Consider the following 121,896-nt stretch of genomic DNA (forward strand, 5'->3'; position numbering starts at 1 on the left):
TTTGTGAAAGCTATGGCCAATAGCTCCAAAATCACTGTATGCAATTTAGTTTGTTTACATTGCACTTCATTCAAACTGCCCTGCATTTCATGCAAATGGCAACTCATTTGTAGAAAATGCTGTGTGGATTGCCAAAACAGGAATAGCTTAGGAAGGAATAACAACCCTTGCTTCCTTTATTCATTTAGGATGCTGAGAAAATGGAGATGCTTAGGACTGCCATTAAAGCCCAAACCAATTATACAATTCTAGTAAGTGAAACGGACAGCTGAATTTGAATTACGCAATCTGTCAGTTAGTCATGACTCATGTTTAACTGTGATTATCAAACTGTGATTGTCATACTGTCTGCTCTCCAATAAAATATTGCTTTTCCACTATTTGGAAACAGGCAATCACTGGGATGGCAATAGACAATCACTTGCTAGGGCTGCGAGAGATTGCCAAGGAGCTAAAACTGGAAAAGCCAGAGCTGTTTTCTGATGCAACCTATGCCACCAGTATCCAGTTCATTCTCTCGACAAGCCAGGTTCACTTTGAAATAATGAGAGATAACCTAAAAATGGATGTGTTATTCATAGTGCCCATGCAGCTTCATATTAGCACTAGATACCCAAACTCTTTTGTTAAAAAAATTGCTTGTCTTTGCATAGGTTCCTACCACTGAGGAGATGTTCTGCTGCTATGGTCCTGTTGTCCCTAACGGCTATGGAGCCTGCTACAATCCTCAGATGGACCACATCATCTTCTGCGTGTCAAGCTTCCGTGACAGTGCTGAGACCTGCTCAGATTTGTTTGAGAAGACTCTTGAGGGATGCCTGAAGGAAATGCAAGATCTGTGCCGAAAATGCAACACTGAAGCTAAAGCAGCTGATTCCACAGAAAGGAGGGAGGGAACTCCCAAGGTAATGAAGAATGGAAACAAATCATAGCCAGAAACTACTATGTTTAAATCGCATGGAAGATGCAGGAAGTAACCACTGTGACTGTGCAAAGAGTGAACATTTCGGGAGAAAATCATAGTCTTAAAAATACAGCAAGGCTCATAGACTGATTTAGTGTATACTTTTGATATGCAAAAGAGTCAAAGTAGGCATTCCCCTTCTGGAATTTCCTCTATATTGCCAAATATTATGACCAACAGAAGTGGCATAGAGATTCTATGGAGATGTAGTCGCTTGAAAATAGTAACAAGTAGATCTATTTAGGTGTTTTGCATTATTTGGCCTATGAGAGTATACAGATTCAAAAAGCAGATGAAGCTCAGATTTACAGTAGCCCCTGCCTTCTAAATATGAACTAGCCGAGGTCGGTCTCTAAGAATCCTGCCCCGTTTTATAGTCTGTCTAAGGGCAAGCTCACACTACAGGACTGAATTGCTGTGGTGCTCACTTACACTAAAAGGTTTCTTGTCATCTGTCGTCGTCCTGACATAGTAGTGCACATAGTACATTACACAACACAACGTTCAAACTACAAGGCATTTTGTCAGACCAACAGCAAAATAAATTAATGTGAGAAATTTGCGCAAGTGATTACGAGAATTTCCTGTTTATACCATCGGCACTGTGATTGGCTGGATTAGTTCCAATTTGTAATTGCATTTCACACACTACAAGATCACGTGACGATAACATCAAACTGGTTTGAAAATAGCGTCTCGATCGGTTCGAGCTTATCTAGCACTGATTTGGCCGAGATCCAGGGGTTTTGTCGCAGACCTTGGAAATCTGCTTGCGACAGCAAATTCCAGCCAAAAGCCGTGTAGTGTGAGCTTGCCTTAAGAGTATATTATAGTTGTCAATATCAAAGGCAGCATTAAAGGGATAGTCCACCCAAAAATGAAAGTTCAGTAATCATTTACCCATCCTCACATTGTTCCTAATCTGTATTACCTTCCTTCTTCTGTGAAACACAAAAGAAGATATTTTGAAGAATGCCGCTTTTGCCCAAAACAACATTGACTTGGTGCTTGCCGTCGGAAACAGACTGGAGTTTTTAAAGTAGTTGCTTGAAATTCTCAATGATGCTGCCTTTGAGATCATGGACAGTAGGTCTGCTTGTTTAGTATGCATATACAAATGTATAGCCTATAGCTGTTTACAATCTATACCAGTTTTTTAATAATCATGTCAGAGTCACCATACCTTATGGTTAGTGATGCCGTCAAGATACAGTACTCTGAATGGCGACTCTGTGGAAAAGGACCAGAAGCTGCTATTTACCTTTATCTTTGAGTCTCACATACACATTTCAAAGTTTGTTTAATTTATTTCAAATCAAAGATCTATCTGTTAAAAAAAAAAAGAAAACTTATATCGCAAAGTCTATTTTGGGTCTGCAGTATACAAACAAAATGTCAGGACCAGGCATTATAATATATATGGTATTATAGCTTTAAAGTGTGCTGTGTTTTAAGTGTTATAAATTGAATTCTCAATGGGCCATATTCTGAAATGCAGTCTGAGCTCTTAAAAACAAGTCAGTGTGCATACATTTTTAAAGAATATCATCCATTACGAACAATGAACATTGTTATATGATTCTATTATGTGGGGTTGTCTTGATTTCCAATGCAATAATAGTAACAGGGATTTTTGATTTCCAACGCAATAGCAGGGACGAATAGATTATTACAGTGAAAAAAGCTTCTTTTTTAAGTACAATCATTGTAATCATTGACATTGTGCTTATGTTAAGTCTGAAAATGACACTGACACATGTTGCACAGTAGGTCTATACAGTATATGTAAACAAAAAGGAACAATATTTGATGTTTGTCTAATGTACACAGATAAAGACTAAGTGAAAATATGTTTTATATTGTGAAATTCCGTTAAACACTGTGTTTTTTAAATGTACGTAATTTGTATATCCTACGTGTTGAACCAGTCATGATAGTAAATGTAAAGTAGATGTAAAAAAAAAATACTAAAACAGTAATGCCTTGAGAAATGTATTTTAGCACTTTATAACTAGATCAAATATGTACTGTAGTAAAATAGCTACGCTGAAATTGACTAATAAACCACTCAATCATGTTATACTAGATTATATAGAGAATACTTATACTGCATATATAGAGAAATTATAGCCTTAGTATCGGTAATAAAATATGTTAGTTGCACATCTTGACCTTATGTTAAGCATGAAGAATACATGAGGATGAGGAAACATGAGGAATACAGAACATTAGGGAAACAGCAAATATGTGAAAGTGAAGATGTAACAGAATGTATTTTGTTAAACTGGTGGTGGAGTGCTTAAACTGTGATATTCTTTAACTCTGGGATATTTATTTTTCTATGTTAGAGTTCTAAAAAGACAAATGGTATATTTATCAATATCACTGTATTCTAATGATGCTATAAAATATACTAATCAAAACCAATGATGTGTGCACTGAGTATTTCATACCACCAACTACTTTTTTTACCACACCACAGCATAAAAAGTGTTCTACATTTCACATTACATTAAGACATGCAAACTGCCAAGTACATTAAAATTCATCATAGAAAGTGGTTGTATTCATAGAAACCTACAACTGTTGTGTTAAGACTAAACATTTCAGAATGTCACATCGGACTCCAAAGACAAACCTAAAATAACTTGTAATCTAATTCTGAAGAGGAACTAGATTATTTTTTAATAGAAGAACAATGCAATAATAATTTTGAGATTACCAATGGAAACAATATTGGGCTTAGGCCTATATAAAATGTAACACTTCAAACAAAAAGGAATAGCATTTAAAATATTGCTAAATTAAATTAAATATTTCTATATAACCAGCTTGATACACTAAACGCGTTTCACCCAATGATATCATAGTACTAAACTCACTTTTAACCCAGAGTAATGGAACGTTTCACACTTGTAATTTTGAAGCGGGGTTAGCGCCGCTTTTTACCCGGGGCTTATAAAACCCGGCAAAACCAACCCGATCTCACGGCAATTTGTACTTATTTTACGAGGTGGCTAATTCAATATCTTGATTGAATATAGAGTTTTGCTAAATCATACATAGGCCTATTTTACGATTTGCCAAATTGGTATGAATTCGTAAGAATGACCTTCCCCTGACCCCACCCCTAAACCTACCCATCTCTAGGGTTTAGACAAATCATAAGAATTGAGGTCTTATGAATTTGTATGAATTAGCCACCTCATACTCACTCGTACTAGTTGGTCCAGAGATAGTGTTGAAAACTTGTACAGTGTGAAACGGTGAGGTGATAGAATACAACCGAACCGACAACCACCGATTCGCACGCTTCATATTTACAGACTGTCACGGAAACACACATAAACAGTAGTTTTAGCATTTGAGGGGTATGAGGTTAAAATTGCTGCATTATTCCATATAAATAGATTGAGATTCACTAATAAATGTAAAGAGATTCACAAAAATGAATAAAATGCACAAATAAATAAAATGAGATCAAAATGAGTTTTATGCCACAAACACTCCATACCTGCCATTCATTTGTGAATAGCTTGTGCATTTGTAGATCCCTGCACACATTTGTGGATTTTAAAACACTTCTAGTGTCAAGACGTGCAGACAAATCCACAAATAAGTGAACTCCATCCACCGTCTAATTTAGCCAATCAGATAACAGTCGCATTACACTGACCAATCGTAGCAAGTTCTCGCTACAAACAATCAGTTTGGCTTTACACTAGGACCGGGAACAGATTCATTTTGTACCCCTGAAATGAACTGTATTCTATGGACGCTTCGTTCAAACTGAGCTGAAAACACCCGTTTCCAAAATATTATTGGAGTTTAGGGCTTTTATATTTTTCCATCAGGATCAGTAAATCAGGATAAACTCAGGCTTATACACAAATTATGATCATTCACAGATCCTGAGCATCATGATCAGTAACACCCTCTCTACACCAGACGCAAGCAGCGTGACACGATGATTCATCAATAGTAAACGGATGTAATGTGCTGTTATCCAGCCCCTCCATAACCATGAGTTTTTCTTTAGTGTAAATATTGAGGATGCCGTCAATTACAAATGAATTTGAGCCCGATTCAGACTCTGACAATGTTATTTGTTTGTTTGTTTATTTGGATCCCCATTAGCCAAAACGAAAAATATAAAACTATATTAATCAACAACAATAAAAGTTGAACAAGTTGTTGAGGAACAATAGGACTGTGCAGAACGGATTTCATGATGATCAGACTTTGCAAGCACAGATTTCATTGGATGTTTCAGAGTGGTGTTTTTTGTAATTTTCATATACATTATAGATACGGTGTTATCCACCATTTAATCGTGATTTATCAGAAAACTAAGGTAATACAAACAGTAATCGATCACACAACCATGGTTAATTTTCCTTAAGGAGCGGTGAACCATCTTGAAAAAGCGAGAGCTTACAAAATCAACAGAAAACAAGCTGTTCTCCATAAAATGTACAGCACATGTTGGGGTTATAATGTTCAGGAACAGTGTTTCACAAGTTCACACTTACATATAATTAAATAGAGTAAAGGTTATGCGTATTTGTCGTGCTGTCCGGGGCAAGTGTACTCACTACATAGTCAAACAAGTATAGGTCTCTACAGGACAGTAATAGGAGACCAGATCAGTGGGCGAGGCCATAAACAGAGGGGCGTTTTCGACCGCGTTACCTGATTTGCCCACATCACAGTGAGGGTAGGGTTTAGGGGTGGGGTCGGGTCTAGGGCATTTTCATTGCATGATTTATAAACACCCACCAGTTTTAAAACAGCCACAAATTTAGAAACGCCCACTTTTGTTCCACAGAGACCCCATACTCTAGTCAAATGACATGACGACCAGCTCCTCCTCTCTGGAGCTCTAAGGGGGTGGAGGGATAGAGTTGTGTCAAAGCCCGTCTACGGAAAGCCTTGGCACTTCCTATTAGCCCCATTGTGTATCATCTTGGTTGCAGTTCCATTAGAATTCCACTGGAGGTGATCGCGGGCGAGTGCAGAATAAATGGGAGTCTATGGAGCTAGACGGCTAAATGTATCTCTTTCTCCTGCTTGTCGTTGAATCAAAATAGATTTTATTGTTGATTCCACAAGTTCAATATAGATTATAGACCAAAAGTCAAATAAATGAGTAGTTATGTCCTTTCGATTTCTTACAGGTTGGGCCGTTGTTGGCCGGAACACGCTAGCATTCTGCTATTATGTGACGTCATCACATTTTTGAACGGATTTTTAGAACAGATAAGTGAACTTAAAAATGCAGTTTTCAGCTGAGTGTATTATCTTAGTCCCCCCTTTTGAATGCAACTTTCAAATTACTTGACAAAAAATTACATCCTGAGAAAAGTGGATTTCTGGGGGTGAAACCAAGGGGGTAATCCATCAGCCGGAAGTTGAAGCTGCCTCCGGGGGCCGCCATTGTAGCTGGCTATCACCTGCTGTTAGCATCCCATTGACTCCCATTCATTTTGGCGTCACTTTGACAGCGAATAACTTTACATCTGAGGCGTCCAAAGACTCCATTTGTCCATTATTTATTTCTAAAGAAACACGACAATGTATAAAATGCTCCATTACCTTGTATCTTACAAGGTAATGACCCCGTAGAAGCCATTCTTGTAAAAATAGGCTAACGATTGCGTCATAACCACGGGACGCTCTGTCGCACAGTAGAGAAATTACCGTATAGACAGAAGTAGAAGCTCTTAGGCAATCGTTTACTGTCTATGAGGCAATCGGTGGACATGGAGGCATAAAGTCAAGGGAGAAGCCCATAGATAGAGAGTTCATAAAAGCAACGGGACAAAATATTTCAACAACAGATTTGTTTCAGATTTCAATTCAGATTTGGCCCGGTGCAGCTACTAGAAGGTCAGAACGGTTGCTCACGTGACAACTACGTCGTCAAGCTCAGTTTGAGCCTGCGCAGTGCGCTTGGCTATCAGGAAGTGAGTGCCCATGTTGGGCTTCAACTCTCTCCGTTGAAATCAACGGGGTCACTGTGTCCATTTCTTTTACTGTCTATGGGTGAAACCCCAGAGACTCCCATTCATTCTGCACTCGCCCGCGAGCGCCCCCGCATGGACAGAGACGTGTTACTGCAGCCAGTACAGAAACCGGAAGTAACCAGAGAGTGCCAGTTCTCTCCTATGGGCTATATGCACGCATAACTTCCGCGTTTGACGCAAGGATGCTCTTGCGTTTCCGGTTGGGGAGATTTAAAGCAGAGGAAAACGGGATTATGGCAGAGTCTTCAAAATTTACTGTCCTCTCGTCTTTGAAACGAAACTTTAATACGTTTAGATGTAATTTTATATATAGTTATGTTTATTTAATATAATAAACACAGAAGCATAAACAAAATGAGGGGTGTCTGTTTTTGTGACTAACGTTTCTTTAGTATAGCAATAGAGTATAAAAACCAATATAAATTCTCGGTATAGCATTGGACTCTACGATCGGCGGAAGTAATCCAGCATCCTTAGACCTTCACCGGAAATACCGCCGTGCATAGAGCCCATTAGACATTCTCTGGTTGTGTGTAGGGTTAGGGTGTGGTTGGATATGCTAGCTCCATCCAATAGGCCCAAATTACTTTGCTCCTCCTCACTGGAGCTCTAGCAAGGAGGAGCTACACGTATGCACCACCCATTTCCTCTGCAGTGAGCAGCTCCGAGCTCGGAATTTGGCCCGAACCCAGAGTAGCCTACTCATTACTTAAATGAGTACCTACCATTGTGACTTTGTAAGATCTGGAAAAATCATGTTGTAACGTTAGTCCAAATGAGCCGTTCACAGTAGCCTAGTTCTTGAAAAGGAGGTTCTGTTAAGTAAAATATGGAGTGGACTTTGAGCTTTGTAACTTTACAGGTCTTTTTTATGCTCAAACAGCAATTACACACTTAAGTTGAAAAAGCATAGGACCCCTTTAAGAGACCGTTTTAGGCTACTTACCATCCAGAAAGTCCATTCGGGAAAAACAGTCGGCAATATTTGAGGAGGATGTGAGATCAGCAGGACCAAACAGGTCACGTGCTGCGTTTGTCCAATCAAGGACACCGACACTGCAGTGCAAATATGCAAATACCAAAGTTAACCCGGGGTTTGGGTATATACGTCAGTTTATGAATATCCAGTATGATTGTTTACCTCTAGTAAATTTCGAGCAGTGTGAAACGTGAATCAAGATAACATTGCATTTGCCCGGTGTGTGTGTGTATCCTGCTGCTTCCAGAGATTTGTTTGCTTGTTGTTTCAGTGCTCCCACTGGTTACTATGGAGAGCAGTAACACAAACACAAACTCAGTCCTGACAACAGCCTTGCCTTGTGGTGGCTAACGAATAGATTTTAATAGTATAATTATGCCTAAATCAGTGGTAACAGTGCGGTACGGTCCATATGAGTCGTGTGGTATTGTAGAGCACAAAACATTTCGCCTGGACGGTTTACAAGGTAATCCTTGGGTGTGTCAAAAGCTTTAAATACGTTTTATTAATTTTGTTAGCATTTTTAAAAAACGGATACCGAGTTAACCGCTTGTAGTAACAATATACTATTGTAATCTGGCGGAATCTATGGTTACTTATTTGCTTTCCCCCTAGCTGTCCTAAAAGACGACGGCCACCAGTGTGTCCTCGAGAAAACAGATGACTGGAATATATTAGAGCTCATTGTCAATGGAGAGTGCGTCTACACTTGCAACATTACTGATCTTCAGTTTGGTAAATTGCGCCAGCATTTGGAAACCTCTGCTTTCTGGAAGATCACAGATGCGATGCTCAAAGTGTTTTTTAAAAACTCATCTTTGCTCATAGGGGGTGATGGACGACTTGATCCGCGGTGCCTGGAGGCCATTGATGCCGTGAGGAACGCGTATTGAATGACACGCCAAGTACTGCTGTGCTGTATGCAAAAAAAAAAAGGATATTAGCATATTGTGTACAAGTTGTATACTATTCAAAACATAGCCAGTCTTAAAATCTAGTGAGCCATGTAGACATTACCATTTTTTGGCATGCATGTTATGTATGGAAGTAAAATAATGTCAAATGTTTTTGAAATAAAAAGCCTGTTGAATTGCTTGACATTAAAAAAATTGGCTTGACATTGGACATTCGCACATTTAGGGACCGTCTCTAAAGTTGCATACAACGTTTATAACTTCAATAGCAAACTTAAATTTATTTGAATAAATATCAAAAATCCAAAGAGTGCGCATTATGCCTGACACTACATGAACACTTACAGTTGGTTTTATGACTGTAAGTCGTTCTATTCAAATGCTATTGAAGTTAGAAACGTGTATACCAAAGTCGTATACACTTTAGAGACGGTCCCTAAATGTGCGAATGTCCAACATCAAGCCAGTCTATATGCCAGTCTCACTGGAAACGCTTAGTTGTGCGCGTTGTTCTGAGTCCTTCTGCTTGCCTGTGAGTTTGGACTTTTACATCACTAGTCCATTAAGCTACGTTAAGCGTATATGTCCAGCAGGGGAATCCTGAAGTATTGAGGGAAACCCTAATAGCCTGCATGCAGCACATCGCCAATATAAAGTTAAGGCAACTAAACAACCAAGAGAATATATGTCAACCTCAAAAATGTAACATTGGATCTGTATATCCGCATCGGGGAATAAAATTATGATCTCGTTCACGGTAGAGAAATATGCATGTAGGCTACACAGGAAAAGTAACCGTGAAGGCACCGAATTTAACAAAAACAGCCGTCATAATAATCACAAATAAACTTACATTGCTGTAAATGAGTTTTATGAATGAATGACTTGCTCTAATTTTGCTGGTCTTCGTCAACAACACGCGCTTGCACCTCCTGCTGGTGAGATCGACTAACAGCAGATGGAGAGTATGCTCGGCAATCTTCTGCTTTTCCTGCAGTTCCTGGACGTCAATGTTGAATTTACTGTCGAATTTGAACCACTGAATTTGTGGAAGCGAATTTGCAAAGCGAAATAAAATCGCCCGAAAATTGCCTGTTGAATATTATTGGTTGTATTTTTAAACAGTTTGAATATTTTGGAAATGAAATATGAATGGTGAATATGGATTATTGAATTTTTTTAATAATGAAAATGTGTTTGAAATGTTTTTAATTGAAATATTCACAGCTTAAATATTCAACCATGTTGAATTTCAGCCCATAAAAATGCAAGCCCTAAAAATACAATGCATAAAAATGCAAGCATGGTTAATGCAATGCCTATTTTTTTTTCAAGTAGTGCAATTCAACAGGCTTTTTATTTCAAAAACATTTGACATTATTTTACTTCCATAGTTATGAGTCCACTAATGGTGTCCTGCTGTATAAAGGTAGCACACTGCCTGTGGAGAGACCTCGTATGTATGTGCACACAGGTATATGATAAATGATAAAAACCATCCAAAAGCATCAATCGTTTGTCAATGACACGCAGTTTATTGCATTATTGCTGTGAAACGTCTATCATTCATCACAATCTATCACAGTGAATTAAATGTATGATCTTTTTCCCCTATGAGCAATGTCCGGTATCTATAGTATACTAAAAACCAATTTTTGTACCCTTTAAACATTTGCATTAAATTCACTTTTGCAAGTGTCTATCACATGAATTACCCACAGCACAGATTCAAGTAAAATCCAGTTTACAGCTGTTTTGTCCAGCTTGAGTGACAAGGTTTAACTGTTTATGCAGCCATAGAATGAACATTAGTGTATGACCATGTACAAGTTTTAGTATAGCTAAATTACACTACAAAAGCAGTTTGCGGACAGTAAGATTACACAGAAAAACAATGCATCAGATACTTGTGCTTATTTGATTTAAGTAATTGTTTTATTTACCTCCTTATATTTGTTTCCCAGTGTGTATAGCATTTCAAAGTTGTCACAGACATGTTGACGTTATAAATGTCCTCATTCCCATAAGTCTTCAACACCACAAGAACCCTAAAGTCTAAAAAGGAAGCATATTTTGTGGAAGCTACAGAGAATATTGTTACTTGTCTACATGCCATCTGTTTGATGTCTCAGGATGAAGCCAAGTGTGACAGTTATGGAAGACAAAAAAATAAATAAGAATACAGATTACTTAAGACGGATAAATGATTTCTGCTCCAAATCTACAGCTAAATCTACAGAATGAGTACACTAATTTCTTTATATTTGTTGTCTTGTGCTCTATTTTTCAATATAATTCAACAATTTTACATAATTTGGCAACATGAAAATCACTTTATCTAATAAATTGTGCGTTGATACCAGTTATATTTAATTTTAAAGGCTAATTTCCACAACAGCATCAAAAACTCCTGCCCTTGAATGCCTCAAGGTTAAACGCAGTGTCCAAGAACCTCTTCAGCTCAGCCAGATGAGTGAATTTGTTTCCTGTGGCAGGGGCTGCAGCAGGGTCACGGCCAACATACCTAAAAGTGAGTGTGAATATTTTTAATTTGGTGCGTAAAAGTTTGTTTAGGCTACACCAAACATTTAGCTTAAAAAGAGACTCACCATATTGGATTCTTATGGTGCGCTGTGAGGAAACGTGGCCTTACGTAGTCATAGTAGCCCATGTTCTTGTGCTCCTCTTGACACCATATGAGTTCAGCGTTGCTGTACTTCTCAACCTCAGCCTTGATGAGGTCAAAAGGGAATGGTGATATCTAAGAGGAAAGAATGTATTTGATTGTGAATAAAGGAATTTTTGCAATGCCATTTTACTTATAATCAAGAGACTATAATGGCAACCTGCTCCAATCTGACAATTGCAACGTCCTCCTCCAACTGAAGCTGTTTTCTTTCTTTTGCCAGCTCATAGTACACTTTTCCAGTGCAGAAGATGACCCTTTTGACTTTTTCTGGGTTTTCCGATGCAGGACTGTTATCTGGAATTATCCTTAAGAAATTTGTCCCTATTATATGAATAAATTGAGATACAGCCACATGTTAAACACTAAAAGCTGGACAAAGCATAAAGAGCTTGATTCAATGTTTCTGTACCAGAATTTTGTACCTGTGATCATCTCATCAAAACTGGAACGGGCCTCTGGCAGCCTCAGTAAAGACTTTGGTGTGAAAATGATCAGCTGAATAAAAATATGAAAACGTGGTCAGTCAAATTAAGGCAAACTGTACTTGATTCATTGCATTTAGGAACTTTTGAAACTTCAATCTAGACTGGGGAATACAAAAATAGTAATGTAACACAGCTGTGAAATCAAGCAAAACAGTAAATTAAGAGCAGTTTCATACAAAACAAACAATATCATCCCCAGACGCTCTCAGTTTAATTTACTCAGGAAGAGATTTTCTCATGCTCCACAAACCTCTGCATTTCTCCACAACAGGGAATCACTTTAGACAATTGCAGTGGCACAGAAGCAAAAGAGGGTTGGGGGCGGGGCATACATTAAACTTTCACATTAAAGTTAAGGCTTAAGTCAATAAAGTCCATCTACCATCACATCAGCTGTGCCTGTGACATTAATATAATAGCTCAAGTCTATCTAAATCTATAATACCAAATGTGCATTCTAATAAATCATAAACATAGCCTATGTATTAGAGGTGAACGATTAATCGTTAAAAGATTGCTATCTCGATTCAAACACCCACGCGATCTAATTCCTAATTGACAACCATTCGCCTGTTTCTATTAAACCTTCGACAAAATCACACCGGAACATTCAAATCTGTGTTCGTGCAGACGCTGAGGCAGACAGAGCAGTTATCGTACAGTATAGGTATGAAACAGCTTCACAAACAGTCTTTTTAACCACAAAGTTTTGTTATTTCTATTAATTACAAATATTCATATTGTCTGGAATAAAAGTTTATAGTTCTGATATAAACACTGATGTCAACGGTAGCAAATAGAGCAAATCACCTTTTGAAAACATGGCACTTCAAATAACGATTGTATCGATTACATTGTTACACCAGTAGGTGGCGATGAAACAATTGCAGCATTATTAGTGAGTCATTGAATCATTTATTCAAACCGTTTTTTCAAGGTCCCGTTTTTCACGATTCCATTTTTCAAACTTTAGTTAGTGTGTAATGTTGCTATTAGAGCATAAATAATACCTGTAAAATTATAAATCTCAAAGTTCAATGCCTAGCGAGATATTTTATTTAACAGAAGTCCCCTTTTAAAGCATACAGCGAACGGCCGGTTTGGACTACATCCCTTTACTTCCTTTTTTAATGACGTAACTAGAACAGTTTTTTGACTAATCTCCGCCCACAGGAATACACAAAAAAGGGGGTGTGGTCTTGTTGCGCTCCCACGGAGAAGAAGCACTTCAGCAGCGCATGCATCTCCAATTTATGGTAAGAGGCATGACCTTTCCGGGCAACGTGCGATAAGCTGCTGTCGAATCACAACACAGGAACCGCTGGCACAATCAGAACTCGTTACGTATTTCTGAAGGAGGGACTTCATAGAACAAGGAAGTCATCAGGCCGTTTTTTGGACAGTGAAAACAGCGGTATACAGATAAGTAAATTGTGTGAAAAATACTGTGTTTTTTTACACGCGAAACATGAACACATGTTATATTGCACACTGTAAACACAATCAAAGCTTCAAAAAAACATGAAGAACGGCACCTTTAAACTAATTCATTCAGATTAATTAAACATTGTATATTGACAGAACAATGAATCCACAAAATACACTAAAAAATAATATTGTACATGCTATACTGACACATAGAAAGGAAAAAGGTTGGTCTTACTGGCTTCCTAAATGGTAATAAGATCTGCCTTCTAAGCACATGGAAGTAGCTAGCAGGTGTTGAACAATTGACCACGATCCAGTTACAGTCATAGAGCTGCTGGACCTCAAAGTCTCCAGTGAATTCCTTAAAAGAAGTAAATAAAACACAGCTCAATAAAATTATCATGTCAAAAAACAAACAAAACAAAACATAATGGGTCACTGCAAAAACATAATAATTCTGTGATATTTCAGTAGATGTCCATTCTTTTAAAATATTTAACATAATTCATATTATATAGATAGCACAAAGATAGTGTCACCCAAGAATTTTACTCATGAATTCGCAAATAACTTCCTCTGCAAGAAGAGGACAATCATGAATTGATTTTACTTTTGGCTGATTTAGTCAATAGCCCTGTTGATCACGTCTTGTAAATACTGATCAGGGTTGTAATTAGTACCATTCATGTCTCCTGAATGTCTTTACCTGCCACTGGGACTGACATACTGCTAGACTAAAAAGGAAAGCAGTATTAACATGAACTATATTAAGCATCAAATAAATTGGCAATCAGTAAAGTGTATCCGTTTCAAACTACCTGTGGCCATCAGTAGGAGGCATGAGCAGAAAAGCTACTTACGGGATAGCGATCAGGGTCATCCTTGCTCATCTGCAGGAAGCGCTCAGGCCGTGCTGACGAGTGCTCCGGGCCCTGCTCATTAGTGCAAACACACCAGTGCTAATGAGTGTAGGTCTATCAAACGCCACACTAAGCTAAAGAATTATAGCCTCATTTATTGGCTCAGACCAAGCTTGAGTCATCATTATTGATTCTAGTACAGCTATTCTGCTTTTGAGTAAAGGAAAGGATTGAAAAAGATTTTACCCTGTGTTTTATCCCTGCAGGAAATTAGATTCAGTGGTCAATAGGACTGCGATGATCTACATAAATGACTCTAAAAATAACACTTCATTTGATATGGTCTAATAGGGCAAAAGCAGAAATAAGAAATTAGTTAAATAATACATGATATTTATACTGTTGTCTTGTGTGTTTTCAATTACATTTGCAAGTGGAACAAATCTTTTATGTTTAGCAACATACAATGGTTACATTTTATTTCCATAGTCTACTTTATACATTCTACCAACTATAAGTAACTTTGCAACTAACTCTCATTAATTTGTAACTTCATGTAAACTAACTCTCATTTGAGAGTTAGTAGATGGTTAGATTAGGCTTAGCGTTAGTAGAATAAGTTGACCATGCCATCAGTAGACTCACCATTCCCTCCATCCCATGGGGCAACAGTAAAACGATGCCATTGTGACGGACCCACTTGGCCTGGCCTGCAGAGATGAACTGGTCAATGATGCACTGGGCTGTGTTGTGGAAGTCGCCAAACTGAGCCTCCCAGCACACCAAGGCATTAGGACTAGCCATTGCAAAACCAAGCTCAAAACCTAATCGAAATCAACATGTGTCAGAATCATTTATACAGTATTTTTTATGTCCAAAGTATTCCGAGTATGTCTTTTGCAAGGAGATGTGTCGGTAAATAGTGGGAGAAAACAGCTTGTTCTGTACAGGCTGATCATTTCTGAAGGTAATTTTACAGGTATCAGAAACAGGGAATACCTTGGATGATTAAAATGTCTGTGCACTCTGATTGATAACCAGATGCAAAATGAGCACAGGTGGTTCTTACCCAAAACCCCATATTCAGACAGGGAGCTGTTGCACACAGTGTAGAGAGCCTGGTTCTGCCACAGGTGGTTCATCGGAACGCAGAAGCGCTTATCAACTTCCTGATCATGCAAGACGTGGTGACGGTGACTGCAAAGATGAGATCACAAATTCAAGAAGCACTAAACAGGGCAAAAAAAAAAAAGATAACTATTGCTTGATTTCGTTTTTTTTTGTTTTTTTTTACATATATTTATAGAAAGTCATATAAAATATACAGACAATGACACACACATGATGCTTTTGTTTTGGTGATATATGAGGACACAAATGTGTATAATGACATGCATATTACACTGGTATTACAACTTACACGTGATATATGAGGACATTGCATGAGTCCTCATATTTCAAATAGCTTAAAAAACAATGTTTTTTTTTTTTTATGTAAAAATGCAGCATGTCTCCTGTGATGGGTAGGTTTAGGGATAGGGGCAGTGTAGGGGGATAGAATATACAGTTTGTCCAGTATAAAAGTCATTACGCCTATGGAATGTCCTCATATATCACAAAAACACAGCTGTGTGTGTGTGTGTGTGTGTGTGTGTGTGTGTGTGTGTGTGTGTGTGTGTGTGTGTGTGTGTGTGTGTGTGTGTACACCGTCACTTTTGATCAATTTAATGTAATATCAGTTTGGGTTTATTAAGATTTTTATTTATTTATTGTTTATTTTGTAAGACATTAATCCTTTTATTCCGCAAGGATGCATTCAATTAAGGTAAAGTATTTTACATTGTTAAAAATGTATATTTCAAAATGTTATTCTAAAATTTCTATTCATCAAAGAATCCTGAAAAAAACATACCACGGTTTAAACAAAAATATTAAGCAGCACAACTGTTTTTAACACTGAAAACAGTAAAAAATTGTTTCTTGATCGCCAATTCAGCATATTATAATGATTTCTGAAGGATCATGTGACTAATGTGAGTAATGGCTGTTGAAATTTCAGCTTTGCCATCGCAGGAATAAATCATATTTTAGAATAATAGAAGAGTGTTACAGTATTAAATTGTAAAAATGTTTTAACAAAACTATTTTTGATCAAATTCATTAAATACTTCTTTCAAAAACATTTAAAAAATCTTTTTGACCCCAAACTTATAAACTTAGTGTCTGACTCTGTATATAATTTATGTAAAATAAAATAAAACCTACCGACACCTAAATTCTGTGAATTCTGGAAACAGCTTAAGGAATGCCATTTTAAGGAATATTTTCTTAAGCTGTAATGTCAAACCTCAGAACAGAGGCACTCTAAATCTTTATATCCTATCAGTGTGAGAGATCATGGACAGCAGTGGATCTGAGACAGGAGATGTGATATGTTTTGCTGGCTCTCTCTGATGCGATGTTCAAACCAGCCATCAGACCCATTGCGATTAGACAATCTTTAAAGTCCTTTAAATATCACAGTAATGATGTCCTGCGCAATGCTGTCACGACTTACAATGAGTATATAGACGTTACATAACATTTAGTATGAACCACGTATTTCCCCAACAAACTGGGTGATTCACATTTGACAAATATGGGCTCCTTTCTTAGATAATGTTGTGAAATGAGATGAGAATGTAACCACAAGGAATGTGTTCAGTCTAATTGGGGTCTGTCTGCTCTGCTAATTTAATCACAAATGTAAATCAAAAGTGGCTCTTTAAGCTGAAGTGTCCTGTCCCTGAGGGTTAGCTCTGGAAAAACAGAGAATCTGGGGAGTAAACAGTGCATCAGCTGTGTGTTGGTTTCATCAATCAAGGGGACCAGAGCACAGTACTCAGTGCATTCCCAAACACAGTAGACTGAATCAATTACTCATAGCCATTAACTCCCTGAGTAAAAAGCAGAACCAGCAGACTGGAGCACACCAATATGTTCACTCCCAGAGCCTTTGCATGAGAAAAAAGAATATATGCACCAGCAGACAATCTACTTTGATAAAAAGGCTCATAACACACAGAAGCTCTTTTGCTGACGTCTTTTCACTCGCATTTTTCCTTCATTATGTTCTAAGCAAAGCATAAAACTGTCCATTGGAGCCCATTGAGATAAAATGTAGAGTCAAAAACTATAAAGTGAACCAGTGAGTAATGCCGTTTGTGGTGTGATAAATTCAGCTGCGAAGATGTCTCAAAGTTTCATTGATGTGTGTATACCATTTCAAACAAACCTGGCTGGCAAAATTTCTTGCACAAGATAGAAACGAACAGACGTGGGAGTATGTTACTACTGCTGTGGGGTGACATAAAACGGGTTTCATTCAGAAGCAGTGCCGTGACGGCACCATGTGGGTGTCTCTCTGCCACTCCCAGAGGACTCTATATGTGTGCGACAAGCTGACGTCATTTGTCAATGTGTTGACATTTTAGTTTTAATGGAGCCATAAGGCAGAAAATATATACTTGGTTATTTTTAGCGACAGAAATCTAGACAGTTAAATACTAGAAAGTGGCCTGATACATGAAATACATTAATATATGACAACAACTTATGGTTCCCCATAACTGCATGTGCAGAACTTTCTTTTTTTTGAGTCGTTCATAACTCATAAAAGAGAACAAAAGGGAGCGGCCACCGTAGTGTCAAATGGAAATGGACTGAATGTCTTACCTAAATGTTCCTCTTTCCACATCTTGTCCACTGAGTCTCACATGAATATCATCCCTCAGCAAAGAGCCAAAGGCCATGTACTCTGCCAGGGCCCAGTCCACTGTGCGTTTTGAAACCATATCCGCTCTGCCTCGAAGGATACGTGACAAGCCTGAATTAAGACAGATACAAAACGTATAGAAAGTCATAGACTTGTACATTTTGTTGTGTGACACTTTGAAAATAAATGCAAATTTCTAGAAAGGGAAGTTTGTCAAGACAGACTTTGTTGGCCCTGTTTGATAGATAGATAAGCTGGATAGTAAATGTTTTCATCTGAAGTCAAAAGGACCAACAGAAAAGTTTAGGAGAAAATACATAAACGGTGTCAGGAAAGACTGAACATATGTGTCAAGTTTGGTGAATGTAGCTTTAAGCTTATGAAAAGCAAACCCATAAGAGTAGCTTGGTTTTTCATACACAATATCCCATTGGAATAAAGCATTATTCTTTGTCAGAAATAAGTTTGCCGGTGGGATGGTTTGATGCTCTGAGGTAGTTGTGCTTAGAGGCAGGCAATAAGCAGAGTTTAGCAGGAGGGCTATGGTAGTTCGGGTGATTTAGCAGAATTTAAGGCTGCCAGATTGGAGTCGGCTCTTTAAGTGCAATGGTCCCATAGTGCAACTCCATCAATCCACTATAGCTCCCATGTGTCCGCTGCTCAGTGAAAGAAAATGATGACCCGTGAGGAGCAATGAGACATTCCTATATCAGAAGTGTAAGGATCATCTGTCAGGGCTTTGCTGATGTTCCACACCATTACCACCATCATCCTGCAATGCTTTGATGTCAGTTTCCAGTGTTTTGTCCCTAGTGGTTAAAGCTTAACAGTACATACAGTAAGATATAATCTAGTTGATTTACATACAATTTTTAGTTGATGAACTGACTGCTAGTAACAGGCTCTGGGACTCCACAGATAGTTCAAGCAAAAGTGAAAATTATGTCAACCCTGACGTCTTTTTAAAAACCTGTATGACTGACCTTCTTGTACTCTGTGGAATACAAAAGGCTATTTTCCAAATATTGATGTCAATAGTTACAAACTCTCAAGCAAAAGATTTTCAGTTTAGAAATTGTGAATTCAACACCGTCACAAACAGACTTCTGAATTAAATGCTTACCAATCAAAATACCTGAAACTCACCACTATGAATGGCAAAGTCCTTTAGAGGGACTGAACTGGCTACTGAACCAATGTGCATGAGCACATCTTCGCTTAGTCCGGTGGGAGGGCAGCTCATGCTCTTTGGCTCTCCATCTGGTTTGAAGAAGTCTTAAACACAAAACAGAGCACATATAAGGGTCTAAATCCGTGGCTCTCAATCAGGGAACTGGGGCCCACAAAACTAAGCATTAAAATCAGCTAAAACAACTAAAAAACGATATATTTCCTATTTTAATTCACCCCCTTAAGAACTGTTTGTTTTGCAGGATGTCTTGGAAAACCTATATGATGTGATTTCTAGACCTGGAAAAGTCATAAATTATCTTAAAATGCCATAGGCATTTATATAAAGAACAAACATTTTACTAGTTATGCCAAGCTCTAAAATATTTTGTTGAGTAGAAATTGTGAATAAAAAAAAAAATCCTTATCCTTAATGCTTATCCAATACATCACGAATGACTGGAAAATACATTGTTTAAAAAGATTTTGAACTCTAAAGAACATTCAGCTCCTAAAATTTCTGAAAGTTAATTAGTTTAGTTTTTAATTTCGATTATTTTAGTTACTACTTAAATTTACAAAAACTAGAGTGCCCATAGATTAAAACAAGTTTCAAACTAGGACTAAGGAGCTTTCGAATACTGTGTATACCACGAATACCAAAACGGTTGAGAAACTGACTGGTCTAAATCTTGTGTTTTCACTGATTTATCTTATATTAGTGAAATATAAGACCTTATATTTTCACTGAAACGCCTAGTATCTATAAAGTCCTCAAAATGTACCTGGCCACGGAGAGTCAAGCCAGTTGCGGATGTGTAGGATCTTCTCATCTTTAGAGCTGGTATACGCCTCCTCACAGATCTTGTCATATTTAGCAACCTCCTCCTGGAAACAATTCACAGTACAGCAGTAGCCCGCCATCCACTATATTCATCAAAAACCCAGACACATGACACATTTGTGACAAATTATTAATTAATGATTCATGGCACCTATGTGCTACGGCGTAGAGAAAACAGCAAGATTCCAGTCACAATTTATTCTCTAAGTGAAATCCCTAGAGCTATGTCAGCGAGTGAAGAGTGACAGGGATGCAGTTGTAAATAAAACGAGCTGTCGCCGGGCGAGACAAGGTGTCAGCTATCCGCACTGGAGGGATGGTTTGGTCCGACAATCGTGGTTTCTACGGCGACACAAATCTGAGGGTGGTTGGGAGGGGAGGCTATCTTTGAGCCCAGGGAATGAAAGCCTGGGTCATCGGGTGAAGTATGAAACGTGTCATAGCCAGAGCGAAAAGACATTGGCTGAGCATCTGAACACAGCCTCCATCAATTGTCAGGAAACAATATACAAACGACACAGGAAACCCATCACTCCCTAATAGGCCAGGACAACAACAGCTGTGGAAAAGATTCTTTAGATGAGTTAAAAAGGTCAATTAGGGTGACCTGTGGGAGGAACAACAGCAGGTGGACATTTTCACATTACATAACGACATCATAATGAGATTTCCATAGAGTGAGACACAAACCTCAAACTCTTGCAGTGTTACAACTCCCTCAGAGATGAGCTTGTCTGCATACTTCTTCAACACATGTTCCTGTTTGCGGATCTGTTTGTACATGAGGGGTTGAGTGAACATGGGCTCATCCATCTCATTATGTCCAAACCGCCGGTAACACACCTATAAAACACATCAGCCAATTTACATGTGATAAGATACAAATTCAGTATCATTAATTCAAACAATTTCTATCGCTGTATAAAAAAGACACACTATTACCAGTGTCTATCTCATTTTCCCATCTTTCCATTCTTTCTACATCTTTATCAGTTAGGATTGAAAGTTTCTTTAATGTATTTTAGATATAGTTTAAATTGGTTTAATTCCCAGGTAAGGTTTCAAATAAATTTCCTCAGTGTTCAAAATAATTCGCGAAGCTATGCCACACAGAATCCCATGTATTCTTCGCTAATGGCCTCATAGCACGGTATTCCTGAAGGCGATTCATCAAGTAGCTTTCCCTTTCCGAAGTGCCATTCAATGGCGCAAAAATGCTGTTTTGAATTTGCCGCTTCTCAATGTTTTTGAACTTTTCAGACAGGCTGTCAGTCTGAGCATTACGGGACATTCACACAAAGATAAATAATTTTAACCATGAAGTTTTAAAAATCGCTTTAACTATAAGAGAATATCGGACTCAATATCGTTGGATATTATAATCACTTTCAGAGCGTTTTTAATCCCAGCTGATGAACGATAAAGCCGATGATAGCCCGAAAAAATCCTTCCTATTTTACATTGCATACTTAGAATACTCCTAACATTATAGTTAACATTAAAAGTATTGTTATAGTTCATTCTTAATGTGAACTGGTCTTTAGTAGTGAGGACATTTCAGCAAGCTTTTCTGCAGGTCTGTCATGGAATCATTAATGCAACTGATTCATTCAAAAACCTTGATTCATTCAGTAATGTTATGAGCGAGTCATTGTTTTATTCACTCAACCGATTCGTTCAAAAACTCCAATTCATTCCTGACATATGGTTCACTCCTGACTGATCCCACCTGACATATTCTGATGTGTTTTTAAACTAGATTTTTTAAATATCGGTCCATGGCCCCCCTGCAGTATCTTCACACTCCCCTAGTTGAAACCCCTAAGTGTAACAGAAAAGATTGTGATTCTGAAACCAGAAAAATAGATCTTTTGTAATCAAGCATTATAGCAGTCCTAACAAGTGATTTATTTTAAGGTTCAGTGATATTTTAATTATATGTGTGATGTGTCTTCACAGTATTTACCAGGTCGATCACCACATCTTTGTTGAAAGTGTTTCTCCATTCTACAGCAACCTTGCACACATACATCACAGCCTCTGGGTCATCAGCGTTGACATGGAAGATGGGTGCGTTGACCACACGAGCCACATCCGTTGGGTAAGTAGAGGACCGTGCCATTCGGGGATCTGTGGTGAATCCAATCTGGCAACATCAGATAACACTCATCAATCATACAACATATTGAAAGGTCAGGGGTTAAGGTTTTGCAGAAAGCTACTCCTCAAATCCATTCTAATAGGAAAATCTGATGTTTGGTGTTAACCTGATTATTGACTACAACATGGATGGTGCCATGAGTTGTATATGAAGGCAGTTCACTGAGATGGAAGGTTTCATATACGACTCCCTGACCCGCAAATGCAGCGTCACCATGCATGAGAATGGACATCACCTGCAAAGGAAGGAATTGGCTTAAAATCGCAGTTATTGGTTTGTGTTCATCCAACATGGCAAATGATGAGCCATTGAACAGCAGAAAAAGCTGAATATGTGGTTATGTCTTGCAGTGGTTCATCTTTAATGATAATCTGAAGATAAAAGTACAACCCTCCTTCCTTCCGTGTCTCCTCTGTAGAACTGTTCTGCCTTAGTCTTGCCCTGAACGACAGGATCTACTGCCTCTAGGTGAGAGGGGTTAGCCATCAGAGACAAGGTGATATTCTTATCCGTTTCCCTGTTGATCCGTTCATGGTACATCCCTAAGTGATATTTCACGTCTCCTGAACCCTGGAATAGATTAAAGTGTGAAATGTACATCAGAAGCACAATAAGACAAGATCCGATCTGACAAAAGCATCTTTCATCAGATGAAATTAAATTATATTACCTCATCTGCAGCCTCAAGTTTGGAATCAAACTGACAGAATATCTGATCCAAATCTTTGCGAACTACATTGGCCAGGACATTCAGTCGCCCCCTGTTTGAGTCAAAGGTTGTGTTATTATTTCTGGGGGGAATTCATAAAAGCAGGTTGAGATTGGATGGAGCAGGTTTTCAAGGTACCTGTGAGGCATTCCCATAATTACACTCTCTATACCAGTTTCGCTGGACTTGTCAATGATCATCTTCAGGGCAGGGATGAGGACCTCACAGCCTTCCAAACCAAAACGTTTCTCTGAAGACCATTTGCGAGCAAGAAAGTCCTCAAACCTAGAACAATGAATCATTAACATAGAACATTCTTTCATTGTCAGCTTTACTTTGCTAAATTAAAAAGAAATACAATTCCAATTTAAATGTATATTAATTCTAATTTATTTCACACAGACACAACGATGACTTCCAAAAATGTGGTTTAGGCTAAGAAAAAATAAGTCTCTAATAAAGAAGCAAAAAACACATTATTTTAAGGATATGCACCGTGTTGAGCGAACCAGCCTGGCCAGCAAGGTCCTCTTCTCTCTGTCAGAAAATATCATGATTCCTGGAGATTCAAACTTCTGTCGGATCCATTGGCACTGCTCCATATTGTTGATAAACATGAATTCCACTCCAGTATGTCCACAGTATGATGTCTGGAACATTCCAAGCAAATTCAGTTTACCCTTTCATTTATTAATCCATTCATTTTTTTAAGTATAATTAAACATCATCATAATATAAGCGATGAGCTTGTCATATTTACCCAAATTACATCCTTTCAGAATAGCTAGTGAATGTATCTGAATCAATCCAGTCACAAAACCAGCTAATGAGAAATGAGGAAGGAGTGTGTCTTCTCAAATACTGGGTGATATCACAGTAATCCAGCATCTACCCACCTCAAGTCTGTGTATGATTTCTCTCAGTGGGAGTGTGTTTTCATTTCCCCCAATAAATGTGGTTAGTGGCAACTGAAATGATTTATCGAGATCAGATTCTCCCAAGCCGTACGACTCTAAAAATTAAAAGAGGAGAAGCATATTAAAGAAAAAACGGCAACAACAAAAAAATACTATAATGAAATGTAATGTGACCCCCACAATGTTCCTTTTTAAACCAAATATTATGATTTAAAGTGAAGTAAAGATCTGTTTATTATGGTTCCAACAAGTTACTCAACACAGTTTCCTTTACACTTAACATTTCTTTTAGAATACCATTATTCATCCACACACAACAAATCTTGTGAATATGTTTTTTAAATTACATGTTGTCATATTAACAACGAGTCAGAAAATAGACTGATGTAAGCCTCACAAATTTAAAGTATACATCACAATAACTGTTCCCGGTTTGTTTCGAATCGGACATAACTGAAGAATGACTCGCAACTCAGTAATCCACTCAGTTGTGAACTCAAAAATGACTCTGAACGATTTACTGAGTGAATCTGATTTAAATAGCTTTCTCAAAACACGACTGTTTCATGGATCTTTTCAAACACGACTCATTAAAAAGAACCGGTTCAAAAGAGTAATTTATTCACAATCCGGACATCACAGCTCATCATGCTGTGTTGATTGTTGCTTGCATTAAACACACTTAAACTGCCTTTTCTCTTTTTCCGACAAAGACAGGGTGGAAGTCGTTCATTTAGAATACAGAGTAGTACGGGAGCTGTGTGGATTTCCGTTCATGTGTGTATGCAGAATTTCCGGATGCAATTTTTTTTTTTGCTTTGGTTGCGTTTAAATGTGTAAACTTTTGTGGCGAGCACCAGAAAGGATGTGATGTATTCTAATCAAAACTCTGAGATTAGTATAGAAAAAAAGTGAGAATTACCATATTATTATTTACTAAAATGTGATTGCGGTTATTAATAATTGTCAAAAATATTTATTGTATAATTGTTAAATAATGATATACTTTAATTAGCCCTCTTGATAGTGCTAAATAAAAAAATTTAACTACAGACTCTGGTGACTCCGTGGTCCTTGTTCTTTTAGATTTAACTGCAGCATTTGATACTGTTGATCACTCCACACTAATTTCTAGGTTAGAGTCATGTGTGGGGATAAAAGGTACTGTCCTCAAGTGGTTTCAGTCTTATTTATCAAACAGAAAGTTTTTGGTCAAGATAGGTAATTTCTGCTCTTCTGTCACTTCTCCTGTGGCCTCCCACAAGGCTCGATCTTGGCGCCCTCCCTTTTCTTGCTGTACATGCTGCCCTTGGGTTCTATTTTAAGAAGGCATGGTGTTTCCTTCCATTTTTATGCCGACAACACCCAAATATAATTACCTATCAAGAGAAATTATCTGTCTGCATCTACTTCTCTTTTATTATGCTTAGATGCGGTTAAATATTGGCTTGCTCAAAACTTTTTATCTTTAAATGAAGATAAAACAGAGTTGATAGTTTTCACCCCCACTGATAATTTAAATACCACCAGCATCGATTTGAGGAGCTTATCTGCCTTTAGATCTAAGCATGTGCGGAATTTGGGTGTCCTTTTAGATGAGCCTTTGACAAACTTGACAAACAAATATCTTCCGTAATTGGATCTAGTTTTTATCAACTCCGTCTTTTGTCTAAAATTAAACACTTCCTAACTGACAAACCACTGTCTGTTCATGCTTTTATTCCTTCTCGTTTAGACAACTCCAACTCATTGCATTGCAGTATTTCCAAGTCACAAATCGCTCACCTTCAACTGGTCCAAAATGCTGCTGCAAAATTTATTCGCAAAAGTGGTAAATATGATCACATCTCTCCAATTCTAAGAGACCTTCACTGGCTGCCTATTCAGTATAGAATTTAAGATTATTTTATTTGTATATAAATGTCTGCATAACCATGCTCCTATCTACTTACTATACCCCTTCCAGAAGCTTAAGATCAAGTGACCAAAACCTCCTTCTAGTCCCACACTCACGACTCAAACGTAGAGGCGTTTTCTGTGGTTGGGCCACGGTTATGGAACAACCTGCCCTTAGAGATCAGAGTTGCACCTTCCCTGAACATTTTTAAGTCTCTTTTAAAAACGTATTTGTTTTCTCTGGAGGGGGGGGGGGGGGGGGGGGGGGGTTTGACACATTTTTCTTAAATATGTATATTATATTTGTGTGTATTATCTAAAGTGTGTATATTTAGGATTTGTATTTAGATGTCTTGAACAGCACTTTGGTCAGTCTTGTGGCTGTTTTTAAATGTGCTTTATAAATTAATTAAACTTGAAACTTGAATTAGCCCTAGAACACCTATGTTTTTCTCAGACATATTGGCAATCATTTATTTTGTGTTGATATATTCATACATTCATTATTCACTCATGTTAATATAGTAAATAAGCAGAGGAAACAGGTTGTTTCACAGGCTGTTCATGATATACAACAAAACCGTATAAAGACCCACACAAAGCTTTCTAGATTTGAAATTATTGTAGCAAATCTTTCTTTTTTTTTTTCACATTTTCAACCATTTCAGTCACAGGAGCCCTGATATGTCAATCCTAACTAACATGATTACCAATTTGATGGTTAGTTACACCCCTAAATGGTGAAAGAAAACCATGCAATGCAGGCAATCGTGGTAGTTTGCAAATGCATCCTGTAGATAACACTGGGGTCTATCAGTAAGACTGTGTCTCCTCAAGAGAGGAACACACACAAGAGGAGACAGGTGCAAATGTAATTAAAGCCACAGTACAGATAAAAAGGAAAGATGCATCATACTGAAATTAAGAGCCTTCTGGTCCAATACACACCCTCATTAGCTGCACGAAGGCTATAGGAAAAGCTATGACAAAACCTGACTGACACATTGAGAGAGTAGTGAGGTAAAAGAGGCATGTTTTGAGAGGTCTTCTCACTGGGTATTACTCTCTCTTTTTCGATCTGTTGTGAGAACATGTGCTACATCCTTCTACTCTGGCGACACTAAAGGCAATAAGACCTGACAGGAGCAAAGGGGAAGATTTATGGGCCTTTATCTCAGATAACATTAACCTGTGCTTGCGATTGAGTCTGGGGCATAGCTCTCCCTTCCAGTCCCTGTCGCTGTCTGAGACTGGGGAATCTGTAATGGCCAAATGAGGAATTGTTTGCAGACCACTTACGACTACAGAGCCTAAAAGCAGACACATCCATGCTCTCTCTCCCCCTTTCCATTAATCGAGCTCTATGAGTCACCAAATAACCAAAAACGCAAGCACTGGTACTGGCAGTGTTACTAAACTTCATTACAATAATCTTGATCCTTATATAACATGAAGTGCTATCAGCTCTGATTATGAGGTTGGGGAAGCAACTTCCAATGGTCTTCGGAAGCCCTGAGCTAAAATGAAAAGACTGATCTAAAAGATTGTATGCACATGCAGGAACATCTCAGAAACAGCACAGCGTCTGGTTTTATGTGCCGAGAATTCACATATTCTATACATTCAGCATGTTTAATGGTTAATATTTCACATTTTAATGATATGGGGCTCACAATTTGTCTTTTGATGAATGGTCTAATAACTGGAAGTCCTCACTTTGCAATGAAAGAGTTTTTTTCAGTAGGCTCCAACAATCTAATTTTCCTTTCGTAATTAAAATGAGATGTATGCAGCGGATGGGTGCAGCTTTGTTGCTACAGTGACGTATAAACACAGTGGCTGGGGTTGGCAAGGTCAGTCACCAATTACATTAGACACAGCTCTGTAGCTTGTGCTGGCTTGCAATGCAAGCAAGAACTGTAGCGCTGACGTTACACAAAATAAACAACAAAGATAAAGATTGAAAGTATGTGCAGATAAAATAAAAGACGAAAATATTTTTTTTATATTTTTTAAGTCTGAAGTTTGTGGGTCAATGACATACTGTAAGAGTGTCCATGATAAAGAATATAATTTTAATATTATTTAAATCTAGTTTAAAACACATGTTCAAGTTCTTAGAAATAAACTCTTTGTATTTATGTTGGTTTTATATGATTGAAAAAAAAACGTTATACCATTTTCAAGAGAAGTTTCAATTTCATAACTTGCCATTTAATGTCATTTAAAATATTTTATTACAAATATCATGAATCATCATATACACTCACCGGCCACTTTATTAGGTACCCCATGCTAGTAACGGGTTGGACCCCCTTTTGCCTTCAGAACTGCCTCAATTCTTCGTGGCATAGATTCAACAAGGTGCTGGAAGCATTCCTCAGGGAGTTTGGTCCATATTGACATGATGGCATCACACAGTTGCCGCAGATTTGTCGGCTGCACATCCATGATGCGAATCTCCCGTTCCACCACATCCCAGAGATGCTCTATTGGGTTGAGATCTGGTGACTGTGGAGGCCATTTTAGTACAGTGAACTCATTGTCATGTTCAAGAAACCATTTTGAAATGATTAGAGCTTTGTGACATGGTGGAAGTAGCCATCAGAGGATGGGTACATGGTGGCCATAAAGGGATGGACATGGTCAGAAACAATGCTCAGGTAGGCCGTGGCATTTAAACGATGCCCAATTGGCACTAAGGGGCCTAAAGTGTGCCAGGAAAACATCCCCCACACCATTACACCACCACCACCAGCCTGCACAGTGGTAACAAGGCATGATGGTTCCATGTTCTCATTCTGTTTACGCCAAATTCTGACTCTAACATCTGAATGTCTCAACAGAAATCGAGACTCATCAGACCAGGCAACATTTTTCCAGTCTTCAACTGTTCAATTTTGGTGAGCTCTTGCAAATTGTAGCCTCTTTTTCCTATTTGTAGTGGAGATGAGTGGTACCCGGTGGAGTCTTCTGCTGTTGTAGCCCATCCGCCTCAAGGTTGTGCGTGTTGTGGCTTCACAAATGCTTTGCTGCATACCTCGGTTGTAACGAGTGGTTATTTCAGTCACTGTTGCCCTTCTATCAGCTCGAACCAGTCTGGCCATTCTCCTCTGACCTCTGGCATCAACAAGGCATTTCCGCCCACAGAACTGCCGCTCACTGGATGTTTTTTCTTTTTCGGACCATTCTCTGTAAACCCTAGAGATGGTTGTGCGTGAAAATCCCAGTAGATTAGCAGTTTCTGAAATACTCAGACCAGCCCTTCTGGCACCAACAATCATGCCACGTTCAAAGTCACTCAAATCAACTTTCTTCCCCATACTGATGCTCGGTTTGAACTGCAGGAGATTGTCTTGACCATGTCTACATGCCTAAATGCACTGAGTTGCCGCCATGTGATTGGCTGCTTAGAAATTAAGTGTTAACGAGCAGTTGGACAGGTGTACCTAATAAAGTGGCCGGTGAGTGTACACTGTATCACATTTTTGAGGAGTCGCACCACATGACATTTTACAACCTGAGCTAACCTTGCCTTGTCATAAAAAGCTAAAGGTATGATTTTTTTATGCATGTTTAATATACACTCACCCAGGATTATTAGGAACACCATACTAATACTGTGTTTGACCCCCTTTCGCCTTCAGAACTGCCTTAATTCTACGTGGCATTGATTCAACAAGGTGCTGAAAGCATTCTTTAGAAATGTTGGCCCATATTGATAGGATAGCATCTTGCAGTTGATGGAGATTTGTGGGATGCACATCCAGGGCACGAAGCTCCCGTTCCACCACATCCCAAAGATGCTCTATTGGGTTGAGATCTGGTGACTGTGGGGGCCATTTTAGTACAGTGAACTCATTGTCATGTTCAAGAAACCAATTTGAAATGATTCAAGCTTTGTGACATGGTGCATTATCTTGCTGGAAGTAGCCATCAGAGGATGGGTACATGGTGGCCATAAAGGGATGGACATGGTCAGAAACAATGCTCAGGTAGGCCGTGGCATTTAAACGATGCCCAATTGGCACTAAGGGGCCTAAAGTGTGCCAAGAAAACATCCCCCACACCATTACACCACCACCACCAGCCTGCACAGTGGTAACAAGGCATGATGGATCCATGTTCTCATTCTGTTTACGCCAAATTCTGACCCTACCATCTGAATGTCTCAACAAAAATCGAGACTCATCAGACCAGGCAAAATTTTTCCAGTCTTCAACTGTCCAATTTTGGTGAGCTCTTGCAAATTGTAGCCTCTTTTTCCTATTTGTAGTGGAGATGAGTGGTACCCTGTGGGGTCTTCTGCTGTTGTAGCCCATCCGCCTCAAGGTTGTGCGTGTTGTGGCTTCACAAATGCTTTGCTGCATACCTCGGTTGTAACGAGTGGTTATTTCAGTCAAAGTTGCTCTTCAATCAGCTTGAATCAGTCGGCCCATTCTTCTCTGACCTCTAGCATCAACAAGGCATTTTCGCCCACAGGACTGCCGCATACTGGATGTTTTTCCCTTTTCACACCATTCTTTGTAAACCCTAGAAATGGTTGTGCGTGAAAATCCCAGTAACTGAGCAGATTGTGAAATACTCAGACCGGCCCGTCTGGCACCAACAACCATGTCACGCTCAAAATTGCTTAAATCACCTTTCTTTCCCATTCTGAGTTCAGGAGATTGTCTTGACCAGGACCACACCCCTAAACGCATTGAAGCAACTGCCATGTGATTGGTTGATTAGATAATTGCATTAATAAGAAATTGAACAGGTGTTCCTAATAATCCTTTAGGTGAGTGTACATGTTATACATGCAATAAGCAATGCAGCAATGTGTGTGTGTGTGTTTGTGTGTGAATTACATGTTTTATGACTGGACAAAAGAAAATGACATTGTCATGTCATCAAGTCTGTAAAATACAATGTATTTATTTAACAGTAATTAAATAAGTTTCTATTCAAAGAGAAATGTATTATTCAGCAGCTGCAGTATTGAATGGTGGTGAGGGAGAGGCTAAGGAAACAGAATAATAACAAAAAACACTCATAAGGATGAGCCCCAAGCAAGGAACTAAGTCAGCATTTATTAAACGGTTTAAGAACAAAGATCCTTTTTTTTTTTTTAAAGTTATGATTTTGGACTTTTTGGCTTTATTGGATAGGAAAGTAGAGCATGGGGTAGAGAGAGAGGGGAACAGGATTGGCAAAGGACCTCGAGCAGGGAATCGAACTCGGGTCGCCGGAGGCACAGTTGCGTTATGTCGGCACGCAGACCGCAAGGCTATCAGCGCCGACAAAGATCCTTCTTTTAGTAGGACAGTGAAAGGAAGTGAGTGTTTGTAAGAATTATGAAGTTAAATATTAGTGGGAAATATGCTAAATGGATATAATCTTACCAAGCTTGTCAATTGACGTAATCAAATCTGAGGGAACAAAGGAGTCCAGGTCAGCAGTAAGGATGCCAAGAGGGTCCAGCCTGGCCACATGGTGACCACGTACCTAAAGGGGGTAAAACGCAATGATTGAATGTGATTTGCTCTCTCCATATGCAAAGAAAAGCATGAAAGTACCAGAAGCAAGTCTGAGCCAGGAAGTAACTAGCGGATATCTGACCCACACAAACATGAACCAACGTGTCAGATGACTAACAAATCTCATAAGGATTCACAATAAGTTAAACATACAATCCCAACAGGCTGGCAAACAGGAGATGGAAAGAAAATGCTGGCTTTGCCAAAAGACAGAATTTAATAAATCCCTACGATACTTCATCTTATTAATTAGAGGAAGCAGGGAAAATGTTACCACCTGTTTTGATTCAAGCAATCTCTTTGATATTTTTATTTTCAAAAGGGAAAAAAGGCTAGTCTAATTAGGTTTGAATTAATCACGTGATTTGCATAACCACACAGGGACACTCTAAAATGTACGGATGTGCCAGGCGGCACGACCTGATTCTGCCGAGTTAAGCCTAGTTCACACTACATGATTTGCAAATCGTTGAGCTCGACGACAGGTCAGGGTGTTATCGCGTGCAAATCGCGGGGGATTAGCGGGCGATGAACGCTCGCCAATCTGTTAGTATGAAAGAGCCAACAACGCATCAAAGACGCTCGCAGACGCCTCGCCGAGCCCAGGAAAATATCTAGCATGCTAGATATCCAGAGCTGTCGCACGACTCAAGCTCACGTGATGTCATGAGCTACAGCCAATCAGAGCAAGGCATGTTCGCGTGTTGTGTTCTTCTTCGTCTTCTTCGCTGGGTATTGGCGCGCGTGCTGTTTCGCGTCATTTCCGGTTCGTTTTATCGCGTGATTTTTCGTGACAAAACGTGGTTTGTAGACAAGATAGAATCGTTGGGTGACAGAGTTTTTGTCAACTCGTGTAGTGCGTTACCTCCTGTTGCGGATCAATCACGTTGTGTCGTGTGGTGTGAACAGCTCAACAACTTGAACACTCCTGATTTTACAGAGAGCAAGTCATGTAGTGTGAACCGCACATTTCAGCCCGACGTTTTAAAATCATGTAGTGTGAACTAGGCTTTAGACGCGTTCCTGGGTCAACAAGGGATCTGTGCTTAAAGTGTAAATTGCAGGTTAACCACCACAACCAATTAATGTGTAAAGTGCTCAATGTGTTTATATTTAAAAATGTATGTCTTAAAATGCGTTAAAATAACATTTATTGGGGTTTCTTCAAAGGTAGCATGTTTTTTACCGTAACTGGGTAACGACGTCATAAGAGGGAGCACGGGCGGTAACTATGTGTGTTCGGGTTGAGGGAGAATAAAACGATTCGCGGTACTCCCGCAAACTAGAAATATCTATGAATAAACCATAAAAACTAATACATTTTTATTCATCTGTTGCAGAAAAGCAACAAGAAAAACTAAAACAAAATAGAAACGATTTACAGGCCAGAGTTTCTATTTATAACATATTTGCAGTGTTGAGCGATGTAGCCAATCACAGACATATGTGTTGATTTCTAGGAACGCAATGGCCAATCAGAAGCATTCACGATAGACTTGCCTCACCGCTCAAAACAGACTTTTTGTTCAGTGATGAATTCTGTATGCTGGCAAATAGCTGCTCCCGACGAGCTGGATGGCGCCTTGCATGGCTGCCGTCGCCCGTCGGGGTATGAATGAGTGTGTGAATGGGTGAATGTGAGGCAAATGTAAAGCGCTTTGGTGGCCATTGGGTCTGTGAAAGCGCTATATAAATGCAGTCCATTTACCATTTACCATAATAACAGAGATGTGTGAGATCGCGATGAACTGATGTCAGCTTTTTAGGAATTATTATGGGAGCGCACTTTGCGCGCAGTCATGCCAAACCATGCATGACTGTAAGTTAGCCTGCTTGTTTTTATGTTATAACAGTGTGGTTTGTGTGTTAATGCTTTAATAACAAATAATTTATCAGGAGCATTTATGCTGATGTGTATGGTGGCGACACGTAGGCTAACTTGAAAGTATTTGGAGGTACAGAAAAAAAGTATTTTTGCGGGCGGGAGCGGGACAAAACATAAATGTTGTGGGCGGGAGAAAGTAACATAGAAAGTAGTTGAGAACGTCAGTTATAATAATGACCCACGTATTAAAAAATGGTCGGGTTTAAATCGGGCTCGGGCTCATAATTACAGTTAATGTGTAGGGCCGGGCTAGTCTGGGTTTCCCCATACTGCCTTCCCGCAGCGCGATTTTATTCACGCTGAAAGGCGGTATGGATTCCATGGACCAAATTTTCGCCTCATTTAGGGAACCAATCACCGAACGGGGAGGGAGCAGCAAGACGATGACGACGTCTATGCGACACACCGAAGCAGTTTGTTTATACATATGGATCAAACATGGCAGTAGACGCGAAGTTACCTTTCGATGCAGCCTTACGGCCGTTTCACACATGGTTTCACACCGCAAGCGTGAGCGGCATTTGAGCAGCGCGTCAGCGTAACATCGTCACTGCAGCTGCAGACGCGCGAGAGTATTCACACTGGAAGCGTTTGTAGACAGTGTCACAGCAGCGGCTCCAAAGCTACATATCGTTAGCCTCATAGCATAATTGCTTAAGTCATTTTGTGTTTTTTTCTTGTTTTCCAAAGACATTGAAATATGACTTCGGCATTATATATAAGCGAGCAATTCTTTACAAAGACAACTATACATTTGTTTTTAGAAGTTGGTCATTTTATAACATTGATAGTCTTGAAAGTTTGTAATGGGGAGGTGTACAACATTCGCATATAAGTTAAATGTAATACAACAAAACAACCCAGAAAATGGCTCCAATCTATTAGTTTCAGTCATACTTTCGATGTTTACAAGACCGCAACTCAAAAACTAAACACACAAATAAACCACACACTCGGGTTTGATTTGGGTTGTGCTAGCCTGTAGCTGTCTGTGTGTTAACGTTACATAAACTAACGTTTATATATATTTTCTGGCTAGTTTACTTTAGTTTTTTATTTATTTATATAATACACAACTTTCACCCAAACTGAATAATTAAAAACAAGTTTTTACCGGGTAAATCTTCTATAAATATTTTAGAGTCTTTATTTTCTTTTATTTGCCTACTCAAGTTCTTGTTAAAACTTTTTGTGGCAATTTTTGTGTGAAATCACATTTATTTTTGTCCATCAAAAGTGTGCTTTCACTTTAATTTAGCGTGAGCAATGCAGCAAAAAACAGATTCGAAACCCCCGCTTCACTGCTGCTCACGCGCCGCTCACGCGCTGCTCCCGGTGTGAATGCACTCATTGCTTAATATGCACGCCGAAAAAAATACGTGCCGCTCACGCATGCGGTGTGAAACGGCCATTAGATACACGCCATCGTGTAGGCTACACATAAATCTCTGACCCATCGGCCATCGTCGTCTCCCTCGTCTAATTTCTGTCGCTCTACATACGTCATCTGGTATAATCGAAACGATTGGCTATGAGCTACGTACAGGCGCATTTGATAGACATTCTTAGCACCCAATAAACGGCTCTGGGCATTCGTAAACCACGCCTCAAATACGAGAAAATGAACATGTGGTTCCCAGACCCAAGTCTCAACGAGAATTGGGTCTTGCGTTAGCCAGGCTAGGGCCGGGCTGGGCTCGGACACAACATGCTCGGGTAGGGTCGGGCTTGCATACCCGAGATCTACCTCGTCCTCGGGTATGCTAACACTTACAGGCACGAATCAGTCGTTTGCCCTTGGGGAACTTCTGGAGCCTCTCCCCCGTTTTTTATGTATTCATACATCCCGCACAAACACAATAGTAGGTCTCCAATATAACTGCTAACCTACTTGCCGTTTAGACTAACGGTAACTCTAGGCTTGGAGCATAGACCAGGCATAGAGAGTAAAAGCTTGGAGTCCCTTTTATGACGTCACGCCCAGCCTAGTGGAAGGGAGGGGGCGTGCTTAAAACCACTGTAAAACGTACCAACTTTTCATTTTATGCAGCATTTCGGTATAAAAAAAACATAAAAAACAATTGTGGGCGGTTCTTACCTTTATGTTTAGTTAGCACATTGCATTATCTTCGTGAAAAATTTAACCTGCAATTTACACTTTAAGGTAAAATTGATCAACCAATCAGATTCATCACGTGGCGGCATCCAGATTGAGCGCCACTTTTTGAGTTTCTCAGCCATCAACGTCTCTACTTCATTTCACAGAGGTAAGTGCAATTTCTTTCAAATGTATAATTTCGAATGTGTGTCCGTACCCAGTGTAATGTATTAATTTTAATTTCACGATGAATTCAATAATAACGCTAACATAAACTGCTCATATAAGGTGCAAATCGCCCTTTCCTATCGGACAAGGGCGCCCGGCCGCGGTTGTTCCATCCGACCGACCCGATGTGTGTTTTCCCCGTGATTGTGTCGTCGGATCTTTTCTCCCTTTGATTTATTTCACTTTTACCCTGCACTCGTTTAGCAGACGTTCAAAATAATCCTTTTGCAAAAGAGAAGCAAAACACCTTCGCGGATGGGACCAAATACCAATAAATAATGTAAATTTAATTCAATTGCTGTATTTAAAAAATAGTTTTAATACAATATCTAATATAGGCTAACAGACAAACTGTAATCTATGTAATAATAATGAAATATCTTGTGTTGACCCAGGGATATCATATTTTTATGTTGACTCAGGGACATCATTTCTTGTAACTCATCTAATATAAGATAAACAGTAGGCCTAATAATCAATCAATGTATTTAATTAATCATCATCATATTATAATACAATATCTAATATAAGACAAACTGTAATCTATGTAATAATAATGAAATATCTTGTGTTGACCCAGGGACATCATATTTTTATGTTTACCCAGGGGACATCATTCCTTATAAATCATCTAATATAAGATAAACAGTAGGCCTAATCAATCACTGTATTTAAATAATCATAATAATAATAATTATTCAATATCTAATAAAAGACAAACAGTAATCTACCACTATGTAATAATAATGAAATATCTTGTGTTGACCCAGGGACATCATTCTTTATTAATCATCTTATATGAGACAAAAGTAATCTATAACTGTATTTAAATAATCATAATAATACAATATATTTTGTTGACCCAGGGGCATCATTCCTCTTAGCTCATTCAATAAATTCTCTCTCATTTGAAGATGATCACAGGATGAAACCAATTTAAATGTCTTAATGTTAAAGGAGCTGTATGTAAGAAATTTATTTCAATTAATCATAAAATGGCCCTGAAATATCACTAGACATTAAGAAATCATGTACATTTCAAATACTTATATCACTGACAACAGTAGTCTGGCCAGGATATTGTCATTTAAAAAGTGCAGTTGCAGCCCTCAACTGATGTTGATGTTGTCATGTTGTGTTTTGGTCTGATGCTCCACCCTCCACCTATCTACCAATCACAAAGTCAGTAGTGTTGCGGCATCCGGGTTGCCAGCTCTGCTCTAGTTACCACAGCTGCAGCTCGTCACGTTCCTGCTGGATCCTGCAGCCGATCTGGCAACCTCGAGTCAGGGAGGAGGGGGAGGGGATACACCACTCTACAGTAATTTGACAGTGATTGCAGTACTAGTTTTGGCCACAATCTTACATACAGCTCCTTTAACATTAATTTTCTTCTTTGGACAGATCCACTATGGAGAAAGATAAAGGGTAAATATTCATAAAAATGTTGTCTGTCTGTATATAAACCAGAAATTTGACTTATTGTAACATTTGTACAAAAATGTGTTTTTGTATTTCTTCCTTTGAGGTCCATCCGTGTGCCCTTATTGACGATAGAATCACTTGCAACACTAGACGATGGGATGTGGGTGAATGACATTGTCATGGACATTGCATTGAGGTAATTCTTTTGAAGCATCATAAAACTGCAAATCATAATATTCTTAGCAATAATTTTCTACTAAATCTTTCTAGGTCTGTTCATGAAGAATTAGGAACTCATATAAAGCGGAAATCTTTGATCTACCCAGTGCATTTTTACACTAAATTAAAAACCAGGTAGGAGTTACTGATATGTTAAGATATGTCATGTAGTGTCATAGTTATATATTGAATCCTATTATTGAACAATTATTGTAACCACATGATTTCTCATGTCATCTATGCAATTTTAGTGGATTTTCTGGTGTCATCAACTGGACAAAACATGAGGACATTTTTCGAAAGGACTATCTTTTGATAGTCGAGAATGTTCTTAGGTGAGCACTTTACTTTATTGGTTGTTATGACTTATTACACAGCTCTGTGGAAAGCTCAAATATGACTGGTGAGTCGCACCTTCTAACAGTCTGTTGATTCTGAGTTACAACACATATTGGGGTTTATTATGCAATAACCAGTCTAATGTACTTTTTATGTTACATATTAGATGTCCATTTAAACATTTATAATTAAGGAAGTGATTGTGCCCCTTAAAATAGTAGCACTGTGAATGGCACATATGCAATTATCAAAACTTATTTTACTTATATGGTCTATTAATGTTTTTCAGAAATCACTAGAGACTCATGATTGTGTCCTTCAAAAGGGGACGAAAATTGGTGCAAAAAGGAGGTAAATATGTATTTTGCATTTTAATAAATAAATTTGGGTAATTACATTTGGCGCTGTTGCCCCTACAATGAAATAACGCTGCTACTTTTGTCCATTACCAAACATTTATATTATTAGATTTCTCTGTGTTAAATCAGTTGTGTTGTACATTTACCTTGCATTTTAATGCTAGACTCCCAGTCTGAGCAAGTGAGTGACAGCATGGATGTGTTCCAAAACATTCGAAGGTTGGGTTTTTTTGTATATTGGCCCATATTTTTATGTAAATACAGCACATTTATTTACATTTATGCATTTGGCAGACGCTTTTATCCAAAGCGACTTACATTGCATTTCAAGGTACACATTCTTATCAGTTCTTGCTTTCCCTTGGAAACGAACCCATGACCTTGGCGTTGCAAGCGCCAATGCTCTACTGTTTAAGCTAAAGGAAAGCTCCAAAAAAAGCACAAAATAAAATTTTTTACTCATCCTCAATTTGTTTTAAACATGCATGACTTTTTTTATGGAACACAAAGGAGGACTTTGAAATGATTACCTGGGATTAGTCATTATCATACAGTGACGATTATAAGTACTGTATGTTAGCTTTTGAACTCATGTAGCATGAAAAAGGACCACAGGATTAGTTGCAAAGTAGTACTCACATTTATTATATTCCAAGGCTACTTAAACCATACACTAAGTTTGTAACAGTAAGACAGTAAAATTCAAATTCAATTTGATATCAGCAAACTTGAAAAGTGGATAATGGTTAGCGAACAATAATCGTAGTTTCCTAGCTGTCTTCTGTTTGGCTAAACAAGATGTAGCTAATTTCAGGACTGTTCATTCTCTATATATAAAGCTTGCAATAATTATGTTTTATAATGACAATTGTCATTGACTGTAAACTGACTGAGAAGGACAATCCTTAAAGATGACAATCTTCTCGTGTTTTGTTCGGTAGAAGAAAGTCATTTGAAGTACATGAGGGTGATTCTCATTTTAGGGTAACCTATCCCTTTAAGACATGAGTAAGCATAATGTTACAAAACAAGGACAAGATATGTTTTAACAAAAAGTTCAATAAAATGTGGCTGTCATAAACATTTAATAAGGTTGTTTTTGTCTTTCAGTTACTTAACAGAAATGTGGAAAAACACAAGAAAAAAGCCCCGTATATTTTCTGCAGATTCTATGCCAGCGCTGAAAGTGTGGGTACCCGGACAGCAAGGAAACACCTCTGAATGCGGCATATTTGTGTTACTCTATGCAGAGAACTTTCTGAAGGTAAGTACAATGGTTTCATAGATGTTGGCTAGCACTTTTTTTTTTTTTTTTTTTCTATCATGACACTGTGCATGTCACTAAAGAAAACAATTAATTTATGTTTCAATTCCTTCCTCTAGGATCCTTCCTCTAGGATCCTTCCAAAGAACTAATCGATGAGCTTGACTGTACATCCTGGTTTACACTGGCCGATGCATTTTCAAGGCGTGCACAGATCAGGGGCAAAATGCGAAGTAGTTTAGAAGGTGTTTTTGTTTATTTTTTAATTAATATTATACCCTGATGAAATGAATTCAGTTAAAGTGTTTATCTTATATTGGATGATTAATAAGGAATGATGTCCCTAGGTCAACATAAAAATATGATGTCCCTGGGTCAACACAAGATACTTCATTATTATTACATAGATTACAGTTTGTCTTATATTAGATATTGTATTATTTATTATTATGATGATTATTTAAATACATTGATTGAGTAGGCCTACTGTTTATCCTATATTAGATGAGTTATAAGGAATGATGTCCCTGAGTCAACATAAAAATATGATATCCCTGTGTCAACACAGGATATTTCATACATAGATTACAGTTTGTCTGATATTAGATATTGTATTATTATTATTATTTAAATACAGTGATTGACTACTGTTTATCTTATATTATATGAATTATAAGGAATGATGTCCCTGGGTCAACATAAGAATATGATGTCCCTGGGTCAACACAAGATATTTAATTATTATTACATAGATTACAGTTTGTCTTATATTAGATATTGTATTATTATATGATGATGATTATTTAAATACATTGATTGATTATTAGGCCTACTGTTTATCTTATATTAGATGAGTTATAAGAAATTATGTCCCTGGGTCAACATAAAAATATGATATCCCTGGGTCAACACAAGATATTTCATTATTATTACATAGATTACAGTTTATCTTATATTAGATGAGTTATAAAAAATGATGTCCCTGGGTCAACATAAAAATATGATATCCCTGGGTCAACACAAGATATTTCATTATTATTACATAGATTACAGTTTGTCTGTTAGCCTATATTAGATATTGTATTAAAACTATTTTTTAAATACAGCAATTGAATTCAATATACATTATTTATTGGTATTTGGTCCCATCCGCGAAGGTGTTTTGCTTCTCTTTTGCAAAAGGATTATTTTGAACGTCTGCTAAACGAGTGCAGGGTAAAAGTGAAATAAATCAACGGGAGAAAAGATCCAACGACACGATCACGGGGAAAACACACATCGGGTCGGATGGAGAAACAACCGCGGCCGGGCGCCCTTGTCCGATAGGAAAGGGCGATTTGCACCTTATATGAGCAGTTTATGTTAGCGTTATTATTGAATTCATCGTGAAATTAAAATTAATACATTACACTAGGTATGGACACACATTTGAAATTATACATAAAGAAATTGCACTTACCTCTATGAAATGAAGTAGAGACGTTGATGGCTGAGAAACTCAAAAAGTGGCGCTCAATCTGGATGCCGCCACGTGATGAATCTGATTGGTTGATCAATTTTACCTTAAAGTGTAAATTGCAGGTTAAATTTTTCACGAAGATAATGCAATGTGCTTACTAAACATAAAGGTAAGAACCGCCCACAATTGTTTTTTATGTTTTTTTTATACCAAAATGCTGCATAATATGAAAAGTTGGTACATTTTACAGTGGTTTTAAGCACGCCCCCTCCCTTCCACTAGGCTGGGCGTGACGTCATAAAAGGGACTCCAAGCTTTTACTCTCTATGCCTGGTCTATGCTCCAAGCCTAGAGTTACCGTTAGTCTAAACGGCAAGTAGGCTAGCAGTTATATTGGAGACCTACTATTGTGTTTGTGCGGGATGTACGAATACATAAAAAAACGGGGGAGAGGCTCCAGAAGTTCCCCAAGGGCAAACGACTGATTCGTGCCTGTAAGTGTTAGCATACCCGAGGACGAGGTAGATCTCGGGTATGCAAGCCCGACCCTACCCGAGCATGTTGTGTCCGAGCCCAGCCCGGCCCTACACATTAACTGTAATTATGAGCCCGAGCCCGATTTAAACCCGACCATTTTTTAATACGTGGGTCATTATTATAACTGACGTTCTCAACTACTTTCTATGTTACTTTCTCCCGCCCGCAACATTTATGTTTTGTCCCGCTCCCGCCCGCAAAAAGACTTTTTTTTCTGTACCTCCAAATACTTTCAAGTTAGCCTACGTGTCGCCACCATACACATCAGCATAAATGCTCCTGATAAATTATTTGTTATTAAAGCATTAACACACAAACCACACTGTTATAACATTAAAAAAAAGCAGGCTAACTTACAGTCATGCATGGTTTGGCATGACTGCGCGCAAAGTGCGCTCCCATAATAATTCTTAAAAAGCTGACATCAGTTCATCGCGATCTCACACATCTCTGTTATTATCAATGAATCTTTCATAATATCTACACTTTGTTTGTTATAATTCGAGGATTTGCCAGCATACAGAATTCATCACTGAACAAAAAGTCTGTTTTGAGCGGTGAGGGAAGTCTATCGTAAATGCTTCTGATTGGCCATTGCGTTCCTAGAAATCATCACATATGTCTGTGATTGGCTACATCGCTCAACGCTGCAAACATGTTATAAATAGAAACTCTGGCCTGTAAATCGTTTCTATTTTGTTTCAGTTGTTCTTGTTGCTTTTCTGCAACAGATGAATAAAAATGTATTAGTTTTTCATAGATATTTCTAGTTTGCGGGAGTACCGCGAATCGTTTTATTCTCCCTCAACCCGAACACACATAGTTACCACCCGCGCTCCCTCTTATGACGTCATCACCCAGTTACTGTAAGAAACAGGCTACCTTTGAAGAAACCCCAATAAATGTTATTTTAACGCATTTTAAGACAGAAAATTTTAAATATATACATATTGAGCACTTTAATTTACACATTAATTGGTTGTGGTGGTTAACCTGCAATTTACACTTTAAGCACCTCCCTTGTTGACCCAGGAACGCGTCTAACTCGGCAGAATCAGGTCGTGCCCTTAACCCAGAGCTACTCATTTTACCTGATAGGCTCTGATAAGAGTGTGGACGGCCAAATGATCCTCCACCACCTTCTGTGACATGGCAGGTGTCTGAGACTGACCTCTTCCCTGGAGCAGCGCAGACAGACGCTTCTCTCCAGACTCCTCTGAACTGCTGGCGTTACGGAAGTATGCATCCCAGGACTGTTGCAAATATAACAAGAACATATTTCAAAAGGTCAAATATTCTTATTTATTACTTCAAAGCAAAAAGTTTAAGGATTTTCTGATGTTAAAAAGATTATTTATTCTCTCTCTATTGTCATTTCAATTCCATATGACTGTGGAACTCAAAAGGAGACATTCAGCAAAATGTGTAATCTGTTTATTTTCTCCAGTCCCCATCCACTTTTATTGTACAAAGCAGCTTACATGAGAAAGCTGAAAAATTACATGAGTATTTAAATGATTGATAAGGTTATGAGTTTGATTCTCAGGGACTGCATGAACTGATCAAATTCAGAGCAGCGCCATGATGACAGGTATGAATGCGAGGTTGTGAGGGATAGACTTACCGTGTCTTCAATGGCATCAACTGTATAAAGCTCCTATATCACTCATAATTTTCCGCAGCTCATAATTTCTGGAGTTTATTGTCTACTGAAAGTCCTTGGGAAAATATTTTTGCAGCGTTTTGTCAGCAGAACAATACAAAAACACATTAAATAACAGTTTAGAAGAGATTTATGTCTATCCCTCAAAGCCTCGCTTTCATTGCCGTTAAAAATAAAAGATGGCGCTGCTGTAAATAAGGTCTGTAGCCAGAATGCAGTGTAAGTTGCTATGGATAAAAGCGTCTGCCAAATGCATAAATGTAAATCAGGGTTATTATAGTTAACAAACTAAAACCATAAAAAAAACATTGTCATTACTTGAAATAAGATAAACATTAACTGAAAAAATTTGCCAACATCTCATTTTCGTTTAGTTTAAGTACGCCTACTAAAAATAACAAACTAAATATCTAAAACTTAATTAAAAATATATTATATAGATATATAAAAAAACAAAACAAAATTAATTTTAACTAAAATTAAATCTAACTTACTAAAATATTGCAAAAAAGGACAAAAATGACCAAATATTAACAAAAACTATAGAATGTCAGGTGTGGTGGAGGTGAAAGGAGCGAGGACTCAGGTGCAGAGATAATGGGTTCTTTAATGATAATAACAAAACAAAAATACAAACAAAACTACCCCGTAGGGGAAAACAAATGACTTGACTGACTTGAAACAAGGGGTAACACACCAGGTACATGGAACAACGAAACAGCACAGGACTGCAAACACAGGGAGAATAAATAGGGAGACCAAACAAAGGAGGTAACGAGGGAGGACAGGTGGGGCAAATGAATCAATCAGGTAATGAGGGAGGACAGGTGGGGCAAACAAATCAATAATCAGGTAACAAGATGGGAGGGGCTAGACAATCAACAGGAGAGCACATGGCACAAGGAAACATACATGACAAGCCATGTGCTCACACCAAACGTGACTTGAACACAAGCACATGGCCAGTAAAACCAATCACCAGCCATGTGCTCACACAAAACGAGACATGAACACGCAGCTAATGAAAACACTCATAAGCCACGTGTTCACACAAAACATGACAAGATGAAAGCACACAGCTAGTGTAAAACACAAGCTGTGTGCTACACAGCACAATACACGAAAGCACATGAAACAAGGCACAGACAAGATAAAACAGGTGTGTCAGGGCTCTGTCACAAAACCAAGAGATAGACTAGACAGAAGTGACATAACCCTTACACTACCCCTCCTCTAAAAGACGCCACTTGGCGTAAGGAGGAACACCAAAAAAAAAAAAACAGACAGGAACATGACAACTCACCAACAAACAAGACGGGTAGATCAAAACACAGAGACAAAGTGGGGAGGGAGGGAGGGGAGCCAAGACAGAGCCAGCATGACAGTCCATGAAGTCTCTATAAGGGACCAGGGAGGGACCAGGGAGGGACCAGGGAGGGACGGGAGGGTTGAGCCAGGGAGGCTCAAGCGGGTCTGAAGTCCCAGCAGAGGGCCATGGCGGGACAGACCAGGCAGGCTCCAGCGGATCAGGGATCCCAGCAGAGGGCCATGGCGGGACAGACCAGGCAGGCTCCAGCGGATCAGGAGTCCCATCAGAGGGCCATGGCAGGACAGACCAGGCAGGCTCCAGCGGATCAGGAGTCCCATCAGAGGGCCATGGCGGGACAGACCAGGCAGGCTCCAGCGGATCAGGAGTCCCAGCAGAGAGCCAAGGCATTGCCGGAGGGGCGCTCCAAGGGGACTCCGGCGGGTCTGGAGTCCTGGCAGAGGGCCAGGGCGGTGCCGGGGGGACGGACCAGGCAGGCTCTGGCGGTTCAGGATTCCAGAATGAGGGCCAAGGTGGACCAGGCGGATCTGAATACTTGGCTGAAGGCCAGGGTGGGTCAGGCAGCAAAGACTGGGTTGGCAGGACAAGACATTTGGGTGACTCTGGGACGGCCTCCGGGCTGGCAACGGGCTCTGCGACAGCCTCCTGGAGCTTGGACGGAACCAGCCTGACTGGCAGCATGGACGGAGCCGGCAAGGCAAGGCGCTGGGGTGGCGCCGACAGGGCAAGGCGCTGGGGAGGCGCCGGAAGGGCAAGGCGCATGGGCGGCGCCGGAAGGGCAAGGCGCTGGAGTGGCGCCGGCAGGGCAATGAGCCTGGGGACGGCCTCTGGGCTGACAGCAGGCTTTGGAACAACCTCCGGGCCCCGTGGTGAGCAGGAAGCCTTCTTCCTTCTCCGTTTCCTTGAGCGAGGCAGCCTCTTCGGCCAACACTGGGGGCGCTGCAGCCTCTTCGGCCAACACTGGGGGCTCGACAGTGAAAGTGGACGGCTCTGGGAGCACCAGACTTGTTAAGACAGAGGAAGCCTTCCTTCTCTTCCTCCGCTTACGTCTGCAAGGCGATGGTGTGGAGATTGCTGCCTCTGGGGGAAATGCAGCATTCACGGCCGCCTCTGGGGAAAATGCAGCATTCACGGCCACCTCTGGGGGAAATGCAGCATTCACGGCCACCTCTGGGGGAAATGCAGCATTCACGGCCACCTCTGGGGGAAATGCAGCATTCACGGCCACCTCTGGGGGGAATGCAGCATTCACGGCCACCTCTGGGGGAAATGCAGCATTCACGGCCACCTCTGGGGGAAATGCAGCACTCACGGCCACCTCTGGGGGAAATGCAGCACTCACGGCCACCTCTGGGGGAAATGCAGCACTCACGGCCACCTCTGGGGGAAATGCAGCACTCACGGCCACCTCTGGGGGAAATGCAGCACTCACGGCCACCTCTGGGGGAAATGCAGCACTCACGGCCACCTCTGGGGGAAATGCAGCACTCACGGCCACCTCTGGGGGAAATGCAGCACTCACGGCCACCTCTGGGGGAAATGCAGCACTCACGGCCACCTCTGGGGGAAATGCAGCACTCACGGCCACCTCTGGGGGAAATGCAGCACTCACGGCCACCTCTGGGGGAAATGCAGCACTCACGGCCACCTCTGGGGGAAATGCAGCACTCACGGCCACCTCTGGGGGAAATGCAGCATTCACGGCCACCTCTGGGGGAAATGCAGCATTCACGGGCGCCTCAGGATAGGTGGCAGAAGAGGTGGACCCGTTCTTCCTCCTCCCTCTCTCCGAAGGGGTCATCGGAGGACTGGGGACCTGGCAGTTTGTGAGGTAAATGGGAGGTGGGCCAAGAGGCGGAAGACCACCCTCTTCCCCACGGTTGTATACAAACCCCACAAACTGCCAGAAAGACAGTATCCCCAACATTTCCATCTCCCAGGCGCTGACAGGCTCGTTCAGGCCGCTGTTAAAAATGTCTTTAAGCGCAGAGTTGTTAAGGTCGAGCCCCTCCGCAGTGATGATGAACTGGTGGGCAAACTCTTTTACTGTGGAGCCCCCTTGGCGAAGAGAAAAGAGCTTGCCATAGCGTTCCATCGTCTGACGAGTGGAGGGGCAAGGGCTGGGAGATGGAAACAAGAAGATGCCCATTCTCTGCTGAGTCCTCTGATGGCTGTTTCGTTCTGTCAGGTGTGGTGGAGGTGAAAGGAGCGAGGACTCAGGTGCAGAGATAATGGGTTCTTTAATGATAATAACAAAACAAAAATACAAACAAAACTACCCCGTAGGGGAAAACAAATGACTTGACTGACTTGAAACAAGGGGTAACACACCAGGTACATGCAACAACGAAACAGCACAGGACTGCAAACACAGGGAGAATAAATAGGGAGACCAAACAAAGGAGGTAACGAGGGAGGACAGGTGGGGCAAATGAATCAATCAGGTAATGAGGGAGGACAGGTGGGGCAAACAAATCAATAATCAGGTAACAAGATGGGAGGGGCTAGACAATCAACAGGAGAGCACAAGGAAACGTATGCCCTGTCCCAAATGGAACCCTAAGCACTCGCGGTCTTCCTCTGAGTCCGCACTTTCGCGACGTAACGCCGCTTTGAATGTCGGGAAGAAGTCTGCTGTGGAGTCCGCATCAGCGTGGGCTCGGCAAAAGTGCGCATCAAGGGCGCAAATCGACCGCAGAGGGGGCGCTCGCGAGCACTCTTCTGAGATCTAAAAATGACAAATGGGACACACTACGGTCTCACGGACTTAACGGACACGCGCACGCGGCAGCCATTGTAAGTCCACAAGACCGAAAGTGCACATGAAGTGTGCCATTTGGGACAGGGCCATACATGACAAGCCATGTGCTCACACCAAACGTGACTTGAACACAAGCACATGGCCAGTAAAACCAATCACCAGCCATGTGCTCACACAAAACGAGACATGAACATGCAGCTAATGAAAACACTCATAAGCCACGTGTTCACACAAAACATGACAACATGAAAGCACACAGCTAGTGTAAAACACAAGCTGTGTGCTACACAGCACAATACACGAAAGCACATGAAACAAGGCACAGACAAGATAAAACAGGTGTGTCAGGGCTCTGTCACAAAACCAAGAGATAGACTAGACAGAAGTGACATAACCCTGACATAGTACCAGTGACACTAAAATAACACTTATGCAAATGTGAAAGTATTAAATGAGCATAGGGGTTTACAGATTGGGAACATAACCCAGTAGGCCTATAAAATGAATGATAGCATCGCAGTGCTCTTATTTTAATATAAAGCACACTCCGTTTCTGAACTGGGACAGAGTTTTGGTGTCTTCAGTAGCCTATAGATGTTCACTGCACCTCATGAACGTTTTTGTGATCCTCCAGCCAAGCGTAGTACATCTCCACAACATAACTAGAGCTGCAGGCCGCCAATGAAGGCTCAGGAGCCCCGCTGGAACAGTTACGGCGTGGGTCAAAAACTCGCTTCCCTGTCCCCACGTGCCCCATCATCCATTGGCTCCTGCTTCTTAGAGCACCAGCCAGGGACCTTAGCTGACTCATGTCTGCAGACATTCATAAATAGGAGACAGCAAGGTATTATGGCAAACTTAATCAGAGCTGTTCTCAGAAGTTCCTGTGAATGTTTTAAACATTTTTAAAATCAGAAAAAAATGTTTGAGTGATTTAACCCAGAAAACACCAATACCAGCAATCTAGTGCTGCCTAGGGTCTAACCGCCCTGTTATTATGTTCAATGTTTGGCGGGTTAAGCTATGATGAGCATGGGTCTTCAATTAAAGAGATGGTCAAACAATGTGAACCGTTTAGAATTTAAGCAGGCCAGTTGTGGTGCGACTGATTCGCTTCATGGAATAGCCTAATAAAAATCTCATGTGAGTGTATTTAATGATATTTTCCAAAATTACTATTTATTAGCCCTACTTTACATTTAAAACTTAAAAGGCACCTTTAAAAACATCCTCGTTGATGCCGCAAGTGTTCTTGTGGATAACCTTGCGCTGTTAAAATGATCAGAGCTTCAAGCTAGTACCGGCGGTTCATAAAAGGCTTTTAAATAGAGCTCGTCCTTCATCTCCACCCATTCAATGACAAATTGATTTGAACGATGTAAAATCCCGTTGCCAAAACCACTTCCAATAGCCTACATTTATGCGATGCAAATATATGGGCGAACAGTCGTAAAGATGCATCGATTGGGCGATTGGTTACAGCTGTTACCCATCCATGTTTCCATTCGCTCGACACACGCGACTGAGTACACGTAGCTTCATCTCTACGTCATAACAAACAAATTTCACCTTGAGCTGCTCGCAGATGAAGATGGTCCGGTTGAGATCAGATGCGGTCTGTCGTGATTCAGTTTCTTTTCTGTCCTATAATCTGTCCAACGTCAAATCCGTCCCATAATCCGCATGCAAGTGCTGAATGCGGCGCTGCAGTTGGTCACTTTCAGCTCTAAACTGCAGCATCTAAAATAACAGCAGGTTTAGAGTTCGTGTTTAATTTATTTGACGTTTTATCTTTGTACAGTTTTGCTATCATACTGCATTTTATGTTGCCATGAACTAGGTTACTTCACACCTACTGTATCAAATGTATCCAGTTCAGAACAATTGCGTAAATGGACACAATAAATAATGCACTATAAAGCACCTGTGCTGTGATGCCTGTGGGTATCAGATATATAACCCTGCATATCAGAGTTGGACATCAGAATTTATTTGAGAATGCATTTGATATTGCTGAATTTGAATGGTAGATGTAGAGTTGAAATTAAAGTGTACATTTTGTGTAAACATATATGAGATAGACACATTAGATGATTAAATCATAAACCAAAAAAATGATATATATATATATATACAATTATATCATATATTATCATAGTATAAAAACAAACGAAAACCATCAAAATTATAGAACTTGGAGACTCAAACGAGTTGGACAATAAAACCACAATAATTTATTAGTATGGTGTAGGGCCTCCTTTTGCGGCCAATACAACATCAATTCGTCTTGGGAATGAGCGATAAAAGTCCTCCAGAGTGGCCAGAGGGATTTTGAGCCAACAGTGGCCAGATTACTATGCTGGTGTAGGAAAACGTTTTCTGAATTGCTTCTCCAAAATACCCCAAAGTGGCTCAAACATATTTAGATCTGGTGACTGTGCAGGCCATGGGACATGTTCAACTTCACTTTCATGTTCATCAAACCATTCTGTCACAAGTCTTGCTGTGTGTATTGGTGCATTATCATGCTGATACACGGCAACCCCTTCAAGGTACAATGTTTGAACCATTGGGCACACATGAACGCACCAGAACGGTCCGATAGTCCTTGGAATGCCATGATATTGGAGCCCAAACCATCACTGATCCACCCCCGTTCACTCTGGGCACACAACAGTCCGGGTGTTAAGCCTCTTTGGTGCTTTTCCACACTGTAACCTACGGATTTGAGAAAGTCAGCGAAGCTGGACTCATCAGAGAACATATTGTCCACGATTTTCATTATTGGCATCAATGAAACTGACATTTGGCATTGGCAAAAGTGACCAAAGGTTTGGTTACAGTAGCCCGACAAACAGATTTGGTGGAAACTGGACAGTCGGATACCGTGCCTCTCGATACAGTACATCACAAAGACTTGCTGTCCTGGTCACAGATGAGCCAGCGAGAAGTGCACCAACAATTTGTACTGTTTTGAACTCTATGTCTTCCATTATGTTGTATGGATGGCATTATTTTATGTACAGGTGCTCTGCTCTTACTGATGGAATGTAAAATCAGTGAAGATTGGCCACCGGCCAGGTGCATATAGACGCGTGAAACCTCCAACACTATATTGACCAGTGTTTCATCTTCACTGTCCAACCTCTGTACCTGATGATTCTACGACACTGGGAAATGCTGGGACTTGACTCTTTCACTTCTTACCATGCTTTCAATGCACTTTACTTTTAATAAAGGTTAAACAGTAATTAACAGACACGTATATAAAACCCACAACCACTGTGTTTAAAATTTAATTAAACATTTATAAAAATTACTAAGTTGTGCCAGGGTGTAATGAGTACATTGATATTTTCAGTAACCTCTAATTCTTAATCACATTGGACAATTACGCTTTCCTAATTTTCTTAAGGATTGTGCAGAATTCACTTGAACATGTGGCTTCAGTCATCTAGATTGATGGTCGTCATGTTGGCGGATTTTACAGTCTGAGCTAATTGCCTTCCCTCCCCCTCAGAACCTCAAAACTAGTTTCATCACTCTTAGTGGCCAACAACCAGAAAAAAGAAAGCATTGTCATCAATCATCACTGGGCTGCTATCATGGCTGTTTCAGAAGTAAAGCAGACATGATTAAAATACAGCATTAAGAAAATGCCAAATGCATGATTTTCAGGATCAAAGTGTCATGAGTGACCTTTTTATATGTGGAAAAATATACAGCAATTCAGACTCTTAAATAAATAGAGATCTTAACAATAGATGCAAACACAGTTAGTAATAGTTTGCACAATTGTACTATATGGAGCAGCACTTATTCAAGCTGTGACCACAAAAAGTGCAGCGTAACAGTAGAGTAGTACAAGGTGCCGTATGAGTCAGAGGTTCATATCGTGGAGCTGTTATACACGTCATTATAATAAAACATCTACATTGGTCCTTCTCTGCTCTTGATCAGAGCTATAATCGAAACTAACAAAAAGCGTCTTGTAACCGAGCACAAGTAAGGTCATGCAATTATAAGTGAAAATGCCATTTTTGTGCTCTCTTGACTTCAGCTCTTGAAACAGACGGAGCCGAGAGCCTACTTTACCAGGGATCTTATTAAAGGCAACCGTCATTTAGAATGTAAAAAAAAGTAAACGTGTTTTGATACTTCCATGCCCACAATTTCATTCTCTATGAAACAAATGTTGACAAGAATGTAATGCTTCTTAACTCATTTCAGTGACATTTAAATTTCTATTAAAGTCTGACCCTTTAAGGACCTCAGTATTTGAGAAAACAAGGGGATCCTGCATCCGTTTTAAACCAAGAGCGCATTTATAGGGGACCATCTTTTGGTCCTCAAGTGGTACTTGTGTTCCAGGTTGAACTGATGAAAATGTTCAAAAGCATTTGAGGATGATTAGAAACAGCCATAAAGGTGGTGATCAAAAGAGGTCAGTTAAGTCAAATTAGAACTAGAAGTGGCATTATACAATTAAGGTGTATAAGTGCTGGACAAAGCTACAATCTAGGTCTATTAGTCTGGTTCTGCTAAAAAAAAAAGAGAGAGAGAAAAAAGAGTGGTATGATTAGAGTTGGACTGAAGAAAGAAAGATTGTTTTATATCAACTGAAATGTGACTTAAGTGAATTTAAAAGATACACATTAAAGATAAATCGTAACAAGACTGTAAGGATCATTTTTCATTGTTATGACTTGGATAGATGGCATTGAATTTGCAATTGAGCATAAATAATTGAACACATAAAACAGTAGTCTACTGGCTCTGCACTAATCCATGTGTCAACTTGGGTAAAAGCATTAGCATGTTTTGATTAGCATGCCAAAAGATGTCCTGAACATGTATATAGCAAGCAGAAAGAAAGAAACAACAATTTTCTGAATCAACAATTTTAATTATCAAATCATAATAAAATAAAGAGCAAAACATATGAAAATATTCACTACCCTTAAATATCAACCCCATTTCTTAAAGGTGCCTTTGATCAAAACAATAATCGAAACAGTAAAAACCTTGACTGTAATAAATTGCTAAAAATGTCATGCAGAGACTATATATTTTTACACAATTTGAATTTGCAGCAGTTCCATCAGTGTGATTATACAAGTTGTTTTTCAACAGATACTTTTTCCTTTTCACGTCTTTCATTATCAAATCTTTTCATTTTTCAGCAAAACTTTTCCCTTTACGGCTTGTGCAATACATCTTGCAATCAAGTGTCACGGGGGACCTTACTGTGGTTTTCATGCATACTTTGTTAATGATCTCTAAACACTTTATTCTGAATCACTGTTAGTTTCTGGATATGAACAAAAACATTTAAAAAGACTACACCTTGGTCACCCAACTCAAATGGATCATTTAATTCCACAAGATCATGCAGTAAATTTGATCCCAGGTAAGTTTGTGTGGCATTCTAGGAAAAACATCCCCGAGATCAAACCTAGATGATGTTCATCAGAAATAAGGATTTACAGTCAGAGTGACTATTGCTATACTTCCTGTCGCCTTATTCATAGTGACTTCAACCTTATACTTACTGGTAGAAAAGAAAGGCATAATGTGCTTCCCTATGTCTCAGACAATCACCCAAAAAGTCTTGTCTAAAGGAGAAGAAAGCACTGAGGCATTTAGACAGGTTCAGTTAGCCGTTGGCCAGCATTAATGGCAGTCTGCAGGAGAGGGGGAAGGTGCAGTGGTCAAGTTGCTGTCGCTGGGGCCAGGGTTGGGCTCCACTTCCATATTTGTACTGACCTTATCCATGATGTACCCATAGAGATTGATGTTAGGCCACTGGCCATGCTTAGACACTACATTGTAGTACTGCTTTAAGTGGAAGTACAGATCGCCTAGGAGACAGAGAGAAAGAGAGAGAGGAAGAGGAAAAAAAAAAAGATTTGAGGGATGGTGAGCATCATGGCGTCAGCCAAGTCCAGAGCCATTCATAAATCACAGAGCACACAAGTTTACTGCCATCTCCACTTTAGTACAACAGATGGCTGACAGCGTTTTCTCAAAAAGGTTTCAATAAACGTCAGAAAGGAAAAATGGGACAGAAACAGAGAACTTCACAATACTGAAGAGCACTAATGGTTGTATCATTTAATTATGTAAAACAAATGGCTCAATATCGCAGGAATTTTGAAATTGTTACTGTAAATGTATTTCACATGTAATTAGCCAGTGTATTTTTTTCTTACATTTATCTATATAAACATTTATTATATAATAATTAAATCATATTTCACAATGGTACTGTTTTACTGTAAATGTATAGCCTTGGTGAGCATAAGAGATCTTGCCAACCCAAAACTTTTGACCATCTGTCAGTCTGTATATTTTTTATTCATACATAAACAATATATACAATTACATCCACCTCCAATAAAACCAGGACATCCATTTTTATAATGTGTTAGATCTTATACAGAATGAACCACACGTAGCAGGCCTCTTACCGACAGTGACGCAATTGTCTTTAAGAAAGGTGTACAAGTCGTGCACGTCCCTCATGAGTCTTTCATCTCCAAATGTGAAGTAGGCCACATCTCTTCCTGCTTCAGAAGCTGCCATCAACTGCAGCAGAGCTGGAAGGACAAACAGACACAGTCGATTCAAACAGCCACGCAATCTCATTTCGAAATCACAGCGATTTGGCTCTTAAACCTCAGCGATTAAACCTTTGACAAAATCACACCGGAACATTCAAATCTGCGTTTGCGCTGCCGCTGACCAAGAGAGAGCAGTTATCATGTTTAGGTATGAAACAGCTTTTTTTCAACCACACAGTATCATTATTTCTGTGTTCAAACATTCAAATGATCAAATTGATAAGTTTATAGTTCGGATATAAACACTGTCGACAACAAGCTAAAATTTCTAAAGCCATAAAAACCATGTAGGAAGCATTTCATATTTCGTTCTTATTTCTCTTTAATGCACGCATCGCTAAACAGAAATGGCATGCATACATTTACGCATGGATTCCTGTCAATGGGAATATGGAATATGAAAGGGGAAAAAAACACAATGTAGATTTACCCCTCCCACCCCCCATTACCACAATGAAGGGTCAATCAACCGCGGCATGCTCTATGATATATTGTTAATATTATCGGAGGGTCCCCAGAAAATACTGATAGCTGCCCAACCTAAATGAATAAAATATGGTGTAATACATCATTGATGGCATAGTGTGGATTCTTTAGTTTTGCTTCATGTTCCTAGCAGTAGAGAAAATGACTGACACATCCAATTTGTTTTTAAAAGGTAAATAATCCATGTCTAACAACCCCTATTAAGAGACTCAATCTTAGTCACCCAGCTTCAAATTGAGTCTAAAGATTTTAAATATTTAAAGAGGTTGAATGTAGCCCACTGATGAATGAACGTTGTTCAAATGAGGGCAACCAATTACAACGGGTAATCTGTAGTCAAACCAGCGCTAAACTAAACAGACTGGCCCAAAATAACCCAGCATCAAGATGAATTTACTGCGTTATAAGTCAATGGGAGAAATTAACTAGCTCCACATTCAAGCACACATGGTTTCAACAATGATGAACTATCAAAGATGGAATTATCTCATGAAACGGGCTTCCATCCTTACAACAGAAAATGATCAGCTGGCAAAGTCACAAGCTTGCCATGAATTTATGGATGAGGCTGGAAAATCAGTTGCACTTGTAATGGAAAAGATAAATGTGTGTCAGCTGATCAATAACAGGAAAGTGGCAAAAACATGTCTTGGGTCAAAAAAAAAAACAAAGCAAGAGAGCTTCTTTGTTTCGTCTCAATGCCAAAATACAACAAAACCAGAAATTAATACAAAAATGTAAATACAAATCTAGAGCTAAATATACTCAACTGACTATTTACATTATAATGTTGTGATGGCTAAATAACACAGCTTTGATTGAAGGTTTTATTTATTTAGTCAAAAAACAATATGGTCTTTTAATATCAGCCATTTATGAGTTATCACCCATAAACATGACAATAATTAACAGCTGGAATATCAGTAATGGTGAGATTTTTAACATTGGTGCATGAAATTTGAGAAAGAAATGTCCTATAAGAGCACCTTGAAAATTGTAGCTTCACTTTGTGATGACCTGCATGTACCTTTGAGATGAGTGTCGCCTCCAAACGCACCGCATCCCCAGTTCCCTGTGGCAACAGCCGAGAGGTTCTGAGGGCTTGTACCATGCCGCATGAAACTGCAGAATGCCTGGAAAAAGAAGTCATCCTTTATAATAGAGAAACAAATACAAGCTAATCACTGCAGAATACAAGAGACTGACAAGACGACTCGGTCATGCCTCGTTAAATTCTCTAAGCAACAGATTGGCAAGGTTAAGAGAATCAAAGGCCATTAGAGCTTGACAGAGGTCAAGGATTTGCCATTTCATGTCATCAGTGTGAAACACTTTGCATGAAGCCTTTGCTGACCTTGTTTAGCTCCCGGGTCATTTTCTCAGGCTGAAACTGTTCCATGAAATTCCTGTATTTCAGTGCATCCATGGCCACAATCTCTGTGCACCTCCGCTGCCACTCGTCTCTGAGCATGGGTAAAGAGGTTTATTTTATTTAGGGCTTCCCTCATTTTTACTATCTTGGATGCTTTGTTATATTTAGGACAGCTAAATACATTTTAAAAAGTGCAGGAACCCATTTAAGAGGTGTTTCCTAATGTTTTTATCATCAGAAATCCATAATGTTACCTGGGTATCTCGTCTTTGTGATTGTCTTTCCATTTGAAGCTCTCTGCATAGCCAGAGTACTTGCTGTATTGCTCTGTGCCTGAAAGAAGAGCAAATAAATAAAACAAATGCATATAAGTGGGTCAATTCCAACAACAGTATGCATAACATTTTCTTGTCCCCACCATATTATAGACAAAAATCGTTTCAGTTAATCACAAAATTAAAATTAGTGAGCATATAGGAAAGAGAAGTTGTAATGGGTTTTTACATTTTCAACTTTCTTTAGTGTGTAATGTTACTGTTTGACGGTCTGCGAAGTTACAAAGCACAAAGGTCACTGCAAAGGGAGTAATTCTCTATATCAGTAAGACCGGTTTCTGAACTCCCTGAAAAGCCTCGATTATAGTCTTCAGTTTTCGTCCAGGAACGAACACATCACAATATCCCTCATTTAAATAATTCCCACCCAAGGTATACGCAAAAAAAAAAAAAAAAGCCTGGATGAGTTGCGTTAGTAGTCTGTTGAAAGTCGAGGATATGACTTTCATGAGGATATGAAACGCACTCAAAAGCAGTTGATCAATCACAACATACTGGTCCAGTCGACCAATAAGAGCTTCTTACTGTGCTTGTCGGTATGAGGGGCTTCATAGAGAAAGGAACTAAACAGGGTTACGTTTCCCAAAAGCATCCTGAGCTAAGTTGGTTGTAGAGAACATTGGTGGCAATGGTCTCCACAATCAACATGGGCTCACGATGATTTTGGGAAATGCAGCCCTGATGTGCTGCAAGAATATAAAAATTGTGATTTTGTTTTTTTACATTCATGCATGAAAACCTATCAGTTCCATCAGAAACAGATATACACTGAACAAAAATTATAAACGCAACATTTTTGTTTTTGCCCCCATTTTTCATGAGCTGAACTCAAAGATCTAAGATCTTAGAAGTATCTATGTACACAAAAGGCCTATTTCTCTCAAATATTGTTCACAAATCGGTCTAAATCTGTGTTAGTGAGGTGTTAGGTGTGGCATATCAAGATAGTGATTAGACAGCATGATTATTGCACAGGTGTGCCTTAGGCTGGCCACAATAAAAGGCCACTCTAAAATGTGCAGTTTTACTGTATTGCCGGGGTCCGGGGGGTCCTGGGCTGGTGTGGTTACACGTGGTCTGCGGTTGTGATGCCGGATGGATGTACTGCCAAATTCTCTGAAACGCCTTTGGAGACGGCTTATGGTAGAGAAATGAACATTCAATTCTTGGGCAACAGCTCTGGTGGACATTCCTGCAGTCAGCATGAATGAATGTGTTTGGGATGCTCTGGATCGGCGTATACGACAGAGTGTTCCAGGTCCTGCCAATATCAATCAACTTCGCACAGCCATTGAAGAGGAGTTGAATCTCTTTTACTGTGGCCAGCCTAAGGCACACCTGTGTAATAATCATGTTGTCTAATCAGCATCTTGATATGCCACACCTGTGAGCTGGATGGATTATCTTGGCAAAGGAGAAGTGCTCACTAACACAGATTTAGACAGATTTGTGAACGATATTTGAGAGAAATAGGCCTTTTGTGTTCATAGAAAAGTCTTAGATCTTTTGAAAAATGGGGGCAAAAACAAAAGTGTTGCATTTATAATTTTGTTCAGTGTATTATGTATATTTGACTTCTTATTATAACTAGAAGCCCTCTCAGGCACAGTTTTCCTTATCGATTTTTTTCAGGACACTCAAATCAAACCATTTGCTTAAGCAACCATATCTTGATGTAAAAAAAACACTTCCAGACACTGCATGTCCCTTCAATCACGAAGACCTCCAGAATCCTCCACCCTCACCTTGATTTAATTAGTGTTTTAGTGGCACTCTGACAAAGAGCAATCACAAGATTAAAATCCAGTCCCTGTACTGACGCTTCAGCATTTCTGCCAACTGTACTGATGCAGAAAGTGTGCATTAAAGAGCCCGTGTCATGATGCATTACTGGCGGGATATGATTTGCAGCAAAGGCGAGTTGCATTGCAATAGAAACGGAGATGACCATGAATATTTCGTTTGTTGTAATAACCGTGATGGAATGGCTGGATCCATTAGAGAAGGCCGTTCCCGCAGTCATTCATTGTGGCCAGAGGTAATACTATTAAGTGGAAGGAGAGTGCAGCTGGGGTGAGAGAGAGAGAGGACGTAAGTGAAAGAAAGAGAAATGACTAATATCTGAGCTTGATTCCAAGTGAGGGTATTTTGTGACAGGGTGGAATGCTCCCAAGTTCACATTGACTTTGAGGCTGATTTTCTAGAATTTTAACTCACTAGAACAGCTCTAAAAATGACTTCTCAATGGTGTATAGCCACTTCTGCTCCATAACTATCAAATCTTTTCTGGTGTTTCAGGAAATGACATATGGGTTTGAAAGGCACAAGATTTTGATTGATTAATGGTTTGTGCATCTGTGCAATGGTTTGTGTCCTGTGCTTTGTTTGGAAGATGTCAGAGGGCATGGGTGGATGAGAAATGAGCATGACAGCAGGTGTGAGAGACGGCAACAGCCAATCACAGCGCAACATTTCTACATGGCTGTGACTGCACCCGGACCTCAAAAATTAGGAGTGTTCGACTATGCGAACGATTCTCTGGACCAGGTGAAAGAATTTGACTCAAACATAGTACATACAGACCAACATGGTTTATTTAGTCAATGGTTCTGAGAGATTTCTTTCTGAATTTAAATGTAGGTTGTAAGTTAAGCTGAACAATATTCTGTTATGAACACAGCAAGAGGAAAATGCTAAAGTTATTTTGCATCCTGTCTGCATCACCAGGTAGGAAAACAAAGACAGAGGGCACATCCTGGTGACAACCTTGGAAGAATCTTTTTTAAATAACTAGGTAGTTTTCATTTCAGTTTCTCTATGCTGTCAGTTTTTCAGGATCAAATCTCCCTTGAGAGATGCTCACAATTTTGAGGAACATGTCTAACACTTCAGGGTTGTAGTTAACTAAAACCTGAAATAAAACAAACTCTAGCTGAAATTCAATATAAAAAACTACATTTATTTAGTTTAACTTAAAGAAATAGTTCACCCAAAAAAATTAAATTTTTTGTCATCATTTACTCACCCTCAAGTTGTTCCAAACCTGTATGAATTTCTTTCTTCTGCTGAACATAAACGAAGTTATTGTGAAGAATGTCAGTAACCAAACAGTTGATGGACCCCATTGACTTCCATAGTATTTTTTTATTCAACTGTTCGGTTACCCTTATTCTTCAAAATATCATGTTGTTCATGCAGTCAGCAGATGTGCAGTCATCATATGTTCAGCAGAAGAAAGAAATACAGGTTTGGAACAACTTGATGGTGAGTAAATGACAGAATTTTCATTTTGGGGTAAACTTTAATGTACTAAAACAAAACTATATAAAAAACCTATATAGACAAGTTTTATAAAAACAAAACAATTAAAGTGAAAAATTATAATAGTATCACAATGCTGCTAAAATAACACTGTGATTATTGGATTGTCACAACAACAAAATTTCAATCGTCAAAACCAATATAATTAATCCATTTAAAACACTGCCATGTAATTTTCAAGTATTTCTCGAATTAAGTAAAACTTGCTTCCAAGTAATTATTAAGATTCTAAGCAATTATTTAAATGGATATTTCACCTAAAAATGAACATTCAAATAGAATGAAAATAAAAGAATATATATTAATTAATGCCTCAGCGTTTTTGTTCAAACAATGGAAGTCAATACCAATATTCTTCAAAATATCTTCTTTTATGTTCCACAGAAGAAAGTCAGTCATAAAGGTTTGGAACAACATAATGGGGAGTAAATGATGACAGTTTTCATATATATATATATTCTTATCAATATTGCTGTTAAATAAACAATGCAGAGTGGCAGTTCTTTTAGGCAGCATTTATTTGTCTTTTGACAAATTAATTTTCACATCTATTTCCATAACCATCGCAATCATGTGTGATTACGATATAAGTATTTTTTTAAAAACTTTGATTGAGCCAAGGAGGTAATAATGTTCTTGTCAATCATTCAAACCGCTTCACAAACTGATTCATTACCAAACTTATACTCAAAAGTCTTTAAGAATCTATATCTAGTAGTCACAACACACACAGCCATGAAGTAACCAAACTGAGTCGGCACTACTTATACTGAATTGAATGGTACTAAATTTGTTTTGGTCTTTTCATATCAATTGAGTTTCCTTAGGTGTGCGTATGGTTCTGCAGCAACAGAGGTGGGAAGGGAACAGCAAGGTTCAGAATCAGATGTTACAAACAACGAGTGAGGAAGTGAAGAGACAAACTGTTTGTAATGTATCGGATACAGGACACTTACTCATGACCTGGGCTCCTCTCCAATGCTGCCACTCAGTCAAAGAGCACAGTTCATAAAGGAGGAACAGAGTGATGGAAGAATAGCGTAGGGACAGAGAGAGACAGAGGAAGAGGGAGAGATATGAAGTGAGAAGGAGGGGGGGGGGGGGGGGTGGGGGGTTGTCACTTAACGTGTTGACTCAAGCACAGTGAGTTGGAGGGTGAAGAATGGGGCAATTCAGCTAGAGAGAAATGAGGAATAACAGGGCTGCCCTGAGTCCAGCGTGAATCAATGTAATGGATTTACGTTCAAATTGGATGAGGAGGGAAGACGGGGGAGGGAAGAATGGAGCTGAATGTATACAAGCTTCTGTGAGCAATGGCAAATTACTTGCGGCAAAAATATGCAATGTGCTACTCAGCTCGCTATATGCAGTGTTAGAGAACTGTGATTACAGCGACTGACTTCATTAGTGGATGGAAACAAACCTGATCTCATGATTATCGGAGCCTGCATCAAACATAAATACCTAAAAACATCCATGATTACTCTATCCTAATTGCTGGTCTGATCCCACAAAACAAGCCAAATTATTTTCATGATGTTCATTTCTATTAATGGTTTTTGAATGTCTACGATCTAAATACTGTGACAGTGGCTTCATCATTGTGAATGAATCAAGATATATTCTTTTCTTTTCATTCTATTTGAATTTTTTTTTATTTTTAGGAGAACTATCCCTTTAAATAATTACTTGGAATCTAAACACTTACTTAGAAGCAAGTTTTACTTAATCGAGAAATACTTGAAAATGACATGCCAATGTTTTAAATGGATTAATTATTGTATTGGTGTTGACAGCTGAAATTGTGTTGTTGTGGCAATCCAATAATTAGTGTTATTTTAGTCGCATTGTACAGTATATATATACGCATTGTATATATAATATCGCTATTATAGTTTTTATTTAATATTTTGATTGTTTTATATATATATATATATATATATATATATATATATATATATATATATATAGATATATATTCCATTTAGTTTACCTTAAAAGGCACAATATGTAAGATTTTTTCGCCACAAGAGGGCGCAGTTTCCAACAACAAAGGCGTATGTTGATGACGCAGTGATGAGCTGAATGATGGGACTTGCTGTCAAGCTGATGGATCTAATAATGTTTATGGATGAGTGCAAACATTCATGTTTTTTAACATTACAGTGGTATGAAGCAGGTCGCGATTGCTAAAGAGACAGATATCACACGCGAGTCCCGCGGATATAAAGGAATAAGGACATTTAATTCTACTGAACTACCCGCAAGTGCTGGATTACTCACACAGGTCAGTTTATTAGACGAATTAAACTTGTGAGGTAAAGCAGCGCTGCTTCACTTGGTCTAGCGTTACACTATCACACTAAACGGCATTTAAATGTGTGTTGAAAGTTATAATGTTAAACTACGTGTTAGTTCGTTTGCTATACGAAACTAGCAGTAAGCTATATCAACATTAGAATAACATACTGACCATATTCTAACATTTCATCATGTTGAGCTAACGTTATATAACATTGATTTGTTTTATGTACATTTGCTCACCTGTCTAATAAAGCTGTCAAGTCGTGACTCGTGAAGCTCTGTCAAGTCCAAGTCGCGGACGTGGAGCTCTCGGCATCTCAAAAACACCACGCTGATATTGATTGATAAACATTACGCACTACGCAGTTGTCCACGTCTGTTGCCATGGTTACGTCATGGCTATGGCAGTATGAACGGAAACCGAGGATAGCGCGGATATTGCGTCATTGACAGGCGACATTTTTTTCCGGGACGGCCACTTATTTAAAATTGGAATTTCTCTGAAATAAAAAAATCTTTTGAGACTTTTGGGATATTGTAAGTACACAACTGCAGGAAATATATCACACTGTGCAAGTGGTTTTTGGATATTTTATTACAAAATTCTTACATATTGTACCTTTAAATGTACTTTATAAAAAAAAATAACAACAAACAAAATTCATAAAACTTTAAATTTAAAGTGAAAACGGGGGAATTTTGACTTTAAATTTAAAGTTTTATGAATTTTGTTTGTTGTTAATTTTTTTAATTTAGTACATTAAGGTAAACTAAGTGGAAAATATATATATTGCCTTGGCAACTAACTAAAGTTCTTTATATTTTATGTTATTTCAGGTAACGAAAATGCTATCTATCTATCTATCTATCTATCTATCTATCTATCTATCTATCTATCTATCTATCTATCTATCTATCTATCTATCTATCTATCTATCTATCTATCTATCTATCTATCTATCTATCTATCTATCTATCTATCTATCTATTTTAATGAAGCAGAATCATTCAATTCCTTGTGATTCCCATGCCAACCAATTATATAATGAGCCATAGGTTAATCCAAGTACAAAAATATTTTTACAATTTTTAGAAAACAGGTGTTTGAACAGCCAGAAGGGAGGAACAAGACACTTCAATGATGGCTGACATCAATCAGACAGGGATGTGTGAGGGTGTGCAGACAGACGGGAGGGAGGAGTGGACTGTTTCCAGTCCTGTGCATGTGTGTGTGTGCTGACCTGTGATGATGAGGCACTCGTCGTGGTCCAGGGCTTCCGTGAAGAGGCGTGATACGATGAGCTCAGGGTTGATGAGGAAGCGTATCTCCTCCTGGACCAACCCCATACCTGTCACCCCTCCACCCACCATCCTGTTTGCAAAGTCCACCTGCAGCACAAATAAAAGCACATATTCATCTCTAGCAAAATTGTTCAGCTGGAGTAAAAAAAAAAGAAACACAATTTCATCCTTGAACATGGTGTGAAATTGTGTTACAGTATAGAGATCTATGATACTTTAGAGACTGCAAGCCAGGCTGTTTGTCCATGATGTCACCAGAGATTAAAAGTTCAGGTAAGGGACAGGGTGCTAAAACGCACAGGGGTGGAAAATAGAGTTCTGTGCCCGGCTGTGCGTAAAACTACAAAAGATGAGAGAATTTTCTGCACAGTTCAGGATACCTTAAATTTGTACACAATTTTTGGTGCATGTACAAATCCAAAATTAACTTTTTGCTAGACCTGCTGATGGCCATTGAATTAAGAAAATGTAATGGGCACAAATATTTCTCATCAGCCACGAAATTGTAATTATAATTGGAGAATAAAAAACAAAAAAAAAACAAATAAGTTCTGCAAAACAAAAGAAATCTGGACAAAAAAATCATCTTAGATAAACGTCTCAAAACATTTTTCAGATGTAAAACACAAAAATACATATAATAAAAATCAATAAAAATAATTTAACATTGTAATAAAAAATAAACATTATTATTATTCTTATAAAAAATGTGATGAAAATGGGTTTTTTTCCACTAAGGTGAAACAAAAATAAATAATAATAAAAAAAATTAAAACAAACAAAAAAAAAAATCAATAAAAATAATTTATAACATCATAATAACAACATTACAAATGTCTGATTAAATTGAAATTAAATTTGTTGATGTAAAACAGAAATAAATGAATAAATAAAGAAAGAAAAAAAAAGAAACATTTTTATTATAAAATGACTGTCATGGTTTCTGTCCATTGTGACCTTGCCAAGGTCAAACACCACTCCCTTTATTCCGCATAATGGATCTATTAACCATTAGCCATAAGTCATTGAAATCAGATAACTCAAATATGTTCACAGCTTCCAGGCAGACCGTATAAGCTTTTGTCTTATGTAATATTCATGTATTTTTAATTACGAAATTCTAATTCTAAATACTACATTATAAAAAAAAATGCTCTAAACAAAGAGCATGAGAAGGAAGGAAGACAGACAGACAGTTATACTGCATGAGTGCTTGTTTTGTGGCACTGCTAAATTCTGTTGTGAAAGATATTTCTTCAGTGCTGTCTCCTATGCATTTTTATATTTCAAAGACTGGGAGTGTGGGCAGCAGTGCTAATATTGGCCTTGAGAGCTTTGAAAAGGTAAACAGGGGAGTGCAGGACCCCTTTGAGGCTGTGTTTTGCAGGCTGTCAGGCCGGACTCACTGGGCCACAGCCTCTTCAGTGAGATGGAGGAGAAAAGGGGAGGGAGGTTGGCAGGCTGCCAGATGATCTCGCTGATCAGGTCACTCAACTCCAGCTCTGACTGCCCCGCCTCTCCTCAGCACTACTGACAACCTGTCAGACCGTCCCACCCTTCCGGAAACATCCGTCAATCCAGCCGGCAGGACCCCGGGCTCCTGGGACCTCCCAGGGCTGTTCATGTGTGCCCATCAGCTGTCAGGGTGTGCCCTGCCCCGACTGGGGAGAGATGGGAAAAGGAGAACAGGGCAGAGGACCCCGGCAGACAGACTCTGCAATGAACTCGAGAGGTACAGGGAGGGACGTGATCGGGGCCGACGGATCTGCAGAACCTCAGTCAGCTGGGTCAAAACTGAGATGTTTTTTTGCTTTCCTTGGATGGCACTCATATTGGGTCTATCTTATGCATGTTGCGCCCAATATGAATATGATATTCAACAGGAAAGTGCCATTTGTGCTCCTCATAAAGGGTGGGAAAAACACCACCACCACCAAAAAAGCTGATATATAGAGATATATCAACAAAAATCCAGTAATTGTATTTAGTTGCTATATTATCATATATGCATATTCATGGAAAAAAAGAGGCACCCATTTCATAGAATATCCCAATGAAAGTTTGGGGAAATAATGTGTGAATGTGTGTGTGTTTTCTCATTTAAGACAAACTGCCTTAATCACAGCTGGAACAGAATGAGCACATTTTACATAAAAAAACACTTAACAATTATGCAGACATGTCTTCTTGAGAGAGGAAGGATGACAGAAACTTCCGTGTCAATCAAAGTAATCTCATATTTGACAGATGTCACAGTGAAAACTAAACTACCCATGCATGACATTCTCACCTGAAGCATCCCATAGCCCTCGTTCTCTATGGTGCCCTTACAGGTGATATGAAGACGGGTGAGCTGTGTCTTTGAGCTAAAGGTCAAAAAGAAAATTCCATCAAAACACTACAGGCAAAATAACCACTTACTGAAACAAACTTCATTTACATGTACTGTTAAACAACTGCATCATTAATAGAGGCAGGCTAGAAATGCTATAGTGAACTAGGAGTGGAAGGTTACAATCATGACTTGGTCTAATAAAACATTGGTACCTAGTCAACCGTTCTCTGAGATTTGTTTTCATGATAATCGAATGTAAAGAGTTTTATCTCTAAAAACTGTTTAGCGTATAACGCTAGTAATGGGGGCATATAATAAGTAAAAAGAAATCGCTAGTTTATACCACTAACAAGACTCAAAATAGCCCCACACTAACACAGTAACATAATGAGGGTCCCTACATGCAAAACGAAGCATTGAGAACTTTGTAAGTGTACAGACCGTTTAATAAGAAGATTTTTTATGAAGACAGTCCACTTCGTGTATACAGACAGGAGCCATCTTTGGAAAACAGTCTCGACTAATCAAACCACGAACGCCATTCATACAGTTCAGAAGTTCACTGAACTTCATACAGTTCAGCTCACTTAGCACGTCGTTCGTGGCTTGACTAGTTGAGACTGTTTTCCAAAGATGGCTCCTGTCTGTATACACGAAGTGGACTGTCTTCATAAAATATCTTCTTATTAAACGGTCTGTACACTTACAAAGTTCTCAATGCTTCGTTTACATGTAGGGACCCTCATTATGTTACTGTGTTAGTGTGGGGCTATTTTGAGTCTTGTTAGTGGTATAAACTAGCGATTTCTTTTTACTTAATAGATGCCCCCATTACTAGCGTTATACGCTAAACAGTTTTTAGAGATAAAACTCTTTACATTCGATTATCATGAAAACAAATCTCAGAGAACGGTTGACTAGGTACCAATGTTTTATTAGACCAAAGGTTCATTTTGCGCCGGAGTTCTCCTTTAAGCAATTTGAAATGCAACCATCTCAGCGGTAAGATTTCTCTAATAAGCAAAACAGGGAGGTGGTTTTGCACTGCCAGGGGAAGCAATTGGCCAGAGTGACTACATGGTGCCAAAGTTCATTTATCAAGCACAAAGGAGTGATCTCTGTGAGCTACTTTAAATGTCAGAGAGCCCTCTAGCTGTAGCACATTCAAAAATAAATGTGAGACTAGTACTCTTTTTTTTTAATCACTATATGCTATTTTTCTACTTTTTCCTTGTGAACTATAAAGATAAACAAAATAAGCTTTATTGATCCCTCAAAAGGGGGATTTTTAATTAAATAAATAAAAATAAAAATAAAAATATAATTATACATAACATAAATCTTTATACATACATCTATCCTAAATATAAGTCATTGAAAAAATCCAGCAACAACACTGTACACTAAGCACAATGAATATGCATTTAAACGTGTGTACCTTTCCCATTTTGGAATAGAGCTCAAGCACTGTCTTGTGAATGTGACAAGGCCAGTGGGCACTGCAAAAGTAATAAAAATAAAAAAAATAAAAAAAAGGATTATGATAAACATAATTTGTACCACATTAACAAAGTCGGAGCATTAAGTGTATATTTGTACAGTTGGGTAGATGCAGACTTACTTGATTCAGTGACTCTTCTGAAATAGCAGAGCAAAGTTTTGAGTTTCTCAATCTTTCGTGATGAATCACTTTCAAACAGTCTATAGAAAGATAAAGATACACAAGTGTTGATTAGGTACATACATTAGCAAAATCAATCCACACGTGTACTTTCTGAGGGCAATTATTACACTGTCATAAACGACTATTAGAGGGAGACGATTAGCTTCATATATGAGCTCCAGCGCTAACTTCTGCAGGTTAGTGCCTCATTCTTGGGAACACGTGAGGAGAAGTAGGCCTTCCGTGTGATCGGACTTTGCCGGTTCATCTCACAAGTCCTGTTTGCTCAGCAAGCCTGCCTGTGATGGGCTCTCTGTCAGGACAACAATGATACGGACCCGCGCCTGCGGGCTCAGCGCTGCGCTCGTGTCCCATTTCAGAAAGGATGGAGAGAGGAACACTTCTTCATTCTTTTAAAGACATTAAGGAACTGCAGGCTTGCTTTTAAAAGTCCCAAATAGCAAAAGCCTTACAGTGATCAGCCGTGATGCCTCCCCTAACCCAGCAAATGGCTTTCACCATTTAGAATACTGCAGTCTTCAAGCTAACCATCTTCCACTTGCATTCATCCTTCCCCTCACTTGATGTCAATGGAATAAGCAGGAAAAAAGGGTGGAACAAATGAAATGAGAGGAAAAGCTGATGCACTAAAAGCCCTTTGGGAAGGAAGACAGAGTTATTGAAGCTTCCTAAATATAGTCTTCTTGATGGTGTAGCAGATTTTATGTAATCTAGCCTGGAAGGCAACCTGTTGTTGACTGAAAATAGCTGCTTTTTTAGTTAAACTGATTGTTGACCTTTAATATGAGAAACATGTATACGAAAATATGATTTGATTCAACAGGACAAACACTTATTAAAGGATTTTATCCACCTGATTTCAATAACATGACAAGTTGGGAATTTCTGGGGCCAAAATGGACAAAAAAACAGAAGGGGTGGGGGGTGTCGGTGGGTACACGGTGTTGATTCCTGTGAAGAAGAAATGCACAAGGGAACAGTGCATGACAGACAAAATGAGTTTTGTGTCCAGGTCTAAAAATCTACAAACATGTTAGTGATTTGCCAATGTATAAAACCCATGATTATTTGGCTAAAGACTAGGTTTTTTTTTTTTTTTAAATGAATCATTGTAATATGCTGAGTTGGTGCTGAAGGGGGTGGATTCTGGAATCCAATGCTGCTTCAATGTATATCTAATGAGTGATTATAATCAAGGTATTAATCAATATTTTTCCTTCTAAATATCACAAGAGTTGAATGACTTCTCTAGGCTTATGAGATTTGACTTTGTTATAGAAGTTACCAGTGTGATTACTGAAATGTTATTATAAATGTATTCTCTTATGTCTGTATTTGATATCTGAATACAGTAACAGTGCTTGCTCATTTAGCCCGGCTTCCAGAAATGAATAATGGACTTCTTCAACATGTCTCTCTCTCTCTCTCTCTATATATATATATATATATATATATATATATATATATATATATATATATATATATATATATATACATATACATATACATATACATATACATATACATATACATATACATATACATATACATATACATATACATATACATATATATATATATATATATACCCTATAAAAACAGATGTATGTATTGACTGTAAATCCCCTTACAGTGCACAAGTAACATTTCTTATTATTATCAATGTTGAAAACCATGACAAAACTATTATTTTTTTGTGAGGAAAAAGTGTTTCTCAAAAGAACAGCATTTATTTGAAACTGAAATCTTTTGTAACATTTAATGCATCCTTGCAAATTCAAAAATTCAAATAAATATCTTATTGACCTCAAACTCATGACCAATGATTTATTCCCACAAAGTTATCTATTTAATTTGAGAGGATGACAGCAAACATGCAGATTTTGAAAACTACTTTCTTCTTTACAAAAGCGAAGCAATTCTGATATAACCGCAGACGACAAACATGGCAATAGAAGTCAATTTGGCAGCTCCTAAGCAGGCTATAATTATTCTGAAACTTTCAAGAAACCAAGTCAGTTGTTTAGATCTCATTGGTGGATCTGTATTCATAGTTTTGCTGGTGTACCGCAGCGCAGGAAAGCTTGCTTTGATGTGCACATTTTGAAACTAAAGTAAATATATCTTCACCCAGCCTATATGTCATTTCCCAGAGGGCAGACTTTGACAGCTCTGCCAAACAAGCAATCTCTAAATTGCCTGGTGCTTGATAGCGGCAGTGCTCAAGCCAATGAGTAAACTGATGGACAGTCACTCAATTAAAGTGGGCCGCACCGTAATCATCCGCACGTCTGGACACTCTGCGGTCTTGCTGAAACTTGTTTTCTGCGGCACGGCTGTAGTCACGGCCCACATTATCCTAAATAATATAATGCTAAAAAAACAAAAACAAAGAAGCATGGCAACATATTTATAAGTGTAGAATGCGGGTACAGTCTGTATTACTGTGTTCACCTGAATGACCAATTAGATTTAATGCTGATATTGCTCAGACCTTTATTATCTAGAGCACTTTAAGTATGTCCAGCAGGGAAAATAAAGGCAGAAACAAGGGAATGGCTGGAAATGTAAGGCAAATATATTATATTTAGATCATCTGTATGTCTAGGAGGTTGTATAAGTACTTGAAGTGCCTGGGGAATCAATAGCCATCTCAGCAAGACAGAGTAAAACTGAGGGCTGCATTCTTCGCCACGATGAACCACTGACGGTTTTCCAAAAGAGCTTTTAAAGGATGGTTTTGTTACTCTGACTTGCATGAAACCACTTCATTACAGCTGAGACAATATTTGACAGTAATTTTTTGACAAGAAGCCATTTTAGCCATATTAAAGAGGAAGTGTCTCATTAACAGAGATCGCACCACTACCATCGTCAAATTAAAATAAATAGAGTTTCAAACAGGTTTCCTGAACAATTTTCCCATCTTCCATTGGTGGAACAAACAGAGAGTAGCACTCAACACTCAAACCACAGCACCACAGTAGTATAACACTATCTACAATGATCTTACTTATAGTTGTCACTTTTCCTGTTTTGCTTAGAAAAAGTGCTTCAGTCAGACAACTCGACCAGATAATCATTTACATTTTCATACAGGCCAGGACAAGTTTTAATATTCAGAATATTTATATTACATTTGGTAATAGTAATTTTTAGCATTTGAAATGATACTGGCAGACTTTACTCAGTTACAACTGTGTAGAAATGTAATAGAAAACATTTGTGTGTGTACTGTAGTTTAAAAAAAAAATACTTATCTTTTTGTATAAATATATGTATAAACCTGTACATATTTAACAAAACTCATTCTACCTGATACAGCATAAATAATATCACCTTTATCATTTGAATCTCTGTGACAGGGAGCTGTATATGATGAGCCCTTCAGAATATCTGGCCATATGACAAAGAAAAAATTATAGGACTGGCCATATGGCAGCACAGCAACCTAGTTTAAGACACATCTTACCCCCACTGTCACACTTCGATATACTGTTGTTAAATACAAACATCATCCCCATGCAGTGAGATGAGCACTGGCTACAGATACAGGGGGATCCTGCTCAACAGGGGAAAACATCCGAGTAGACACGATGACAGACGAGAGATGGATGGCCACGCATTTCACATCAGTCTCTCTAGTATCTCATTCATTTGTTTTAATCAGCCTGTAAAGACTTGATTTAAGTACTGTACCACATGAGTGGCTTTGTTGTAGAGCTGCATTTTAAGAGGGGAGAGAAACTCCTACATGTTATTCTCTCTTCACGCTGTAAAACACTGAGGCAAAATGTATCAAACCAAACAACAGTGAATGAGGTATTGCAAAGTCAACCAAGATCATTAAAAGAAGTCTTATTTTCTAACAACATCACGGAAGTCTTGAAACTCTAAAATAGTTAATATGGCAAAGACCCAAAAATTGCAGTCTGAAGGATCATCACCTCCTTATGGATGATTCAATATTAAAACATTTAATGATGGAAAAGTCAGAACAGTGCAAATGTTCATTGTAAATGAAAAACAGAGTGGATTTGTGAATGTGTGGAGTGTAATTTTGATAAAGAGGAGCCTTCACTAAATTTGAAACGTGAGGCCTAAACATGCCACGTTAACAGGCCCAGAAAAAAAATCCATTGTAAATGTAATAGAAACAGACTACTAGATAACGGGAAGCAAAATTAAATCATATCGTGACTTACCTCACAGCCTAAATATAAACCCTAATTTGGATGGAAATCTAAAACCTCAGACAATCAATAACTAGACCTGCAAAATATGTAACAGGTCTCCAGAGCGAAGACACTGAAGAGGAGGCAGTACCTGTAGAAATTGATCTCGGGGTAGTTGCCATACTCTGACTTGCGCGAGTTGCGTCTGGGAAATGTACAGAAGAAGGCATTGGCAAGAAGGCAGGCAATTTGTTCTTGTGACATGGTCAAGGACTGATTCATCCTCGTCTTAAGCAGCGGGATTGGCTGTGGAAGAGGAGAGAGAGGCAAAGATAATTAGTTTAGCAATTGACCAAACAGGGAGACAGAATTACATTAAGCAAATGGCCAGGAGTAATTAAGGTGCCCTGCTGTATCCCACCAGCAGCCAGCAGCATTTACACAGAGCGTCATCCATCTCTACTGATTGGACTTAAAGACACTTAAGGGCAGTATAGATGACTAATCAATGCAAACATTAATAAAATGCACATAAATAAAAGAGAGCAGCTGAGCAAGGAGATGTGTTCCTTTTTAAGGGCAAAATACTTTAAATCTTAAATGCAAATAATACCAGTGCCGGATCTTACATAAACACTATTTCATTGGCTAAGTAAGAACTAGCTTGTTGAAGGGGAAACAGACTTGACTTGCCTAAATTTATTAGTGTGTATTGAAGTGAATTTTTTTTCAATGTTAAAAATACCTTCATCTATTCTAGCTTAATGCAACCTGTCACTCTATTAAACATTGTTTCTAAATTGTACTTTGGAGTCTTACAAATAAAGAATAAATACATTAGGATGCATTTAAGAAAATCTCTAAAAGTGTTGTTCTGGTGTCAGAAATTAGGCTGACGGATGTCTAATAGTGGCTCCTTTTCGTGCAGCTCCTGAGGCTGTTGTGCTCATGTGGAAGTGTCCTTCACTAGCCACTGGTTTTACACCGCAGCACGCTGGGCCCATTGACCTTTACCAGCCAGACATGATTATCACTACTGATCTATTTCTGCCCCAAAACCTGAGTGTCTGTCCCAGCCAATGTGAAGGACACCATATGACTTTGTATGCCTTACCTGGGTGCAAATCTTGGGCGTATCCAAAACCAGTTTCACCATCTTTGGCAATGTAACGTTTAAGAGATGCTCTACTTCATAACTTTCCATACCCTGCAAGAGAGACATTAAATGTGTTTCATAGCTGCAGCTGATAGAGGTCATTCACTGGATAAAAACAAAACAAAAACAAATGAAGAAACAGGTCTGGTCATACTTTAAATGTACACTACCATTCAAAATTGTAGGTTCTGAGAGATTTAGTTTTAAGTCTCGTATACTCACCAAGGATTCATTTCATTGAAGATAAAAGTAAAAGCAGTAATATTGTGAAATATTATTTAAATTTAAAATGTATGTTTTTTTTATTTTAATAGATTTAAATTTTAATTTATTCCTATCATGGCTAAGCTGAATTTTCAGCAGTCTTTACGCCACATGATCCTTCAGAAATCAATCTAATATGGTGAATAGGTGCTCAAGAATCATTTCAATTGATCATCATTCAATTCACATCAATGTTGAAAACCGCTGTGCTGCTTTTTTTTCTCTTTTTTTTTTGAAACTATGATGCTTTTTTTTTATTCTTTGATGAATAAAATGTTTTAAAAATATATATAAAATAGAAATCTTTTGTAACAACGTAAAACTATGACTTGATCAATTTAATGCATCTTTGTTAAATAAAAGTATTAATTTCTATAAAAAAATTACTGACACTTTTGAACGGTAGTGTATATTTGTCTATTCATTTGTTGTGACTAAACACAATCTTATGAATGCCTTCATTGCAGTGATACCTCTTGCTTAGAGAACAAATCATACCATTGACTATTACCAATTAAAGATTGACAACATTACCATGTTATGTCCTCAATCTAACAAGAAAGAAAAAAAAAATCAAAATGTCAACTGTCTGGTACAAAATAGAATAAATAATGAAGCCTTTTCTCTTCTCCTGGGGCTAAAACAACATTTAATGGAAAACAACTGTCAGAAAAAAGCCATATTGTTGAATAAGACACTTGAACCCAGCTGTCAACTTGTCATAGACAGTATTATTCAGGTGTCAGAAAAAGAAAAAAAACGATAGGACACCATGGTGTCAGAATGGCATCAGTAGGTGAACAAAAATTATTTGCATTCTGGGCAAATAACTTTAGCAAATAAAACGCATAGAGCCTGAGGTGCACTAAATAAACACAATAAATGTAATATTAACCTTATCAGTGGAGTTTCTATGGGCAATCCCAGCAATCATTGTATCTCTCTATTGCCTGGAGCATCAAAACAGCTGAATTCAGGGAGTTTAATAAATAAAATCCCTTGGTTTATCAGTGTAGTCAGTGCAAGAAAAAAAAAAAATCTCACTCATATCCGCAGAGGTAGTAACAAAGCTTGATCTACTGCACAGAGGTTACAAAAACGTAATTTTGCAGAGCTCCCACTGGTGTATGACTTCACTGAGGTGGAAATAAAGACAAAGCCCTCACTGCACTCACCAACGCCACCATAGATCTCTGATCAGACAAACAGCACTGCTTTGTGATATTCATTCTGACGCTAAGGGTGTCAAAACCGCATACGCTAGCTCAGCAACCCTTTATGATTTCAGCAAAAATAAATACGCTACTGTTTTATCATCACACAGATTTACAACACACTTATTTATAAATATATTGGCTGCGATTGGCAGCGCGCTCAGTCATGGGCCCCATTTCATCAAGGTTACTGGGTGTGCTCAGCTGATTAAATGGGATTCCTGGAACAGATGCAAATGGATTGAGGAAGGAGAGGCGCGGGCTCTTCTGGACGGGAAACCTTGTCTGACAATTTAACCAAGGAGCATTTATACGCCCGCAAAGGAGGCCTGACTAAATGCTGTCATAAGTAATGACCTGCTTGACATCGTAAAATGCTCCTCTGGGTCTAATAAGTGAGGAGAGCTGACAGGCCGGATGGGCCTGAGCTGAGGTTGCAGGAGTTAGACCTCACTAAATCAAACGACCTCCTTCATTCCTCTTATCCTGCCCAACCAGAACCAGTTATATAACATACTACAATCTCCATCAAAATACAACCAATAAGAATTCTTAGGGTGGACAAAGTCATTATTTATTTTTACTTTTTTGATTTGTGAGTGTATAAAAGGAGAATAAATAGCAGATTTTCGATCTTGGTGAGGTTACATTATGTGTCCATGACATATTATGTTTGGCATTTTACACAGAGTTGTCTGGGCATTAATGGGATAGTTCACACAAAAAAATTAATTTACTCCCCTCTCATGTTGCTCCAAACCTGAATGACTTACTTTCTTTTCTCCAAAAAACAAAATCATATATTTTCAAGAATATTTCAACTATTTTTGTCCATACAAATGAGAGTCGATGAGGAACGCAACAACATATTTGATTTTCATTGTGTGAGTGTGGGTGGGTGATTAGGGTGATTCATATCCTGTAAACCAACCAGAATTTCTCACTTGAAAATCAACCAGTTTCATTCATAGCATGATTTACATAATGAACATTGTTCTGCAGGTCACTATGCTTACACAAACACACTGATGGCTGCAGGGAATCCCAGTTCTGAGACACTGAAATAAGATGGTTGTGTAGACGAAGGCATTTGCGGAGGGCTATAGGCTTGAAGTGGAGTTCTGTGCACTGAGCCAGTAGAGTGAATTTATCAGAGCCCACTGCTCTGACACTTTCATTTCAGGGTAGGGCTGAGGCTCAACTACAATTTATGACAAGACAGTTCCTAATTTGTATTTTGCTGCTTTCCATAGCCATTACACCTCTGTTGTCAATCAAAATCCAGGGAGGTGCTCAAGTTTGTGACAATTATTGGAGTCCTGCACAATTTTAAGACATCAGAAAGGCTTTCTATTTGCACATCTTGTAGGGACGATGTGGTATATAGTACGCTGTAAATTATTCTGTTGTTCTTGAGCTTTGATTGAAATGTGCAGAATATTGCTTTAACATCTTTGTTTCACCACAAATTGCTGGTCAACTTCAATATGCTCACATCTCAGCCACCAAAACCCTAACCAGATTCAGGGGAAGTCAATTTAAATATTTAAATGATCATTACTCATCATTACATGAGACTCCAATAAGACAAACACCAATCTAAAAATGTGTTCAGATGGACCGATAGTTCGGTCCAAATGAAGACGACCACTTTCCGTCCAACAGAAACAGTGAGTCACAAAGGCAGTTACCCTCAAAAAACACTGATGACATCATGCTAGGCAGCAAGCTTTGCTCAAGCACTCATAAAGTGCAATACTGTATCTAGCCAATGTATAACTAGAAATCACTTGAGTAATGTAAATTCACTACAGAACCTTCCATAACTTCCTTTGATATTTCCAAGGTTTCCATGACTGTTGGAACCCTGGATGATTATTGGTGCATTTAATCACTGTACATTTAATGTTTATATATTCCTTATTTCATATTTTAAACATGCAATTATAAATGACATTATTATGACTAAAAATGATATTCTAAATAAAAAAAATGACTAAATACAACGACAAGGCCTGCGCTACTGCTCCATTACACTGCCAAATTTTCAGTACGACCTGTATACAGCATTGCGTAAAGACGCCTTTATACTCTGATGTGGTCTTGTTGCGTTATATTCTGCTGCAAAAAACATTAATTGACAGTCTAGCACAAGCACATATTTGACATGCACAATTCAGAACTCTCTTACAGTTATTAACTGACCGCTGTTCAGTGATGTTTCATTTAATCTCTTAAATTGAAAATCAATTGCCAGCTCTCCAGGCTGACATACCAGTGCCCTCTGTTGATGCAGGGAAATAAGACAGCTGGCACAAGCACAACTGTAAGAAAGGATTTAAATAAATATTTATGCTTTTAATTATAATGCAACGATATACTGTGCATGATATTGAATAATACCCCAGACAATTAGAGAACGGCACTAGTACAAATCCATAAATAACCATTACACAGGGGAAAGTATGCACGTATGGGCACCAGCATACTTAACAACAGCTTCAAGCGGTGAGAACGACACTACATTAATTCATATTTACATCAAAATGTATAGATAACGAGAGCGATTGTTCACATTTATGCACCTCATTAGTGGGGACGGCCCTAAAGGGTTGATGCTTGCTCACCGGATAGAGTATTATGGTAAAAACAGAGAGAAGGAAAAACACTGAAGATGCATCGTGCAAGAGCCAAAGAGCAAAGGCACAGCTCAAGCTCTTAAGTGGACAGTTTAAGGAGCCGGTCCACTCAAGCATGCTTCATTAGAACGCGGTGCACTTTGCTAATGGCTTTGATTGGCTCTCTTATAGATTTAATGGCTCTGGTTAATTAAATTTGATTCAGCCATAAAAGTCACAGACAGCTATTGATTTACACAGGTCTGAGATTATTCTATCAAATCATCTTAAGCATGGAGGGGCCATTCTGACATCTTGAATGAAGCCATAACTATAAGAAGAATACCACTGTAATAAAGAAATGGCTTTTGACTATTAAACAATGTCTGCCATAGCACCCTGGAGAAAGAATGCACACACACAAACACACACAGAACTAAGGTGGTTAAAGATGTGCTTGACTGTGGGTTTAAACTATGGAAAGCAACATTACCATTATCAAACCAGCAATTGTACATGTATGAAATGTGTTGTCAATTTGGATAAGAAAGTGTCTGGTAAGTTATCTACAAAGAAGTGTCTGCTAAAAGATCCATAAAATCCTATGCTTCAAAAACATCCTCATCCTCAGTCATGTAACAATAATATAGCATAATGAAACTGGTGCCTGGTGGGCAAGAGGTATTGTCAGGACACTGTCTGATAATTTTGCTCCACCTATAAGTTACACCCAGTGATCGAATCGGGCCGGTAATCACCAGTATCGGAAAGTAAGGTGCGGTAGCTTGAATCACTCTGCTCCCAACCACTAGAATTATTTGGAAATAACTTTTACTGTACCTTCTGATCACACAGCAAAAGAAGTGATGATCTTCCTAATTCTTGTTATCCAGTGCAAATGTCTGAATATTCTTAATGTCCCCATTAAGGGGAGTTTTTTGCCTTTTAGTATGGATATGTTAGCCTTACTGTTATCTATAAGCTAGTGTGCTCCAATAAAATGACAAAATTTGCATTTAGAAGATATAAGGATTCAAAACGTACAGTCTCTCACTTCCGCCAATATGGATCAATGATTTTGATGAAATAACTCTGTCTGCACTTTAGCTTCTCATCAGATTTTATGTCCAATCAAATGCTCTCTAGAATAAAGTGCCCACCCCTTACATCATAAATAGACGCTGATGCTGCAGCTAAAATCTGTCACTTGTTCACACATTTACTATTTTCTACATGGTGAATGGCACATAGTGCACTATATAGGGGATAGGGAACGATTCAGAGTGTAAATATGCTTTCCATTGGGGCAAATGAAGTCTGGTCTCACATTAGTGTCACGCGAACCGCCGCAGCACGCGCGCACAGTCTGCTCCAGTCCAGAGACGGATCATATACCAGAAAACGTATCTGACCATTTGAATTCTGCACAGAATGCTATATTTTAAAGCAATATGGAGGAGATTAGGAGGAGAAAGGGTTAGAGATTAGGAGGAAACTGCGGCTTTATCGTGGTCAACGGCTCTGGCCAAGCTGTGATATAAACTAAATGCTATTGGCTATTTTTTTTAAAAGGAGAGGATCTGTTCGATATGTCCCGCACTGTTTAAGTGGAAATTACGTCAACACATTGAATAATGTTGCGCGTTTCTAGGCAGTGGGCCTTTGAATCTTAGATGTATTTACTAGAGATACAAAATGACAAAATGTTTTCTGTGAAACAGATTAAAATGAAGTGAGTTTATGATTAAAACAAGAACAAATATCTACCAATGGGCTCAGAAAAATCAACTTAATTCAAAGGGAAGTTTTCATAACTTGTTTAAGTTTTCGATATTTGTTCTTGTTTAGCATAAAGCATAAACTCGTGTCATTTTGATCCATTTCACAGAAAACAAGACTTTTCAATTTTTCAAGACTTAATTTTTCATTTACATCTCAAGAAAATCTATCTTGATTTAAAGATGTTTAGATATTTGTATTGGAAAACAGAACAAAAATACTGAGGAAGATATTCAATTTTTGAAAAGCATGCAACCTTTAATGTCACAATTTTATGAATTTAAGACTTTCTGCTCTAATTTAAGCACTTTTTAAGGGCTTTATTTGTGTAAGGGAGAATTAAGACTTTTCAAGACCCACAGAAATCCGTGCAAGCAGCTTTCTGTTGGTCAACAAGGTGAATGCAATTTTATTAAGAGAAAAATAGTTTTCAGAACACTGATTTGTGCCAATATTTTCCACTAGTGACAACTCAAGCAAAAACAAAAACTGATGTAAAATTCATCTTCTGTACCTACACAGTTCAAAAAAATTTGCAAACTGATGTACCAAGTTAGCCAAGATCACAAAGAACAAGTAATGTGGCAAAAAAAACAGCCAAAGGGCCCCAGTTTAAGTCAAGCTCTTTGTGGAATAAGAGTACTCAACCCCAAGCGTTCTTATGTCATCTCCCTATTAGAGCCACCATCAAGACCAGCTTCTGGCTATGTGGAAGACCGTGGTCCATCTGTTGAGTGTGTTTATTTGCAGTAAACAGGACCCTCATCTCCCTGGCCTTCCTCTGCCAGCTGCTGCTCGTTATGCTGAGTGCCCACCTCTGTCTTAATTGACTACTGCTGGATGCAAAGAGACCCTCGGGGACGAGGTAGCAGAAGTGGCAGACGCGGACTGCTTGGTGCGCATCCACTTGGAGGCTAACCTGCTTCTCTTTGACTGAAGAGCGTAATTCCTTTGGTGTGCCAGTAAATTCAAACCAGTCAGACTAAACAATGATGGAACATTTTCAGTATCATGGGGCCTTCTGGTCCTAACTATGACACACCACAAGAAATCTGACTTTAGCATGCTCATTTCATTAACGCCATATAGCAGCTGCGGTTATGATACAGATCGTCAAAAATGCATCACAAAATGAAATGTAACCAACTGGGGCCACTTGACATACTTAAAGTGTGTTTTTTTTTCTTCTTCTAGCACTGGCAGAGTAGCCAATTAATCTGCCTTTATCATTGGATTGTGTTTTACTGTACAAGCATAATGTAAAACTGAATTACTCATTATTTGTGCATGTACAGTTTGTTTAAACTCATTAGTGATTTGTGCAAGTTGTAGATTTAATTGATTACTTTCTGATTTAATTTCCACTAATGACACTATCAAATGCAAATCAACCATCTGCATGCACATTATTTGAGATGCTTTGAACTGATCCAGATGGGGCAAGTCAAATGGTTCGTACATTATTACATGATGAAACTTCGGCACAAATCCAATGGACAAATGGACACTAATTTTTTGATCATCTCTATTTTACACACACACACACACACACACACACACACACACACACACACACACACACACACACACACACACACACACACACACACACACACACACACACACACACACACACACACACACACACACACACACACACACACACACACACACACACACACACAAAAGGCAAAACAAATGTATTCCTTACCTTTTCGCAAAGAAGGTTCAAAGCTGTGAAGTCCCATCTTTTAGCATGCACTGTGTTGTAACTCAATATTGCATCCTGTAAGATTATGAGTGCTAAAACATTAATTTCCTTTTTTAAATATAAACCATTAAAATTCCTCAAAACCTCAAATTTGTAGAAACTTTACATATCTGAAAAAATATATACCACTGAATCACATTAAAATAAGTTAATACAACAATTTTGGTCAAACTATAACATTTATAAGACAACTAGAGCCAAGAAAAGCACAAAAAAAACAAGAGTGTTTTACATCTTGGAGCAATTCTGCCACCCTCTGGTGGGATTCACTTACTCATTTAGCAAAACTCTTACGTTTAGGCATTATACCTACACGTGTTGACATTTGACAGTTCATTTCATTCATTTTTCAAGAGATAAACTAAAACCTACCCTAATGTCATGCGAACGTTTAAATTCTCTTCCCAAAGCAGAGCGAATCAACTTCCATCGACTTTGCACTACACTTCCATCCTAAAAAAAAAAAAAAGACACACACATCATATATAAACCATATACACTATACTGCTCAAAAGTTAGGGGTCAGTAAGAATTAAAACAATATATATCTTTTTTTTTATTCAGCAAGGAGTAATTAAATTGATCAAAAGTGACAATGAAGACATTCATAATGACACAAACGATTTCTATTCCAAATAAATGCTGTTCTTTTGAACTTTCTATTCAATTATCTATAACAGTAGTGTATGATGTAATTCTGTCAAACAATCATTTCACATTAAGGTAAATAAACAGTATTAGCTATTCAATAAAAAAACACTTTCATATATAGTGCAAAGTCAATACAATTTAAACATTTTCTTAATGGCACGATTAACCTAAAAAAAGACATCACCTCATTCTCCACAGGAAACAGGTTATGTTCTGAACAAGGCATCTTTACAGTCACATCATCCCAGAAATCATGGTATTTGCCTGGATATGGAAAGGGGACGTGCCCTTCTTTAAGCAGGTCTGTCTATAAACCAGAGAAGAGAGAGACAAGGTATTTAGCAATAAATTTCACCTTTTAATCACTTCAAACAATTATTTAATCAGGTAAGTATGTCATTCTAGTATTTTAAAACAAAGGGGTTTTTTTTGCTTTCATTGGTTGCTTCTAAAAATGTATCAATTAAAAAAAAAAGATAAAGTCTGCTACAGACTCAAATACTTGTGATGTAAAATCTAAAGTAAAAACTAGTTTCTGTAAGGACAATTTAAGTACTATCCGTCTTTATTATCCGTCCGTTTCTTTGAAAGGATCCGAAATCCTTTCAAAGAAACATCAAAACACTGAGTTCTATGTTGTGCGGGGAAAGCGTAGAGCTGCTTGGACGTCCACAGCGGTATTATTCTCAAACTGACAGGAAGCCCTTAGGCACTGGCTGAGAACATCACAGTGTCGCTGTGAAGAGCAGCGTGGCTTACCCTGATGAGTATTTTGTGATAGTGTGTTGCCCTGAGGTGTGGCAGGGTCTGTCCACACTGAGGCATTCTTCTAAGCTCCTCTACTGGGGTCCCGCGCCGTTTCGACTCTTTCTGCTCTACTGACACTTGCTGACTAGACAACCAACAAATGGTGTTACATGCATTGTTATAATTTATTGCATTATAATGGTTAATTATTAAATATAATTGCATTATTATTGTCATCCTGTTTATTTCATATTGTCATATGGTTTCAGTGATATCGGTTACTGGATTTATATCAGCTGATATAGGATATTCAATTGTACAATGTCATTTAGCCAGGTTTTGCATTTAGATTACCTATGCAGTCACTTTAAAAACACTTTTAATAATTTAAAAGCATTATTAAATGTATGCTACCATTCAAAAGATTGGGGATCAGGTTTTAAAAAAATATTTATAATAATACAACTTTAATAGAGATCTTGTGCAGCAAATCAGGATATTAAAATGATTTCTTAAGGATCATGTCAGTGACACTGAAGACTGGAGTAATGATGCTGAATATTCAGCTTTGCCATCACAGGATTATAAATTGTACTTAATTTACTCAAATATAAAAATGCTATTTTAAAATATATTATATTTCACAGTATTAATGCTTTTACTGTATTTCTGTTGTTGTTTTTTTTAAATGAAGCCTTGGTGAGCATAAGAGACTTCTTAGCAAAAATCTTATCAACCCCAAACTTTTAAACAGTAGTGTAATCTTTAGCAAATCTCAAAATGAAAATATATTTTTCATACTGTTGTGATGTCTAAATTCATAGATCATGTTTTTTTATGATCTATTTCAACAAAATGGTATAGAACTTCAATAACGGCCAATATACAAAAATAATTATCAGTAGCAGCCAGACTTTTACTATTGGTGCATCCCTAGTAGCTATATTTAATTTCAAAACCATTTTCCAATTAAGGAAATACACAGCAATATTCCCAAAATCACAATACCTTTCTGAAGACGACGTCGGTGCCTGGTTACTTTCAGGCTCAAGCTTATCAACATTTTCAGGAACAAAAGCACCAGCACCAGAGCTTTGCCCCTCTGTATCATCCGTTTCCATGGGTGTCACTTCAGATTCATTTGTGACATTCTCTACAGCTTCTAGACTGGGGATTGGGGGTTTGGGCTCCTCTACTGGGCCAACTTCTGAACGGGACTCCGGCAAGTCAGAGCAGTCAGAAGCGTTTTCCTCTGAATTGCTGGGCAGAGGCGCTTCGCATGCTGGACTCATCTTCACATCTACGCTAGGTGTGTCACTTGCATTTACGGATAAGATCAGGTTGGTCTCTGAGCTCTCTGTAGACAAGCAAGTCAGCTTGCCCAGGTTGGCATCTGGTGGGTTTGATTCAAATGCCTGTTCTCCATTGCTTGGCTTCGTCAGACCGCTTGCATCATTACTACTGCTGGCATCTCTACAAGCGATGGCCTTTGAGTCCATGCCACAGTTTGGCAAAGAGGACTGTATCTGGTCCTCCAGATCATCATTCTGGTCCTTACATTTTCTTAATTCACACAGCTTATCAATTTCACTCACGGTTGCTGGACCACTTTCCTCCATTTCACGCCCTAAGGCCTCGGTAAGATCACTTTCTGTACCCTCAGACTTTGTTACATCGCCACCCTCACAGCTGTCAAAGGAAACAGACAAAATGCTTTGGACAGAGGTTTTTTTACCTATTAAAAAAACAGAAAAATAAAACCAACTTACCGGTTCAGTTCTGAATCCATATTCACTGTAAGCACACTTCAAGCCAGACTACTTGCTGTAAAAAGAAAAGTGAAACTTAGGTCTTAGAACTGAAAATAAAAGTTATAGTTACAGTCAGACCTACTGAAAAAAAAAAAACATCTACAACTGATGAGCCAGAATAATGAAGGGATTGATGAAAAACAAGAAAGCTGACATTTCGAATGGAGTTACTGTAAAAAGTGAAGCAGGCTAAATGACAGTCTGCTTCCCATTTATTCACCAAATTGAAGTTTATGTATGTTTTTAGTATATGCTGTGGTCTCGAATTTTTACATAAAAAGTTCGGCAAGAAAGCCAAATATCGCCCACTCCTAATTGTGTAAAATAATCGTGAGAACGTGATTATATGATTTTTTGTGTGTGTGTGTGATTATAAAGCAGCCCTAGTTGAAAAAGCCTGATATAAACAATTGCATCGCTATTATATTCAACATTATATGCTATTGACTGCTAGATTAGTGCAGATGACATACTGGGTTGCTTTACAGTATGTATAAATAAGATTCATAATCATCAGGTTTATTTTGTTGTTGTGAATGGCTAAGCTAACTGAGTGATAACAAAAGGCAGGTCAGTGTTTGCATGGATTTATAGGTTAATATATCAGCCTGGAAAAAATCTCACTATAGTGTGCAATGCATCTATTAGATTCATATGTATTATCACCATAATAACACCAATAACTGTAATAAAAGCTAAAACACACACCCGTCTATCAGATATCTGAAGCCTTCAAATCAACAGCACACATTTTTAATACATTATAGGTAGCCGCCATCATTATTGCTAGAAAAACAGCAATACTGTTTCAGTACTTCATGCTAATATTAGTATATAAGACAGGCTGGTTTAATGTCAGACTGTTCGCTTTGATCACGCATCAAACAATCATACTTGCACTCTTTTTCAGCTTTGTCTTCGTATCGCTGTGCACACATATTCGAGCTCTTTTCCACCAGGCAGGGAAATTGCACCTATGAAAAAGTTTGCTGCTTTTATCACACTATCCAAGACAGAAAGACACACTGAAATATAGAATTAAACACGGACTGGTGAAGGAGGCATCAGTTCAGTTCCGGGTCGTAAAGTTGGCTGCTGATTGGGTAGATTCTTGTCACGTGATTGAAAGAAAGACGTTTTGTTTATTCAAAGTTCAAGAGGAGCCGGTTTCCTAGTCTTTCACCGTATCTTTTTCATTGATGTAAGCTATATTTTTATTTAAATGTCATATATATATATATATTTTTTATATAGCAAAATACACTATGTGGGTGGGTCAAAAATTATATAACAACTCTGAGTAAAAGACAGTCCGTCACGGTTTCTTCGGGCCGTAGCGCGCCCCCTTCCGTTACAATAAAAGTAGCTACTTATCAAACAGAAAATAGAGCAGCTCATTGCAGTTTATTCTCATTAAATTTATTTATTGAATTTATTAAATTTATTCTCATTTATTCTCATTGCAGTTTATTCTCCTGAGGTTGACAATCAGTGTTTTCTAAGCACCACCTTAAGTAATTATTTGTGAAAAAGGGGAAAAAAAATTAGGTTTTTTTTCATGCAAATGCAAATTAATTATTACAAATTGTGTATTATCAATGCAATTACTAATTATAATATAATGTTTGGTATCTGAACACAACATCAAATAATACAAGAAATAATTGTTTAATGAATAATGAATGACAAAGGAGCAGATACAGAATGGTAAGTTCTACAATGCACTGTATAAATCCCATAATTACTCTAATAAACTTTTATGAATATAAAAAAACATAGTAGGGAAATCAAACAAATATAGTGCAACTTCTAGCAGCATTGTAATCTGTCAACCCAGTGTTGTCTACAACATTTTTTTAAAGAATAGCACTTGGAGTATGTTATAGCTTCAAGTATTTTTAGACATAAAAAATAGAGCAAAATACATAAAAATAACATTTCTACTGGTTCTCCATTGACTGTTTCCCACTGCAAGTTGCTGTTCCAATATCTAGAAATTTTCCATTTAAAACGGCTTCACGATTTTCATGGAAATGTAGTTCTGGAAGAATAAAAGGGCAGATTTAGAAAATGCAAATCACTTAGTTACTTTGAGAAAAATAGAATGTGCTCATTTACTAATGATACTATTTGATAAAGACTTACAGGGAAGGAATATAAGAGGATTCCAATAAACAGGATCACCAGTGTTAGAATAATGAGTCCAATGAAGATCCATTTGAATCTGCGCCATATGATGAACTTCATGGTCTTGCATGGATTTGTGAACCAAAAGAAAGACGTATCTGGGCGGCTGTTTACATATATTACAGAATAAAGTATTACTCACATCATCTAATTAAACATGATACTGAATGACCAAACACTGATATTATCATACTTTGGAGGATCTAGTTTGGGGTTCATGTTGGGTTCATCTCTTCCTTTCCCAGCTGGCCTCTCATCTGCCTCGTTCTCTTCCACCACTTCCAAAGTCATCTCCACTTTACCCTAATCCCACAAAGAGAACGGTCTTTACTGTTTGTACCATGCATATACAGTATGCAACATGTCATATATATTATTTTTATCCATATGCTTGCAAGCTTCACTCACAGCCAGGATTGTTTTGCCATTTTCCTCCATGGCACAAGGCCACCAGCCTCTCACTGACTTCTGGGAGAAGAGTGATGTAGGAGTGAGGTTCTTGCCTGTTTGTGTTAGCATGCTTAGAGAGCACTTTTCAGGGGTCTTAGCTGGAGGGATGAGGTGAAGCATATCCAGCTCCACCGTGCCTGTTTAAGAAAGCAGTGATTTTTAAAAAATCGGATCCAGCAGATGATATACCAATTCCCCAAAACATCAAACTTACCATCAACATTTCTAAAGAAACCCAAAATATGCATACACTCCAAAAAGAGAAAGAGAAAGATTAACCCACGTCTGGTGGGTACATATGTAGATTTGAACAAGAGCATTCACCTAAGTAATCATCCAGGGAGAATTTGTCATTGTCCCAGATCTGAATGATCAGTTTAGGAGGGATCCTGAACTCGGTTTTGTCAAGACTCCAGAAGTGTTCCTGGAAATAAAAAAACAGGGTTCATTGTGACTATCAATGAATGAAAACACTTCATGTAAAATGTAGTTACACTTTTTCAAACCGCTAACCTTTGTAGACACAAGACACAACTGTTCTGCTGGCAAATAATCAAAGCCAAAGACAAATCTCCAGTTGAAATTTCCATCTCCATCTAGAGACCTGTAATGGACGTCAGTTTTCTGCTTGTCCTCCTCCATACCTGGCATCCACCTATTAAAAACATATAATAATAAATATAAATAAATTAGCTGTTTTCTATTTTATTATATTTTAGAAAATATAATATTTTATTATAAAAATAAAAATTATCATTATTATATATTTAAAAAATGATGGTAAACCTGTTTTTTTTAGCAGTGTCACATGATCGTTCAGAAATATTGTGCTGCTTAATGTTTTTTTGAAAACCGTGATACATTTTTGTAGGAGTAGAAAGTTCAAAGGAACGGCATTTATTTAAAATTGAAATATGTTGTAACATCATAAATCAATTAATTGAATCCTTGTTGAATAAAAGTAATTTCTTTTGAATGGCAGTGTATTAAAGAATTCATTTTAATATAATTAATTATAATTAATCACAGTGATTACATACACAGTAAAAGTGACTTACTCCAAAATGATTATGCTAATATTATCATCAACCTATTACCCTTTCACATAGATGTCACTCATGTTTTCTCCTGTGATGCTGGTTTCATCCAGGATGACTTCAGTTGTATTCCAAATGATGGCTCGCAGTAAATACCTTCAGTGAAAGGGGACAGATTAGAACTGCAAAAACAAACACATAGTAGTTTTACTAGATGTGAGGAAGATTAGATGGTACTTTTTAGGTTTGCGAGGAGTGATGACACAAACGGGTCCTGGAATACCAAGGTTTTTGGGGAATATTTCAACCCACATCTGGATTTTGCCCTGCAAAGACAAAATAAACATGAGTGACACAGAAGGTACAGAAGGTACAAGATAAAATCACTGCAAAGTTGAGTATGTATTAGAAAAGCTGGGGATGTGGGGACTGACTTGAGAGAGTGTGGGCTGGTAGGAGCTGTACAGGGTCCTGGTCTCCACATGCTCTGGAACCAGGCCTTGCCTTCTCAACACATGCAAGCAGATTCGCTCCTTAGGTGGGCCCAGGTGTTGGTGGATGATTTTATTGGCCTCTATAAGCAAAGTAATATAAATTTGTTTTGTCATCATAAAATGCTTATTTAGCAATATGGTGCTGCAAGTTCCACACCAAAGTAGAAATGCAATATACATCATGTACATTTGTGCTGAATCAGGTAAAACTGTAGTAACAACACGTTGTATCTTTATACTACCATAAAGGGTTTTTTAAGTTTATGTCTTGTTTAGTTTCATAGTTCATAGTCATGTTCTGTTTTGTTTCCTTAGCCACTTTTCCACCATCGGGCCAAACCGTTCTCTTTTTAACCGTTCCATTCCATAGCCGGTAAGGATATGATTTCATTTTCCACAATAGGGCTGATAACGGAGAAGAACTGTCCAACCCGATGGTGGAAAAGCAGCTTTTGTCATGGTTTTCCCAGTCACTGTTTTGCCTGTGTTCTCATTCATTAATTTCATTGCACACCTGTTTCTTTGATTATCTTTCCCTGTGTATTTAAGCCCTCAGTTTCCTAAGTTCAGTGTTCCACATTAATGTTTGTGGTATATGTGTAGCGTTCATGCTCTATTAAATTCTGTTTCATTGTCATTCTGTGTTAAAATGTAATTTATTCCGGTGATGCCAAAGCTGAATTTTCAGTAGCCATTAATCCAGTCTTCAGTGTCACATGATCCTAAACCATTCTAATATGCTGATTTGGTGCACAAGAAACATTTCTGATAATTACAGTGTTGAAAACAGTTGCCCTGCTTAAACATTTTGTGGAAATCATGATGCATATTTTTTTCAGGATTATTTGATGAACAGCATTATTTAAACTTTAACTAAACACAACTTTATTAAACTTTATTTAACTTACTTTATTAAACAAAGTTAAACTTTTGAACAGTAGTTTATGTACATGATGTTGAGGCCCAGGTCTAATGGTTTGAATTAGCATACCCAGTTCATCTAGCCTGTACTCTCGTCCTCCAAAAGACACGAAACTGCCATCATCTGCAACATGAGGAGCAGGAATTCCTCTCATCCTGGACAGATTCTGTAGCATCTGAGATGGTTTGAGCTGGTCCCTCCACTGGTTCACCCCAGATCTTTTTCATATAGTATTTCAAATAGCACTGAGTATATGAATATGTCTAGTAATAGGTTATGGGACTTTAAAACTATTATGAAAAAAGTGTCCGCTAGTACAATAACCACTTACACACAGTACGATTTTGGGATTCCACAATGTGAGCCAAACCGAGAAAGAAGTCGATTCTCAAGGTCTATGACGGTTTCCCCAACCTTCTCATCAGAGCTGAGCAGATCATAATCATAAATGGAAATCTTCAAGTCCTTATCTTGTGGAATGTAGCAGTTTAGTTCAAATACTCTGTGAACATATATAAAAAAAAAAAAAAAAATTAAAAATGGAAAAAATCATAAATACACAATTACATGTATGTAAATGCTTCACTATTCATATTCTCACCTTCCAATATCTGGGTTTAGAGTATTTGGTTTGTAGTGATCTCTGTCATCAATCATTTTCTTTCCCAGAGAAATCTTTATGTAAGGATCACACTTCAGAAAGAAAGAATATGTATATGAGACACACAAAAAAATTCACCAGTCAAAAGATGTAAAATGTGATGCTTGATGAACCATCAACATACTCACCATGCCATTGTTGTCTTTAGGCTGCAGGTCAATGCAGCGTATGATGCAGATTCTGACCAGGCACTCCTGAGGACAGCTCTCAGGCAGCTCCCTAAACTGCCGAGGTGGGTCTGAGACATTTGGGTCATCTGACAAGGGATACACTCGAAACGACCCCTGCGAATGCAGATCATCAAGTAAAAATAGCTTGGTTAGTCCGATGTCTACCACTAGATGGCAGCCTAATATAATTCATTCTCTTAAACTAATCTTACTCTGTAATTGTTGTTTTTTGGTCAAGTTCTTTTACCCACTTTTCTCAGTGTTTATAGTGTCCAGAATCCCAGAATTTAGAAACATGCTTTCAAAATGTTATCATTATTGCATGATACTTTACACCAGTAGGTGAACAGTTAAATGATTATATGCCTTACACAATGCCACAATAGTGTTTGAACAGGATGGGTTTGAAATAGCCTTAAAAAGTCTCCCCTACTTGGACTGAACTAACAACCTTTGTGTAAGCAGCCAAGCCATTTAATGACGAGGAAACCGCCACCCTTTATGAAAAGCTGATCACTTCAAAAGTAAAAGAAGCTCTGTGAATCGCTGACTGGCACCGACTTGCCTTGAACTCTCCCACTACAGAGGGGTCTTCCTCATCATCCTCCATTTTACCCCTCTGCAATTTAAATGTATTGCAGAAGTCTGTAAGCCCTCTGAATTCTGGGACTGCCTCAAGCTCAGTGTCATAGACCTGAAACAGACACTTACTTTTAAAGCTGTTCAGTCACAAAACAACAGCAATACCTTATCTTTGAAACATAAGCAGGATGCAAACTTCCACACAGGATGGTAAGAGCGGGCAAGTTAACTCACAGTTAAAGTGTCATATCCCTTCTGGAGATAAGGGCCACACTTTTCATGCTCGTTAATGGAGGCATAGAATTTACTCCACCAGTCCACTGTGTCCTCTTCCTACAATAGATTGGGGTATAATAGATGTGGGTTTGCCTGTTTAAAATGCTGTAACAATCTGTCTGCAGCTATTTTGCACCATAACAACATAGTTTCCAGACTGTTATATAATGACAGAAGGCTATTTATTTGCCTTTCTGCAGGCAGTGGGAAAATCACGAATGGGTAGCAAAGGGAAAGGAGATGTAAACTAAGTATTATAAAGTGTACAAATAAGTGAAATTATTCTGAGGACAAAATTCATATATGTTCACTGTACCTGTTTTGAAGGACTGGGCATTCTGTCTCCCATATCAATGATGACATCTCTGGGAGCAGCTGACATCATAGCCACTGAGACAGAAATTATACATGAAATAATTACAGTATAACTGAGACTGAAAACGGTCACACTTTAGATTAGGGTCCCATTCTCACTATTAACTAACTATTAACTGAGTTTTGCTTAAACTAACTATTACTGCTCAAAAGTTAGTACGGTAGTTGTTAAGTTTTGGTATTGGATAGGATTAGGGATGTAGAATATGGTGATGCAGAATAAGGCATTAATATGTGCTTTATAAGTACCAATAAACAGCCAATATCCTAGTATTATGCATGCTAATAAGCAAATAGTTAATAGTGAAAATTGGACCCTAAACTAAAGTGTTACCCTGAAAACCAACTCACATAAATAACATATACTGTATATATTATTTTCATTTAACATTGAAAGAGATTAGAAATGTATTGTCATTGTGCAGAGTACAGTCATTTTATTGATTTTATTTCATGTACATATATAAAAATGTATTATATGATTTATGTTGATTTATATTTATATGAATTTATTATTTCAATTAATAATAAAATGATTCTAGTAAAATGTTACCCTTGGCAGACATAGCCACCTCAGTGGTGCCTATGTTAGGATCACATCTAAACTCCTCTAGAGAGTTTATAGTACACTGTCCAACGACTGGTTTCCGACCAAAGGGCCTGTGGTCAATAACTTTGAGCACAATGGGGGGAGTGTACATCTCATCTTTAGGAAGAAGCTGGAGAAAGAGACACATTGTTAGGATTCTGCTTGTTCAAAAACAACAAAACTTCGTTTACAAACACAACTACTTGGTAATGATTTTTATATTTGTATTTTCACTGTATGTATTAGGATCAAAAACATGATTACATTTGGAAGCAGTGCAGATTTCCATAATCTAATCTATAGTCTTTTAAAAACAAGATTGTAGCATTTTCTAAAGAAAATGCTTGCTCATGCAAAACTCACTGCAACTGTTCTGGATTTCTACAGTGTTCTGGGTAGTTGCTAGGGCCTTGTTAGGTGGTTAAGGTGTTCTGGACGGTAGCTTACTGACCTATGTCAAAAGAGCCCACTCTAAAGTGTCCCTAAAGTCATATTCCCATGATCTGTACTCAACAAGCCCCATAATTTGTGTTTACTTTTTATGATCCTTTGATTTGTATACACAGACATTTCAACAGCACGGTTTCATTTTTGTAGGTTAGCAAAAGCTATTTCTTATATTTTAGGAGGTGCTGTACCACTTTGAGGAACAGGATAGATCCAGGGAAGTTGGGATTTTTCTTGATGCTCTTGATGATGGCAGTCTGAACAATCTGCCCTCCACATTCAACTATAAGGCTGGGGGAAGACACTGTAGCCAACTGATATGCCTTCATGTTTCTTAAACCCCAGGCCAGGATCTGTCAAAACACACAGTATGACACTGGCAGCAATTTTGATTGATTTGACCACATTATTCATAGGGATGACTGCATTACCTCAATTGCAGTGAGCTGCACCACAGGCCTGATCCCCTGAGGAACCATGTACAGATTCTCACTTCTTCGAGGTGGGACCAGTGGCAGGTTAACGTCATTTGCCTGAGGTCAACAATGAACAGCATAGCGAATCAGCAAATGATAATGGTGGTGTGGTTAAGATGACATGCCAACAAATATGATACAAACTGTATTTAACTGTATTTGAGGACAGATGACGGTGAGTAGTCTGATTATTAAAAGCACGTCGTTGTAAAGTATTCAAAATATTTAAATAACAAACAAATATATATATATACATGTGTAAAAAATATATATAGACCTATCATATCTTTTATTTTTTTACAAATTAAAATATCAATTTTTTTAACATTATTCTTATAAAACCTATACAGATAATGTGTTTGTTATTCAAATATTTTGAATACATGTTGTTATATATATATACACATCAATTATATGTATGTGTTAATAATTAAATATATTTTCTTGTGTTTAATAACTTGTTAATGTATGGGTGTAGTGGAAGAAAAATAATAACACATGACAAATAAGAATTAAAACAACCTTTTCTTTAAGCAAGAGCTCAGCTGCTACTAGTATTTCTCCTGCATTTCGTCCCTTCATGGTGACAGGGAACCAAAGGAGTTTAGGTATTAATGGGGTGGCAGGGTTTAGCTTCACTACTGGAGGACATGTGCACCTGCCCATAGATTCATCCTTCCCCTGCAACACATCCATGGATCAAGATCAAATCATCATTGAAATCATTCAAGGGTCAGCAGTACTTTTTGCTAATTCCATGCAGACCTGAGTTTGGATTAACAGAGAGTCATACCACTTGGTCACTATCATAAACTTCCAGAACGATACTGGGTTGGTTATGAACGATGGTCTGAGGGTCTCCATAGATTTCAATGTCATCAAAAATGAGGGTTTGGTCCCATGTGGGGTTGAGGGTGGACTTAACTATCTCTGTGGTCTTGCTTACGTGTAAGAAAGACACATGCACGTAGGGATCTGTGAAAACACCATGCAAAGGATCAGTCAGCTATCATTTATTAAAAACACATGTGCATAACCTTAGTGAGGTGATGAATTGCATTCATATTAGATGGAAAGATCCCTCACCAGAAAAGCTGTCTTTGTCCATAGGAAGAAGGTTCCTGGCTTGATAGACGTAGACTCTGAGATGGTACATGAATGACTCTGTAGAGACACATGGAGATTTGGGTGAAACATATTTTATGGGTTTATAATGTCACAATTGTGAAATAAAAAGAAATAAATATAGCATAAAGTAGCAATAAAGTAGCAATTGTAAGAAATATTGGGAAAAAAAATTAAAGGTTGTTTTTTAATATTATTATTCCAATCTGTATAATCAACGGAGGGAAAATTATGTTTGTTTTCCAATTAAGATTTTATCACAATGTAAAGTTTTTGACATCAAAACTATTTGACGTACACTACCTTTCAAAAGTTTGGGGTCATTAAGATTATTTAAAAAAATAAATTAATACTTTTATTCAGCAAGGATGCGTCAAATAGATCAAAAGTGACAGTAAAAAAAAATCAGTGTTACAAAAGATTCCTATTTCAAATAAATGCTGTTGTTAAATCCTAAATCCTTATAAAAACGTATTATGATTTCCACAAAGAAGCAGCACAACTGTTTAGAAAAAAATAAGAAATGTTTTTTTGAGCAGCAAATCACCATATTAGAATGATTTCTGAAGGATCATGTGACACTGAAGACTGGAGTAATGATGTTGAAAATACAGCTTTACCATCACAGGAATAAATGACATTTTACTAATTTTACTCCATGTTTAATTAAATAAATGCATCCTTGGTGAGCATAAAAGAGACTTAAAAACATCAAAATAAATCTTATCAACCCTGACCTTGTGTGAACGTTGTTGTAACTATTTAAAACATTGAAATAGTTGCCATGTAAATTCTGCCATGCAGCACAGCTAGGTGTTAGGTGCTTCCTCTTTCTATTGAATTTTCAATTAAAATTCCATTAATCAGCACAGTTCAGGATTTATTTTGGCTCCCTATCTTTTCTCGTTGTAGTTTTATTTTTTGCAGATTGTCGGGAAGTAGAGGGGTGTGTTAGTCTCAGAGATATAATCAGTGTAAAGAATTTAGAAGGAGTCCTTTAATCAGCAGGCATGTATAAACATTACTCACTGTCAAATCTGCAAAACACAGTGGGTGTGTTGGCACCAAAGATTTTAGCCGTGTCATTTTTGCTGCCTTTCTCGTCCTCATCTATTCCCTAATAGAAAAGAAAAATAAGTGAGTTTTTAAAAAGTTCAATAAATAAAATGAAGTTCTTAATATAATAAGTCTTGACATTTGTAATCTTTCTCAGACATCAAACTACAACCACAGGAACAGTCCAAAAACAAACAATAATCATTTTAATACCGTTTAATCCTGTTTCAAAGACAAATAAATGTCGTGCCGTAACCAAAATAAACACCATAAAAAAACGTATTTCAAACATCTACTTTTGTTTTCTGTCTGACAGTCATCAAGACAAGAAATGGACTAACCAAAGCCCCTTCCAGGTTAAAGATAGCCGATGCGCCCACGCGTTCAGATGGTGCCATTTTCCTCCTCCAGCGTCTGCGGCGGAAAGTGTCTGAGGTACGCTCCTTCCTGTGGAACTTCCACCCAATCAGAGACGAGTATTCCCAGCCATCGCCCAAGTCTTTCTTCTGTTGTCAAAACAATTATTATACATATGACGGACAATATTTGACAAATGATTTTCACTAATCCTCAATCCGAAGTTAAATTCAGTTGCAGTACAAGACAACAGTGCAAGTTAACAGCGCAAATCTAAAAAATCAGAAAGTAATGTTAGTGAGGTTTTCTCACCTCTACAGTGGGCGTGTTTGATATCTTCCTGCGAGGTCGGACCAGTCTTTTCCTGCGATGGATGTGGTACATTTTCTCAGCAGCAACCCAGGACCTGGGTTTATCATCAGGAGGAATGGTGACACCATATTCCCATCCTGACATCCAATAAAAACAATGGAACAGCAGAAGTTAAAGTTCTAGATTCAGCTCCCACATCTAAGGGATGACCTGATGCATACTCATGATAATGCGTGGCATTTAATATGTGACATATTAGTGCATATATTTGACTGATGTACCTGATGTAAGGGTAGGGTCAATTAGATTTTTTAATGCTTTTGTAAGAAGTCTCTTCTTGCTTACCAAGGCTTCATTTGGCCGAAAATACAGTAGAAACAGTAATATTGTGAAATATTATTACAATTTAAAATAGGCTAACTATTTTTTATTTGAATACATTTAAAAATGCAATTTTCAAAGCTGAATTTTCAGCAGCCATTAATTTGTTCTTCAGTGTTACATGATACTTTAGAAACCATTCTAATATGCTGATTTGGTGCTCAAGATTTTTTTTTTTTTATTATTTTCAATGTTGAAAACAGTTGTGCTACAGATTTTTTAAAGGATTCTTTCAACATAATTTTCACCAGACCAGCATTCATTTGAAATAGAAATCTTTTGTTATATCAAATATGTCTTTACTGACACTTTTGATCAATTTAATGCATCCTTGCTGAAACAAAACCCAGTATAATTTTTTTTTTTTTTTTTTTTTTTTTTTTTTATGGTAGTATACATTACACACAAACTGCATCTGTTTAGTTAAACCTTATCATTATGTGTATTGTGCAATGGTTTCAATCCCAGGAGTCACTATTCCTGACCTTTTTCATCAACTGCCCTGTTGCTGTCGAAATTCCAGTCATCTTCCCAAATCCATCCTGGGGGACACTCAATCTCTTCAGGGTTCTGGGCCTTCTCTCCATTCTGGGAACAAATCCCATCATTCAAAACTTCAAGTGGTCGTTTACCCAAAAATTATAATTCTATCCTCATTTACACACCCTCATGTTTCTCCAAACATGAATAACTAACTTTCTTGACATTTTGAATCATTGCTTGGTGTGATGAACAAACTGAAATTGAAATATTATTCGCAGATTAATCTTCCACTCAGTGAGCTGTTAACTCGAGAATGGCTGCAAACGGATCATTGAGTAAGTGAATTGAACTTGAAAATCAGATTATTCTAATTGGATCAACAGATTCATTGAAAATATCTGACTAAAATTAAGCATTCATTCATGAATTATACATCACAGTTTATCTCCTGAACTTACCAACTTAAGCAGATGCTCATCATGCAAAGCTATCATAAGGCATATGGTTGTATGGAAAAAAGTTGTATGATACATTTATCTTGCTTTCTTGCAGTCCCAGTCATTCATTTATATTAAGTTTAAAAGGGTTACCAAAAAACACCTTTTGTGTTCCACAGAAGCAGGAAAATCATAAATTGGGTGTGAAACATGGGAATGAGTCAATAATGACAGAATTTTCATTTCTGGGTGAATTACTGATTTAAAACACTACACCATCCATAGTGTTACCACCTAGTGATCTAAAGGAGCGGATTTGTAGTTGTGAACTTTCTATGTGTCCACAGGAAGTCAGAAAAAGGTAACGCTGCTTCAAATTTCCGAACTATATTTGAAATTCAAATTTAAAACTCAAATGTGAACATGCTGAATGTGACATTGAATGTTGCTCTATCTTCTTCACTGTGCAGTGCTTGTTCTCTCACCACATCAGTGAAAGGTTCAGCGGCAGGTTTCCATTCTCCACCAGGGAAGCGGGTTTCGTTTCGGTAGACCTCATCAGTGAACTCAGAGTGCCCTGCGTCAGCCTCTGTAAGCAGACTGAGTCAAGCACATAACACACAGGTGGGGCTTTAGCGACACATTTATTTCAACACACACAAAACAGTCAAACAAACACTAAGCCAAGGCCATGACAGTATGGGTAGGGAGTGGGGTCAGTATAAGAGGCCCTGGGGAATGAAAAATGAGCTGACTATATAAACACAGAGCAGAGAGAGCTTGGCTATGTTTCAGCAGGGCCAACTACGCCTGTATGCTACCACAGTTTCCTCTGATTGTGTGCTTTTCAAAACAGCTTACCCACTTTACTTGTACCACAGAGTCACTAATAACACAAATTACCGTTCAAAAGTATGGGGTCAGTAAGTTTTTTTAGTTTTTGTGAAGAAAAAAAGGGTTATTCAGCAAGTATGCATTTACGGAAGCCCTGAACCGCAATTTTTCTAACATTACGAGAATAAAGTCGTAGCATTTTGAGAATAAAGTCGAAATATTTTGAGAATAAATCAAAATGGCTAAATGGTTGGATACAGAATGATGCACTTAAAATGTATTCAGAAAGGATTTACGGTGAAGAGGGAGACAGTACAGTTACTGTTAAGTGTTCTCGACCCAGATGGCGTTGCCTATAGACGAACACATCACGAAGACTCCGCCGGAGGAGGTACCACAATCCTGGTCCAAACTTTATGTGGCACATACTTCCACGCGAAGACTGTATTCTCTTAATTTTGACTTTATTCTTGAAATATTACGTCTTTATTCACGTAATTTTAGAATGTTTTTTTATTTTACAGATTTTTCCCCCCGTTGCGGCAAAGGAATGCTTTGACACAAATCGCACTGGGCAGGGCCTAAAGGGTTTTCTTCTCTGTAGGCATGTGTTCGACAACCTAACTGCCAAAAAAATATTAGCTGATTATTTCAGAAATATTAATGTAGGTTATCTCGCATCTGCATCCCCATTACCCATCAGCCAACTTATTTGGCACCCCACTGGTTTTATTTAGCCATACACGGACCTGAGCTGTTTTCTCAGTCTCTACTTTCAATTTTAAATCGAAAAATGAATGAACATGGACCAATACCTGTTGTAGTGCAGTTTTAAGCTAAATGTTTAAAAAAAAAAAAAAATTAACTCAATAATCATACTAATCATATCAACATAAATAATCATATTCAAAATATGCCTTTATATATCGCATTGTTTATTTTGTAGTTATCATCAGCTCACCAGCGCTCAGGATCAATGGACCAGTCTCCTTCCCACTCCCAGCTCCGGGGCGGCATGAAACGTTCTTGCTTCAGTTTCACCTTTCCCGTCACATCTGAAAACTTGTGCCGGCCAACTAGACCTGTGGTCCCCCACTTCCCAAAAACTTGAGCCTGGTTCTCGTACTAACACAGGAGAACAGAGAGGGACCATATAGTGTTGGTAAAGGAAGTTCCACACAACAGACCACAACAGAGATATTTCAATATGACTGTATACATTTCACTTCATTGTCCACTTTTACTAACCATCTCTGCATACACACTGAATGTGCCCTCTGCGAAGCTATTGAACTTCTTCTCATGTGCAGACAGACCCAACCACATGTTCACACGCAGCTGCACAGGGATCTTGAGACCTTTGTTTTTGTCCATTGGGTACTAAAAACAATGGAAGAACAGGATTGGGAAATGTGAGCTGGAATCAAACTGGCATTGCCTGCATGTGCTTCACTGCTATGTCTTACACACTAAGTTATATTTTCTTTCCCAGTATGTTCAAGCTTATAATTACAAATAAGTTAAAATGTTGTCAAAGACGTGGCTACACATTTATTCTTACAGTACATTATTATAAAAAATTTCTATAATTATTATACTTTAAAATTATACTTGATAATAATTCATATTTTAATTCATATTTAACAATGATTATTATAATATACAATATTATTCAATTAAATATATACTGTATATATATATATATACACATACACACAGCATATTATACACACATATACACACAGTATATTAGGGGTGTAACGGTACATGTATTCATCCCGAACGTCACAGTTCGGTGCATACAGTCAGACGACGAATACAGTACTAGTAACAGGCGATTCACACTCCAATCCAGAAGGGGGTGCGTGCGGTAATGCAATGTTGTTTGCTAACCACAACAACAGGAAAAAGAGCAGAAGTATAAATATCAAGGGGGTAATCCATCGACCGGAAGTTGAAGCCGGCCGGGTGCCGCCATGTTGTAGCAGAACTTCACTTGCGTTAGCATTTCCATTGACTCCCATTCATTTTGACAGCGAATAACTTTACATCTGAGGCGTTTAAAGACCCCATTTGTCCATTATTTATTTCTAAAGAAACACGACAATGTATATTACCTTCTATGTTACATTATGGCCCCGTAGAAAGAGATTTAGTAAAAATAGGCTAACGATTGCGTCATAACCACTCGACTCTCTGTCGCGCTGTACAGAAATTACCGTACAGACAGCAGGAGAAGCTCGCAGGCAATCGGGGGGACGTCCCGTCAAGGGAGAAGCCCATAGATAATGAGTCCATAAAAGCAACGGAATACTTACTCCTGCTCACTCACGCCAAAGAACTCTTTGCTCAAGTTCCCCGTCTCTGCAAGATTAACGTTGGCAATTTTCACGCACAGCTACTAGAAGATTAACGTCTGTCAGACAGGTTGCTCACGTCATCAAGCTTAGTTTGAGTCGGTTTGAGTATGCGCGTCAGGAACGGAAGTGCTCAAAAATCGCTAAAAATGGGCTTCAACTGTCTCAACTGAGTTCCAATGAGATGGCTCTGTCCACTTCTTATACTGTCTATGATAAATATGCATGTCTCAGAATGGAAAGCCTCAGGTTCCACTTCACTCGCTGTCTCCTCGTGGAAAGGTGAAGGAGGCTCAGATGTAGATGGCTCTTTTTCTCCTTCTCGCTCATCTTTCTGTGATTTCTTGAAAAAAGCGCAATATTGAACTTTGTGCATCTGCCATTGTCACTAAGCACAACACGTTAATCAAACCAATACGTTTGAAAACAGCCCTTGCATTTTACCGCACAGCATTGGTCAATCTATCAATTAGAGTAACAAATCAACAATTCCTTAATTTTTAAGGAGGAAGGAGGGAGGCGGGGCACATAAATGTACCGAATTCGTATCGAACCGTGACCCCAATACCAAGGTACGTACCGAACCGTGACTTCTGTGTATCCTGTGCACCCTGATGATGTGCCACAAATTAAAATTTCAATTCCAATATGATCCTTTCTACTGTACCTGCATGAAGATGGTTTGCATCCTGCCGCAGTACTTGCCGACAGCTTGCTCGCTTTGGGTGGAGTAGAGCACCTGATTGGCTGGGATGCGGGCGTAGGCCACACGCTTCTCTCCTCTCAGCATCCATATGATGACATCAGGCATGCTGTTCTGAGGCTGTGTTGTGTATTTAAACATACATGTTAATGTTCAAGGGCTAGTGATTATGTACAGTTGACAATAATATTATTTTCATGATTTGCACATGGATATACAACATTCTCTTCTGCTTACAAACTCTAAAAATCCTTCAGTAGAATTAGATTAGTGTCTAATGAGGCAGAGTCAAACCTCCTCTGTGATCTGCTGTAGTCGCTCCATCCAGTCTTCTATATCAGCCATTGTAGCTCTAACATCAACCGCCTCCTCCCTCATGCGAATGGCCGCCTCTTTGACACTGGCCATGGTTTTATCACGCAGATTCTTGATCTGAATATCAAGCGCTGTCAGATTCGGCTTACCCTCCAAATCTGGTACCTGGTAACTAATTGCAACAGCATCAAGTTAATCACATGTCATCAGGTTCAGCATTAAGTTAATCACATGTCTGACATGGTAGACATCACTGGGCAAATAAAGATAGTCACAAGGCGCTGTTCATTTTTACAAAATGTCTTGTTTTGGTCATAGTTCTTTTAATTTAGTCATATTTATACATTTTATACATCATAGTTTATGAACTACGTTTATTTTCGACGGAAGAAAGAAAGACATGTAAATCTTGGATGACGTGGGGGTGATTAAATTATCAGGAAATTTTAATTCTTAAGTGAACTAATCCTTTAATTGTTTAATTAAATATGAATAAACAAGTATTTAAACTATCATCACAATGCCTCTATTTCATCTGGTCTTCATTAACATTGACAACATAAAAAAAAAAAAAAAAAAAAAAAATCCTATTCAGCAAACATTTAGTAATTTTTTGTTGTTGTTGAGACAACAGTACTTGCTCCAAGGGCAATTGTAAAAGTAATAATAAAAAGAGGGAGATAAGAAAGTTTACCCTCTGGGATTTACCTGGAAAGGTCATCGATGAGTTGGGTGATAAGTTTTAGCCAATTCTCAGCTAGGCGAGAGTCCGACACTTTAGCCATTATGGCCGTCTTCAGAGAGATGATGTTAGATTGCTAAAGAAAGGCATAAAAAAAATATGTTATTGCTCTGAATCATTTATCTGTTTGCTAAATCGCTGCACGGCATGAAGATGCATTAAAATCATACCAGTCGGTCAGAAATGTAGAGAATGATGTTCACCGCATCCAAACGATGACTTATGTCCTCCCAGAAAGAAGTGAGGATAACAACTGGCTTAGAATCAGCCCAGGGCAAGTAATAATAGTGATTTCCTTTGGGAAAAACACAAAAATTATTATCAAAATAATGCAGGTGTCAGGGTTTCATGTTTGGACTATTTGTATCTGTTATGGCTAGAGCCCAACCGATATGGATTTTTGGGGGCCGATGCCGATAAAAAAAGCCAGATACCGATATATCGGCCGATATTATTTATGTGCATATTATAATACAGTAGCAATATTATGTATGTGTATTATAGTACAGTACCAGTCAAAAGTTTGGAGACACTTTCCTATTGGTGTGTACAAACCTTTGATGGGTACTGTATATAGAATACACAGTATAAACAGAATACACGTTTTGCAATGATCACTCAAATGTGGTGATCAAACACTTGTGTGACAAAGATATGTAATGGAGACAGGGTGAATGATAGAATGAGAATGATACATTTGAGCTGTAACCAAACTAGTTTGCATTGCATGTTATATTATATTATATTATAAATACTGTTGCATAATCTTCACTATCGACTTTGTCTTTTAATTTAGTCACGTAATATAAAACATAACTTGTATCAATAAATATATCAAAAGTGTCACTGACAAAACCTTATTATCTTCTATTTTTAGTCTTAACTCATCTAATCTCTACCAGTGGAGGAAGAACTCAGATCTTTTTACTAAAATCAAATTAATAATATCATAATGAAAACGTTTTTAATTACATATGTAGTACTTTTATACAATTTTTAAATAAGTAGTAAGCAAAATATACTAAACGTGAAACAGTGTTATAATTATATCAATTATTGCTTGTGTAACGTAGCGTTATAGGCAGAATGAGCTTTAACACTGTCTACACCGGACGCGGCCGTTATTGCTCGCGTCGCAACAGCTGTTTACCCTAGACGCGAAAAAGCGCCCGTTACAAAGCAGAATGGGGCATCAGTTTACTGTCGGAGATTTGTCGCTCGCGCAACGCATTTTAATCAATGTTTCATCAACCAATTGCCTGGATTTAATAAAAAAGAAGTAAATATAGCAGACAATATAATCAGGACTTCTCAGCTGCGCGCTTTCCCTAGTCATCACAAGCTCACACAATACGTGACAGAGGCTGGTAGCAGAGAAATCAATTCTGTGAATTACACTGCGCAAATCAAAAGTAATAGGCTACTACCAACCGGATGAAGAAGGGTTGGCTCTCAACAGAACATAAAATATTCATTTTATTTTATTTTTCGTGTTCGCATTTATGAGGAAAAAACAATGTTACGGATATGACAAGCTCTGAAAGCGGCACTAAAGTGCTTTAAAACTTTCACAGAGATCTCGGCTCAAACAGAAAGCACAAAGCCTTTCATTAAAGTGAATTTCGTTTTGTATTAATTGTATCTTAATTTTAATCAATGTTTCATCAACCAATTGCCTGGATTTAATAAATAAGAAGTAAATATAGCGGACAATAGATCATCTCTACACGGAGGCGCCGGCGCGTGAACTGCAACTCGTCTCATAAATGAACCGAAACTCAGCGTATATAGACCTGATAAATATATCTATATTGAAATGTCTACTTTTAAACAGAACAATTCAAAACGAAAGACAGACTGCTCTCTGCTGTAATCCATATGAAATGTGCATTTCTCTCTGGCGTGTTCCCTGAAGATCGCGAGTCAGCGTCGTCAACTTTGCAGCGACACTGACTGAAAACACTTGTTTATTAATAAACAATTAAAACGTCTCCTTGCTATATTTGATGTATTCACAATCATTACTTTTGCCAGTTCTTTGTGACAGCTTTTATGTGCTTTATTGGCATCGCCACCCTTACATGAATCACCGCACCCGCATTTTTTTAAAATATTCATTTATCGGCCATTATAAATACAGATACCGATAGTTAGGAAAATGCCTAATATCGGCCGATAATATCGGCCCGCCGATATATCGGTCGGGCTCTAGTTATGGCTACTGGCATTATGAGAAACTCACCATCAAAAACAGCACAGCTATACTGAGTAGTGGAGGCCAGAGGTTTGCATGTAGAGTCCAGTTTATTTCCATAGTTTCCGATGCTGACCTCAAACTGAATAGGCTCTCCAGGTTCTTGAAGCATACAGGCACTGTGGAACACGGCACATAAGGAATACTTCCTTCTCCTCTGGTACTTCTGCACAGTAAAAGTACAAGAAACAAGAATTTGGAATTCTATTCTGCAAAAATAATGATTGTGATATCATATTAATAGAAATTCCCTAGTTTTAGATGAATGTTTTTTCCAGGATTCAATAGAGTGGAAAATGCTTGCTGTTACCTGTGCCACCAAAATCTCGTCGTTTGAAATGTCTTCCATTTTCTTGTCAGTTTTGTCATCCAGTTGAGTGGAAAGCTCGATAAGAAACCTTCCCCGATATGCGACCCCTTCACCCTAAAACACATAGACCTAGAATAACAGCTCTGACAACTACCACAGATTGTGCAACATAATAACTGATGGTGTAAATGTAGAATGGCGGCATGTACTGTTTGCTCATGTTTTTATGCAGAGCAAACACTGCATAGCAATATTATCTTCAAAGTCAAGGTGTTGCAGAGATGTTGTCCTTCTAAGATTGTTGCTGGGTTTGGCCAGTATTTATTATGTTCTGTATCGTAGCTCTCACCAATACCCCAGCACAGCAATATTCTTTACAACACTCACCTTGCCGTAATTCAGATCCTCATATGGGTCAGGTAGGCCAGTAAATTCTCTTGGACTTCCATAAAGGTTAATATAACAAGGCCCAAAAGCTGGAAGAAAGCCAACCTCAGCTTCTGTGGTGTCTACTGAAAAAGAATGGGTTAGAGATGCTTGGAGATGACTAATAAATCAACACAAGACAAATGAAACTTAAAAAACACACAAATATAGATTTTTTAATTAATAGCATAAAGCAAATAGATTCAAGGTTAAAAACTCGCAAAACTGACATCAAATTCACATCTTTGGAGCCTGAAGTTGATATGTCAAAAGTTAAACATCAAATTGGGTTATTTTACTTTTTAAGTATTTTAACATCAAAAATAATACAATTAAAAAAATTAATTAAAGTTAAATTAAATAATATTAAAATCCATAACATTTACAATACCATTAAAGGAAGGAGGCTGTCCATTTTCTGAGTGTGATTCTGATGAAGAAATCGAGTTTTAGACAGGATGCATTTTTTGCATACATTTGCATATATTGTTGGACAGTAAACTTTTTTCTGAAAGTTTTGCTATTTTAAAATAAAGTTTGTAGTGTAAAAGAAAAAAATAACTGACACTTCATTAACATTCTACAGTGAAATCTATATTAATTCATTCCTGCACCTCATAAGACACAAATAAAGAATCTTACTGTACCCTCAATTTCCCCCCCAGATGAAGCTATTTTAGTCAGATTAAGGTAGGTGGTCCCAATAACATCGTTCCTTGACAGCCGATCCCTTTCAAATAGGATATGAAAAAATAGTATTTTGAAGAGAGAGGACAGGAAAAGATTGGAAGGAAGCAGGGGACAGGAGGATTGGGATATGACACAATACAGATTTGACATGAGCATCATAGCTCAATGTGCATGTTAGCCGACTGGTAGGTCACAGCACCAACATATATTTATGATTATTATACACTACTGTTCAAAACGTTTAGAATGGATTGTCCACTTTAGACATTCTACTAACCATTTATGGGGAGTGGCCATTTATATAAATGTTAGCAGATATTAAAAAGACAGTCTACTAATATTCTAATGACTGGTAGTTATTAGAATATTAGTAGACTGTCTGTTTAATATCTGCTAACATTTATATAAATGGCCACTCCCCCTCTCACACTGCACACTGAGTGGCCACTCCCCCTCTCACACTGCACTCTGAGTGGCCACTTCCCCTCTCACACTACACACTGAGTGGCCACTCCCCCTCTCACACTGCACTCTGAGTGGCCACTTCCCCTCTCACACTGCACACTGAGTGGCCACTCCCCCTCTCACACTGCACTCTGAGTGGCCACTTCCCCTCTCACACTGCACACTGAGTGGCCACTCCCCCTCTCACACTGCACTCTGAGTGGCCACTTCCCCTCTCACACTGCACACTGAGTGGCCACTCCCCCTCTCACACTGCACTCTGAGTGGCCATTTCCCCTCTCATACTGCACACTGAGTGGCCACTCCCCCTCTCACACTGCACACTGAGTGGCCACTCCCCCTCTCACACTACACACTGAGTGGCCACTCCCCCTCTCACACTACACACTGAGTGGCCACTCCCCCTTCACACTGCACACTGAGTGGCCACTCCCCCTCTCACACTGCACACTGAGTGGCCACTCCCCCTCTCACACTGCACACTGAGTGGCCACTCCCCCTCTCACACTACACACTGAGTGGCCACTCCCCCTCTCACACTACACACTGAGTGGCCACTCCCCCTCTCACACTACACAGTGAGTGGCCACTCCCCCTCTCACACTGCACACTGAGTGGCCACTCCCCCTCTCACACTGCACACTGAGTGGCCACTCCCCCTCTCACACTACACACTGAGTGGCCACTCCCCCTCTCACACTACACACTGAGTGGCCACTCCCCCTCTCACACTACACAGTGAGTGGCCACTCCCCCTCCACACTGCACACTGAGTGGCCACTCCCCCTCTCATACTACACACTGAGTGGCCACTCCCCCTCTCACACTGCACACTGAGTGGCCACTCCCCCTCCACACTGCACACTGAGTGGCCACTCCCCAAAATAAACATTCTGACATTAGAGGGTTGTGGTTTAAAAATATTGAAATATTATTTTTTATTCACAGCCATCATTTGTAGTTGCCTATTCACCAACTGTTTGCTCAAGCGTAGCGTTTTCTCTGATTTCACTGTGTAGCTGCTCCAGCCAAGGTCTGAACCTCCACTGAATCGTCGCGCTTATTCATTTGTGGATGTTACTGAATCTGTAAGTCAGCTACAGTGTAGCTGTCTTACGGATTCAGTTAACATCCACAAATGAATGACGATTCAGGGAGCAGGCTAGACAGTGAACTCCGAAAAAACCCTACGCTTGAGCAAAGTTACTTGTTTAATTCTGAATATTATAATTTATTCTGGTGCACTTTATTCTTTATTTATTCTGGTTTTTAAACCACAACTTCAATGTGTGCCGGAGCGGCTGTTCTGTCGGATAATATCTCCAAGACGTTACGCACCAGATGACTAATAAGTCAAAATCCAAATCACAGTCTTTGCTGTCCAAACTTAATTGATATACGTAGTGAAGAACATTATATAGAAACTGTGTCTATTCCTCCTTTAGTGAAGCCAAACAATAAATCTAGTGCAGGATCTAGCAAAAATCTTATTGTAATTAAACCAGAAAATCTAAATATCAGTGAACAAAAAGAATTTCTAAAGCTAGGTCTTCTAAACATTAGATCGCTCACACCTAAAGCGGTTATTGTAAATGAAATGGTCACAGATAATAATTTCGATATACTTTGCCTTACTGAAACCTGGCTTAAACCAAATGAGTATTTCGGTCTAAATGAGTCTACTCCGCCAAGATACTGTTATAAGCATGAGCCCCGTCTGACTGGTCGTGGCGGCGGTGTTGCAACAATCTATAAAGATATTCTTAATATTTCTCAGAAAACAGGTCACAGATTTAATTCGTTTGAAGTACTTATGCTAAATGTTACGCTCTTAGATGTAAGAAAGAAATCCATATTATCTCTAGCCTTGGCTACTGTATATAGACCTCCAGGGCCATATGCTGAATTTCTAAAAGAGTTTGCAGACTTTCTCTCGGATCTATTGGTCAATGTCGATAAAGCAATAATTGTTGGAGATTTTAACATACACGTAGACAACAAAAATGATGCCTTAGGGGCTGCGTTTACAGATTTATTAAACTCCTTTGGGGTCAAGCAAAACGTCCGTGGTCCCACTCATCGTCTAAATCATACACTAGATTTAATTATATCATATGGAACCAATCCAACTGATATAGATATTATACCGCAAAGTGATGATGTCACTGATCATTACATGGTAACGTGCATAATACGTACTGCTGAAATATGTCATGTTGCGCCACGTTATAGACCAGGCAGAACAATCCTTCCAACCACTATAGATAGATTCTCAAATAGCTTACCTGATCTATCTCAGCTGCTCAGTGAACCCAAACTAACAGATGAACTAGAGGAAATGACTAGCAGTTTGAGCACCATTTTCACTAGTACATTAGATATTGTTGCACCAATTAGATTAAAAAAGGTTAAAGAGAAAACTAAAGCACCATGGTACAACAGTGTTACGCATGATATCAAGAGAGAAACTCGTAACCTAGAGCGTAAATGGAAACAAACTAATTTAGAGGTCTTTAGAATCGCGTGGAAAGACAGTATGTCACGTTATAAAAAGGCTCTAAAAACAGCCAGGGCTGAGCACCTCCGCAAACTAATAGAAAATAACCAAAATAATCCAAGGTTCTTATTTAACACCGTGGCTAGACTAACAAATAAACAGACATCACCAGAGCAAAATATACCGTTACAGTTTAGTAGTAATGATTTTATGAATTATTTCAATGAGAAAATAGAAAGCATTCGAAACACAATTATAAATGTACAATCCTCTATGGTCTCTTATGATTCAGCCTCAATTATCGTCCCTCAAGAACAACTACACCGCTTTGCAACGATAGGACAGGAAGAGCTAAATAAACTTATTATTGCATCTAAACCAACAACATGCTCATTAGATCCAATACCCACTAAACTACTGAAAGAAGTGTTACCTGTAGTGGAAGAGCCTCTTCTTAATATTATTAACTCGTCTTTATTCTTAGGTCATGTTCCAAGAATATTCAAGTTGGCAGTAATAAAACCTCTCATTAAGAAACCGCAACTAGATCCAAATAACCTAGCAAATTACAGACCCATTTCAAATCTTCCATTTATGTCCAAAATACTAGAAAAAGTTGTATCCGCTCAACTGTGCTCTTTTTTGCAAGAAAATGATATCTATGAAAAATTCCAGTCAGGATTCAGACCGCATCATAGTACAGAAACTGCGCTAGTTAAAATTACAAATGATCTAGTCTTAGCTTCTGACCAAGGCTGTATCTCAATACTAGTCCTACTTGATCTTAGCGCCGCGTTCGACACTATAGATCATAAAATACTCTTGGATCGACTACAAAACTACACTGGTGTTCAGGGACAGGCATTAAGCTGGTTTAGATCGTACTTATCTGACCGTTATCATTTTGTCTCTTTACACGGGGGAAAATCAAAGTTAACGTCAGTAGACTACGGAGTACCGCAAGGATCGGTGCTAGGCCCTCTGCTATTCTCAATATATATGCTGCCACTTGGTAATATTATAAGAAAACATGGAATTAATTTCCACTGTTATGCTGACGACACTCAATTATATATTTCATCACGACCAGATGAAAACATTACCTCATCTAAATTGACAGAATGTCTCAAAGATATAAAATGCTGGATGACGCGTAATTTCCTGCTATTAAATTCAGATAAAACGGAGGTATTACTTATTGGTCCAAAAAACTACACACAAAACCTCTTACAATACGACTTTAATATAGAAGGATGCCCTGTTACTTTTTCCACTACAGTAAAAGACCTGGGTGTTATACTAGACCGCAACTTGTCTTTCGAAAATCATATTTCATCTGTTACAAGAACAGCCTTTTTCCACCTTAGAAACATTGCTAAATTACGTAACATGCTATCTGTTTCTGATGCAGAAAAGTTAGTTCATGCATTCATGACCTCGAGACTAGATTACTGTAATGCTTTATTAGCTGGTTGTCCTGCATCCTCAATAAACAAGCTACAGTTAGTGCAAAATGCAGCCGCTAGAGTTCTTACTAGATCAAGAAAATATGATCATATAACACCGATTTTATCATCTCTGCACTGGTTACCTATTAAGTTCCGTATCAATTACAAAGTACTACTACTGACCTATAAAGCCCTTAATGGTTTAGCTCCTATGTACTTAACGGACCTTCTTTCGCCCTACAATCCACCGCGTTCTCTAAGATCACTAAATTCAAGGCTTCTGGTCATTCCTAGGATATCGAAGTCCACGAAAGGAGGGAGGGCATTCTCGCATTTAGCTCCAAAACTCTGGAATAGCCTTCCCGATACGGTCCGATGCTCTGACTCGCTGACACAGTTTAAAACTAGACTAAAGACGTGTCTCTTTAGTCAAGCATTCACATAATGCTTACCTTTTAGTCCTCTGCTATGCCATACGGAACCGTTTGCCACTGAAACTGCTTAACGCACCAGTGGGGCTCGACAGCCTTATAGACAAACGGGTCGGTCCGTATGGTTGCGGTTGGGTTGCGGAGAGTTTGGGTTACGGAGAGTTGTGAGATTATGGTTTTCTAACACCTACTCCCGTGTAATGGAAATCATTATGAACATCAGCTATGCTAATTATTTCCCATCTGCCTTTCTGCTGTTATCTCGGGACGCTTGTCCCGAGAAAAATGGCGTTCGTAGGCTCCAGTTTGGTATCCTGCCTCTCACGGGGATTTCGGATGCCTCAACGCCTGTGATGAGAAGACCAACGCCTGTGAAGAGACGACTCAACGCCTGCGAAGAGACGACTCAACGCCGGCGATATGTTATCCCCTAAATATTACATGATTAACTAAATGTATTTTTTCCAGGTACTCTCTGATATGGACTTACTGTAAAGCTTCTTTAAAACCCTATGATTGTTAGCCAGAGGAGAACTGGCCCCTGACTAGCCTGGGTTCTCCCAAGGTTTTTTTCTCCATCCAATCTGATGGAGTTTTGGTTCCTTGCCACTGTCGCCTTGCTTTTGGCTTGCTTAGTTGGGGATATTTAATATTCAACAATATTATTGAACTGTGTTGTACTACTTTCATGTTATCACTGTGAAGCTGCTTTGATGCAATCTGTATTGTGAAAAGCGCTATATAAATAAATGTGACTTGACTTGACTTGCTTCTTCAGTGCTTCTTCAATGTGTGCTATCGATATATTTAACGATATCTTTTGCATTTCTAATCCAAACAACGTCAAACTCGGCACTACACTTACTTGTGCCCATAGCAAGACACCTGTCAAGTTGAAATCCATAGGACTAATGGTTCGAGAGATATGTGAATAACAGACAGACAGACAGACAGACAGACGTTCCTGTAATTTATTGATAGATGTCTGAAGTGGACCATCGAAATAGCGTGTAACCTTACAGGGTACCAAAAGTTTTTTTATTTCTTTTGAGTTTTCTATTCACCAAAAAAAAAATCTACAAATATATTTGCCATTACAGGAATACATTTTAAAATATAAAATAGTTATATATGTGATATTTCACAATATATATAGGCCTACTGTTTTCACTGTATTTTTGATCAAATAAATGCAGTCGTTGTAAGCATAAGGGACTTCTTTCAAAAACATTAAATATCTTACAGACCCCAAACTTTTGAATGGTAATGTATATATATACATGTCAGCTCTGTAAAATTATTAGTCATATAAAGAACTTACCAGTCAAAGGCAGTGAGCTTGATACGTTCACACATTGATGGGAACTAAAAGGAAAGATTGAAGAGATATAGTAATTGTTTCATGGAAATTGTCAAAATTGAATTTTATATTAACCTATAATCATTTGTATTAACCTATTAACATAGTACCAGGTTATCACCCTTCCTACCTTAACCTGCAGGTGAATCAGCTGATTCCACTCTGGATTGGCATTCTTCTCCACAATCTTTGTACATACCTTAAATAAAAAAAAGAAGAAGCAAGTCATCACAATCCTTTACCAATCATTCTAATTCTTCTACAATTAACATCGATTCTTTTTAATTTTTACCTTTTTGCCAGCAAAATTTACTTCTAGAAAAGGATCCACCAAATTTTTCTTTTCATCTGTTCCGCCAAATAAGTGCTTTACCGTCTGGGCAAATGCGTCATCCACTGAACATGATGTGAAAAAAGTATGTTACTGACTATGAGAATAGAAATGGCAGTATATAGAATTGCAGTGGTGTGTTGCTGTCATGATTACTCTGTGGCATGTCCTCAGCTCGGTAGATTTTCAGACTCAGCGTAGCCCATCGTAAAGCAACTCCAGCTGGCAGCAGCAAGTTACTTTCAATGTCATCCTGTTCCTCATTGACTTCTCGCTTTTCCACCTGACCAACAAGTTAACTCAAACTCAGATCGCCTAAGGTGCAACTGTACTATTTGTCAGACTCTTGGCTCTGACAAATTAATTCAATTCTAAATGGTGAAACTGCCAGTTGTAAAACAGAGTGAACTGTTCCTGAAAATGCCTGATAATTCTTTTAAACTTTCAGAGTGACATGTACTTAGGAACTTACCGGAAGTTCGTCTCCGGTGCCAACTATGAACATGCTAACTTTCAGGTATCCTCTGGCTCCAGAAATGGAGTCATCTGGGTCACTTAGCAGCAGCCACTTCCTCATAATTGCATGGCCTGACAGGGACACACCACAGATTATGAAAGAAAAAACATTACACAAATATGAATATGTAGTGGTGTGACCATGCTTAAACTGTTTAACCATTACACAAATTTGTATCGTTGCATAGCACAATATAACAGTTTGTAATCCAACAGCCAAACTCTTCACATACCAGGCTCATCGTAGATATAGCCAACATCCAGCTGTTAAAACAGTGTTTGAAAGAGTTTATAAGGACGCACACTCAAACATCAAAGTACTCTTCACAAATGTTTGATATGAATTAGATATTAGGATTCTAAACAAGCCATGAACACATGGTAAATATATTCAAATGACATTAGGATTGTGTGGATTATATGAAAGTGTACCTTAAACTCCCCCATAAGACTATCTGCTCTCAGGGAGTAGGCATTATAAACCTAGATTTAAGAGAGAAATATATATAGTATTAGACATACAATAAAAAAGCTGCAACCATAATCTATGAACTAAAGTGCAAACTCTCTCAGCAGCAAATATAAAATTATATTAAAATGTACAAGGAGACATGTTCCTGGATCCTCGTCCTGAGTTGATCCAGAAACAACATTGTTTTCAACCAATCAGAGTCCTTAGATTTTACCATTATAGGGTTGGTTGATAGAATGCTACTCAAGGAACATGTCTTCTTGTGGAGATTGTGTTGTGCCAGGACCATATCAAGACCATTCTTACCCGGATCATGATGCTCTCATCAAAAAGCTCAGAAGGCAGCATGGTGACATTGTAGAAGAAAATCTACGGAAACAGCCGTGTAAATTAAATCATATTCACAACACAGTGGACAAAAAGTAAATCTCACTAGCCATGAAATGCAAAAAGAAACAGCACTTTTGGTTAAAGGAGCCTCAACTGAACATTTGTGTGAATTGAGAAATTAATAGATTGTAGACTCACTGAGGCAAGTGTGAGATAGAAAGAAAAATCAGGTCAAAAGGAAGGAAGTGGGCCAGCAGGGTTTTAGCCAAAACAGGTGCAGTGCAGAGTGAGGCGGAGCAGACTAAAGCCATGAAGCAGTCCAGAGAAAGAAAGGTTTCTCTAGGAAAAACAATCTAGTGACCAAAAACAAGGCAATATGTATTATTTTAACAAGACGTCAGATGGGCTCAATGAAAAACAAAATACCTCATCAAAGAACGGATTGTTTCCTCTTCGAATCCTTGTTCTGTGTGTCTGTCCGCACACACTTACTTTGGTGACTGGCTTTATGTTATTGCCAGGTAACTGTCGACCCTCAATTACTCGAATACGAATCTAAGTGAAAACAATGTTAATGGATTAAATCCCTAAAAGCTCACACACCTTTCAGATATGACATTTAGAAATAAGAACACATACCTGGAAATCTTGGGGTTTGTTGGCCAGAGCTTTTTGCCTCTTCCGAGTGGTACGAACCATCTTTTTTGAGTCTTTTCTTCCAGGCTGTCCAGAGGGAGAAACTCCAGGTGCCCCTGGCTCGGTCACATCACCTACATCTTCATCACTATCAACACCTTTCTCCTCTTCACCAACTAAAAGCAAAGCCAACAGATATATATACACATACATATATATATATATATATATATATATATATATATATATATATATATATATATATTATAAATAAATATATAAAAAATAACATAAAAAACAATACACATTAATATTAATTATTAATATTACAGATACATAATAAATATTCATAATATAATATAATATAATTTGGTTAATTAAAAAACAATAGGAGCATGAAACATTTCTTATCTTTTTTTTGCAAACTAGTTTTTCAGTTTGGTTATGATATGAATCATTATTATTGTTAGGAACACAGACTCAATGTGGCAGCGTTCTTTTTTTTGTTCTTTTTTTTTGGGTGATCCATTTTCTGTCACTCATTTGCATCAATCATTTCCATACTGTATGTAAACACAAAGGCCTATAATATTCCTGAAGCCCTGTAGGGCAATCTATCTCAACTAGTTAATAAAAGAAAAACAGCTTATGTAGGCCAGTAAGATGTAAGAAAATCGAAATAACCTGCAGTATCTCCAGTGTGGGCATCTCCGATGTTCTGATCATTTGGGTTTGGGACGGTACTTGCAGGTGGCTCATAACCAATTGTTAAACTGATAGTTGCCTAAAGTAGTAAATGCAGAGACATACAGTTAGAAAAGTTATTTTAAGTTAGTCAGTATCATTATTTTTATTTTAGTTGATCCATACTGTACAAAAAAACCCCCGAATTTTACCCCAATTTCCTGTTTCTTCTCATTAATGAGAGGAATGTTCTTGGAAGGAAGAGATCTGGTCTGACCAGCAGCCAAGTCTTTAAGAAAGATCTTTGTAGAACCAATAAATCTAGAAAGCAGAAGAAAATAATACTAAACAGGGAAGAAAATTTCATTTTTACACAAATTGGAAAGTGTTTATGCAACTCTGTGCTTTTGTTGGTACTGTTGTAGAGTATATAATTACATTAAGAAAACTTCCACTTCAAACACTGTTCCTTTGACATTGTTTCACTACTTGAAATCAAAAAAAGGGGGGAAACTCTGATGAGATTTTGGAAACGTATATTGCATTATTCGGTTTCACTTCAGCTTTTCTCACCCTGGACAAGTTCAGTCAAAACTCTCTGAAAAAAAGTTCACAAAGACACCTGAAAGAGACCATTTGTACTTTCGCAATGGCTGGTGAATCAGGGTGACACAGCAAAAGGACTTATCTTGGGTGGGCTCAACCACCACATTTCAACATGCCAGAAATGTGGATGTCAAGAATCAGTCATATTTATTCCACAACATTTGGAAAATGTCTGAATCTAAAATTCCTTCAAGAACATGTTAAAACATGCAGTGGCTGTTTTTGTCTTTGACTAAATGAAGTTTTATGTAACAAAGTTCGGGAGGAGCATGTTCAGCTAATCAACCAATCAACTCAAGAGGAAGCCGGTATAAATAAAGCTTTTCCTCACCTCCTGTCTCACGACAAGTCTCTCAGCATCCCTCCACCACCCCATCACCTCACACTCGGCTGGGTCTACCCCAGTATAGGGGGAGTACTCTGGGTTCAGTCAAAATTCCCCCAGACAGCAAGCCAAATACGCATTAATATTACATTTGATTTCATATGTGTGAACTCGTGAAACATTATTATTAGATTTTTATTAAAAAGAACTTACTTCTTTTATCTATAAAATCACATTCACTACCATTCGAAATTTCATAGTTAAGATTTTTGAATGCATACTTCAGTCTTCGGTGTCACAAGATCTTTCAGAAATCATTCGAACATGCTGATGTGGTGCTACCGTAACGTTTCTCATTTTTATCAAAGTTTCAAAAGGTTGTGCTGCTTGATGTTTTTGTGGAAACAGAGCTACATTTTTTCAGTTCCCTTCAACAGAACTTATTTGGAATAGAAATCTTTTGTAAAATAATAAATGTCTTTACTGTTACTTTCAATTCATTTAAGAAAAAATCTGTGGTGAAAATCAAGTTTTTTATTTTGTTTATGTCTACTTGGTGTTTTTAATATGCTTTAAGACAAAGCATTTTCAAATTCATAAGTCATCATTGCAAGTATTTTTTCTTAAAAACTGCAGTGAACCAAAGACAGTCTCAAAAATATGAAAAATCGGGTACATTTAGCAATACAGCAGGAGAATTCTAAGTTGTTCAAAGAATTTCTAAGGATGCTGATTTTTACAAGGCAGCTGTCTGACTCTGTGATGGCGAAAAGGAACATGGTTTGTGTAACATTAGCAACACATTATTAGCTGTTTACGGTAATAACAGTCAAGCAAAAGGCTAATCACATTAATTACCGTTATGTGTCCGACATTGTAAAGAGCGATACATAAAACGTATTACCATTCTGATACATCGACTAGTAGACAAGCCTATTATAATTCACTCTTCCACTTCTTAATCAGTTTCTGGTTCAAACAAATATGGCTGAATTAAACCAGTATTTCGACTTGCCATTGTGCAGCGTTTACCATAGTAAAGTTGAGCGAGTGGATCAGGTAGTGAGTGGAGGCGGGGTTCATTTGCATAGCCATGGACCCGCTTATACTAAGGGTGTAGAGTTACATTCAAGCTATTTTAAAGGAACATGCCACCGTTTTTTGAAATAGAGGTTATTCAACGTCTCCCCTACATTTAGACAGGTGGGCAAACGCATTTTTGTCTCAGTGCATACTTGGTGCATACTTGACATATCGAAGATATTCGGTGCCGGTCACACCATATGTTGATAAAAGTTGGGGGATTTCAGGTGTTGCGTGATATCTCTGCGCCCAAATAGCAGTGCTTCGTCTGTGCTTCACCCCAATATAGTCCCAAGTCAATATCTGCCTAGGAAATCGCCTAGTCTTAATCTGCCTTGCTATTTGTACTCGTTGTGAATACGCAGGCCACAAGAAGTAATGAGTTTTTTTTATTAGTTTTTTTATCACTTTTACTCACGACATGCTATCCAAACTAAGACAATGCATGCACTGCGACAAAAATGCATTTGCCCACCTGTCTAAATGTAGGGGAGACGTTGAATAACCTCTATTTAAAAAAACGGAGGCGTGTTTTTTTTCACAAACTTTAAATATGTAATTTTGGTGATCAAAGATGCTTTTTACCATTATTGACTACAGCGGGACTTTAATGCATCCTCGATGAATAAAAGTATTTGTTTTAGAAAAAAAATACAACCTACAGGCAACTTTTGAATGTTAGTGTAAATACAATTTAGCTGTTTTGTTGTGAGAGAGGCATTTAATTGTAGTATTTTCTTTAATACTGCTTCACTGTAAAGAATGTGCATTAATTTGTTAATGTGATTGTGTCTAATGAATTGTGCCGTAAACTTTTAAGTGTGTCTACGTTTTCCATGTCCCCTTTAACTCCTGATTGCTTTACAGAAGATCCAAAACTGATATATAATGCTGGAAAGCACTGAGAAGGAAGCAGAAAGAAAAAACATCTGGAAGCTATTACACTAGGCCAGGGACTTGTGTGCCAGGCAGAGGGGATAAATACAGCAACTTCAGAGGGGGGTTGCACGAGAACACAACTTCAGTGAAGACACACATAATGTTAAGTGAGTAAGAGTGTAATATAAATAATTTACGTCACAGCACAAGCATACACATCCTGTTTGCACAGCACCATCGCAGCTGATACATTCACCATGTGGACAAGACTCAACATCATATGGAGATTAACCTGCATGTTGTGTAATACATGGAATATGTACAGTCATCTGACATAATCACAAAATAAACCAGACTATAGGCCTACTTTGCATTAGGGTCCTGATCGCCCTGTCAGAGTTCACTTGATGACTGTTATGGCTTTTTTTCTTCTTAAAAATACTTCAGAAGGTTGCCTGCATTAGATTGTCTGTTCTGGAACACAATTCTGGAATATTTAAACTCTTTCTGTAAATATTCAGTAAACTTTTTCTATTTTCTTTTGCTTTTTTCAGGCCAAAAATATCTGCTGGCATTTCTTTTGTCAAGCACTGCGGTCTTCATAAACTTGACGTAGGCCCAGAGAATAAGTCCAAAATAGATTGGAAACTATGCACATGATATCTATGAGTCATAAACTATGATTAAGATAGGATTCCTCCAAATGAATTCCCCTACAAAAGCTATTTTAAATGTCCAAATAAGGATAAAGGCAATCGTGAATTTAAAAAGCAGATTTCATCCCTCTTAAATACCTGTAAATACATTGGTGATTCAGGTAGTCTGGCAACTACAAGGTTTCACAAGTTAACTTTTTTCCCAAATTTGTTGCTAGGTTACTCAGCCAGTGGCAACAAAGAATACAAACTCCAGCAAGTATGATGCGTTTGAGATGTGTATGAGACTCTGCAAACTGGGGGGGGGGGGAGAAAAAAGTGCCATGGAGAAGTCAGATGCATGACTCATGGAAAGTTCATTATCGTGGCAGACTTTGCACAGTAAAACGTGCCACATGGAAGAAAAACTGCCTTCTGAACCAAACCAAATGTTCACTAGTTAAAGACCGAGCTATAGGTTTGACTACATGTGTATCTAACAAAGGAAACTTTTTAAAGGAATCATCTAAAGTGCTTTGACTGCCTGGAGTCTCTCGCCTGCATAAATAACACTGCAAGTTTAGACAAGGTTGTTAGGTGTGGCAGTGAGGTTTTAAAGGTGTTCATGTCTAGCTCTGCACTAACTAATTTCTATAAATGTTTATTCACAGAGCATTTACAAAAGTACCCTTTCCATTTTCTCATACAAGACTCCCTTAGGTTTATCATTTACACTGCAGTGATTTCAACTATATACAATTTACACATACAGTAATGCGCATATATGATATGATAGGCAGGATAGCAAGCACGCCCAACTCAAATGTAAAATACCACCCAATGTAAAGCAATGATCTTTTCTTTTACCACACATGCCATATTATGACTTATTAGAACCCAAAAAGGCTCATGCAGTAAATCAATGGTGGATGCACACATACTTGTCTTTTCCAATGGTTTCGTAGTCTTTCACAACCACATCAATGAATGACGAGGAATCCAATGGGGAACCTTTCAAATCAAACTCAATGATCTGAAATAGCAAAATCAGGTCTCGGTTATCCACATTTAAGATGCATCAATTTAAATGACATAAGTGTCCAACAACAACAACAAAAAAGAGAGAAATAAATGACTTGTACTGACCTCATTCCACACAGGATTTAATTCTTTGTCAATGGCTTTTGTTTTCTTTTTTTCACCTGAAATGTATTTATTTACATTTTTTTATGACCATCCAAATACATAAGTTATAATATTAATATAACATCCCCACAGTTACTCAGAACATCATCATATTTATATATATATATATATTATTTTAAATATGATTATAATGAAGAATGTGCTTTATGCAGTAATATACATTAGGTTTGCACAATTGAAAGTCATTTTTAAGGGTCACCTAAAAGATATTTTAGGTTGAAATAACAACTGCACATTTCCACATTTTGCAGTGAAGGGAGGGACAAGTTTTCCCTAACGATGGGTCATTCCAATCCCTTATAAGGAAATGTGCTGTTCTTTTACGTGTAAACAAACATAACACATATGAAAAACTAGTTAAATCGCTTTAGAAAACCTCATATTGTAAATATTTGTAAAAATGCATCGACTTCATCTGCTCAACTTGTCAGTTAGCCTACTCAGTAAACTATGATTAAGTTTACATTTTAAATATAGTATTTAATACATAGGTCTCAATAAAATAGAATAAAATAAACCTCTTGAGAGGGGAAAAAAAAACCCGGGAAGACTTACCCTTAAACAGGATAGTTGCGATAGGATCTGGAATTCCAAGTGTCTTTTTAGGAATTCCTTTGGCGGATTCAACAACCACCTTCAACATGTTGCCAAATGTTGTGAATTACGGTTGCACAGAAGACCACATAGATAAACTTCATGCAGAAACACTGACCATCAGAGGAGGAAGCGCCAGTCAGGGAGAGACTCTCAATGAGAGGAGGGACCATGAGTCTGTGGTTTAGTTTCAGGAACCTCTGAGAACTTTTTTTCCTTATATGGAACGGTAAAACAGACATTTTACATTTTAATTTTATTTGGCTCGTTAGAATAAGCTTGTTTGCACTGAGGAGCTAGACTGAATATGGTAAGTCAAAGTCAAGGTAGCCTACATCTGGTAGATCTCGGGGTGAGAATCCCAACTGGAAAAAATTATTTTAGCAGACCCCAATGGGCCAAAGCCACAAGAGCAAAATGTAGGCTAAACAAGAGTTAATATAGCCTACTGCGCCGAATCATTTTGTATGGTCTTTTATATCATATAGGCTATATTTACACACAACAAATAGGCTATAATAAAAAATATATTTACCTGTGCTCAAGCTCCACCACGTGGTGGCATTTGTTTTTTACATTAATTTCAAAGACGCGTTTATCAAACGCGATTTAAAAGTGGTGAAAGACACGATAACTTTCACATTGGCCTAAAATGTGTTTTCAAATGTTTCATTAACCACAAAGGTTACACAAAGTTTGTCAGGGTGCAATTTTTCACCTTGTTGTATCAAACAGACACTGGCGAACAGAAATCACATCAACCTTTCGTTTTTGGATTGGCTTCTTCACCCAAAAATGTAATATAATTTACTCACCCTCATGTCGTTCCAAACCAGTATGACTTTCTTTTGTGAAACATAAAATAAGATATTTTGAGAAATGTCTTACTATCCCGTTAAGATAACTAGTCTATACTTATAAATAGACTATAACGTGTGTGTGAGTGAGTGTGTACCTGTCTAGTGTCTACCTATCTAAGTGGGGACCTTGCAAACAATGGGACAAAATGTCCTCGCGAAGGTGGCAAAATCTGAAATCCGTGTGGGGACATTTTTGGTCCCCATGAGGAAAACAGCTTATAAATCATACTAAGTGATGTTTTTTGAAAATTTAAAAATGCAGAACATTTTCTGTGATGGGTAGGGGACAGAATTATATACACTCTGTACGGTATAAAAATCATGTCTATGGAATGTCCCCATAAAAACCCAACATATGTGTGTACACAACTTGTGTAGTTCATTCAACTACCAGATGATGGTGGTAAATGACAACTTACATAATAAATTAATAATACAAAATTGAGTATTGAAGTGCATTTTTGTCTCAAGCCAAATATTCTGAATGTGCAAGTTTTAAAGCATTTGTTTTTCAATTTTCTTTCTAAATGTCCATGACCTAACTTCTTGTGTGGAACAGATTTATAATAGAGTTGGACTGAATGCATGTCTGGCCATTTATTTGGTGTATTAAGTGCTACAAAAGCATGTGAATTGCTCCAGGGATAGATTGAATAGATATGAGAGCAGAAGGCAATATATGATTACATGTCTATTCAACCATTTTAACCAAATGATGAAACAGGACTCTTGCTCAAACCAAAAAGCCCACTGCAGCAGCTGAGGGCAATATCCAGACACTAAAAACCTTTCACTCTCTCTCGATTGCTGTTGCTTCCTCTCCAGGGCATTATGAACACTTTTATCGCAGAGATAAACGGAAGAGTGCATCCTCTCCACATCTCTGTAACAAGTCTATAAAGACTGGGGGGGAAAGGTTCTTCACCCTGTAATACATTTAATGTCCTTAAAATCTTCAAATGGCTATACCACAATCAGGTTACTGTGAGAATTAAATAGTTCTTGTTTCTTTTATAATAAATTAAAAGTATCCATACCACTTCATTTTTTTCCCTCCACATTTTGTTATTTTGCAAATAACAAATTTATGATAACTTTGCATATGTATTAAAAAAATAAAAAACTGAAATATTACTTTGCAAAAGTATTAATACCACTTGACACTTGAAATTGAGCTCAGGAGCATTCCAATTTCACTTGTGGAGTTAACCTGTGGCAAATTCAATTGAATGGGTATGATTTGGAAAGACACACACCTCTCAATAAAAGCTCTAACAGCTAAAAATGCATAGAGCAAAAACCAAGCCATGAGGTCAAAAGAACTGCCTGTTGAGCTCAGAGACATGATTGTATCAAAACACAGATCTGGGGAAGACTACAAAACAATTCTGCTGTATTGAAGGTATAGCACAGAAGCATGTAGCCTCCATAATCCTTAATGGAAGAAGTTTGGAACAATTGGGACTCTTCAGCTGCCTCCTGGCCAATCTGAGCAATTGATGGAGAAGGGCCTTGGTTAGAGTCATGACCAAGAAGCTGATGGTCACTCTGGTTGCGCTCCCTGATCATATATGGAGATGGGAGAAATTTACAGAAGGACAAACATCACTGTAACACTCCTCTTATCTGGGCTTTAGTGGCAGACTCTCCTCAGTGGAGACAGGAAAACCCACTTGAAATTTGAAAGAAGAAAAAAAAAAGCACCTAAAGGACTCTCTCAGACGGTGGGAAACAAGATTCTCTGGCCTGATGAACCTGTTCCAAGCATCATGTCTGGAGGAAACCAGGTACTGCTCATCACCTACACAATACTATCCCAACAGTACAGTGTGGTGGTAGCAACTGCATGGGTGTTTTTCAGTGGCAGGGACTGAGGGACTCGTCAGGGGAGAAGGCAAGCTTAATGCAGCAAAATATAGAAATAGCCTTAATTAAAACCTAGTCCAGAACCCTCAGAACCTCAGACAGGGCAGAAGGTTCACCTTCCAACAGGACAATGACCCTAGCACACAGGACACAGCTAATGCCATGGACACACTTAATGACTAGCTGAAACATTCTAAGACTGAACTGAACACACTTACAGAATGTTTCCAACAACTGCAGCGGATTTCAAACACCAACTGTGAACACCAACTGAACGGAACCGTCTCTGACTCGGCACGTTTGGGGCATGATCAGTCGTAAGTATATATCAAATTACATTCATAATCGGCCTTACAGTCGTTAAGTGTGTCCCGAGCTTAAGACAATGCAAAAG

General features: G+C 38.2%; 5 protein-coding genes and 1 long non-coding RNA gene across 7 annotated transcripts in view; 3 read left to right on the forward strand and 3 right to left on the reverse strand.

Annotated features, from left to right (window-relative positions):
- The window catches only part of chata (choline O-acetyltransferase a), a 6,508-nt gene extending 5,467 nt beyond the window's left edge, over positions 1 to 1,041 (forward strand). The window contains exons 12-15 of the mRNA XM_056242879.1: positions 1 to 36; positions 189 to 251; positions 392 to 529; positions 654 to 1,041. The exon at positions 1 to 36 is cut by the window's left edge and continues 103 nt beyond it. Coding sequence (XP_056098854.1) covers positions 1 to 36; positions 189 to 251; positions 392 to 529; positions 654 to 932 — 516 coding nt within the window. The 3' untranslated portion in view covers positions 933 to 1,041. The remainder of the gene's footprint in view (positions 37 to 188; positions 252 to 391; positions 530 to 653) is intronic.
- Positions 1,042 to 8,293: 7,252 nt separating this feature from the next.
- Positions 8,294 to 8,874, forward strand: cunh10orf53 (chromosome unknown C10orf53 homolog). Its single transcript, XM_056242924.1, has 3 exons — positions 8,294 to 8,435; positions 8,585 to 8,704; positions 8,798 to 8,874. The coding sequence occupies exons 1-3, from the start codon at positions 8,345 to 8,347 to the stop codon at positions 8,860 to 8,862; spliced, it is 276 nt and encodes a 91-aa protein (XP_056098899.1). The 5' UTR covers positions 8,294 to 8,344; the 3' UTR covers positions 8,863 to 8,874.
- Positions 8,875 to 10,395: 1,521 nt separating this feature from the next.
- On the reverse strand, positions 10,396 to 48,630 carry ogdhl (oxoglutarate dehydrogenase L). The gene is made up of 23 exons (XM_056242876.1): positions 48,452 to 48,630; positions 47,490 to 47,695; positions 42,223 to 42,384; positions 31,184 to 31,286; positions 23,880 to 23,995; positions 23,479 to 23,633; positions 23,122 to 23,268; positions 22,945 to 23,035; positions 22,665 to 22,844; positions 22,381 to 22,509; positions 22,080 to 22,259; positions 20,804 to 20,956; positions 20,055 to 20,157; positions 19,246 to 19,374; positions 18,060 to 18,210; positions 15,415 to 15,542; positions 14,991 to 15,169; positions 14,346 to 14,417; positions 13,721 to 13,846; positions 11,995 to 12,067; positions 11,730 to 11,893; positions 11,493 to 11,644; positions 10,396 to 11,407 (listed from the first exon to the last, which is right to left on the reverse strand). The coding sequence occupies exons 2-23, from the start codon at positions 47,691 to 47,693 to the stop codon at positions 11,284 to 11,286; spliced, it is 3,021 nt and encodes a 1,006-aa protein (XP_056098851.1). The 5' UTR covers positions 47,694 to 47,695; positions 48,452 to 48,630; the 3' UTR covers positions 10,396 to 11,283.
- LOC130077607 (uncharacterized) lies at positions 38,017 to 39,374 on the forward strand. Its single transcript, XR_008805803.1, has 3 exons — positions 38,017 to 38,090; positions 38,982 to 39,135; positions 39,269 to 39,374. It is a non-coding gene; the product is annotated as an uncharacterized LOC130077607 (long non-coding RNA).
- A 3,137-nt stretch (positions 48,631 to 51,767) lies between the features above and the next one.
- parga (poly (ADP-ribose) glycohydrolase a) lies at positions 51,768 to 83,953 on the reverse strand. The gene is made up of 18 exons (XM_056242873.1): positions 83,725 to 83,953; positions 82,789 to 82,843; positions 82,028 to 82,708; positions 81,032 to 81,164; positions 80,457 to 80,579; positions 79,994 to 80,074; positions 79,562 to 79,636; positions 71,934 to 72,026; positions 70,971 to 71,125; positions 66,582 to 66,661; positions 66,399 to 66,459; positions 64,916 to 64,991; positions 62,565 to 62,712; positions 55,618 to 55,696; positions 55,346 to 55,454; positions 55,019 to 55,124; positions 53,353 to 53,481; positions 51,768 to 52,743 (listed from the first exon to the last, which is right to left on the reverse strand). Exons 2-18 carry the CDS (start codon positions 82,806 to 82,808, stop codon positions 52,556 to 52,558), a joined length of 2,337 nt encoding a protein of 778 aa, XP_056098848.1. The 5' UTR covers positions 82,809 to 82,843; positions 83,725 to 83,953; the 3' UTR covers positions 51,768 to 52,555.
- Positions 83,954 to 84,482: 529 nt separating this feature from the next.
- Positions 84,483 to 118,881, reverse strand: myofl (myoferlin like). 2 transcript variants are annotated; one of them, XM_056242931.1, is made up of 53 exons: positions 118,738 to 118,881; positions 118,123 to 118,178; positions 117,918 to 118,009; positions 113,661 to 113,769; positions 113,449 to 113,548; positions 112,768 to 112,940; positions 112,555 to 112,683; positions 112,105 to 112,167; positions 111,759 to 111,809; positions 111,560 to 111,590; positions 111,283 to 111,398; positions 110,967 to 111,093; positions 110,772 to 110,875; positions 110,610 to 110,678; positions 110,441 to 110,484; positions 104,236 to 104,318; positions 103,980 to 104,018; positions 103,550 to 103,671; positions 103,163 to 103,276; positions 102,841 to 103,018; positions 100,769 to 100,893; positions 100,565 to 100,674; positions 99,836 to 100,028; positions 99,506 to 99,661; positions 97,730 to 97,861; positions 97,443 to 97,606; positions 96,133 to 96,247; positions 95,213 to 95,315; positions 94,347 to 94,483; positions 94,019 to 94,183; positions 93,651 to 93,738; positions 92,583 to 92,660; positions 92,290 to 92,471; positions 92,019 to 92,177; positions 91,452 to 91,553; positions 91,212 to 91,373; positions 90,538 to 90,703; positions 89,926 to 89,999; positions 89,568 to 89,666; positions 89,317 to 89,445; positions 88,710 to 88,865; positions 88,522 to 88,613; positions 88,252 to 88,422; positions 87,990 to 88,138; positions 86,939 to 87,078; positions 86,742 to 86,830; positions 86,565 to 86,660; positions 85,981 to 86,122; positions 85,792 to 85,891; positions 85,426 to 85,604; positions 85,211 to 85,320; positions 84,976 to 85,123; positions 84,483 to 84,871 (listed from the first exon to the last, which is right to left on the reverse strand). In XM_056242931.1, exons 1-53 carry the CDS (start codon positions 118,823 to 118,825, stop codon positions 84,836 to 84,838), a joined length of 6,135 nt encoding a protein of 2,044 aa, XP_056098906.1. In that variant the 5' UTR covers positions 118,826 to 118,881; the 3' UTR covers positions 84,483 to 84,835. The 2 variants fall into 2 exon arrangements, with proteins under 2 accessions (XP_056098906.1, XP_056098905.1); XM_056242930.1 differs by having other exon boundaries at positions 103,550 to 103,674.
- Between the last annotated feature and the right edge of the window lie 3,015 nt (positions 118,882 to 121,896).

The sequence above is a fragment of the Rhinichthys klamathensis genome, unplaced genomic scaffold (assembly GCF_029890125.1).
Source record: "Rhinichthys klamathensis goyatoka isolate OS25496 unplaced genomic scaffold, OSU_Roscu_1.1 h1tg000764l_1, whole genome shotgun sequence".
Taxonomy (NCBI): domain Eukaryota; kingdom Metazoa; phylum Chordata; class Actinopteri; order Cypriniformes; family Leuciscidae; genus Rhinichthys; species Rhinichthys klamathensis.

Coding starts and splice junctions, on each gene's coding strand:
- ogdhl (XM_056242876.1), bottom strand. CDS start 47,693: ATGAGTCAGCTAAGGTCCCTGGCTGGTGCTCTAAGAAGCAGGAGCCAA. Junction 42,385..47,489: donor ATCACAAAAACGTTCATGAG/GTGCAGTGAACA, acceptor TATTTGCAACAG/TCCTGGGATGCATACTTCCG. Junction 11,645..11,729: donor CAATTGTCAGATTGGAGCAG/GTTGCCATTATA, acceptor CTTTCCTCTTAG/ATATCACCATTCCCTTTTGA.
- myofl (XM_056242930.1), bottom strand. CDS start 118,825: ATGTTGAAGGTGGTTGTTGAATCCGCCAAAGGAATTCCTAAAAAGACA. Junction 111,094..111,282: donor GCACCGGAGACGAACTTCCG/GTAAGTTCCTAA, acceptor CTTGTTGGTCAG/GTGGAAAAGCGAGAAGTCAA. Junction 97,607..97,729: donor TCAGTGTGTATGCAGAGATG/GTTAGTAAAAGT, acceptor CTCCTGTGTTAG/TACGAGAACCAGGCTCAAGT.
- cunh10orf53 (XM_056242924.1), top strand. CDS start 8,345: ATGCCTAAATCAGTGGTAACAGTGCGGTACGGTCCATATGAGTCGTGT. Junction 8,436..8,584: donor TCGCCTGGACGGTTTACAAG/GTAATCCTTGGG, acceptor CTTTCCCCCTAG/CTGTCCTAAAAGACGACGGC. Junction 8,705..8,797: donor CATTACTGATCTTCAGTTTG/GTAAATTGCGCC, acceptor CTTTGCTCATAG/GGGGTGATGGACGACTTGAT.
- parga (XM_056242873.1), bottom strand. CDS start 82,808: ATGGATTCAGAACTGAACCG. Junction 79,637..79,993: donor AACGTTCGCATGACATTAGG/GTAGGTTTTAGT, acceptor ATAATCTTACAG/GATGCAATATTGAGTTACAA. Junction 71,126..71,933: donor CGCCCAAGATTTGCACCCAG/GTAAGGCATACA, acceptor CCTCTTCCACAG/CCAATCCCGCTGCTTAAGAC.